The following is a 111,930-nucleotide window of genomic DNA, read 5'->3' on the forward strand; positions in this document are numbered from 1 at the left end:
CCCTGGGGCACAGGGATAAATTAAAGGGCCTGGGGTGCCGGCTGCTGCAGAGCTCCGGGTCCTTTAAATCCCTGCCCAAGCCTGGTTGCCAGAGCTCCGGCGGTGACTTAAGGGGCTCAGGGCTCCTCACAGTAGCTGGAGCCCTGGGCCCTTTAAATCACCGCTGGAGAAGCCAGTCCAGTCTGGCACAGCATACTGGCTCTTGTCAGTATGCCGGACCTGCTGGCTTACTTTCACCTCTGGTTCATACTCACCCTTCTTGTCAATTGTTTGGAATGGGCCACATCCTCCTTAGCACTGACCCCACACTTGGTAAGGCAACTCCCATCTTTCCATGTGCTGTATATTTATACCTGCCTACTGTATTTTCCACTCCATGCATCTGATAAAGTGGGTTATAGCCCACAAAAGCTTATGCTCAAATAAATTTGTTAGTCTCTAAGGTGCCACAAGGAGTCCTCGTTGTTTTTGCTGATACAGACTAACACAGCTACCCCTCTGAAACCTGGACCTTTGTAGAATTTCATGTAACCTTCCAGACTTTCGGAGAACTACATTTTCCTTGATCCTCCTAGATTGTTGTCAGACATGCCCCCATGAGTATGTACAGAGCAAGAAGTCACGTGTCAGTGAGACAGAAGAATGAAGTGATTTGAGAGCCCAGCTGTGATATCATGAACCTTGTGTAACTGTACTTGTGTTTTAAGACATGAAGAGTGTAAGTAGTGACTAAAAAAGGATATATTTAATGAGATGCCAGAGATATGTATTGAATCCCTATCTATGCATCAATTTAAAAGAAATTCTGTTACTTCTTTTGCCTTGCTTAACACATAACGTTTGATGATTTTCTAAGACTGCAGAACATAGACTTTTGCTCTCCCTAAGGGTATGTAAACTTATAGTGCCCTGAGAGGAATGGGCAGGTGTCTGCCCTGGCCTATTACTACAGTTCTGCATGTCCACACTACCTTCTTTGGGTTGGTGGTGCACATCCTCACCAGGAGCACTTCCACCAACCTAAGAGGGGCAGTGTGAGGAGCAGAGAGCCAGATCTCTCAGCTCTGCTAGCAGTTCCCGGCCGGAAGCCTGGCTGCCATGCCCCCATCCTCCTTGGCTCCCTGCGGGGAATGGGGAAAGCCACCTGGAGCTTCTCGCCTCCCAGTTCCCTGCCAGGAGAGGGGTGCAGGCTTCTTGCCCTGGCTTGCAGCCGGGAGCAGGGTTCATTCTCGCCCGGCTCCCAGCTGGGAGTGGGGTCTAGCCACTCAACTCTCATGGGGAGCAGGGGGCAGCTAGGCTCTACTTTCATTGTTACTTACATTGGCTGTTAGCCAAAGTGTCTGCACAGACACTGCATCGCCCTAACTTCACCAACATAAGCCCTACGCCTCTTGTGAAGGTGGAATTATGATGTTGGTGTAGTAGGGCACTTATATCGTTGGGACAAGACTGTAGTGTAGACACTAACATAATTAAGTGAACATAAGTTGCCTTACATAGACCAGGCCTACTACTGTCTGTTTTCCCTTGTATAAAATAAAAGATGTTCGCAAAGAAGCCTTTAGGAGTTCAGTATAGGAAGTGAAAAGCTCAAGTGCAATCTAGTTTACAGCAAGGGGTAAATTTGATGGGAAAATACCTGAAACAGAACAACCATGGGTTCTGGGTGAATCACCCCCTTTCGGAGAGGCTAGTCCGCCAGCCCCATCCCTTTCATCTGAGGCCCTGCCTGCCAGAGCAGCGAGCCTCCTCCCATGGCCGGAGGAGCCCCAAACCCCCCGCTCTCTCCTATAGGTACCCCTTGATCTGTATCTGATCACTGGTAGCAATCCTCTTCCCTCACCCCCAGACCTTCCCACTGAAGGAAGAGCACTAGACAATTAATGGGCTGCAAACAATAAGATTTATTAAAATAACTCAGTACAGTAAAAGCTGTGTTATCCAGCACTTTATCAACCGGAAAGCTCTATTAACCGGCATTTCTGATATCTCCCAATACAAATCTTGACTCTAGTAACCAGAACTAGTACACTGCCCAGGAGGTTATGCAACTGCAGATTCTGCACTCTACTTTTATGCAAAAGAGGCAGGAGACAAGCAAGCAAGCTGATATCAGGCTTTTATTCAAAAAAGCAGCTTCCAGGGTGAGTCATAGGGTCATTACAGATTCGGCCCAATCTCCTACACCTTCTACATCTACAATGATACTTGATGTTGATAATGATGTCCCTGAGGCACTGCAAGATCCTGAAGTGCCTTCTGAATCATCAAAGATTAAATTATGTTCAGTATAGTTTTAGTGTTGTGTATTTTTAGTTATCTGGGTGTTCGCCCTGTACTGCCAATAGTGGTATGTAGTGTCATAAGAACCTACTCTATAGAAAACTTTACCTGTATATGACTAAGCGCTTCAAAAAAATCAAACACTCTGCAGTGCAGTACTACTACTGGATTGGTGAGTACCTGTCTACTATTTTATACTTTATTCCTTTATTGTATTATAATTCTTTGAAAATTGGTAATCCATTGGAAATATAACTTAGTTAACCAGAAATTTTGACTAACCATCACCCTCCATTCCCTCCCCCTCCCCAACATGCTGGATAACAAAGCTTTTACTGTAGTTAACACAGAAATTTGGGTTAACTACAAATGGGTTAACAAGATAAACAGATAAAACTGTACATCATCATTTCACAGGGATACTAAGAGTGGAACAGGGATGCCACAACAAGCTCAAGACCATGGCTGGAACAGGAAGGGAAGAGGACCACAACCAGGAACACAGCAGACTGGACGATGAGGATCACGAACGACACCAGCTCAGGAAATCACAAACAGATATGTTGATCTTCTTTCTTGATGTTATTCTGCAGCCACTGGGCTGCCTCTGGGACGGACAGCACACTTTCCTCCTCTTTTCTTTCAGCTTGACTCGGTATACAGTTGGGTTAGCCTTGTTGGTTATGGCTACCTGACAGGTGAATAAAAATCTATGTTTTTTTTTTATTTAAATCAGATTTTTTTGATAAAATGATTTTTGAGGGAAAAAACCTATCTAAAGATATCTTTGAGCTATAGCGTATCTTAATTAAAACTATCTCATCATGGAATAGGGATAATAAATTCTAATTCTATAGTATGAGACAATATATTCATGTAATGTTTAAGAAAAGTTTTGTAAATGAGTTCCAATAGTTCATGGATTAGGGAGTCAATCTTGTGGGGTTCTAGGGGCTCCTGTATAGATTATTTAGGTTAATCTTTCTATCTTCTCAATGGGACTCAGTGCTCAGTCTAGAAGATACCATCAGAGATGTTTAGTTTTGCAGTTCTCAAACTGTGGATTTGTGTCTCCAGAGATAACATGCTTGCTAACAGCAAAAATGCTTTAAAAATAATATATAGAAGTGAGAAATAACAGACTTCAACCCTATTGTCCCTCTGACAATTTATGTTCACAGAGTCGATCCCTTACCTCTCTCTAAAAGTGCAAAGTTTCAAAAAATTAATTGAATAGAAGATTGTTGGAGGAGGAATAGACCTGGACAAAAAGATGAAGTCTAGAGATAAATGTGAGAAGGGAGGGACAGATAGTAGAAACAAAAGTGAGACTGTTTGATCAGCACATCCCAGAAGTCTTGATGTCTTTCTGAGTTTAGCCTTCATTGATTTGAGATCTACCATACCATTCTCACTTTCATCATCAACGCAGCTTCCTCCTCATTTGGGCAACCAGGCCTTGCATTTCTTTGTTGCGCTGTTTGCATTTTGCACACATGCCTGTCTTAACCATAGGTAGAGGAACTTCATTAAAATATTCCTAAACTGGGTCTCTTTTACGGCCTGTTGCCATTATAGATTTTCCCTTCCAAGACTTCACCTTCAGCTGCATAGAAGCTTAACCTGTGCAAGGTTTATCATGATAGAAACAACTCCCCTCAACCACCCAAATGTCCATCTTTTTGCTGCTTGCTTCTGCATATGTGAGACCAAATTTGAATAGGAAGTGAATTTCTTGCACATCCTTGAGGAGCAGAGGGCATTCATGGTCTTTCCCATGTTAATGACACGTAAGGGACGGCGGACAGATATGGCATTTTGATGACTTCTGTATTTTTGTTCAGTAAACTTAAGGTCCACCCTGCTAATCTGGGATTGGATACCCTTCCATCACCATTAATCTGTTCGGATAAAACATACTTTACAGGTGTATGAATTGTTTGGAGCATCAGTGGTAACATGCCTATCAAGTAGTCCCAATGGTGCATGGCTCAGATCAGTGTCAATACCTCATGCTCACAAGGGGACTACCTTCATTCAATGTCACTCAGCGTCTTTGACCCATATGCCACTTGTTTGGGTCCATTCCAATTATCTTGAAGAAGCGCAGCACTTAATTCTTTCAGTTGTGGCTAACTGTAGCTGGAATGACTTGTCCCATTCTGGGATAAGCGAGTGCCAGTATTTTAGTTAGAACCTGCTTAAGATTGTTAAAGCACTCCATGTGTTCTTCATTCCATTTCTACTCTTGTCCTTTTTGCAGCAGTTGGTAGAGTGGGTGGGCAATTTGAGTAGTTCTCCACAAGAAACTAGTGAATCCAAGAAAGGATCTCAGAGAAGAGATGTCTTTTGGGGCAGGGAGCTTACATATGAGCTCTATGCATTGGCCAACAGGTCTCCTACCCTCTACTCCAAGATAAGTCACTTTTTGTGAGACCATCTGGGCCTTCATTGGATCTTACTGTCTTTCTACCTTTGTACTTACAACTTGGAAACAGAAGATTACAGAAGCTTGAAGGGAGAAAGTTCATTCTCAGAGCTGAGAGCAACAGAACAGAGAGACAGACAAAAGACACACACCCAAAAATTCCCTCCCTGAGCTTTGAAAAATCCGGTTTCCTGATTGGTCCTCTGGTCAGGTGTGTGGTTCCCTTTGTTAACCCTTTACAGGTAAAAGAAACATTAACCCTTAGCTATCTGTTTATGACAAGGGTACATTTGGAACCCTTGGGAAACACAGCTGAAGGTATATTGCTTATTATCAAAGGTGAATGCAAACTTGTACCATAATTCAGGATTAAGTGGGGTATAGAAGAAGGTGTTTGATAAGTCTGTGACAGAAAACAACTGAGCTCCTGCGGAGGCTGTTGCCATGATTTCCTGGTATTTGGCAACCACTGGAGTGAGCCCAGGTGTCACTTTGTTGAGCTCTTGATAATCCAGAGCTAATCGCCAAGTGCATTTATTCGCTTTTAGTATCTGTCAGATAGGTGCACTGCACACACTAGACGTTTCTACCAGAACTCCTTGGTCTGTCAGTGCTGCGATGGTTTCTCTCAGTCCGTTCTCAGAAGCTTGTGGGTATTTATATTGGCACTAGGGCCTTGGATCTGGGACAATCACCTTTTACTTCTTCCTCTGTCTGCCCACATTGCAACTTGTTAGATGCAAACACTGTTATATGTCCAATTGCCACCTTCATTACCTTTGGCTCCCACCAGGCAATTTGAGGTCTGGTAGAAACGCCTCAGTGCAGCTACTCAGTGTGATGCTGGGATCAGCCCACACTCTTCTTTGGTTCCCTGCACCAAGGTTTGGTTTGGTAGGTCAACCACAGTCCCAAGTTTCTTCAACACATTTATGCCCAAAATCCCATGTCCATCTAGATGTTGCACTCCAAAAGGTTGTTTTTATCTCAAACTTGTTGATAGTGCATGGTATGGGTTCCAAAAAGGGAAATGTACTTGTTTTCCCGTTGAATCTTTCTAGGATCTTAACTTCATGGATAGGTAGGTTTTTCGCTCTAGGTTCAGCCTTTGTGGTATAAGAGAGATGGTTGCACCTGTGTCAACCAATAAGGTCTGTTTAAAATTGCCTAACTGGCCCCTTAGAGTAGTTTTCACTACAGGTCTCCCCCATGGATCACTGAAGATGGGTGTCACAGGTGCTGAGGGAGAAGGGGGAGCTTGGCCTTGTCACATTAGGCCTCCCTGTAATTGTTGCTGTGTGACACCTGCCACTTCTCCACCTTTCTCATGCTTTGCCAACCTTGCTAGCAATTCCTTGGTTGGAAGACTGGCTATCTGGTCCTTAGATTTGTATTGGAGTAGATGTCTCCATAGCATTGCTCAGAAAGCTCTTGCTTCAACAGGGTCCTGATTGCTGATTTTCTTGTCTGATCTGTACTGAGCTCTTCGCTGGTCTTTGTTTTTACCATTACAGCTCTATCCCTTAGGTTGCTTCCTAAGGTTTTCCGAAAACCTTCTTTCTCTGGTAGTTGTTTGGGAAGGCTTCCCTCTGTATTTCAAAAGCTGCTCTGAGCTTCTCTTCTAGATCCTGCAAGGTAATGTTCCTAGAATCTACTGCCCCCATACTGACTTTTAAGGTAGCCAAAAATCCTTGAACCAAAGAATCTTTGAACTCGTTGGTATCACAGGAGGCAGCTCCTGCTAACCAATAAAGGAGCTTCTTATGGCTTAAATATTTTTCTGGCCATTCACCCATGCATTGTCTTTTGGTGTAGAATCAGCTGATGACATTGCTGCGCGGGAAGATGAACTATATGCCCTCATACATCTTCAAGATGTCTTCTGTGTTAGTCATTTGTATGTTACCAGGCAAGGCACTGTAGTCTTCTCCAGACATGCACTCTCTCAATAGGACTTGTGCGTCCTCCTTGCTGACACCTGGGAGACTGCCAGTCTTGGAAAGCCAGTCTAATGCAGACTCATGGTTCAGGCATCCCAATGTTTTTCCCATCGGGGGCGCTTGTTCAAGGGTGTAGGCTTTTATTTCCTATCTGGTCTCAGATGCTCTTGATGATCCATAGTTGACTAATGCCATGGTGACAGGGGCCATAGGAAGTCCTATCCCCTCCTGGGCATTTTCAGAAACTTCAGCTTCTTCAAACCTAGGTGCTGAAAGTTGACACTCTGTTGTTCTTCTGTTCCAGGGACCTTGATCGTTTGAGTCTTCCTCTTCTTCTGAACTTATTTCAGAACTGCAACCCCTTAGTGGATCTAGTCACATTTCTGCAACAACTCCTTGGATTCTTTTCAGTTTTCCCTTTAAACTGTTGATCTTATTTCAGCAGGCAGTATGGCTGACATGATTCTCTTGGCTTGCTTTGATCTTTCACCAGTTCTCACTGCTGCCTGAGATTCCTTGTTCTTTGTTGGTAGAATGTAGTTGTTGCTCTCTTTTACTTAAAGCAGTTAGTTCCTGCACTTGTAAATCTAACTGACTGACCTGAGCAGCCGGACAAGCTCTGACCTGCTAATAGGTTGTTTTGAGCTCCTAGCTTTTCTAATTCTAACTCCCTTTTTGCTGTTACTGCTTTAAGATGAGAGATTTCCGCTTAACTCCTTAGCTACTATTGCCAACCCGGATATCAAAGTTCTTTTTCACATTTTGTAATTGAGGGTTGGTTTAGCTATTAAGAAGTCCTGCCATTTCTTACATAATACCTCATACGCATTGTCCCCCCACAAACAGATCCTCAGACTATGGGTTTTTCCATTTTCCAAATTGATTCACAGTAAACTCAAACAATTTTTTATTTATCTCGGGGGTCCAGCCAGCCACTCCAAATGTCCTGCTGCTCATGCTTATACTTAATCTGACCCACCACAGACCATGTAAGCTTTCCGTGGCAGACACACCACTCTTTCTTACTGACTGTAAAAGTCAGATTCCAGCAGCACCCAGTTGTCTGAACTGGGATGTGCAAGAGCCTTTTTCAGCTCTCACAGGCCTATGCTCCCCCTTGGGTTGGCGCCTGCTTGTCCACAAGTCAGGCACACCAGGCTGTCAGAGCCGGTGCCTGCTTGCCCACAGCTCATCGGGTCAAACAGACTGAGCTATCATGGACACACTGTCCCTAGCAGTTCACAGGCCCACTGGAGTTGTCTGGAATGGATCAGCAGGGCTCCTGCTCGAGCCTGCAAGGAACTCACTGTCCCTTCTGCTGGAGCCTCCAGCCAAGCATGTCACCACCCTGGGGGCATTGCTGAGTCTCCAGCCAAGGTTGAGCAATTCCCCTGGTGTGGCCTCATGCAGATGAGTCATTGAATTGTAGCTCCCTTGTTGAACAATGGCTGTTGATGGGTTGTTTGACACCTACCTGACCGTTGATTACTTTCCTTGCTATTTTCTCTGGCTGAATCCCCAATTTACAGTATGTTTTAGTGACAACCATACAATATAATTCTCATAACTTCATATGCGGTAATGATATACATATATTGGATAAGTTATGATCTGCTGAAAGCCATTTCTCTTTCTCTTGATGCATATAAAGCATGCCTTGTAAGGTAAGATCACAATCATATATAAATGAGGAATATGGGGGTTACAGGACACTCCCCCAAGGTACAGAATGTCACAGTGACATTTCCAGTAAATGAGCAGAAGCGACACTTCTCAAAGTCGGACTGTGAAAGAGTGCTTGAGAATAGAGAAAAACTGAATCGGTGCTGGCTAGTTTACTCAAAATCAACTGACAAGGTGTTCTGTTTTTCTTGCAAAATATTTGACAAGAATGCTAAATCATTGCTTGCACTTTCCGGGTACAATTACTGGCATAACTTAGTTGATGCTTTGAATGAACATGAAAAGTCACCCAGCCATTTTATAGTCCACTCCAAATGGATGGAGGCAGAGTCCAGGCTCAAGCTGAATAAATACACAGATGCAGAAAACTACTGCATTATTAATGTAGAAAACCAGCACCGGAGGAACATTCTCAATGTTTGATCTCAATTACCCTCTTGCAAAGAATGATATGGCTTTCCAGGACTTGTCAGATAACTTATTTACTGAACATAATGGTAATTTCCCTGGTTTGGTAGAGCTCCTTGGGAAATATGATATTACACATTAGCATGCATGTGGAGTAGTTCTTAAAGAAGCTATGGACCATTATTGCAGCAAAACAATTCAAAACAAATTGATTGACCCTATGGGAAGGAGGAAGGTGCTTGATAACATATTGATGCGGCTCAGCAAAGCTAAGTACTATGCTGTAATAATGGACTGCACTTCCGACATTAGTCACAGTGAAAAGATGCCATTTACAATAAGATTTGTTGATGACAAGGATGGCTGTATCCAAGTAAAGGAAAACTTTTATCAGTTTCTGGTCTGTGGATGACTCTACTGGAAAAGGCCTAACTGCTGTTTCTGAACATTTTGAATGAGAATAAAATAAAGTTTCAGGACTGCTGCAGCCAAGGCTATGCCAATGGTGCAAACGTGAAGGGAAGAAACAGTGGTTTCCAGGCAAGGATCCTTGCACTGAATCCAAGAGCTTTCTTCCTGCCTTGTGGCTACCATTCCCTCAACCTGGTTGCATCAGATGTGGAGTCATCTTCTTTAGATTTAGTCTCTTTGGAATACTGCAAAGGATAAATGTCCTGTTTTCAGCAGCAGCTATCGGGTAGAAGATCCTCACAGACAATGTTACAAGTCTGACCATGAAGCCGCTAAATGACACTCGCTGGGTGAGCTGCACTGACAGCATAAGGCCACTGAGGTACCAAATAACTGAGGTTTATGATGCCTTGATGAAACTGGCACAGTTCACTAAAGCCAAAGCCGGAATCCAACACAGATTTGAAGACACCATCACTGCTGCCAAAGAAATGGTGGAAAACTTAGGAGTTGAACCTTTTCTTCCAAGAAATATGAGTATCCTTGAAGAGAGACAGTTTGGTTATGAGGGCAGAGATAAGGTGATGAGAAGCTTGGAAGAAAAATGCAAGAGAGTTATTTTTTACTCAGTCATTGACACTGCTTAAGTGTCTGTCCAATCCAACAAAAGTTCAGAGAAATGAAGCACCACAAAAACAGCTGGGTTATTTTTAATGACCTTAGTAAGCTGCCAGTGAACAAGAAAACATTCCTGAACTATTGTACAGACCTTCACCTGATGCTGACACCTGGGGAATGTTCAGAAATCAATGATAAAGACCTTTATGTCAAATTGGACAACATCCATCATGTTTTGCAACATGGGAAGCACTCTCCACTCCAAGTTCTCCAATTAATTCATGATGCAGAGCTGAAGGACACTTTTCCTAATGTGTGGGTAGCTTTGAGGATTCTGCTCATACTGCTTGTCACAGTTGCAAGTGGTGAGTGCAGTTTTTCAAAGCTTGGGCTCATTAAAACATATCTTTGTTTGACAATGGCTGACGAGAGACTGACAGAACTTGAAAATGCCATTGGCCAGTCTTTGGATCCTCTGACGCTGTGCTTCAGTTCACGAGGGCAAAGGTGAGGAAAGCAACTATTTGAACTAAATGACTAGGGTTAACATTCTAAGGCTGTCACCTACTTTAATATTATTTAATACTGTTCCACCCAATATTGATGTTAATACACTTCAGTTATTCTTAAAAAAAGTTTCTATAAGCTTAGAGAAAATGATTATTTTATTTGCTGATATATGGCATGAATAAATACAGATTTACAGATCCTAGCATGCAAATACATGGTCTTATGTGACAGGGATAAATCATGCATGCAAATTGTGCATCCAAGTCATGGAATGGGCTTCAAATGCAATAAAAATATGGTATTGAAAAGTTTAACAAATGGAGGGAGAGGGGGATCGAGGACGCTCCTCGCCTGGGGCACCATTTGGTCTAGGGCCATCCCTGCATAAAATGGGCTCTGCTACCCTGGGTTAAATAAACTTTGCCTGGCTAGTGCAGTGTCACTCACCTCAAATGTTCAAAAAGTCAGGAGCCAGGCCCCGAAACACACCTGAGATTTAAAAAATCCATCAACAATGTGAGCTTGTTTTACTTGTCACCCAACTTTGGAGGCATTTGGGTGTATCACAATCACTTTTTCAAGCTTTTCTCTGCAACTCTGAGGGCCAGAAATGGAACTCTGAGAGTCTCATATCGTGTGCCCCCAAGAGCAAATGCTGCAAGAGTTGGCAGCACTGCAGCTGCACATCCCAGGAAGCTCCTAGCTGCAGATGCCTCACTCCAAAGGTGTGACTCTGTGTCGTTCCCTAGTAGCTACACTACATAAGACGTTTATAACGCTACTAAGGCTTCATCTGCATGGAAAAGTTTTTTCAATATTATCTAAGGAATGAATTTAACCAGTGTAATTATATTGGTATAACCACCTGTAGTGGGGTGACCACCCCGTTCCTCACCTGAGGGGGTTAAAGCAGCCCTGGAGACGGCTGTGGTGGAGAATCATAGAATATCAGGGTTGGAAGGGACCTCAGGAGGTCATCTAGTCCAACCCCCTGCTCAAAGCAGGACCAACCCCCAAATAAATCATCCTAGCCAGGGCTTTGTCAACCCTGACCTTAAAAACCTCTAAGGAAGGAGATTCCACCACCTCCCTAGGTAACCCATTCTGGGGCTTCACCACCCTCCCAGTGAAAATTTTTTTCCCCAATATCCAACCTAAACCTAGAAAATGCTAGGCTGATTGGGGGAAGCAGCCATGGGTGGGGCGATGCCCCAATCAGGCCACAGCTGACCCTATAAGAGGCCTGAGGGTCAGCGATTGAAAAACAGATTTACTCTCTGTAGCTCCCTAGAGAGAGAAAGACCTGGCTGCCTGGGAGCTGAGCAGAGCTGGGGAAGGGCAAAGGAGTTGAGGAGCTCCAGCCTGGCAAGTCCCCAGGCTGCAGGCCTTTGTAAAGGCCCAAAGCAGGTACTGGGGTTGCAGAGGTGCAGCCCAGGGTTAGGAAAGGAAGCAGGTCTAACTCCCCCTTGCCAGTGATGAGTGGATTAGAGACTGCAGTCTGCCCCAGTGAGTGGGGGCTAGATGATGACTGGCAGTAGCCACTGAGGCAAGGTGAGGATAGGGGGTTTGTCTGGGAGGGGAGACTCAGAGTGAGGGGGTACTCTGGTGGGCAGAACCTCTGGGCAAAGGGCACTGGGTTCTGGGAAGGACACAGGGCCAGCAGCAGGCGCGACACTGGCCTGCAGAGGGTGCTATGGGCTGGAAGTGCTAATTCCCAGGATGACCAACAGGAGGTGTCCCGCCACCCCACCCCACATGGAAACTATTACTTCAGTATTAGGCCTGGACTACACACACACTCACAAAAGCACAGAAATGTAGGTCTGGAAGGCATATTGAGAGGTCATTTCATTTTCACTGAGCCCCTTGCACTAACGCAGCACCAAGTAATCCTACATCATTCTTGACAGGTATTTGTCCAATCTGTTCTTAAACTCTATTGACAAGGATTCCACAACCTCCCTTGAAAGCCTGTTCCAGTACTTAACTATCCGTATAGTTAGAAAGTTTTTCCTAATATCTGGCCTAAATCTCCCTTGCTTCCATTACTTCATGTCCTATCTTCAGTGGATATGAAGAACAATTAATCACAGTCCTCTTTATAACAGCCCTTAATGTGTCTGAACACTTGTCAGATGCCTCCTCCCCTCTCCAGTCTTTATTTATGGAAATTAAACACGCCCAGTTTTTTTACCCTTTCCCTCACTGGTCAGGTTTACTAAACCTTTTATCTTTTTGATTGCTCTCCTCAGGACTTTCTTCAATTTGTCCACATCTGTATTAAAGTGTGGTGCCCAGAACTGGAAGCAGTACTCCTGCTGAGTCCTCACCAGTACCAAGTATAGCAGGACAATTACCTCCAATGTTTTACATGCAACACTGTTGTTAATACACAGGATTACATTAGCCTTTTTAGCAACTGCATCACATTGTTGGTTCATATTCAATTTGTGACCCATTGTAACCCCCGGATCCTTTTCAGCAGTACTACTGCCTAGCCAATTAGTCCCCATTTTGTACATGTGCATTTGATTTTTTTCTTCTTCAGTGCAGTATGTTGCACTTCTCTTTATTGAATTTAACCTTGTTGATTTCAGACCCATTCTCCAATTTGTCTTGGTTGTTTAGAATTTTAATCCTGTACTCCAAAGTATTTCTGACCCCTTCCAGCTTGGTGTTGTCTGTTACAGCTATCCCCCTATTCCATTTTGTTTTCTTACAGCTGTCCCCATACTCCATTTTGTTCTCCTGTGGCCGCCCCTCCCTGGCTGTTAAGTTGTTTACCAGGGCCACTGCCCTTCTCAAAGGGATGGCCACTTGTGCTAAGTGGGACCACTGCCCTGTTCAAAGGGTTAGTCCTGTTATCACCTTGTTAAACCTGGGCTCCCCAATGTAGGGTAGTCAATGTGCCATGAGCCTCTGCATGAGGATTCTAAGTTGTGTTTTTTTAAGAGAGAATCTTAGGCATTTTGGAAGTTAGTAAGCCTCATGATGCCGTTTTGAGTCACTATGCCAGGACTCTCCAGACATGTCTCTTTGGTTGACTCTCACTACAGTTTTCTCCTGCCTGCCTCTCCTCTCCCTGTGAAACGTACAGATGGGATGCCAACTCCAAAAAAGGATACTAGGCGGGAAGACGGCCTGGAGTTTGCCTATTAAAACCAGAAACAGATATTTTAAAAACATAGATCCAAGGAACAACTGAGGCAAGTACCTGGCGTTCACTTTCTTTTGCTGCCTGGGTCTGATACAGCCAGGGGTTCTGGAGATTGTTGGCCTTTCTCACTGTCATCGTTTAATTTATTCGAAACGTACCCCCAGTTTTTGAAAAACTCCCCCCCCACGACAAGACACGAATTGCTGACCATGAGAACCCTTCTACTGATTATTGAGACCGTACCTAGCCTTCTGATGTTTTTTGCTTGCTTCTACTCTGCTTGCTGTCCTTAGGGGAGTGGTAAGAATTCCCTACTGTGAAACTTCTCTATACTTTTATTTTATTATTTTAGGCTGCTGCTCTGTCTCCCAGCATCCCACAGGCCTCAAGCTAACCTTTGGTCTGGTGGTCTTAAAACCTCTCCTAAACTCCGAGGCACTTTGCTGCTAAAATATCAGTTATTTGCCAGCTGCTAAGCTCTGCTCCTGTAGGCTTTGCCTCGGGCTCTGCTCTCTGCTTTGCAGCTGTACCCTCCACTGCTGCAGCCACATCCCTGGGCACATACCAACTCTGCTAACCTCTGTAACTTCCCCATAGCATATAGGTGCACCATAGAGTTTTGTTTTCTTCAGTTTAATTAGTCATAGTTTGTTAAGATTATAGAGCTTGTAAAGTTTTTCACCTGCCTTGTTATTTGTTGCTGCTATAGATTGTAAAAGCTTGTACAGTCTTCACACGCTGACCTTGTTATAGTTTGCTGTTCTGTTTGCTCCCTATAGATTTGCTTGTTATAGTTTTGCTTTAGAATTGTTACATTTGTTGTTTTGCTAGTTGTTGGTTAACGATAGTAAGGTTTTTGCTGCTTACTCGCCTCGTGGAAGTAACTTTTGTCTGTTTTTCCTGCTTCCCCCAATCCGTGCCAACTCCCCCCGTGTGCTTCTCCGTGTCTCTCTGTTACAACTCCTTGCTGCTTTTGCCCCTAACTATCCCAAACCCCTTGCTGTCTTGCGTCTCCCCCCCTTGTAACTTTGTCACCCTGTTTTTCCAAATCCGCTGCATATTCCTTATGCCGGTGTGTCTTGTATCGTTAAACCTCTCTCTAGCCGTTTGTCTTACCCTTGCAGGGCTTCAGAAGTGTCTCGCTGCTTTCGAGCCGCACTCTCTCTCTCATCAGTTGCCCACTATCATTCACTCCCCCTCCTCCTGTTCCTTAACCCAGCTTTTAGGTACACTCTTGCTAATCACAGCCTCACAAATTAAGTCAGTAATTTCTACATTGCCATAAATTTCACTTATCCCATATTGCTGATATACTTTGTATTTACATTAATACCATTGTGTTACATTGTATATAAGGCCACCCAACCACTTAATACAATTCTATCTAAGATTTGTTAACCATTTTATATAGAAGAAGCTAGCATTTTATTTTGCATTTCTTTTGGTACATTTTGCATTCCACACTGTTCTAGAGTTGTTTCCTATATCCATAAGTTGAGTTGCTTATTGAACTGTACTTGTATATCCCATTGTGCTGAACCCCCACTTACTGTACCCCACTGTTAGAACTCCCTACACTGTCTTCATAAGAAGAACCACCCCCATCATTGTCTATTGTAAACACCCTATAACACCCATACCTATCATTCGTATTTTATTGTTAAATTCCCACCACTTCCTTTTTCCTTTAATAAAGAAATTAATTGGCACCCCACCTGTGTGGTAATTGCTCCCCAAGATCCCATATACCTGCTGGCAGGGACAGGTGTCATCCACAAATTTGTATAAGCCTACTCTTCACTTCATTATCCAAGTCATTAATGAAAATATTGACTTGCACAAGACCTAGGACCTCTGCCACACCCCACTAGATACAGTATATCCAGTTTTACAGCAAACCTTTGACAACTACTCTTTCAACTAGGTCTGCACCCACCTCATAGTGATTGATCATATTTCCCTGCGTCTGACGAAGTGGGTATTCACCCACGAAAGCTCACGCTCCAAAACGTCTGTTAGTCTATAAGGTGCCACAGGATTCTCTGCTGCTTTTACATATTTCCCTAGTTTGCTTATAAGAATATCATGTGGGGCTGTGTCAAAAGTCTTAGTAAACTAAAAGTATATCACATCTACAGTCCTCCCCACCCACCGCAGGCCAGTACTCCTGTCCAAAAAGGAAATTTGATTGATTTGGCACCATTTGTTTGTGACAAATCCACGGTTGGCTCTTTGTTAGCCTATTATCCTTTAGGTAGTTACAAACTGATTGCTTAATAATTTGTTCCAGCGTCTTTCCAGGTATTCAAGTTAGGATGATTGTCTAATTTCCTGGGTCCTCTTTTTTCCCTGGGTCCTTTTTTGCCCCCCTTTTAACTATAGGTACGATGTTTGCCCTTCTCAACATCCCTGGTAATTCACTTGTCCTCCAGGAGTTCTCAAAGGTAATAGCTAATGGTTCCAAGATTGTTTCAGCTAGTTTCTTAAGCTCCCTGAATTTCATCAGGACCTCTTTTATCTAAATATTCTTTAGCCTATTCTTTCCCTATTGTGGCTTGCATTTCTCCCCCCTTTTTTAATATAGTTAAGTATCTGATAGCAATTTACCTTTTTAGCAAAGTCTGAAGCAAAATAGGCTTTAAACACTTCAGTTTTCTTATGTCATTATTAGCTCTTTTCCCTGCTAAATAGAGGACCTACATTTGCCTTTATTATCCTCTTGCTCCCAATGTATTTAGAGAACGTCTTCTTTCTGTAAATCATTTTGTGGCTTACCCTTTGCGATTTTGCCAGTACATGTTTTTTGCTATTCTTTTGTACTCCTCCTTAGCAATTTGTCTGTGTTTCCACCATTTGTAGGATTCCTTTTCGATTTTCACTTCATTAAAGAGCTCCTGATGGAGCCATATTGGCTTCTTACTATTCTTCCTATCTTTCTGTCACATGGGGATAGTTAGTTGTTTCACTCTGAATATTGTCTCTTGGAGATACTGCTTGCTCTCTTGAATTTTTCCCCTTCTCATGTGACCTTTCCTACTAGTCATCAGTTTGTTAAAGTCTGCTTTTTTGAATTCCATTGTCCTTATTCTGCTGCTTTCACTCGTTCCCTTTTTTGGAATCGTGAAATATATCATTTCACAATTTTTTTCATCCAAATTGCTTTCCACTTTCAGACTATCAACCAATTTCTCCCTAATCAGACTAGAGTCCAAAATAGCTATCCCCCTGATTATTTCTTTAACCTTCTGAAACAAAAAAAGTTTTTCCTAGTATATTCTAAGAATTTATTGAGAAATTTGTGTTTTGCTGTATTTCTTTTCCAACAGATGTCTGGGCAGTTAACAGCCCGGTGATGAGGTGGGACTCACCACTATGGTACCTCCTGCTTTGCTGTCATGAGAAATAGCTTTGCGCGCCAGAACACCCTCCTCTGGCAGTGCCTCACCAGCATTACTTTCGCTCCAGGACCCGCACCACTCCCAGGACTGCAGCATCCTCTTCAGTGACACTGCCATTCACTGTGCCACACTCTGTGTTGTCTCCTTCTGGGGGACCTGCAATCTTTATCCAGCCACTACCTCAGTAGCAATTACAGTCCTTTATCCCAGGGCCACTTCCCATATGGCTCTAGCACCCTTTTCTGTCCTTGCCTCAGCCTGTAGGCCCTAGCAGCCCACCAGGAACTTTCTCTAAATCACCCAGTTCCTGCTTGCAGCACTGAATTGTCCCAGGCATCGTGGCTTCTTCCTTCTGCTAAGAGCCTGGTCTTCTCCCCTTGAGCTCCAGTCAGCTACTGAACTCTGCTCTGCCCTGCAGCCCTTTTTATATGAGCCTACCCAACCATGATTGGCTACTCCTCTCAGCCCCTTTCGAATTTGTTGCCTCCAGTGCTGCCTCCTTAGGTCTGGTTTTAACCCCTTTTCTGCCAGACAGGGGCAGCTGCCCCATTACAAGCCCCCATTATTACTGGCTCTTGCATTTTAGATATTGCTGTTAGTTGTTGTACCTCATTCACCTCCTCCTCTGATTCAGTGGTCCCTACTAGACTCCAACTATGATCCCTTTGTGTCCCCCGCACCCTATCTTTACCTAGAGACTTTCAAGTCATCTGCCTCTCACCTTTTTCTGGCTACATTAGTCATCTTGTTGCTCTTAATCCGTGTTAGATGTCCTGTTGTAAAATGCTAGTGGAGGAAAGGCACTGTAGTTTTTACCATGAGGTCAGCTACACAAGGTCAGCTATAGGATAGGGGTATAGTGCTGACTTCGTGTAGTTGACCTCATGGTGAAAACTACAGTATCTTGTCTCCACAAAATTTTACAGCAAGATGCTAATCCATACTAGCTGTCCCATTGTAAAAAAAAAAAAGAAAAAAAAAGCCTTTTTTGCAGTAAAGACATAATCACTGTGAGCAACATGTGAGAGATTTTGCCTGTGTTTCCAGCGAGTGCAAGACTCTGCCTATGTAAGCTCCAAAACTGTCAAAACTTGGTTCCTCCCCGCCACAAAAGCACTATGAGATTAAAAAAAATCATGATTTTTAGGTCAAAGTTGAAAGTTCTCTTTATTTGTCTTCTGGTTTTTGACCCTTTAAGGTACACAGCCACAAGGGCTAGAAGCTTACTTTAAAAGAAAATAAGCAAACTTAGATACTCAGTTAATCATTTGCCTCTCACAGCTCAGGCTTTAAGAAAAAACACCAAATGTTGCGAGTTGGCAACATCGTTTAGAAAATTTACCTTTTTCAGAAAGCAAGCCTCATTCTCTAAGGTGTTATGGGGGGATTAGATGACTCAGGGCATTGTTTTTGGGCTTCAGAGCCTTTCACCACTCAGTCACCAGTGTGAATCCAGTCCATCATGGCAGGGATTAAAAAGTATTCCCGTCAAATGGATATTTGATAGCCCCTACCTGAGCTCAGCTGGATCCCAATTTCAGCTCTCACTGCTATGTTTTGCACTAGATTGTAAATTCTTCAGGGCAGGGACTTTATCTTTCCCTACCAAGATTTTTTGCAGCGGGACCTAATATCATAGGCGCTGACTCTGTGAGTGCTCTGGGCTGGAGCACCAATGGGGAAAAAATGGTGGGTGAGCAGCCTCCCATTAGCTCTCTCCACTCCTCCCAGCACCTCCCACCTGCTGGTGGACCCTGCGGATCAGCACCTCCGGCCCGCCGCAAACAGCTATTTTGCAGCAGGCAGGAGGCTGGGAGGGTGAGAGGAGGTACAAGGGCACAGCATGCTCAGGGAAGGGGGTGGAAATAGGCAGGAACAAGTGAGATGGAGGTGGAGTGAAGACAGGGCAGGACCTTGGTGGAATGGGGGTGGGAAGAGTGGAGCCTTGGGTGGGGCCTTGAGGGAAGAGGTGGGGTAGGTGAAGGACCTGGCGCAGAGACGGTGGTCAAGCACTGCCCAGCACTTTGGAAAGTCAGTGCCTGTGCCCAGTATAACCATATAAGCCAGAAAAGTGAAAATTAGCAAACACTGTAATTGTCACACACAACGGGGGGGGGGGGGGGAGATTTCATAAATGAGACAGGCCAAAACACATGATCTAATCCTTTTAAAATAATAATCTCATGATGTTTTGGAGGGGTCTGAACTTTTGTGGTTGCTATTTTCAGTACTGTTACTGGACTTCTGAGTACTGCTATTGAGCATGATCCAGTTACCTGATTTAGGGTTAGGGTTTCCCTCTTTTAAAATCTCTTTACAAATCACATTCACCTCTGCTCAAATTCACTTAAATGTAACATTTTAACATTAATGCTGTGAATGAAATTAATAGGCAGCAGGTTTAAAACAAAAGTAAGTACTGAGGTGGTGGGTATTTTGCACTCAAAGATAGGCTGCATTTTAAAATATGCCTAAATTGCACCTGCAAATAATAAGTTGTCTATGCTAGAGAGGAATGTTGTGACTAAAAAAATGGATTATAATGTGGGCAAACAGATCAATTGTTCCTTATGAGCAGTCCTCTGTAAAGCACCATGTTACCTATTTTACTGATATCCTAATAATTAGAATTTATAGTCACTCCTTTTTGTGGTGTATAGCCCACACTAAGATTGACATACAAAAGAGGATCTTTTGCTACAGCTCACACATTTCAAAGAAATAATAAAATGTACTATTTACTCAATGCTTTACGTGTTCAGAATGCTTCCTGAACAATACATAGCTAACTAATTAATTAAGCAAGATGCCTAAGGCTCTTTATACCGCAAACTTTAGCCTTCTTGAATGTGCCTGGCTGCAATCTGCAGCCCACATATCACAACATAATATTAGACACAGCAAAGGAGATGTAGATACATCAAGTTACCATTACCCTGCTAACAATAAGAACAAAGGACACCTCCCCTAGATTCTCGTGTTCTCCCAACTCTGGTGATTTTTAAGACAAACCTGACAGTATTTTGAGTTTTTCTTAACGCCTCAGTTGCTGAAATGCAGTGCCCTGCACGAGGTTCTCAGCTTTCACTAAAGAAGTTTCCAAACCGTAGGGCTGTCAAGAAAAGCTTGGAAACCTGACCTGGAGGAGCAGAGATACCACAACGCAAATAAAAAGACCCCACCATTTATTAGTTTTAAACACTCTTCCTGGTGTTTGACCCCACGGCCCGCGCCAGCCAGGCGAGCAGCCTGCAGACACTCGTCCCACCCCCTCGCACAGCGTAGCAGTGAGCCTGGCGGCAAGGTTACAAAAACACACGCACGCCCCTCGTGCTACAAACGTTCCACACGTGATGAAATCCGCCCCCCTCCTTTATTTTTTGAAGGAGGCCTAGGTACAGGCGTCTCCAGATCACGTGACCCGCTTTGCCGGCAGTGCTTGACCTCGAATTCTTCCCAGTACTTCCGGGTTGGAGGACGTTCGCCCCTCCCCTTTGGCTGGGCCCTGGCGCGCGCCGGCTCATGCCCGAAGGTCAGCGCAGCCGGAGCAGGGGCCAGAGGGAGCGCAGCGTGGAGGCTGGTGGGTGCTCTTGTCTCCTGTAATGGGGCTGGGGAGGCGCCTTGTTTATTCTCTAGCAAAAGGGTGGGTTAATCAGCTGCGATTGCGTGCGGAGCTAGGGGATAATCCAGCTGCTTTCTACCCCGTCTTTCCGTTGCAATTGCTGCTGGTTTTATCCTTCTACTGTAACATTGTAGCAAATGCTTGGCATGCAGTGGATTAAAGGCTGGTTTTATTCTTTCTATTGAAATTGCAGCAAGTGGTTGGGAAGCAGGAGAGGGATGAAGCAGAAAGTGCTATTCTCTTCTCGTTGGAACTGCAACAGCGGGTAAAACATCTGCTGCCTACTCTATCCCCATTTCACTAAATCACGAGATGTGGGTGATACCAAGCAAAACTAAATGGAACTAGATCCTGAGGCTGGAGACTCAGTATAATTTGCTGATTCGAGGAAATTTGGATGCAAGAAGGTTTTCAGGAGGAAAAAAACCTTGAACAAAAGGAAGTTGCTATCTTTTGCAATAGCAGGACAGTGATGAGGTATAAATAATGCATGAGAAAAATCCCAGCAGTGGTAGTTCCGTTCTCTATCACGTTTAAAGATGGGTTTTTACAGTGCCGCCCAGTAGAGTGAGTTAAACTTTGTGATCAAGAAATGATTTTGGAAAAATCAGGTCTGAAGAATGAAACTTGCAGGAAGCAAGGATTTCAGTAACTTCACTGTCTTAAGGAGGGATAATGTATTGACTTTGGCAACAATAGAGGACATATCTACAGTAGGATAAATGACCTTGTGCTTCCTAGACACAATGTAGCTGTCATGGAAACATAATTTTTGTAAAGGATTAGGGGAGGGGCTATAGAACGGAGAAGGAAGCTGTGAGATTAAATGAAAAGGAGCTTGCTGCGTGAATGCATGCATGTATTTTATGTGGAGGGGAAGGAAGATGCAGTCTCCTGATGTATTGTCATGCTTGCACGACTGTAGCATTTTTCATTAAAAGTTGTAGAACACTCCTTTCGTGTAGGTGTTAGCTCTGAGTTACATATAGACAAGTGAAGAGCTGATCATACCAGCAACTCCCACTGAAGTTAATGGAAATTACATGTGCTAAATAGTTCTTAGATTCAAGGCATTTGGCACAGAATCTAAATACAGATGGACAGAATGAGGCTCAAAGAGCTTGGCCAAGGTCAAAAAGAAGGTTACTTAGGCACTAGAAATAAAACTCTGAACTGCTGACTTCCACTCTTGTGCTCTAGTCATCAGATCATGCTGCTTTCGTAATGTGCATGTCTTTTCGAGTGGCAGGAAGGTAGGAGCAGAGTTAAACGTGCAGAAGTTCTAGGCAAGGAATTTCAAATTATTTCAGTGCTGTTTCAATGAGTGGACTTGGAGACTCCAAGGAGAGAGTGATTGACGAGGTGAGGAGCGGTAGCCAATCAGACAGGCCTTGGGGTAAGGTATGACTAGCATTGCTCAAGGCAAGCAGCCAATGAGAACCCGCTAATGAGAGTGGCGTCGGGACGCCGGTTGCTTGTGGAGCTTGCAGACGTGGTAGCGCGTTTGTGCATTGATGGGGTTGGGGTGAGGATTGTCCTTTAAAGGGGGACCTTTTCGTAGGCAAATGTTACTTGGTCACCTGAGGTGGCACATTTATGTTTATTTATCCCTATCCCTACTATATTTTATTGCCCCTCCTATTTATCCCTGGGAGATAGATTTCTTATCCTAAGTGCCTGTCTGAATACGTGGCATAAGCTCTTGTAACTTACTGTGCTACAATGTTTTCTATTTATGGTAATTCCTTTAGAAACCATAGCTGCTTGCTGAACGCTGTGTGATGACTAGGTACTTCAGGCAGGGGAGTGGGGGAAAAGGGGTGGAGTTTTTTCAGCTAGGAGAGCTGTGTGTTTTGCCAAAAGAGCAGACTTGGCCTAGCATATCTCAGCCTGTTGTTCTTTTTTAAAGATTAAAAAAATTGCATGTGAATCATTTTGCACGTGGCTCATGACTATTTTATTTTGCCAGCATTTGGTATAGGCTTTCAGAGCTGTACTTGACACTAAAAAGGAGACCAACAAATTATGGTAGCGAACATGACAGATGCATCAGAAAGGCACCATTCATGCAAGATGTTGTATGTGACCAGGTCCTCACTGAAGGCCTTGGGCCACACAGAGGTGCAGAGGTTCATCTGTGTGCAATGCACTGGCTCCAATCCTTCACAATTAGCAAATGTCTCTGCCAGCTGTGTTTAGAGTCCAAAATAGGAACGGCTGATGCCAAAACTCTCAGTAGAAGAAATTGTACCGTGACTTTCTTAAGACCTATGTCAAAAGTCTACATGCCATCTCTATGCAAGTTGGTTTTTCTCTCTCTCCTCTCATTTTTTAATTTTTTTTTTTTATAATTGAAGATTTAGACTACAGTCTTGATTTGTCAGATTTCACAAGCTATACTTTATGGAGTGAACTTATGTACCCCAGATTTCATAAATCCTGACTGACTGTTTAATTTTAGTAAAATTGACTTAATCCTGAAGGACAGCATCCTGATGACAATAGTGACCTACTTGATAGCTATTATATAGTGATGTATTCAAGCTGAACCTTATGTTCACTAACATAATCTCTACTTTTTGATAAGCAACAAAAATTTCTGAATTAAGTAATAATTGCGTCTTGCATGGCAACAGAAAAAGGTAATGAAAAATATTTTATTACAGTCAATTGACTTTGTCAGTCTATATTTAAAATGGATGTAAAAGCCAATGTGATCTATTGTTGGTGGATTTCTCTGAGGCGGATAATCACTGACATCAGATCTCAGTAGATGGATCAACATTTGTTTATATCGCTTAAAGGTTTAGTATTAATGGTCAAATATCAGTTTACACTGAGGGTTGTAAATGCCTCTTATATTTAAAAGACAGCATGGTAGTTGATGAAGCATGTGACTGAGTTGGGAAATGGATCTAATAACCACAATGTCATTGATTTGGTGTGGCTTTTGTCAAGTCATGTACACTTGTTCTGTTTCTCTGTAAAAGGGGACTGATATCTACTCTGCCTATTGAGTATTGGAACTTTGAACTAGTGCTTATAAAATGCTATGTAAATTGTCTGTACTGTTATTCCTGCCATCAATCTGTCTATTTTTGATGGTTGCTCAGACTTTTTCTACTTGGACAGATGGGCATTTTGTGTGGTTTTTGTCAACCGAAATAAGCATCTGACTCTACACAGTTCATCTCTCTAGTACCATTAATTGTTAATGCCTCTTTGTGATTTTTGTGCACAGCAAGGCTGCGGCAGGGATTCCACACGTGGCAGTCCTTGCTCTTAGATCCCAGGCAACATGGCGAGCCTCCTACGTACAGCAGTTATCAGCTACTCAAATCCTCTCTTCAGCAATGTGATGTCACGGAAAGTGCAGACTGTGAAGATGCCATGCTTGCGAATGTTCCAAACCCATCAGATACTCTGGTGTCAGGCACCTGTAAAACCAGGTAAGTTAATTTAAGAAAACAAGTTTGTAGAACAACTAGGTTTTCCTTTCTAAACATGGAAATTAAGCTTCCTAAGTAGGTATATTTTGAAAAGGTACTGCTAAGATGAAAATATACAAAACTCGCCCTGAATCATGTGAGTTAATTCTAGTGCATCAGAAGTTCTACAACTTTACATTTGTTTTACAGACCACAGTGTAACAGAGTTTCTCCTTAACCACCTCCTCTCCCTATTCCCAACACCTTGGGGCCAAGTTATGCTCTTGAATGTATGTTCAGGGCTCCTACTGAGTATGACCTTGATTTAGGAAAGTACTTCTGCATATCCTTGGGTTCCACTGCAATCTAAGGCCTTGTTTATACTTAAGTTTTGCTGGCATAGCTGTGGGGAAAAAAACCTCACCCCTAACAGATGTAGCTATGCCCTAGGTTAGATGCAGTTATTCCAAAAAGTGTTCTTTTGAGAGTATAGTTTATTTAATTCAGGGAATAGAATGAGATGTGTCATCAAAAGAATTCTTGCTGACATAAACTGTGTCTGCATTAAGAGGATTTGCTGGTCTAGCTATATAGGCAAACCCTTTCTACTATAGATGAGGTCTAAGAGACTAAAGCACATATTTAAATGCTTCCCTGAATCTGGATGCATCCCTGGGCCTGTTGGGAATTTAGTGTATTAAAATCTGAAGACAGAATTTAGCCTTTGGCCATAAAAAGACTTTGTTGGTAGTCCAAAAACCAGACTGCAGTTTGACAGCTTCTTTGGTAGTCAGTAATAATTGTTGCTACAGATTAGGATGGACATCTTCAAATGATACCTGGTGTTACGCATTAAAGTATTTACTAACTGCACAGTACTTCTGTCTTCAGAACTATCAACCCATGTGAAATATCATGTAAGTGTGACACTTACTTTTATGCCATCCACTATTTAAAACGGAAAGTAACCAAACTGATAACCCTGTTAGTTGATGATTAAACTGGCCCACTTTTTTGTTTTTGGTAATCTGAACATTGATATTCAATAAACAAAAAAGGCAAATGACGGGTAAACTTCTGAACAAAATATCATGCTCTTCTCTATTATTGATTATGTATACTTTTTATTTCTGTTGAATACTTTCCTTTGGGTTGGGGATTCTATAAAGAAGTTCATCAACATATGAACTAAATTACAAAATTTCATTATAACCTCAAAATCACAATTTCTAAAAATAAAATTAGTAAATCACTGTGGTGTAAAACTGCATTTGATTTAACATTATATAAAGAAGATAATTTGAAAAATGTTAGTATGTTTGTTTAGCTGTTTAGGCTTGTAGCTGCTACTTCAGAATATATCCCCATATCTCACTTTGTACTGCAGAAGAGGCTTAGCCTTTTTTTAAGGAAAACTTTGTGCTGATTCCCTTCTTCCATTTGTGATTAAATAGTCCGAGCAAAATGTGGAAGAGATTTACCACTGAGAAATCATTCAGTGGAAGATGTTTATACTTAAATCTATTTAGAGATTGTTTCCACACTGTGTGATGTATAGCATTTGATGTATGCTCTGTAAGACTGAGGTTTGTGAAAGGACTTCAGTAGAAAAGTTGAAATTTAAAGGTTAACTGGAAGGGTGGATTCTTTCATGTCACCGTTCGTTGTGTTTATTAAGAAAGCCCTGAACATTTCCTTTCATCAGTTAAATTTGCTACTTTTCGGTTTCATTGTCCCCTTGTTCTTGTAATAAGAGGTGGAATTAGAAGCATCTGATCTACCTTCTCTACACCATTCATTTGTGTTCATCACATCACTGTCCTTCAGAGTATCTACTCGTGTCATAGCTTCCTACTCAGATTTGAACCTTAGCGTTCATAAACTGAGAAGCTAGCATGAACCCTCTAAGCTTAATTACCAGCTTGGATCTGATCTCGCTGCCACCAGCCAGGAATTTCCAGGGCCTGACTCCCTCTCTGGTCTCCCAAAACCTTCTCTGGGGGACCCCAAGACTCAGAAGCTCTGAGTCTCACACCAAAGGGAAAACAACCTCCTCCCTTGTCTCCCTGATATCCATTCCCCAGCTCCCCTCCCTGGGTTATCCGGGCGATATGTAGCTTCAACTCCTTGAATGCAGAACAGAGAGGGCAATTTCCCTTCCCCCTCCTTCTTCCTGCTGAAGGCTATGCAGATTCAAAACCTAGTCAAGCTAACACAGAGAGATTTCCCCCTCCCTTCTATCTCTTACCTTAACCAGAGAAAAACTCAACCAGGTTAAAAAAGAAAACTTATATAAAAAGAAAGAAAAAGACAATAAAATATTCTCTGTATTAGGTTGACAAATACAGGGTCAATTACTTAAAAGAAAATATGAAAAACAAGCCTTATTCAAAAGATATCCAATTTAAAACATTCCAGAAAACTACACACATGTAAATACAAAAAAACAATAACAGCCTATTGTTTTTCTACCTTTGTACTCACAACTTTGAAACTGAAGATTAGAAGCTTGAAGATAGAAAGACCCCTCTCATAGCTGAGAGCCAGACAAAAAACACAGACCCAAACATTCTGTCCCTGAGATTTGAAAAATCCGGTTTCCTGATTGGTTCTCTGGTCAGGTGTTTGGTTCCCTTTGTTAACCCTTTACAGGTGAAAGAAACATTAACCCTTAGCTATCTATTTATGACAGCTCATCTTATTTCAGAACTCTGAGAACAGGTAAGCAGCTTCTTCTGAAGCTGATGTTAAAGTTGGTAAATGGCTGAGTTTTTTGTTCCTTCCTTCCCATCCTAAAGACATGGCACATAGTTTGATAGTCTCTTTTCCCCAGCAAACTGTCTTATTCTCTTCTCTGATAACATTTATTGGTATTATTCTGTATCACAGCACTCCCTGAAGTTAAAGTACTATGAAGAAAAGGGCTTGTGTTTTTCTTTACATTTCTCTACCCAGTTCTTGTTAACTTTTCCTGTTAGTTTAATATAGTGATTTGTCCAGTATTTAACCTTTTAAGTGGAAGTTAAGTGAGAGTGGACTCTTAATAGGTTCAATTTCAATTTTAAAAGCTTGGAAATATAATTTGTCTACCTATTTTGTGTTAGGAGGAGACTTTTTTAAGGCCATGTGTTCTTTGAAAGTCTCATCAATGAGCAGTTGACTTTGCTGTTTACTTTTTGCAGCATCACAGCAGCAAGAATGTTGCCTTATTAAAAATATTTCCACTTGTTACAGTTCGTGTATACTGGTCTTGAGGTCAGTGGGACTATGCAGTTTTGGGATCCCACCTTAGATACCCAGCTGATAAAGGGCCTCTCATTACCTATGCTAGATAGTTGTGCATCAACAATGTATCTATTATTTGTATGCAAAATAAGTAAAAAGTTTAATGGCAGTTCAGTGCCTGTGAGAGGTTCCAAGAAACTGAATTCCTTTATCCATGGCATGGGAAGCGGCAGTTCAACCTTCATAACATTCCCCCTCTCTCCCCAGGTTACCTCAATTCTGATGTGAAGAGACCATTTCTAGGGTAAAAGGGCAGATCAGTCTCCATGCCTATTCAGTCCTTGGCCCCTCTAGACTACCAACTGGGTTGGTGAAGGGAAGGAAGGGAGAGCCCCTGTGCTGTGAGGATTGCACATGTCTGCTGGGAACAGGATCAAAATAAACCCAATTTCGCATAAGCCATCAAAACGTGCTGTTGCCAGAGGCTGCTTAGTGACTTCGAGTTGATAGGCTCAGTCTCCACTTGTACTTGATTCCCCGCAGAGTCTTGTTAATGTCTCAAACTATGCAGGCTATATGGAATAGCTAGGTTCTGCAGGAAGTGCTGTTGGTAATTCAGTAGGAAATGCTTTGCACTCCCCTCCCGTTGCAACTTAGGCTACATTTACACTTGGATCTCGGGATGTGATTTCGAACTTGAGTAAACATATGCTAGTTGTCATCCAGCTAGTGCGCAAAATATAGAGTAGCAGCTGCGGTAGCATGGGCAATGGCCAGCAGCGGTATGGGCTAGCAGATCCACCTGGACCCTGTGGGTATGCCCTCAGAGGGCCTAGCCTGTGCTGCTGTCCATACTTCCATGCTATACCTGTTTTTAGGGCACTAGTTTGATGAGAGCTACCACGAGTATGTCCACTCAAGTTGTGAATCACAGTCCCAGCTCCAGGTGTAGATGTAGCCTGTTACTTAAACCCATGACTCAGAATGAGTGGACAGTACACTCCTGGAGATACTTCTGGGTTTTAAATTTCATTTGAAGAGTGATGATAACCCACAAGTCCCAGCTCGACTATATTTAACTTCCACCTGTGTAAAATATCACCTGCAGAGTGTCACCTGTAGTTTCCATTGGATGTAGTGATCTTGGTGTCCTACCCTAACCCACTGATGTAGTTATTTGCTCTGCATTGTTAAACAGCTGCTCCTTTTTGTTGGTGAATGAAATGCTTGCAGATCAAGATACAGGGCTTGAAAAGCGTACTGGATTACTACTAGCTAGAGGCTGATAACAGTGGTTGTGAGTGGGCAGCACTGTACTGAAGTGGAGTGTTACGGCTGGTGGAAAGCGTTTGATGCATTTATGGGGTTAGTGGAGAGCAGGAAAGTCACTGGGTATTTCTCAGTGACCTGCTTTCCCTGTGTCTTGGTGAAGGGCACACCTTTCCATATTGGCGATGGATTGTAGTATCTGTTAGAAAGGACACTAAATCAGATTAAAACATTCAGAGAAATAGATGTTACTTGCACGAAAGATCTAACAGAATGAGTGAAAGAAATGAGAAAACTTTGCAACTGTCACACTGTGGATTTTTCCCTGAGCCTTCCATACAGCAACAGGGGAAAATAAATGTTTTATTAGTTGTTTTTTTTTTTTTAATTCCAATCAATTGGCAATGCAACTTGAACACGTAGTAGCAGAAAATGCTTTAAAGTCACTTATTGAAACTGACAGTTGTCTAGATTAAGTTTGTGTTCCTTTAAGTTAGCAGCCTCCTTCCAGTGTCAGAACAATATAAGGGATTGATCATGCTCTTCTCCCTTTTATTGTGTGATTTTTTTTCCCCCCAGGCTCTCCAAATGCCACTGCACTGTGGAGCTTCCTCTTCCTGGCTTTGTAAAAAGGTGTGTGGGGGGGAGAGTTTTCCACCCTCTCCCTTCCTTTTGCCATTTTGTGTCCGCTTTCCCTAAATCACCCTCAGCCTCTACTGTTCAGAACTTTCCTGAGCCACAGAGTGAACTTGACAATAATCTGCTTAATTTCACTTCTGATTTTTAAATAGCTTTTCATTTTCACTGAGCTGAATCAGATAAATGCAGGACTGGGTCCTCCACTACTTGGGTAGCTAGAAAAGCAGGGGAAGAGGTGCCTCTTCCAAGTAGCAAGAGAATAGAATTGTAACCACTTCCGTTGACACCTATTTGGTTGGCAGAGAGCACTTCCGACTTGCCTATGGTGGGAGTGGGGGATGCTGTTCCAGTTGTATAGTGATGTCTAGGAGGGCTATACATTGATGAAGCAGATGTTTGTAAAGTACCTCTCAGGTACTTATATGACTAATTCTATTAGATACAAATAATGTCTCTTACAGTGATGTAGCATTCTTTCAACACTGCTTATTTTGATAATGCTGTTTTGTCTGATAAGGGGGAGGATTTATATAAAGAACTGTATCTGTACTCTTAGTTTTTAGACATTACATACCGGTGTTTTCAAACTGTTCACCACCACTGCAGCAATTACATTTTGGGTGAAGACAGTCAATATCAAAGGAAGAGCTGAAATAATTAAATGAAATACACCTTTGGCAGTTGATCTGTTTCCTTCCCTTTAATTTCAACTACACTCATGGGTAGGTGTGTTCTGGCATCAGTTCTAAAGGGTGCAGGTGACTGGATAATCTAATTAGCTCTTCAAATCCAGATTTTTGTAGCAGCAGTGCCAGATAATTATCAAGGATTGAAAAGTTTGTAACAGTTGGCATGACTATTAACCTAAAAATAAGTCTCTGTTTAGATTAAATATAAATGCTTGGTGTTTCAGGTTCATAGCTATAAGATACTTCTGGGCTCAAGAGTCGGTCAAAGCATCCCCTTAAAAAAAGAAAAAGCATGGAGTGGAATAGGGAAGCAACTCTTAAATCCCCCAAACACACACTTTCTGTATCAAATGTTTAAGTTATATAAAGTCTGTTACAAACTGTGTTTACCACCGTCTTGTATCAAAGGATGTAACATTCATGGTCAAATTGAAAACCTTGTAAACTAGTTTTGCAACAAAAGTTCATTTTAAAAAAAACAAATTAAGTATAACTGGCACATTCCTCTTGTCGATCTTTATGGATGAAATAGGCTATATAAATTGTAAATTGCCATACCCTTAATGCAAATGGTAGGTAGGACCTTCTCCTGCAAATAACACTACACACATTCTTATTCTCGTGTGGAAATTACATAGACTTCAGTGGTAACTGTTTGCAGGACTGGGCTGAGATTTCATAGGGCACACATTGTTTTAATATGCTTGTACCAAAATGGTGAGTGTTGACTGACTGTGTGAGAGAGAGATTTATATAATACATACATCAATCGGTCTGGAGGATATTTAGACACTCCAAGTTGGATTAGAACAGTTTTAAACTATTTCAGACTTGAGACTCAACAATGAGTCTTAAACTGTGCATAAATAAAATCAGAGGTTGATAATTTGGGAACCAAAGTTGTCAGTAATAAACACAACTTCTAAGCTTTTTAGACTACTGAGTTGACTTTTCAGTCTCCTGTTTCTCTTGAAAATAACTAACTTTCAAACTGATAAAACTAATAGACTGGCATCCCAATTTTTTAAAAAAAAATTCACTTAGTCTTTAATAGCAACCATCATCCAGGATCCCAAACTGCTTTTCAAACAGTTATGTTTCACAAGATACCCCTAGAAGGTAGGTAAGTATTAGGCTCATTTGTAAAAAGGGTAGACTCAAGCACTGATTAGTAGGCATTCACATTCAGGCTCTATTGTACTTTCATTAAGCCAGTCAAGCCCATATATTTTAGTGTACAGTAACTCCTCACTTACAGTCATTCTGGTTAACGTTGTTTCATTGTTAAGTTGCTGATCAATTAGGGAACGTGCTCATTTAAAGTTGGGCAGTTCTCCCTTATAACATCAAGGGAGCATTGCCCAAGTTCCTCTTCTCTGCCTCCTCTCCCTCCCTTCCTCTGTCCTCCCTCCCAGCGCTTCCCACAGCTGTTTGGCGGCGCTTAGGACTTTCTGGGAGGGAGCGAGCAAGCGGGGAAGCTGCCCCCACCCAGCAGGTAGGGCCATCCGGCACGCAGGGGCTTTAGGGGCTGCAGAGTCCTGGGCTAAGGGAGCCTTGGGGCCCTGGCCTGCAGCTCTAAAGCCCCTTTTAGAATGTGGCCCTGTGAGCACGGGCCAGAGGACTCAGGAGGAGCAGGTGCAACCATGCAGCCAGTGGCTGGAGAGAAGTGGTGCTTTCCCCTTCAACGCCCCGCTTCTCTTCGGCCAGCTTTGAGGGGGAAGGCGGCGCTTCCCTCCGGCCACTGGCTGTGTGGCTGCCCCTGCTCCTCCTGAATCCTCTGGCCTGTGCTTGCAGGGCCGCTTTCTGAAATGGGCCTTAGAACTGCAGGCCAGGGCCCCCTTAGCCCAGGACCCTGCAGCCCTAAAGCCCCTGCATTCCAGGTGGCCCTGCCTGCCGGGGTGGGGGGGCAGGCACCTCCCATAATTGTGGCCATGGGGGCAGTGCCGCGCTGTGCAGAGCCACCTGCACACCCCATGTACCAGACAGGAACTGCCCCAGGTAAGTGCTCTGCACCTCCTGCCTGCCCCAGCCCTGAGCTGCCTCCTGCAACCCCACTCTGAGTGCCCTCCTGGACCCTAACTCCCTCCCAGACCCCGCACCCCCACCCTGAAGGCCCTCTTACACCCTGACTCCCTCCCAGACTCTGCATCCCCAGCCCTGAGCCCCAGGGGTATGCCAGGGGCACCTCCCCACCACAGTAAAGTATGTAATGCTTTTTGTCTGCTCCCCATAAATTTCACTTAGTTGCATTTTTAGGAGCATAACTACAACATTAAGTGACGAGTTATTGTATACTCATCTGAACCTTTAGAGACTGCCACCTGTTGGTAATTAAAGGAAAGTGATGCTTGGGAGTAGAACTGCAAGGTGTTACATTTCTGGAAAATATTGCTTAGCCTCTTATGTCTGTTCCGGGAAAAGAGAATTGTTAAATGTGGGATGTATCTATAAGTGTCAATACAGAGTATAGGAAGATGCTGTAACAGAACAATAGTCCAGTAGTTCTTATTACTGCTAAACTAAATGCCATTTTTTCCTATGCATTTACAGGAATCCCATATAAGCAGTTGACTGTGGGTGTTCCTAAGGAGATATTCCAAAATGAGAAGAGGGTGGCATTGTCACCAGCTGGTGTTCAGGCTTTGATTAAACAAGGATTCAATGTTGTTGTGGAATCAGGTGCTGGAGAAGCTTCCAAATTCTCTGATGATCACTACAGGGAGGCAGGAGCAAAGATCCAAGGGACCAAGGAAGTATTGGCTTCTGATTTAGTACTCAAAGTAATTATTTTTTTCCTCAATATAGTGTATTTTAAATGTTTTAGGGCTAATATATGACTTTTCCAAACCATTTCATATAGTCTGCTGAACATCTAGCTGATTTTATTTTAAAAGAGGGAGCTCTTGTTAAATTCACATCTTACACATTTCAGGTTTTACCTGTGTTTTTAATTTTCATCGGCTGATTTATTTGGTGACTCAGATCTGGGCACTGAAAACCCTACTAAGCTGGAAAATAGAACTAAGCCTTTGAACAGCAGTTTTGAAATGGTTTGAGGACAACTATCTACTGTTCGCATACTCGGAGTAATGGCATTTCCCAGATCAAAGTAGGGAGAGTGCTTTTCAGAGCACTGAGTAGAGAGGATCCCTGCCCCAAGGAACCTGCACTCTTAAGACTAATAATAGAAAATAAATCAGATATTTTTCTCCTGTAATAGTTCTTCTTGCAGTGCTAGCTAAGAATGAATGCCACGCACTATCCTCCGTTGTCATTCAAAGACCTAAGGGCAGCAGTGTGTTCTAAATGGAGTTGAGACAGGAGAACAGCGACAGCTGATATGGCAAGAACATGAAAAACAAAGACGCATGAGGCGTATTAAGAAATGTACGTTGTAGCCAAGTTGCTAGGAGCCTTGGAGATGAAGAAGAGAAGCTTAAGTTTGATGGTGGGACTTCCTTTAGAAATCTTAGTTATGCATGTCAAGATTTAGATATGGCATAGTGGAATTTTTATGGGCAAACTATCAACCCTTCAGAAAAGTGGGGATTTATAATGGAATGCCGGCCATCTTAAAAATATGCTCAAGAAAGAGACTGACTAGCTAACAGATTTGGACATCTAAGCCCTCTGGGTCTAATGCAATCACCAGCAGTGTAAGCTTCTTTGTGTTTTTCAGCCTTTAGAGGTGGTGATATCTTTAAGAGTAGCCTGGTTTCCTGATCTCTTCAGGAGTAGGTCTGAGACTACTCCTGCCAGCATACATGTTAATTACAGTAATGCAAACATACATGTTAATTACAGTAATGCAAACATTCTTCACAAACACTATTACTAACTGAATAAGGGCCATTAACTCATTTCACACAGGTCCCTTGAATTCTATTTTTGTACTGCAGGGCCAGATTAATGCAGGGCTTTAGAGGCAGCAGCTCGGGGCCCCGGTGCAGAAAGGCTGAGGCAGGCTGCCTGCATGCCATGGCCCTACACCACTCCCAGAAGCACCTGGCTGCTGGCACATCTCTGCAGCCCCTGGCGGGGTGGGGTTGGAGGTGGCTCAGTGTGCTGCGCCAGCCCGCAGCACCATCCCTGCAGCTCCTGTTGACTGGAAACTGGCCAATGGGAGCTGTGCTTGCAGGCAGGGCACAGAGACACACTGTCTCCCTCCCCTCAGGGGCATGCAGAGACATGCCAACAGCTGGCCACTTCTGGGAATGGCATGGGGCTATGGCAGGCAGGCAGCCTGCTTGAGTCCTGCTGTGCCACCGGCCGGGAGTTGCCTGTGGTAAGTGCCTCCCGGTCGGAGCCTGCACCTTGCACCCCTTCCTGGACACCAACCACCTGCCAGAATCCCCTCCTGCACCCAAACTCTCTCCCAGACCCTGCACTCCCTTTTGCACCCCAGTCCCCACCTCAGGTCAGAATCCTGTTCTGCACTAAACTCCCTCCCAGAGCCTGCACCCCTCACCTTCTCCTGCACTCCAACACTCTGCCCCAGCCCCACCCAAACTCGCTCTCAGAAAGAAACTAATATAATAGCTGTTCTAAGGTCAGAAGTAGGCTATTTTGAACTAACTTAACTATATTCTATGTGTTTTAAGACTGAAATGTAACCACAAAACTGCTTTATGTTAATTAAATGGCAAGTTTAGTACAGCGTTAATAGCTTTGATGCCGTAATTGTGATCATTTTGTTTTAAATTAGGAAGAAAAAGACTTGTATACAAGGACCCCACAAAATCTAATAGCCCTGGGCCCACAGGAGAGTTAATAGTCCCTGTTGTACTGCCACTTTAATTACCTAGGTCTGATTTTAACAAGTGACCTACAAGCGAAAGGCACCTTTCATTTGTTTAGTTGTGTAAACAATCCTTAATAAACCTTATATTTTCCCATGGGACATGCACTGATTTGTTTGTGTTGATTAATCTGAACTCTTCTTTTTTCCTTCAGGTGAGGGCTCCTATAGTTAACCCTGCACTAGGAGTACATGAGGCAGATCTTTTTAAGACAGCTGCTACCCTGATTAGTTTTATCTATCCAGCTCAAAACCCAGACCTACTGAATAAACTTGCAGAAAGGAAAACTACTGTCTTGGCTATGGATCAGGTTCCACGGGTCACTATTGCTCAGGGATATGATGCTCTTAGCTCCATGGCCAACATTGCTGGGTATGAAACTATATTTTTTTCACCTTGACTGTAAATATAGGTAAATAAAAGTAACCTAACATTCTGGTATTAATGTGTTGTGTCCAAAATAATTCTGAATTTGTTTTCGTGAAACTGTTTCAAGAGGAATCAGTCTATTAGAGTTAGCTAAACTTGTCAGTCTCTTATGGTGAGCCTTGCAGTTATCAGATTTTCTTTTTTTTTTTCAAATTGGAAGGCAGTTCTTAATCTGAGAACTTGTTTGTAGTGCCTCACCCAATGAATTAGATCAGAATGGGCTTAAGCTATAGTTGAGATAGTGATAGACTAAGATACACAGAGTGACTAGTGTCCAACACAGGGGTTGGGGATAAGACAGTATAAATCACTCTAAATGAAACCCACTAGCATGGCAGATGGGACTGAAAGCCTAAACTCCCCTAGGATTTGCATTCTCTGTAGCTTCTGTGATGGCAACTTAGTTGGTAAACTGGCTGTCAGCAAGTATTACGAGCATTTGCTTTTTTGTACAGGTGTGAAAGTGTCAATCTTCAAAGTAAGAAAACATTTTGTGCCCTTCAAAAATGTATTTAGCCTTTTGCTCTAGGCAAATTACCAGCTTCTTTGTGGATGTATGTAGCTGATAATGTTTTTTTAAATTACACTAGAGAAAACAAGGTAATAGCTTGAATAATTATTCTGTCTTCTTATTCATCTTATATAGTTTTAATAGAATATGACAGGAAGTCATATTTTAAAGTTATAAAATTTATAAGTTTTGACCCAAGGAATAGACATTCTTTTGTGTACGGTGCTGTAGATAGTCATAAGAATATACACTTAAAATAATGTTTTGGTGTATCCAGAACAATTAGCATGTTTCTAATTGTGTTAAACACCTATATAGCACAGATGTGGGATTGTGAGTATCCCATATCTTACTACAAAATGTTTGGACTCATGGTGATCAGGAAATAAGTCCCAGTTTGTTTCTAACAAAACAAGAGACCAAAATAAGAGAATTGGAAAATCGGGCATAAAACGTACACCAGAAGAACTTTATTCCATTAATGAGGCCCCAAGGCTCCTTTGTTTCCTTCTCTGCTAGACTAAGGGTATGGCTACACTTGAAATTTCAAAGCGCTGCCGCGGCAGCGCTTTGAAATGTGTGTGTGGTTGGAGCGCCAGCGCTAGGAGAGAGCTCTCCCAGCGCTGCACATAAACCACATCCTCTGCTGGGAGCAGCGCTGCGGCACTGATTACACTGAGGCTTTACAACGATGTATCTTGCAGCGCTCAGGGGGGTGTTTTTTCACACCCCGAGCGCAAAAGTTGCAGTGCTGTAAAGTGCCAGTGTAGCCATACCCTAAGCTGCGTTCTACACTGGAGAAGTTAGTAATGATGTCCCTGCGCTTAAAAGGACATTCACACCTTTTCATACGGTTTACTCTCTGCAAAATCACTGGAAAAAAGGGAAGATTGAGCACAACAGGAAAAGAGTACACTAGTCAACACGTTGTTGTTTACAGAAATGCAACTTGGCCAAGGGAAAGACCTAATCAGGCAGCACCCTGTGATAAGCATATTACATTTACAATCTGTTGTACTAATATTCACTAAGCCTCCAAACATGCCTTTATGGTCAGGTAGAGTATTATCTGTTTTCAGATGGTGCAACTGAGGCACAAAGATTAAGCAACTTGTCCAAAACCACACAAGGACTGGTAAATCGGGGATGAGAAAGTTCTTGACTCCCAGATCTGTGCTTACTCTCCCAGATCATGCTATCTTTACACCACATTTACTGTGCTTGATTCTGCAGTTTCCCTGTATGCAGATCCTCACGTTGAGGTCTGATGCTGGAGACCTTAACTTCCAAGACCGTAAACTGTTAAAGTTAGTTGCTAAGTGTCAGTATATTTATCACATTTTAAAACCATAAGTAAGGGAATGAATGGTTAGAGACCTCAGCAATCTTCCACGGTCTCACAAATACATGCTCTTAAGTACAAAGAAGTGCATTGTAAGGTTTCAAGAAGATTTAAGAACTAGTTGTATAGAAAGCATTTTGAGCTAAAGGGATGCATACAGACAAACATTTAATTCAGACTGAATTTTTTTAATGGTCTGGAACTTAACTTTTTCAAAAACGCTCACATTTTTAAAGAACATTTATGTTCAGAATAAATATGGGCAAGTTTCAATCAAAATTAGAAGTGCAAAAATAAGCCTTTAGAGTAGCTTGTTATAAGCTAGTTGCATCCTTAACTGGCTAGCATTTCTCCATGTCACATGACAAATGCTTGTTTAGGCTACATTTTCAAATGTGTTTTGAGCATGAACGTATAGCTTTCGCATCAGTTTGCATGTTTCACTTAAATGTGTGGGTGTTTGTCCCCCGCCCCCGACTGCAAGTCATGGAATTGACCCCCACACATGTGGCCCCATTGGCCTTACTGGAGCTGTTGTTCTCTTCCTTTCCCCGCTCCGCCCCCCCCAATATAGAAGTCAAACTATGCCTTTGCTTAAATGTGTGCTTCTTTGACTGCTGCAATGGCTGGGTGGGAGTTGGACATGGAAAAATACTGATACTATGGTCTCATCTTTTTGCTTTGACAGTTACAAGGCTGTTGTACTAGCAGCAAATCACTTCGGTCGATTTTTCACTGGTCAGATCACAGCTGCTGGTAAAGTTCCTCCTGCCAAGGTATGTGGACTAAGAAAATTTATTCTGTAGCAGAGGTGGATTTCATGAGTATAGCAAACCACTGTTCATGGGTGTTAAATATTTTTTGATAGACCTATGTTTAGTTTCAGAGTTTAGAACTTGTTTGTTAATTCTGAGTCACTCCTTATTCAGGCAAAGTTTCCATTGTCTGCAATGGAAGCTACTCTGAATATAAAGAATGTTGAACTTTAATAAATTTCACTTATGCTTAACTTTTTCAAATCACACTTCTGATATAAAATCAGTTCATGCATTGGCAGGGTGGTGAGGGTTTTAGAAACTATTTGGGATTGTCAGGCTGGAACTTTGGTGTATTAGAATCCTGATAGAAGTGGCCCTTCGTTGGGTTTAGTGAGGGGCAGGAAAGAGGATCAGTTGAGAATGGGAAACCAGTTTCTGTAAAATGGGGGGGAAATGTATATTCCTTATGTCAATCTGTGTAGACTCCATGCTATATATGGGCTGACTCCCAAATTATTAGACGTTAGAAATCAATTTCATTAAATAATGAGATATTACGAACTATACTCTAGTCAATTTGGACCCTGTACTGTAAGGTAATCAGTTAAATAGATCTGGTCAATGAGCCATAGTTCCTATGGGGAATTCTGTACTGTGTCAAACTGAATTGATGTCACTTTTCCAGATCACTTTGTATGTACCTTGATCTCTAATAACAAATGTTATTCTAGGTCCTTATAATTGGAGGGGGAGTTGCAGGGCTAGCTTCTGCAGGAGCAGCTAAATCAATGGGCGCCGTGGTTCGTGGATTTGATACCAGGTAAGTGTGGGTGTTTAAAATCTTGGAGGCAACTCAAGCTCATCTTTCATTTTTCGTGAAATGGTGGAGTATAAAAAAATCTTCCTGCCAAGGATTTTATTTCAGTTCACTCCCAAATAGAAAAATCATATCACTAGCCATTCACAGTGTTCATAAAAAGTGGCTGTATCAGACCCCACTATAAAGCCAGAGGATTATACACGTAAAATGAATGGAAGGGTGTTTACTTGTTCAGACTTTCAGGAGAAACCCCTCATCACCTTCCAGGTCTCTGCTTTTCTGGAAGCTGCAGGGGAGGAAAAAAAGAGAGGAGGCAAGGTTTATATACTCTTATTTCCCAGCATGTCTTGCCTCAGACCAGGACTACATGGCTGCTGGAAGGAACTATGCTTCCCAGAAACCTTGCTATCCTGTATCCCAGAGCAAAGGTATCTGGGAATTCCTGAGGAAGGCTTTTTCCTTGCCATTGGATGGGGAGCGGAGATCCAACCCACTCTGCTCCTGCAGAGGGGGAAGCAGAGTCAGCAGTATGAGCCGTTTTAAATGCTACCATCCTAAGACTGCTTCCTCTGCCTCAGATCATTCTCCTGTCCCAAAGGCATTTTTAAGAGACAAGTCAGGAATAATGGGGTAATGGTGGCCCATAAAAATTTCCCTCATGAGCCTTAAATGTTTGTTTCTCTCATTAAAGAATTTGCTTTTAGTGAATTATTGTGTGCATATCCTAAAATCATAGGATAGGAAGGGACCTTGAGAGGTCATCTAGTGCAGTCCCTTGCACCATGGCACGACTAAGTATTATCTAGGCCATCCTTGACAGGTGTTCGTCTAAAATGCTCTTAAAAATATCAAATGATGGAGATTCCACAACCTCCCAAGGCAATTTATTCCAGTGCTTAACCACCCTGACAGGAAGTTAAGAAGAACAATTTTTCTCCCGCCTTGTAACAACCTTTTATGTACTTGAAAACTTAACATGTCCCCTCTGTCTTCTTTTTTCCAGACTAAACAAATGCAGTGTTTTCAGTCTTCTCTCATAGGTCATATTTTCTAGACCTTATGTGTTGTATTGATAGTTATACTGTATATTTGGTTATATTTCAAGCGCTTAGGGTTTAGATATACCTTTTGTCAAATTTGAAGAAATAAAAATGAATACATATCAATTTTTTTATGGAGTGAAATGCTGCAAAAATTCTGGCAGAAGCTCTCTGATTTTGAAAGCTGTTTCCATTCCATTCTATTTAAATACAACAATTGATATTATATGTTGGAAGGGGGAGGAGGGGAAGCAAGCATTCTTCGCAATGGATTATGTTTCTCAGAGGCAGAAATTAAATTCCATCTTAAATTTTCCAAGTTTTCAAAATGTATGTGCTCAGCAAGCTGAGTATTTTCATCTTGATGTGCAAGGATTTGTGTGCATAATTCCTTGCATGTTGAGATTATATTGAAATTGGAAAGTAGTCTCTGAAAACTTAATATTTTGCACTGTGCTGCCACCTGATAATAAAATCCTGCAATAATAAGCGCATGTGGGTGCAGGAACAATTGCAGTCTACCTGGGGTGATAACAGAGGCTATAATGATAGTATGAGTGCCTCAAGATTTTTAATGCATGTATCCTCACACATCCTTGTCAAGTAATAAAATTCTGTTATGCCCATTTTACAGAGGGGTAACTGGTCGTTGGACCATACTTTCTCTCTTTGCTCTTCCTCTCTGATTGCTACTGTGAGGGTCTCCAATAAAATTCTGGATGGATTGAATTGTCACTACAAAAACTGACTTGACTTTTCTGTGGTCTGTGTTTTGTCTAAACCTTTAGAGCTGCAGCTTTGGAGCAATTCAAATCTCTTGGTGCTGAGCCTTTAGAAGTGGATTTAAAGGAATCTGGAGAGGGGCAGGGAGGGTATGCAAAAGAAATGTCCAAAGAGTTTATTGAAGCTGAAATGAAACTTTTTGCCAAACAATGCCAAGAAGTTGACATCATCGTCAGTACAGCTCTTATTCCTGGTATGTCACCAATGCAGCAGACACGTTTTCCTCTTCTGCTCTGAATACTTTTAATATTCCATCTCCACTATCCTCAGGTAAGTTTGTGCATCTTTGGAGCTATCTTGACTCCAGTGCAAGAGCGCAGAAGGCAGAGAAGCTGTTGGTAATTCAGCTTTACATAAAACTGGCCCTCTTCTTCTGTTGGTGGGTTCCAGCTCTTGAAGAGGTTGCCATATTTGTCTTTCCCACAGCTGATGCCTTGTGTAAAACAGATGTTCAGGCCTCCTTTGCTGTTGGAGTTCCTGGCCCTTAGCCCTTTCTGGGATGGCTCTCTCTCTTTCATCTTGGTGATTTTATCTTGTGTACTGTTTTGCCACTCACTCAGCACTCTTCAGCAGCCCCAGGACTCTTGATTCTGTGAAGTTCCTTCAGTCTTACTAGAAAATAATGAGGTATTAGAAAAATGTACACTGTTACTTATCAGTCAGAATTTTAAAAACTGTGCAGATTAAATTAATTTAAATATTTCTTCTTTTAAACGCAACCCTCATATTCTTTGTAAATATAACATAACTAAAATTATTTAAATTCTATACTATCCAACTTAGATGGTGGTGGTTAAATTATGCTCAGTTACACTGGTGTAAACATGAAGTCTATTGACTTCAGTGTATGTACTATCTTTATGCTGTTGTAAATATAAAAGTAATTTGCACTAAATGAAGTAAGGATCTGCAGGACTCTTACCTAATTGTCTCTAGATCATGTGCAGTGAATAAGACAAATTGTGTTGCAATAGTAGCTTGTGACCGTGTCATTAAAATTTAAATCAAAACGTGTGTGTGTGTCAGAGTTTTAAGGTTGCATGGACAAGCAATTTCTGAGTGCTTTGTTTGCAACCTTAATATTCTTTTAACAGTTTGTGTGTGGCATTGGTGATTGTTGGGTGTCACTTCAGTCGTGAGATCTGAAATTTCTCCTCATAGACCTTTCTTACCTTCAGTTCTTGTCAATAGGGTATTTCACTGTTTGCTGGATTTTTCTTATGTAAGAAATAAATGCATGCTCTTATTTAAACAAGCTTGAAGTTGCTCTTTTAAGGCCCTTATTGCATAAAGACGCTCACTTGCAGAGAGGTTTTTAGCTGGATTCATTGGGATTCTACTGGCTGAATCCCTTTGCAGGATCCAGGTCTAACTTCTGCAGAAACCATATACCTTTCAGAAAGATGTTGAAGGTTCATTTACTGGAATGAATAGGGATGACAGTGGGCTTAGATTCCATTGCTGCTTGTATTTGGAGACCAGAAGCACTTTAAAAATACTTTTTTGGTTTTTTTTTTAAAGGTAAATTTGCAGGTCATAGCCTAAAGATAAATAAAAGTAAATGCAGAATAGCATTTTCTAACATTGTTTTATACATAAGCAAAAATGTGCTTTTGGGAGAACATAATTTTATTATTTCTTGAGGGGTCATGAAGAGGTTTTCCACTTATTTGGGGAAAAGATTATATTATCTTTCTCTCTGCAAATACACACAAATGTAGGTCACATGTGAGTTGAAAACATTCAAATTAGAGACTAAATTGTCTCCTTAATGTTTACATACAATTTGTATTGAGTTCTGTGGTGGTTATACGCAGATAGTGTATATTTCTCTGAGGGGAGAATTTGGCCCTTGGACATTATCCACAGGATATGATACTTACTTGTAGCCTGCTATTTTTTTTTTTTTTTTTTTTTTTGTCTTACCAGGTAAAAAAGCTCCTATCTTGTTTCGTAAAGACATGATTGAATCAATGAAAGAAGGTTCAGTTGTTGTGGATTTGGCTGCAGAAGCAGGAGGAAACTTTGAAACTACTAAGCCAGGAGAGCTTTATATTCACAAGGTATGGGCTTTCTTAAGTAGCAGTTCTGGATTTATAAGAGAGCACGTTGTTCGAGGACTCATAGCTTTTAAACTAAACACTGAAAATGGTTCCTGGTCTACCATTTAGGCTTAAAAAAAAAAAGAAAAAGAAAAATTGAGACTAACATTTTGTCACCAGTCATATTTTTGAAAGACAAGTGTAATTCAAGGCCTGCTCAGGAAGGATTGCCTTAACAGATCATGTTTCTTAGACTTGATAGAGACTGATCTGAGGCCACGTCTACACTACCTGCCGTGATCTATCAGGGATCGATTTATCATGTCTTGTCTAGATGCGATAAATTGATACCCAGATCGATGCCCGTACTCTACCTCGGCAGGAGGAGTAAGCGGAGTTGACGGGGGAGCCACAGCAGTCGACTTACCTGGCCGTCCTCACGGCCAGGCAAGTCGAACTAAGATACTTCGATTTGCATAGCTGAAGTTGCATATCTTAAATTGATTCCTGCTTCCCTCCTCCCCAGTGTAGACCAGCCCTGACCCAGCTGTGACAATATCTGTGGCTACACTACAGAGCTTACAGGGGCGCTTCTGTAGCGCTGCTAGTGCAGATGCTCTGTGCCAATGGGAAAGCTCTCCTGTCGACTTAATTACTTGCAACCCCACAAGTAGCAGTAGCTGTGTCGGTAGGAGAAGCTATCCAGCCAACATTGCATTGTCCTTACCAGCGCTTAGGTTGGTGTAACTTGTCGCTCAGGGGGTGGTTTAGTCAGGTCCCTAAGTGATATAACGTACATAAACATAAGCTGTAAAGTAGCCATAACCTGATAATTTTTTCCCCTTCTGTATTTAACTCGTTTTGGGATACCTAATTCAAAAAGACTAAATTACCAGTTAAATGTTGTGTTCTGTTGAAAATTGATAGTAACAATTTTTTCTTTTGGTAGTGAATATAATTTACATCTCTTTGGCAGACTTCAGTTTCACAGAACAGAAATATGTATTCCTAGTCTTATCAGTTAAATTATTTTATTTCTTTACATTTGAAAAATAAAATGATACATATACAAAGGTTCTAAGCACTTTGAAACTAACTTAAACATTGCAACATTTAGTACTACACTTAGGAAGGAAAAATCAAATACAGAAATACAAAATGGGTAATAACTGGCCAGGCAGTAGTACTGCAGAAAAAGATCTGGGAATTATAGTGGATCACAAATTGAACATGAGCTAACAATGAAATACAGTTGCAAAAAAGGCTGATATTCGGGGGGTAATTAACAAGAGTTTTGCAGCTAAGACACGGGAGGTAATTGTACTGCTTACTAGAGATTGGTGAGTCCTCTGCTGGAGTATTGTGTCCAGTTTTAGGTGCCACACTCTAAGAAAGATGTGGACATACTGAAGGCAGTCCTAAGAAAAGCAACAAAAATTATAATTTGTTTTAGAAAACCTGATCTGTGAGGAAAGGTTAAAAAAGAAGGGGGGAAGGGGCACCTGATAATAGTCTTCAGGTATGTTAAATGCTGTCATAAAGACAATGGCAATCAATTGTTCTCCATATCAACTGAAAGTAGGTCAAGAAGTAATCTGTGTAGTCTGCAGCAAGAGAGATTTAGGTTAGCTGTTAGGAAAAACTTCCTAACCCTAGAAGTAGTGAAGTATTGAAATAGGTTACAAAAGGAGGTTGTGGAATCCCCATTATTGGAGGTTCTTAAGATCATGTTAGACAGACACTTGTCAGGGCTGGTGTAGGTATACTTGATCCTGCCTCAGAGTGGGTAGATGGACTAGATGACCTCTTCAGGTCCCTTTCAGCCCCCCATTTTTATGATTTGTGATTAAAAAAGCAAATATAGCCAAGGACAAATATCTTGACTCAGCCAGACAGCCAGCTGCATAAAAACTCCTTTCCATTCCCTCTTCAGTCTGGGAACACACCCTTAACATTCTCCCAAAAGACTGAAAAGACTTAATAGGCTATTCTATCCACCTCTCATCTGGCTATTTAAAGTACCTGAAGTTGTAAGAGTATTATTAAAATTAGAGATGGAAAAATGCTCACATAGTGCGTCCCTCTTAACGTTCAGGCTTAATCCCAGTGGTGTGCAAAGTGAATGGATTTACTCATGTTATGATATAAACACTGTTGGTAAAAAACACAAACTGTAAGTGTAAATCTTAATGCAACAGTTTGTTTTGTAACTCATTAAAATCTATACAAACCTGTACTAAAACTAATCTTGCTACTTGATGTGCATATCCAGCAAGGTTTTGGATGTTGAGAAACACTGTTCCTTCTGAGAATTGTACTGGGCTTTTCAATGTTTCGCTTGGTTTTATTTAGGGAGTTACACATATAGGTTACACAGACCTTCCAAGTAGAATGGCTACGCAGGCCAGTACTTTGTACTCCAACAATGTTACCAAACTTCTAAAGGCTATAAGTCCTGACAAGGAAAACTTCTACTTTGATCTGAAGGACCAATTTGACTATGGCACTCTGGACCATGTTGTTAGAGGCACTGTGGTAATGAAGGTAAGTCAGCATACTATATCTTTATAACTGTATTTTTGTTTACTTCCAGACCTATAATTGAAATCTCCTTAAATCCATCCTAAGGAGGTAAATATTTGCTTGTTTTTATATGTAGCTTATGAAACAAAGCCTTGTTTTTGTGATGAAATTCATGTTAAACATTCCTCTGGTCTCTGCAATGATTGTGTTTTCTTATCATCACTACTTTTTTTTATTAAAGGGCCACCATCAATGGAAAATAACATTTATCTGAAAATGCTGTGCTGACTACAGTTAACAGAAAAGCCTAAGATTTCTATAACTGCAAAAAACAAAAATGTCTTTCTGTATTTTTTGTTTGCTTGCTTTGTGAATTTTGACTACACTTTCTGAGTAGACATTTATGCTATTCCCATATATAGTCAGTTTTCCCCTCGCTGAAAAGATCCTTATAAGCATCCCGAAGGGAGCAGAAAAACGCTTCTAAAACCTATTTTCAAGGAATTTAAACAAATAAAAATTAGGAGATGGTACTTACAGGGAGCTGTAGCAGAAATAGAATTTTAAGGTGACATTTAAAAAAGATCAAGTAGACAGTATCCTTTCAAGTTGTTCTTTAGCATAGGTCAAAGCCAAAGGAAACATGAAGGCCTTAATTTATTCATAGAACAGGTCCGGCAATGGTAATACAAATTTCTCGTCTCTTTCCATATTAATGTGTATCGTTTGTGATCTTATGGAACATTTAAGTGAGAAGGATAGTTCACTGTGATATCGGTGTCTGTCCACTTCAAATTAGTTTCCTTGTATTCCAACTTTAGCTGGGAAGGGAGTGAGATGTATATAGATACTGTTTTTTGCCCCCCCCTTTTTTTTTTTTTTGTCCTAACGTGTGCTTAATGGTTCACGTAATCGAGACAGACTCCTCTGAGCAGGAAATATGTTTGTCTACATATTTGAGAGGCAACATGGCTTAGATAAGGCACTGGGCAGATAGACCTGAGTTCTATTACCTGCTCTACTACTGACATGCTGTATGACCTTGGGCAGGTTGCTTAATCTCTGTACTTCTGTTTACCCTCCTGTCCTTTGTTTGTCTGGTGTATTTAGATTGTAAGTTATTTAGCAAAGGACTTGTCTCTCAGTGTATGTTGTACAGTGCCTTAGCATAGTGGGGCCCTGATATTGCTGGGGATTCTAGCTGCTAGTATAATACTACTCCCTTAGGTGCCTAGCTCAATGTTAATTCTGTGAATAAATAGTAATGGGGTGGTGGGGTGAGATGCTGTGAGTGAGGAAAGGGAGGAACCAGAAGAGGAGCGAGGGAAGCAGACTCCAGGCTGGTGAGGGATGACCTGGAAGTTCCTACTCCTGTTTGTATGGCAGTTCATCAGTGCCTGGTGCCCTGGCTCCCCACACCAGTGCTGGCGCACACATTCCTGCCCTCCCCCAGGCTGAGTGTCTCTCCCAAGACCTGTAGTGGCTGGAAGATGGGGAGAGGAGAATTGTTCCTACCTGCTTTCTGGTGGCCAGTCCAGTCTTGTGTACCGGCCCCGCCTCTGGGTCAGAAACACAGCTGGATCCTGCCCTTGCCTCTGAGATATTGTGGGGAGGGGGGAGACCAGAAACATATATCAGCCCCTTCGATATTTCCATTGCGGGGTTGCTAGCCCCTGCCCACCTCTGGTTCCACTGTCCTGAGCAATAATCTTTAGCATTGACTGAAAAGATATGTTATGAAGAACTTTCTGTTCATAATTATGGCTCTTACTTGACAAGCCACAAACCAGATTTTCACCTATCATACTTTGATTTTGATCTTGACTCTTGTCTAAAGAATTTTATTTTTTGAAGAACAAGCAATGACCAGCTGGGCAAGCCATCTATCATTCTAGGGGTAACTATAACTTTTTGTGTTGTCAGGATGGCAAGGTGATTTTTCCAGCACCTCCACCAAACAACATTCCTCAGGGAGTCCCTGTGAAACAGAAGAGTGTGGCTGAGCTGGAAGCTGAGAAAGCAGCCATGATCACACCTTTTAGAAAAACTATGACTACTGCATCTGCATATACTGCAGGTGAGAGAACTCTGACACTGCAACTACATCCTAGGTTGTGTGCTAAATTCAGCCTTTTGGAAACTTAGGTGTGTCTGTATGGGGAAGAAGGTAGTTTATCTTAATTCACTTTGGAAGTAAATCAAGCTGAACTGAATTAAGATCAATTTAATTCTGAATAAGACCATCCACATGGGATGCATTGTAGCTAATCCACTTTAAAAGTTAATTCACATGAATTTTCCTGGGCATAGCCATGTAGACAAGTTCTTAATGAAAAATAGTAACTTTAATCATTCCATTAGTAACTAGTTCTAACCCTATTTGTTGATATGTGAGAAACCGACTGGTTGATTACTGAGTTAGTGTAAAAACAATGCAATAATTGTTTTTTGGAGAGCAAAACTTAAAGAATCTCACCAGAAATGCAGGTATTTCAACATCTCAAATAGTCCAGAGTAAGGTGACATGTATGGATATATGTTTGGCTTGCTTAATTTAGAATCTTTGAAATACGTAGTATTCCAGAAAAGTCCTTGAAGTATGTGTGTTTGAATTCTTTTACGGTAGTGGATTTTTTCACGCTTTTACTGGACAATAAGAGAGACCAACTTTGCTAAGTACTGGGAACAAGTGCTTTCTTTTGAAGAATAAGCAACAGGCAATAAGAGTTGCCAGTAGGTATTCAATTAGCATTTTACATGTTGTAAGTTAGCCTGTTAAGGAATTCAGATATGTAATTGCCTGTCTGTTTTCTTTTCTTCTTTAAAACTCATGGGTTAAGTATTGCAACAGAATTTCAACATGATTGTGGTACTCTTTTATTTAGCTTTTGCATTTAATCAAAACAGGAGAGACATCACATTAAGCCCTACCTTTCCTAAGGTAGAAAGCTCTTCTACCAGGGTAGCTTTGTCTGTGTGCATAATAAAAATCCAGAGAGCATGTTTATTAATAGAGATCAGCACCTGCAGAGCCTTTCTTCAGGCCCACAGATCTGATAAGTTCATACACAAAACTGTACTTGATTTTTACCTCAATGCTGTCACAGTTCAGGGCAGCTGCACTTGTATGCCCACTCATGGCCCAGCAAGAGCCCTTGCTCCAGGCCCCTGCTCTTCAGCTGTTACCTCTCTTAGGCAGAGATTCACGTCTCTCTCTGTCCTGACTGGGGTATTTCCTGACTGCACAGGTCCCTCCTGTACTGTGACCGCCCCAGGAAACAGAGGCTCCCTAAGCTGGCCTGCTTTATTTTTCGCTTCAGAGACAGTAGACAGTATAATTGACTACAGTTCTGCTACCACACAGGGCTTTCTAAGCAAGCACATTTATTCTTAAGGTAAAAGCATTACAGAGAAAACATTAACAATAATAAAAGAATCTACATGCATGGAAATAAGCTTACTAGAGCTCACTCTCTTACTCTGATAAGGGCTCGGCTTCAGACCCCATCCAGGGGTTTTCCTGTGGTCAGAGGTTCATCACAGCTTCAGCTCAGAACAAGCAAACTCATGCATCGGAGTCCCTCCTTTATCCAGTTTGGGTCTCTGAAGACACCATGAATAGGTAATCAGCCAGACAATGGATTTCCCTCTCAGGGGGAAACTTCAGAAGGCTGATTTCTTACATAATTGGAGTGAGGGCATTTTCATACCCCTTAAAAGAAGTTACATACAATCCCACAATAGTACATAAGTATTTGCATTTTCAATACAGTGAGCTCCTACAGTACTTAAACCTGACTGAATTAATTTTGTGTCAAGTTTGTCCAAGATATTGTCATATCTGTCACAAATGCTTCATTTCCATTGTGCAGAATTTAAAGCTAGAAGTACTTTTGCAATCTGGACAGTAGTAGAAATCTGAGATGAACTCCACCCAACACCTTGGCTGACACAGACAGTTAAAGTCTATTGGATTTGTCAACTCAAATTTCGAAGTAGGCTTTGAGCTGATAAGCTATGATTGCTCCCATATAACTATAACTGTTGGGTTATGATCTACTAATCAAGTAGTCTCCAGGTGGGCATTATTATTTTAAAGCCATTACAAGCTGTTGGGTAACTTGATTTCAATAGTGAGCCCAGTGCAGTCTGGTTCAGACTGACTTGTTCCATTGTTACTGGCTGTCAGTTTGAAAAGGATGGCATTTTCCCCTTTCTTTCCTTATGGGAGTTTGCCATGTCTTTTTTAGCACTGGGAGGAAGCTGATGGGTGAGGGCCCTCTGGACCTTGTCCTCTTGGCTCGTGTTTAGGGCTGGATCTGCCAGAAGGAATAATGGGCTTCCATTCACCTTTTACACTGCAAGGCAGCAATCTTCCTTGGTTTTCAGACCTTGGCATTTCCTGTTGTTTTGCTGAAAATTAGTTCTTGTAATGAAAGACAAGGGGTGCACAGCTAGTGCTACTTGATGCACTCCTGCTGACCTATGCAGGAACGGTGACATAGTTGGCTATCTTCTGTGTCATTCATGGTCTGGTCAGATTGGGAGTGATGTTCCCTTGTCCCTTCTGATTGCAGGGATCTCGTTGTACTGCCTAGATCAACACTCTGTCACAGTCCTCTTTGACAGCCATCTGATCGTCACATCCCATGTACCATTTGCTTGGATTGACCATTACAGAAATCTTTTATTTCTGTAATCTGTGCAGATTTATTCTGGACACCAAAATGGAACTACAGGTTTCCATAATTAGTCACTTTTCAGTGTAGACCTGCATTTCAAGCCTCTGTTTGTTCTCAGAATAGTGTAATATTGGCATCAGGTGTGCACTAGTCATTTTGTCCAAGGTAGTAATGAAATGAGTGTAAAATGCTGTGATGGAGGAGAAGGGAAGGTTCTTAATCCAAGCTTTATCTTCACCATAGAATCGGAGCACCTAGAAGTTTCAAGAAATAAGATGTGTTCAATAGTGTATGGTTGGGTATTATTAGGGAAATGGGGTGGACACATTCATAAACTGCTTAATCTGATTAACATATTCAATATGTCATACAGTTTCAGTGCGGAAATGTAAATAAACCATTTAGAGATCACAATTTTGCATTAACCTTGTCCTCCTTAGGTTTAACTAGCTTGCTGGGACTGGGCATTGCAGCTCCTAATTCTGCATTCCCACAGATGGTGACAACGTTTGGTTTAGCTGGAATAGTAGGGTACCACACAGTCTGGGGTGTGACCCCTGCTCTTCACTCTCCACTCATGTCTGTGACTAATGCCATCTCAGGTAGGTGATTGCCCTGCAGCTATTCGTGTTGTGTAGAGGAAATATTGGGTGCAGTTATGATATTTTATGAGCTTTTAGTAGAAGTTTAATCCTCTGTATTTAAGCTGCAAAGGACCCAGATTTGAGACTATTCCAACTGAACCTTTTGTCATAAATAGCAAAGATAACAGACTTCATGTGTGGTTCACACTACTAGTAGCCTCCTTCAAAGAGAACTAGTTACAAATCTATGCAGGCAAACATACTGCATATTTTTTTTAAGCAATTTATGATGTAACTGGGTTGTCTCTTGCCTGAGGCATGGTAACCTATTTCCTGCATACCACACCTCTCCCTTCCAATCTATCCAAAATCCTGCCACTAAAATCATCTCCCTTCTGGCAGGCTTGTTGCTCTCTGCTTCCCTCCCCTTCCATATCATATTCAAGTCTCTTAGTCCTCACCTTTCAGGTCATAAACAAACTGTGCTTCCATCTCTGGTTTCTCTTCTTCCTACTTCCTACTTTTTACTCTCTTCAGACCTCCTCTCCTCACTGCCCCCTCTCTCTGCTTCTGTTCTCATCTTCATGCCTTCTTCCATGTTACTCTTTTATACTTGGAGTGGCCATCTTTCATGTTGCTCCTCAAAACTCGCTCTTGGAAAGTCTCCCACTAATGACCTCCATGAGGTTTATAACCCCCTCCTTGCCCTTAAAAAAATTACACCAGCACTTGAGCTAGTACAAGTCTGAACAGCTTTGTCTGTCTTTCCTGGAGTGTAAGCGCTTTCAAACAGGGGCCGTCTCCTCTTAATGTTTGTACAGCAGCATACGGAGTTGTGATTATTGCCAGCTTAATAATGAAATTAGGATTGACGGCAAATTAGCCATCACTTTGGAAATAACGGCTCTTCTTAGCCCTCATGAACAACAAAGCAGGTCACATTTGTCACCTGATAACTCAGCCTTTCATTTATAGATGAACAGCCAGTACTGCTTAAATTAACATATGATGTGTTATATTCCAAAAATATATTGGTCTATTGCTTTACTAATGTGTTCTCTGGCACACTGGGATAGCTTTGTCAATAATTTTTATTTCACTACAATCTTGGTTCAGAGGGATTAAACTATAGTGATGTGTACCGTGTGTGGCAAAACTATAATCAAGTGGTGTCTGTTGATTCTTGAATCACTGCTTGATATATAATCAGCTGTTTATATTCAGTAGCTTACTTGTATCCTTTTTCTAATAGGACTGACTGCCGTTGGTGGGTTGGCATTGATGGGAGGAAACTATTTCCCTGAAAGTACTCCTCAAGGTCTTGCTGTGCTTGCTGCTTTTGTGTCCTCTGTCAACATTGCAGGTATGAGCATGTTAACTTTCTATGAACATGAATCCAAACGCAATGTGACACAGTCCATTAATGCCTTTCATTTTTGTAGTGGTATAGATTGACATGACCCTAATTTATGGATTGGGATCATTTAAAAAGCAAAGAAGCTAGTATGGTTGTTGACAGTGGCATTCTTGTGTACCCCTTCTATGATGTGACTTTCCGTTAGAGAAAGTCTTAGAATACCAGTTGTCCTTTATAGTTTAATCACTTTACTGATTCCATGGAATACGTCTATTCATCTGCATCTTGAGATGGTATTGTATTTATCCATCTCCCCTCTTTCCAGGTCAAAATTGTGGCCAAGCTGCAAAAAGACTCATAACAAAAATAGGGAACATACCAGTCTTTCCACTATATAACATGGAAGGGCACTTGACTCCTATGAAGGCTGTTACTGGGCGAGAAGGGAGCAACCATAATCTCCCTTCCTATATCTCTGTTAGTAAAAGCTCTGACACGTGGTTAGGGTTTAGGCAGCAGAAACAGAGGACACCCACTGCAGAATTTTCATTGGAAACTCCAGTGTGAGTCAGTGCTTTTCTATCCCACAGTAGGGAGGAGAAGTACGATACAGGCATGGATGATGAGTAGTGTGATCATCAATGAGCTGTGCTGCTGAACAGGTAGACAATTGAGAGTAATGGCAGATGAGTAGGCCACCTTACAAATTGGTGGGGTGTCCTACAGATCTTGGTATCTGTATGTGGTTGCCAGCCCACCAACCCCTCCCTCCAATTGGATGAATTCCCTGTGTAGTCTAAAGAAAGTAGTTATATCTGACCTTGATCCTAGATATGTGTACTGGCTGGTACACCAGATTCCAAGCTTTCCAAAGCTCTTACTCATGTTCCAATGGTTACTAGGATTAACTAAATACTCTCCTAGTAGGTTGGCCAAGGCCTAGTTTCAGCTTTCTTTTTTTTCTTTTGTACTTTGGCAAGGTGGTTTTCTGGTTACACAGAGAATGCTGGATATGTTCAAGCGTCCTACCGATCCCCCGGAATACAATTACCTGTACCTGCTCCCTGCTGGTGTCTTTGTAGGGGGATATGCAGCTGCTCTCCAGGGTGGCTATAATATTGAACAGGTAAGAAATCCTTCACTTTCTGTCATTTGCTGATCCAGCTTTCACCAGGTCTCTTTCCTATTTGGCAACTGGACTTAAAGTACACAGTGTTCAAATCACTTTGATCAAACAGGTTCTGAAATAAACCTACAAAAGGGCTGTATCCTGCTGTCCTTCATCTTCCACTCAACTCTTTTTCTCAAATTGCCTCTAGTTTTACCTCTTAGTTATACATTTGGTAAAGATGACATGGGCAAGGGTTCAGAACCAGTCAAGACAAGGTCAAACGACTTTTCTGACATTTGCAGGTTTGTAAGTAACTTGATGCTACAGTAGTTTTGGCATTTAACTTCTTTGTGGGAAAGGGAAAAATTCATTCTGTTGGTCTTGTTCCCTTTCTCCCCCAACACACTTAATTGCTATTCTTTCAGTATTACTTTCTTCTCTGTGTTTTGCCACACTTTCTACTTGTTGGGAATGCGTCACGCTCCAGTGTGCATTATGAGTTCCCTCTCGCCTTTACTTGATGGCTGGGATATGGAGCTTGTCTGTATGTCAAGTACAGGCTTTTAGAACAAGCATCCACTGACTGCTAGTGACATGGCATATTTTTCTGTTGATGGGCTTTGGAGGGCACAAACTATTAATGGCTTTTCATCTTCTGTTTATTTCCACACAGGCAGCCAAGTATTAGCTAACTCCACGAGCTAGCTCCAAACTGCAAATGAACCTTGGACGTTGACTTTAGTGTTGCAAAGTTTCTAAATAACAACTTCCTTTAAAAGCAGCAGAGAATTCTGTGGCACCTTATGGACCAACAGACGTTTTGGAGCGTGAGTTTTTGTGGGTGAATACCCACTTCGTCAGACGCAGGTGGGTATTCACCCACGAAAGCTCACGCTCCAAAACGTCTGTTAGTCTATAAGGTGCCACAGGATTCTCTGCTGCTTTTACAGATCTAGACTAACACGGCTACCCCTCTGATACTTAACTTCCTTTAAAATACCTTTATATTTCTAAAATAGCAGCAGGGTTTTTCACATTATGGACAACTTCTCTTAAAAATGAATAGTAGAGATAAAGCTTAAATACTATTGAAATGAGTGCTCTAGCAATACCTAAAAACGAAATAGAGAGCTAAGAGTTTTTTGAAAGTTTAAATCGGAGACCAGGCAAAAAAGGTAGGAGTTCTTTTACCTAAGTCTTGAAACTTGTAAACCACATTTGTTGTGGGGTAGAGGGAGGGATGGATGAATGGGATTCTGAGCTACGGCCATATCTACAAAGATTTAGCCCAGAAGGAATGATAGGAGATAAAGTCTTTAAAAATAATCCCATTTTTCACAATGTAGAACATCTTATACTGCTGCTTGTTCAGATTCAGATCATACTAGTGAAGAAAATGGAAATCAATTACCTTTTCTTTTTTGTTGAAGTAAATCTAAAATAACTTTGTCTCAGGGTTTTATAACATAGTATTTTACAAACACCCATTTTATGCTATTTAAATGATTATTTAAATTAATTGTATTCATGTAAGCTCAATTTTTTTTCTTTTGTAAACAGGAAGCCAAAGGTGGCATAAGTAAACATCAAAAATTATTTCCATACCCATTAGGATAGTTGAACTCTGACAACATTAGTTGGTGTTATGCTAAGAAAATCTTGCGCTTGCGAAGGGAAGACTTCTGGAAAGTTGTCTCAACTTAAAACTAATATCATGAGAAGCAGGTGAACTAAACTAATAAAGCAAAAATCCTCAAATTTGATGTAAATGCAACCTTTTTAAATGACCACAGTCACATTACAACAACAAATTTGCATACCACAGTAAAATCTTGAATTCCTGCTCAGTAGCATTGGTTAAGATCAAATCCACCTTTGTGAACCATCAGCATTAAAATCTGTCTTTTATGTGATGATCAGAAATATTTTAATGAATATATGTGTTTCTGTTATTTTAAAGATGATGTATCTGGGCTCAGGCTTGTGTTGTGTTGGTGCTCTGGCTGGTCTGTCCACTCAAGGAACTGCGCGTTTGGGTAACGCTTTGGGTATGATAGGTGTTGCTGGAGGTTTGGCAGCTACTCTTGGAGGCCTTAAACCATCCCCAGAATTGTTGGCTCAGATGTCCGGTGCAATGACCCTTGGTGGCACCATAGGTGAGTACAGCACCATGTAAAATTCACTTTTATAACTTACAGGTGAAATTAATAGCTCATGGTTACATGCCACTTTTGATATCTTTACTCTGACTTAGTGCCTATAGAGTGCTTTTATCCATCTATCAAAGCACTTTACTCTGGTGGGATCAAAATTGTGATCCCCACTTAGCAGATAAGGAGCTGCCTGCTACAACGAAGTATATTTTACCAGCTCGCATCCCTCTGCCATAATAACAGGTGGGATCCCAGTCCTGCTGCAAGGCAATGAGATCAAGTCCAAAGACTGATCCTTGAGGAACTCCACTAGTAACCTTCCTGCAGCCCAATAATTAACCTTTCAGCACAACCATTGGTGTCATATCTTTAGCCACCCACCTCACAATTGTTGTACTAATCCCAATTTTCTCCATTTTAACTAATAATTTCCATTTATTACTGTATAAAATGCCTTACTAAAGTCCAAATAGATTAAATTTACCACACTTCCCTTGTCATAAAAAAAAATAAAAAGTAGTTATTAAAGAAGGATATTGGGGTAGTCTGGCACAATCTACCTTTGTTAAACCTTGTTGCATTTTATCCCATTTTCCATTTACCACTAGGTCTTTAATGATTATTTCCTTCAAAATTTGTTCTAAAGGCTTGCATACTATTGAGGTCAGACTAATGGATCTGTAGTTGCCCAGCTCGCTCAGTAAGAAAATTAAAGAACAGAGAGGCTAAGCTCACACTGCAGGTTAGTTACTGACTGAGAAATTGAAATCTGATCTTCTGAGTCTAGTCAGATTCCCTCTCTTTTTGGACTATGCTGCCTCATATAAAAAGAATACTGACTCTAGTGGAAGCTTGTCAGGAGGCTGTAGTCTAATACTAATACGTTTCTGACTTTTTGATTTCCTTATTCGCACAATGTCCCCAAGGCACAAAATTACTGACACTACTGTATTGAATAGAATACACAAGCTCATGATCACATAAAACATTCTAGTATTTTAATTCTTTGTCTCCAACTCTTGCCAGGTTTGACAATTGCTAAACGCATCCAGATTTCAGATTTACCTCAGCTAGTGGCTGCGTTCCATAGTTTGGTAGGTTTGGCTGCTGTGCTCACCTGTGTAGCAGAGTACATGATTGAGTATCCTCACTTCGCTACTGACCCAGCTGCAAACCTCACCAAGATTGTGGCGTATCTTGGCACATACATTGGTGGTGTGACTTTCAGTGGCTCCCTCATAGCTTACGGGAAACTGCAAGGTGAGTGTTGTCCATGTTGTGTAAAAGCTAATTTTTTAATTTATTTTGTTTTTGTCATTTTTCTTTGACTCTAGCACCCTCTTAATAAACTCTGTGTGTGTAGAGTTTAAAAAGATTTCTGTTTTGCAGAAAATGTATCAAGTGAGTTAATATAGGCTTAACTTGAGGGGGTTTTTAATGGCTGCCTTGCACTTTTTTTATTTGTTGTATAGTGCTTTTTTTGTGGATGATCTGCATTCAGTGGACAGTATCTCTCATGTTAATCACCAAATAATGTAAACAATCTCCAGCCCACATTATGAAAATCTTAGTATTGATTTGGATTTCTTATTTAATGTACTGTACATACTTTCTGTCTGGAAATAATTTTCTTTTACTGCATTTTATTAAAATTTAAAAGGTACATTCATCATCTGGCCGAGTGGACAATTTAGGGTGAAATCATGGTCCTATTAAAATCAGTAGGGGTTCTGTCACTGACTTCCATGGGATTTCTCACTTAAAGTACAGGTTTCTTTTACTAGATCTGTTGACTTCACAAATGTTATATGACCCTACTTTAAACAGTCAAATTCATTAAAGTAATCTTATTTAGATTCATATCTGCTTACATACCGCATGAAATCTGTCTCTTCTTTTAATGTTTATAAACATTCCTATGAAACATAGAGTCTTTAAAGATTCACCAACACCTGATGATTATTCTCTACCTGAAATACTGATCCTTCATTTGATATAAGTTGGTTGCTGTGGAAGTGATTGAGTGAACCCTTCAATGCATAGGTACAAGAAACCTAAGACCTGTCCATACTAGGGCACTCTAGCTAAAAATTCCCACCAGAGCTAAGCCTGGTATAGTTTGTAGTAGCACCATTGAGAAATTTTCACTAAAAATTCCCTGTATAAACAGAGAAGGTGGAAATAAAATATACAAACAAGGTGTTTTGCCCTAGCAATTTCTCTAGTAGAAAGCTGTAGGAGAAGGCAGCTTGTGAGTGGAGGTCACAAGTGACGTACCCGGCTACCCTGAGCAGTCACTCAATGTGTGGTGCTTTTTCTCGTTACCTCGTGAGCTCAAATCCCGAGGTGCCTGCCCCAGTCCTCCACCACCACTCCCTTTTTCACCTCTGTAATACTATTGTTGGGACATCCTTGTTTCCATTCCTGAGCCAGAGATACCAGAGTACTATTCTTTGTTCTTAGCACTAGAAGACTGCCTATTTCTTGCCTTCTCCCTGAGAATGGTCCTCCTTCTGAATAAACTGGCTTTGGCCTGTGACAGGAGACCCTCACCTCCTGAGTGCCTCCTGTTTGCTGGATGAGGTGCTGCAATTTTTCTTGGTTCTGGCACCCCCTCTGGGTTGTTGCCCTTGCTGGATGGGTCTCCAGTGTCTCAGCCCTCTGGCCAGGTCACACAGTCAGACTTGATGAATGAACCCCTTCTAGGGTAACAGAAGTTCAACACACAGTCTGCCCTTATTGGAGTCTTCAATACTGTCTCGGGACCCTGGTGTGCAGTAGGACCGCAAAGCCTTCAGTAGGCCTGGTACACCCTGTCACAGAGCTCCTTTTTGTTTAAATATATACAAATGTAAAATCCGTACCTAAATGGGGATTGGCATTATGTGGTACTTCTGGTCCTGCTATGGATAGCACAAATAAGTCTTCATCTTAGAGCTAGAACTGTTTATGTAATGCATGTTCCTCTCTACCTTCACATTCTCTCTCTCTCTCCCCCTCCCCTGCAACCCAACTTACCTGTTTTTATCATGAGAAATTCAGGTCAAATTTACCTTGGAATATTCTGTGGTGACTGGAGAACTTTAGAAATTAATAAACATCATAAGGCACTTGGGAGAAAGGATATATTTGTTCCTTCGTCCTTTAAAGTCAAAATAGTCATCTCTGAGGGTCCCTCCCCCCACCCCCCGCAAAAAAAAAGTCTCAAAAAAGAGTAGATTTGAGGAGTCCCACTTAACTTTGTCTGTCTAGCACATTGTTTCAAGGAGTTCTCTAAAGCTCATAACACTTCCCTGGGTATTCATTAGCTATGTCTCCTCCCTAGAGACATTACACACAATCCCACGATACACATTTGCATTTTTAAGCAACAAGCTCCTAAGATACTGAAAGTTAGTTCAGTAAGGTTTGTCTAGGAAACTGCCATATCTACCAGTTTCTGCCTTAACTTTGAATTTCACTTTGTTTTTGGGTATTTTATTTTCCTTTAATTTATTAGGGGGACAGAGGGAGTCACGTGTCACTCATGCATTTTAGTTTTAAATGTGATCGTATGTTTGATTCCAGGTATCTTGAACTCTGCACCACTCCTTCTGCCAGGCCGGCACTTACTGAATGCAAGTTTGCTGGCCGCCAGTGTTGGTGGAATGATTCCATATATGATTGATCCTAGTTACACTATGGGACTTACCTGTTTAGGTTCAGTGTCAGCACTCTCTGCTATTATGGTAAGTCAGGGAGTTGCACAATAGTCAAAGTGAACGGCAATTACTGACATATAGACTTTGTTTTGTTGCAATATCTGGTTTGCTGCAATATATGCTGAATGCCCACACAGCAAGGGAGTCCGGGGGGAATCAGCATATACAGAATTGTCACTTGTTTTTTTCCCCAGATACTAAAATTGTGCCATAAATATATTGTGATGCAGTGGTTATCATGCCATAAACCAGAGCTACTGTATCATGGACCCCTGTGGGCAGATGAAGCTAATCTGTAAGGAGTGGTTTAGTATATAGCTTTGCAAGATACGTAATTTTTATATCCCTTTAAAATATAAAATATTACCTTTTTGCTGAAGTATGCTATATCATAAACTACTTCCTACCACATATATTGGACAACTCTGCTGTGATGCCCTGGTAAAAACTATGGTGCTAGAGTGGAATGGGAGTTGACATGAGACTTTAAAGGATCTGAAATTGGGCCTTGATTCAGCAAAGTACTTACGCATATGTTTAGTTTTGCTGAATCTGGGCCTTGGTAAGGAAAAAGCTAGTTTACTGTGCTGAATTATCCTTCTTACTTTTGCTATTTTGGGCATTCAGCACCATACAAATACCTTTTAGTTCACTTTAAAAATAAAATACAGTAGAATTGCAATTCACCTTTTTTAACTCAAGTATCATGAATTAATGGAACTATTCACAAATAGGATAAAATGAAGTAGATAAAGAGAGACTAGTTTAATGATGCCACAACATATTTATAGATCTTCTACAAGTCTCTTTTTTTCTTAATGATCATATTTCTTCACCTTGGTACATCAGCAGCACAGTTTCTCTTTGAATTGTAAACATGCTGCTTTTAGGGATATAATCACTTATTTTTAATCAAGGTCCGTGTTAACAAAAGACCTTATTTATGAAGCTGTGTAATGTGTTTTTTCTGTCTAATTTTTGAAGGCAGAAATGATCAGAAATTCGATGTTAATCTCTTATTAATCTCTTTTACATAGAACATACTTTGGATCAGATCGTTTTGGAATCTGATTTAATGCTTTTTAGTAAATATCTGCAATATTAAATATATTCTCTCTTTGTTGCTTACAGTTTGTTAGATTGTGGTGAAATGTATATATATTTTTTTCATCTTAAGGGTGTCACTTTAACAGCAGCTATAGGAGGCGCTGACATGCCTGTAGTTATTACTGTACTGAACAGTTATTCTGGATGGGCTCTGTGTGCGGAAGGCTTCCTGCTCAACAACAACTTGCTGACCATTGTTGGTGCTCTCATTGGTTCCTCTGGTGCCATCCTCTCTTACATCATGTGTGTGGTAAGAATTAAATAGAAATTGTATTCATACTTGAAATTATATTGCAAAATAACTGGGGAGCCATGCTCAGAATCTGCACTGGGCAGGGAAGGGATGTGAGGCAAAACTGCTATGACCTGTTAATGCTGTTTAGAGATTGGTAAATTTCTTTATGGTCTTAATTCAAATTGTTGGGTTGGACAGATAGAACCTTTTGTGAAAGTAGAAGCAGCAATTCTGAGATTAAACATGCCTGACTTTTCTGCAATTCTGAAATACTTCTCCTTTATAAAGTCCCAATTCAACAACCCTTCCCTAGGCAGCAAAGTAGTGAAGACTCTGTTTTTAATTCCCATTGACTCAGTGCTCAATTCAGAGTTAAGCATGCTTTTAAATGCTTTGCGGAACTGGAGCCTAGGAATCTGATACAAAATCCATTGACTTCAGTGGGCTAAGAATCACGCCATGAATATCTAAGTAGGCTGACTCCTCAAACTTGAACATCTTTGTAATCTTCATCCATTAACAGTATAAATTAGGCTTAAACTTGTCTGTTTTCATGAGTGAACTTGGCTATGAAAACCTATTTTCATGAGTGAACTTGGCTATGAATCTTTACAAAGCTTGTAATTTGTGTGGTTCAATCTGACGATGACTTTACTTACCGTTTTGAGTTAGTAATCTACAGTCCTAAGTGATGTTAGATGGTTTGTTCAGAGTTTGATGAATTTGAATCTCCACTGGGTGGCAGCAGATGCACATTAGTCTGTTATTGACAAATCTGGAATAATGTTATGGGTTTAAGTTTATCCCATCATGCGTAATCATATTTTAGTATTAGTAATGGACTGTGCTCCTGGAATGCTTCCACACTAATCTTTTCCTCCATTTCCTTCTCGTTTTCTAAGCGGGATAGATAGCTGAAAACTGTATCCTTACTGGTTTCAGAGTAGCAGCTGGGTTAGTGTGTATCCGCAAAAAGAACAGGAGTACTTGTGTCACCTTAGAGACTAACAAATTTATTTCAGCATAAGCTTTCGTGGGCTACAGCTCACTTCTTCAAGTGCATAGAATGGAACACACAGACAGGAGATATTTATACATACAGAGAACATGAAAAGGTGGAAGTATGCATACCAACTGAAAGAGTCTAATTAATTGAGATGAGCTATCATCAGCAGGAGAAAAAAAACCTTTAAAGGTATGCATACTTCCACCTTTTCATGTTCTCTGTATGAATAAATATCTCCTGTCTGTGTGTTCCATTCTATGCATCCGAAGAAGTGAGCTGTAGCTCACGAAAGCTCATGCTGAAATAAATTTGTTAGTCTCTAAGGTGCCACAAGTACTCCTGTTCTTTTTGAGTCCTTACTGTGCAACAACTGCCACTTCTATCTGTTCCCATTATATAATTTTCGGACCTTCTCTTTCTTCTCCCACTCTTGCCTTCTTTCATATCAATGTTGCCATCTGTTCCCCTCCTGATATTTCCCTGTTACCAGCTATGACTGTCTTCCATTACTCTGTTTCTGGTAAACTAGAGCTGATATCGTGTGAAATGTCATGTATAATTTAATGTAAACTTTTGTTTCAATTGTTGCTCAAGAAAGATAAATAAAAAGGTATGGTATGCATGGCCTGATCAGGTCTGTACATAGGCAAGTTTGGAGAGTAGGGGCAATCATATTATATTTGCAAACTTTTTGGAGAGTTTAGCTTTTAAGATGATGCTCAGTAACTCTTGTGCTGTTTTAACCCAGTATCGATAACAGTCAATCAGCATAACTGCAACTGAGTTACTGAAGTGCAATAAATACAACAATGTGGTGATATTTTTCAGCAGGTGTCAATTTTCTACCTTTCCCTAAGTAAGGGACTTTGTTCCATGTTATGAACTGCCTTCCAGAATGTCGCTTTAAATGCGTTACTGTAATCCATGGAACTGAACAGCTTTTATTCTTCAACAGCTCTATAATGCAAAAGAAACGTCACTCCCATGACCTGGTAGGCAAAGTCAGATTTAAGATGATATAAACTCTAATAATGCAAACATGACTCAAACTGTGCCAGTGAAACAACATTCTTCTCAATGTGACTTCCATCCACAACAATCTATTTATTGAAAATTATCTGTTGCAGATGACGAGGTGTTTGTGGAAATGTCTTAATGGTTGAAAGGTTCATTCTACTGGATATTTAATAACTTTTTTGTGATTAAAACTAACTTAATCCCAAGAAACATTCCAAATCTCTTAAAGATTTTATCAGCCATTCATAGATGAATATGCCTGACTTTCCCTGTTGTGCCTTGGACAGGGTGAGTTGGGGACAAAGTTTTAACCTCTAAACCAAAAAAGAAAAACGCTTTGCTGTTACAGCCTTCTTGTTACGGGAATTGTTTGTTTGTTTGTTACAACCTTAACACAAGGCTATTTTCTTAGAAAGTTTTTGCCTTGTTAGGAGAACCCCTTCCCGTTTGCTTTTCGTTTACACATATAGATGGATAGACCGTTTAACCATTAACTAATATTTAAGCACCATGCAAATTGCCTGTCTGTGGAATGCACAGTGAAGTTTAGACAGTAACAAGACTTAACTATTCTGGTAATATCTTGGGGCACTGTCTCCTTTTCTGATTTCGTGGTGTTCTTGCACAGTAAGGTATTTCTTTCCTTTTAACTTCCCTTGTAAGCTTCCAAGTAAAGTATAAGCTTTTGGGGTTGGCCTGTGTATCTTTAGGGAGCTGCTGCTTTCTATCTCTCTGTGCACCGCTCCTCTCCCCCCCACAAGTTTTAACAAGAGTGGAGGTTGCTCTATATCTTGCAGGATCAGCCCCTGTGTCTTTAAGGCAATTGAGTTTTGTTGGGAGCATTCTCCTTTTTCCAGACCACATTATCTAGCAATTAGCCACTACAGTGCAATTGCCAATAAATTCTATTTTTCTCTTCCCCCCCTTGAAATAAGGGAGGTATTAAAGTGTCATAGCATATATCCAAAATTGTGTACTAATTGTAGGTCTCAGAATGAGTCTGATCCAATGCACATTTAAGTCAAGGGAAGGACTGCCATTGACTCCAGTGGGCTTTGGATCAGGGCCACATCTGTCCTCATGATATCTGAAATGCTGCTACCACATCACTTGTGAACAACAGCCTTCCACTTGTAACATCCTCATCTCCCTTTCTTTATTCTTTTGTCAGGTGTTTGAATTCTCCAGAGTGGCACCTCTTCTAAGGCTGTAGCAGATTTTGTTTAAACACTTAATTTGGCACTGTAGACTTCCTTGTGGGTTTTTCTCTCATTTGCATATGTGCAGCTCAACATTCGTTCTTATTAAAAGATTTGCTGTGGGCTATAACCTAGCATGGCGCACACACTCTTAACCGAAGAGAAAAGTTGTTTCCCTTTTATTCTCCTTTAAAGTTTGTCAGACTGTAATTACAACAAATTTTTCCTATTTCCTGGTAGTATCTGAATATTTTGAGACCCTCGCTCTTAGAAAGAGCATGCATCATAGTAGTTAGTGTCAGCTAGAGTGTTCCTGTTGTCAGTCCATGGAACTGAATTCTCAGGAGGAGTAGCTTTTTCAGCTGAGAGCTCACGCTTTTAGAACTCTTTTTGGTGGTCCACCAGTGTCTGGTTTTGCTCCTCTTCAGTTCCCTAACGCGTTGTACAAAATAGCATTTGGTTAGCTTGGCTTGTGTATTTTGCTTTGTTCTATTTTATTTTTCAGCTTGAAGAAGTGGTGGCAGTGTATGAAGCTACCCATAAGGACCATTTAATTGTCATACTATGGTTTAGAGATTCTATGGTTACAAGAAGAACTGGTCAAAAACAAGGAACATCTTCTGCAGAAATTTCATCATTCCCACCCCCAGATTCCCTTTATTATTGAAATGTCTATTTTTTTGGTTGAAATGTTTTAATTTGGGGTAAAAAATATTTTTTTGGTTGTTGGTTTTTTAAAAAACCAGAAGAGTTTTTTCAGAAAAACATGATACAGAAGAAAGTTTTCTTTGTAAAACTATTTTTCTGTTATCCTTGGATTTAGTGATCAGCTGGTCACTTGTTTTACAGGCCATGAATCGTTCTCTTGCCAATGTCATACTTGGTGGTTATGGCACCACTTCAACAGCTGGTGGGAAACCTATGGAAATTACTGGTACTCACACAGAAGTCAACTTGGACAATGCAGTTGAAATGATAAGGGAGGCCAATAGCATTATCATTACTCCAGGTAAGAGGCAGTGACAGTAGATATTGTAAGATACTAAAGGGACATAGGTTATAAATCTTCATGATTCACAATCATAAGAGGGGACAATGTGGTTTAGTGGTTAAGGTACTAAACTTTGGAGCCGGTAGTCTTTAGTTCTGTTCCCAACTTGGCCACTAACCAATTGTGTAGCCTCCTTGGGCAAGTCACTTCAGTTTTGTGTGTCTTGGTGTCTCTTCTTACTGTTTATCTTGTTTTAGTTCATAAACTCTTACAGTCTGGAGCTCTCTTACGCTGTACAGCCAACACCTAGCACAACAGAGTTATAATCTTGGTTGGGGCTTTTAGGCATGATCATAATACAGCTAGTAGCCGTAATAACATTTCTCTACTTTGGATTATTAGAACTGGAAGATTTTGTGGTTCTTCTCCACTAGCTCAATGTTCTTTTGTTTGAACTGCTGATAAATATCTAAATCCAACCACTGAGATAATAAAAATCCTGAAAACACTTCTCATAAAACCTTTGTCTTGGCCAAATAAATGTAGGTTGTGTATACTTCTGTAGCCGAGTATCCTTTTAAAGAGAAGTTCGTCATTACTTATATTTCAAGATTCGTTTTCATTAAGCCACATGATGCCAGTGGCTGCATTGGACACAGGGCCGTCTCCCGGGTTTTTGCTGCCCCAAGCGGCGGGGGAAAGCTACGATCGGCGGCACTTCAGCGGCAGCTCCACCTCGCCGCTTTCTTCTTTGGTGGCACTTCGGAGGGACCCGCCGCTGCCAAAGAACCGGATGTACTACCCCTTCCCCTTGGCCACCCCAAGCACCTCCTTGCTGCGCTGGGGCCTGGAGCCAACCCTGATTAGACAGCATCTTACTATTAATGTATAAAACTCCACCAGCACTCTTAGTATTCTTTTATGTATACCAATTTAGGCAAATACACTGTTTCATAAGAGTAACCTTTGCTTCAAATAGGCACACAGATGTATTGTTTTGTTGTTTGGCATTTGTTGCTATCGTTGATACTTTTGGCACTATATTACTGGAAGAATGTTGCTTACAATTTATACCCTTGAGGGTTTTAAGGGTGATGCATGTTCCTCTCATGTATTATTTCTGTACAAAGTTAAAGAAAGTAAAAGAATTATATCCCTAAAGTCTGTATCCCACCTGGATTTGCATTGTAGATATCCAAAATTTGGTGAAAGGTACTAGTTTGAAGGTATGATGGTAGCTTGTGCACCAGATTTTGGCTATGTTTGTGTGAAGCCGCCTTTTCCAGTACAACAGAACAGGATGTATGTTTCTGTAAAGCTGAAGCTTACCATTTGTAGATTAGTTGTCCAAACAGATGTATTGATATCACAACTGTAGTTCAGAAAAAAATAGGTTGTGCTGAAACTCCCATGAGTTATCGTGATGTCTGAGTGCAGCTTTTTTATGGTTAGAGCTTCTGGTGTAGATGAAAAGGAAATGAAGCAACTTTTCCCACTTTGAACTGGAGAAACAATTGTTCAAGTAATGTTTCTTTCAGGTTATGGTCTGTGTGCAGCGAAAGCTCAGTACCCCATAGCTGACCTGGTGAAGATGCTGAGAGAACAAGGCAAACATGTCAGGTAAGTACCATTGTGGGGGTGGGGTGTGTGTGTGTGTGTGTAGCGGGAGACATAACAAAGGATTTTTCATTGTAAGAAAATGCCCTAGAAGTCTGCCTTTTGCTGTCATCAATTATGCTTGTGCTGATATACGAACGAGCTAATTAGAGGAATATTCTAGTCTTATCAACCTACCACAGAGTATCAGACAGTCTAATAACTTCATGATACTGTTTAATCACACAGGTATTGGTACCATTTATTGACTTCAGTGGAGTTGCATCCGTTTATGTCAGCAGTTAATTTTTAATCTTTTTAAGCTTAGTATTATTTGTTTGGTCTGTCATGCTGGGCTCCATCCTTACAAGCAATGGCTACAACACTCTAACCTTTTACTACTGTTGCTCAATATAAGTGCTCATGAAATCTTTGGAAAGTTGAATCTTTTTTTTTTTTTTTTTTATATTCCCCTTCTGTTGGGAGTATCTTTCAAAGAACAATCATTTGGTTTTCTAAAGATACAACATATGGAGGAGACTTCTGTTCAGGAACAGCTGCTTCACTAAACTATAGCACGGGGTCCTGTTCAAATCATTCCTGTTTCCTAACTTTTGCTTCCCTCCCAGGGAACCAAGTGCCATGCCTGTGGCACTGTCACTGTCTTCTGGGGAGGTTTAAAGTAGGAGAGGACATGGCTGTCCTGGAACTTGGGAGGGGAGGGCAGGGAAGGGATTGAGAAGGGGAAGGGAATGCCAGGAGAAATCAATCCAATACCAGATGGAAGGATCTTGAGGTACCTCCACCTGAGGCAGCAATCTTCACACCGTGAGTGTACAGGCTTTATTTCCGTCAAGAAACTTAACAATGAAATCCAGAGTAACTGATTTATACTAATGGAATCAGTGCTTACAGTCTGAGGAGCCAATAAAACACACAGTAGTAGCCAGTAAAAACACAAAAGGTGGTCAGCCCACCCTGAATGGCTTTATTTACACTAAAAAGGGGGTAAAACAAATCTGCATTTAAAATATTGGCTAAATCTCTCTCACACAAAGGCTAATAGCATACAAAAATGCTACATTTTCAGCTTTTTCTCTCACACCCACTAAATGTCATCCTGCTTATTTTCCTCTTCCTCCTCCCCCCCCCCCAACATGTTACAAGTTAGCTAAGAATGCTGAGTACTTGGTGGCAAATTCATTTTTAAATGCAGAAGTACTGGCAGGCTTGCAGACACTGGGACCCTTAGGTGTCTCTGGTAATGGGGTAGGAGAGGCATACAGAGCAGCAAGAGCGGTTGGCGATCTCTCAGGAGCCCTTTAGTCTGTGTCTAACAGTGGAGTGGTAGAGCCTGCTCTAAACTGTGGCAAAAGGTTTCCTTCTCAAGGACTTCTAGTCCTGAGGAGGGAAGGATCAGGCACTCCCCTTTGTTAAGATTAGCTCTCTGGTTGGCATGTTCCTAAAAGTCCTTGTAAGGTCTTCTTTCTGTTGTCTGTGGCAGACTGTAACTTGCAAAGGATATGCTGAGAGCTCTGCCTGAGCCCTCTAGTACCTTTGCAGCTCACCACTGGACTCTCCCAAATGACAGAGCTACATCATTTAGTCTTTTACACTCCATGCCCTTGGGTGTAAAAGCATCTAGCTTCTGATTTATTTAGAACTTTCCTGGTGACTGCCCAGCCCACACTAGCTACTTTCTGAAGAGGTGGGCTTTTGTTGCCATTGTAGCTTCAGTCGTAACACTTTGTAGGCCTGGTTTTTTGACCTGTAGTTACCATTGCAAGTTGGACTATATTTTTCACATCTGTATTTACATCAACTCCTCTAGCTCTACAGGTAAAGGCTGTTGGAACTCAAAACAAATGTTAAATTCCATAGAATTTACCCCAATAGAGAACGTTACAAAAAGGGGAAGTAATTCACAATGAAGCTAACAAACATGGAAACTTCAGTCCTTTCCTTCTTCCTTCCTCATAAGATTTAGCTTTCCAGTGCTTTCAATACATGTCATCTCTCCATCACTAATAGTTTTGGAAGCTATTTTTTAATTATGGTAATTTAATATCTTAAAAATTAATCAAGTTTCAGTTGTCAGATTAAAAAAAGAGACTCTGACCGATGCTGGTTAGCCAAACTCATTCTCTAATTTCTGCATGTTTATAGTGACTTTGCTTTGGAGTCCATATTCTAGCAATTAGTGTTTTGTTTTTTTTTCTTCATTATTTTCCACATTCATAGAAACGATATTGATAGTATCCAGAAGTGTGTGGAGTATATAATTTGATGGATAAGAATACCAGTTAGTAAAATTGTTCATTAGCAGTCACTTAAAATAATATACTTCCGTGTCGCAGTTTAATCTACATGTAGGAAAGCTGAATGAGACCCCTGATGTCTTTCTTTCACATGGCAATTCTTTTTATCTCTTATTTTCTCACCATTAGTGGAAGCTGGTTTCATTGCCGAATTGTGTTAAAGATCCTGAAGGTTCATTAGGCATGTATCAAAAAACCTCATTTGGGGTAATATGATGACAGTGTCCTGTTCTTCCTTTGATTTTTTCTTTTATAGTTTCTGTGTGGGCTAGCTTCCTTTTTTCATAATGATATAAAGTATTATTGATTTCACCTTGCAGTCAGGTTTGTATGGGAAAAATATGAATGAAGCTTTGTAAAGTAACTGGATTATATTTAAAATGAGTCAATTTCAGGAAGAGATTGCTGCCGTGGTTACCTAGTATTTTAATGAAATAAATCTGTATTTACAGTTTGTGGTCATTTAGACCTTTCATCACTTCGTGGAGCTCCCGCAGTGTTCATTGAGTGCAGCTGCTGGCCCTCTGGTTTCAGTAGGTCTGAATGCCTCAGGACCTCAAGCACTCTGAGCATCCAGATGCAGTGACACACACACACACACACATCCGCTGTGGAAGCGTGCCAGCATGGACATACGATTGTCATCAGTTTGTGCCCATGCTGTGCCAAGAAAAATTGCATTTGTCATATGATCTTTTTTTGCTTCATGGCTCATGATTGATTCAGAGACACTGTTTCCTTAACTTTGCCTGTAGCCATAACATGCTCAGTGAAGAGCATAGATTATATAACATGATGTATTGCATTTTATGACTCAGGTCTTAAATTCAGAAATACAGGAGGGTTTGCAAACTTAAGTCTCCTTTAGTTATTAAAATGCATTGCTAACATCACCACTGACTTGAAATGATCTTGCAGCAGATCACATTTTGAATGTATTAATAGAATCATGTAAGGTGATGCATGTTACTCAACCTTCCTGCTGGCTTCTCCTTTTTTGTTATTGACTGGTAGAGCTACAAAAAGTGTCATAGACTGGAAGGTTCCCAGAATCCATTAGGAGCTGAGGGAAGACACTTGGGATATGTCTACACTACGAAATTAGGTCAAATTTATAGAAATCAGTTTTTCAGAAATCAGTTTTATACAGTTGATTGTGTGTGTCCCCACAAAAAATGCTCTGAGTGCATTAAGTCGGCAGACTGCATCCACAGTACCAAGGCTAGCATCAACTTCTGGAGCGTTGTGCTGTGGGTAGCTATCCCACAGTTCCTGCAGTCTCTGCCGCCCATTGGAATTCTGAGTTGAGATCCAATGCCTGAATGGGACAGAAACAGTGTCGTGGGTGATTCTGGGTAAATGTCATCACTCAGTCGTCCCTCCGTGAAAGCAATGGCAGACAATCATTTTGCGCCTTTTTTCCTGGGTTACCTGTGCAGATACCATACCGCAGCAAGCATGGAGCCTTCACAGCTGACTGTCACTGTACGTCTCCTGGGTGCTGGCAGATGTGGGACTGCATTGCTACACAGCAGCATCTCATTGCCTTTTGGCAGCAGATGGTGCGTTATGACTGGTAGCCATTGTTGTCATATTCTTGGGTACTCTTTTAACCAACCTCGGTGACATCAGTCGGGGCGCCTGGGCAGACATGGGAGTGACTCAGCCAGGTCATTGCGATCTTCTGCCAAGCACCCAGGAGATGACGATGGCAAGTAGTCCTACTGCGCGATCTTCTGCCAAGCACCCAGGAGATGACGATGGCAAGTAGTCCTACTGCACCATCTTCTGCCAAGCACCCAGGAGAGGATGATGGCTAGCAGTCGAAATGCACCGTCTGTGCCACCCTAAAATGTAAACGATAGATGGATGGCATCAAAACAAGGAATGACCTGATTGGTTTTGTATTCAGTTGCTCCTCCCTCCATGATCCAATGGCCTGCTAAATCCAGTGGTTTGCAGTTCAGCCTCAAGGGGGCCTCTCTGTGTGACTGTTTGTATTCTTCTTGTGCATAAGCTACACCCTTCTGTTGATTTTTAATACCTATAAGCCAGTGTCATCAGTCGCCCCTCTCTGCTGGTTCAGAGCAGGGCAATCATTTTGCCGCTTTTTTGCAACGCAACGCCATAGCACTGGGATCATGGAAAGCCCGCCTAGAGCTCATCGTGGCAATTATGAGTACTGTAAACACACGTGCATTATCACTGGCAGTATATGCCACGCAGAACTGCAAAGCAAAACCAGGCAAGAAGGCAACGGCAGTGCGGTGATGAGGACATAGCATATACTTCTCACCAAAGTATGGGCCCCGCAGTGTGCAATCCTGGTGTCAATGGCAGATTCATTGCGTGAAACGCCGCTTCTGGGCGGAGACGCACAGACAGCTTGGGACCGCATAGGTGTTGCAGGTCTGAGATTCCCGTGGACTGCAAACTTTCGCATGTGTAAGCTTTCATGGAACTTGTGACGTGCTGTTCCCCTGCCTCTGAAGTGCCAGAATACCAAGATGAGAACAGCCTACACAGTTGAGAAGCGAGTGGCAATAGCCCTCTGAAGCTTGCACGCAGACAGCTACTGGTCAGTCAGCAAGTCAAGTTTGAGTGGGCAAATCTACTGTTGGGGGAGCTGCTGTGATGCCAAGTAGCCAATGGCAATCAAAGAGCTGGTGAGACTATGCAAGGGTATGACTGTGGGAAATGCGCAGGTCATAGTGTGATGACTTTGCTGAAATGGGATCCCTAACTGATGTGGGGTGATAGACGGAACCCATATCCCTTCTTGCATTGAGCAACAAGCCAGCGAGTTGCATAAACCGAAGGTACTTTTTCAGCTGCTGCAAGCACGGTGGATCACAAGGGATGTTTCACCAACATAGCATGGGATGGCGGCGGAAGGTACATGACGCTCGGTGTCTTCCGGAACTCTGTCTGTTTCAGAAAGTTGCAGGAAAGGACTTTTTCCAAACCCAGAAAATAAGCTGTTGGGATGTTGATAATGCCTATAGTTAGGCCTTGGAGACCCAGCCTACCCCTTAATGCCATGGCTCATGAAGCCATACATAGGCAGCCTGGACAGTAGTCAGGAGCTGTTCAACTGTAGGCTGAGCAAGTGCAGAATGGTGATAGAATGTGCATTTGGACGTTTAAAAGTGTGCTGGCGCAGTTTAATGACTCGGATAGACCTCAGCAAAACCAATATTCCCATTGTTATTACTGCTTGCTGTGCGCTCCACACTATCTGTGAGAGTAAGGGGGAGATGTGGGTGACTGAGGCAAATTGCCTGGCTGCTGATTAGATGCAGCCAGACACCAGAGTGGTTAAAGTACAAGAGGGCGTGATGCGCATCAGAGAAGCTTTGAAAACCAGTTTCATGACTGTCCAGGCTACGGTGTGAAAGTTCTGTTTGTTTCTCCTTAATGACACCCACCCCCCCTTGGTTCACTCTGCTTCCCTGTGTGCTAGCAACCCTCCCCTCCCCCCTTCGATCACCACTTGCAGAGGCAATGAAGTCATTGTTGCTTCACATTCATGCATTCTTTATTAATTCATCACACAATAGGGAATAACTGCCAAGGTAGCCCAGGAGGGGTGGGAGAGGAGGGAAGGACAAGGCCACAATGCACTTTAAAACTTCAAAATGTTAACTTATTGAAGGCCAGCTTTCTGTTGCTTGGGCAATCCTCTGAGGTGGAGTGGCTGGGTGGCCAGAGGCCCCCTCCACCCCATTCTTGGGCGTCTGGGTGAGGAGGCTATGGAACTTGGGGAGGAGGGCTGTTGGTTACACAGGAGCTGTAGCAGCGGTCTATGGTCCTGCTGCCTTTCCTGCAACTCAACCATACGCTGGAGCTCAATCCTGTTTGATCTTCCAGTAGCCTGAGCATCGACTCTTGCCTTCTGTCAGCAAGCTGACGCCACCTATCTTCAATTCGCCACTTACTCTCTTCAGCCCACCACCTCTCTTCGCGTTCATATTTGCTTTCCTGTACTCTGACATTGTCTGCCTCCATGCATTCTGCTGTGCTCTGTCAATGTGGGAGGACAGGAGGAGCTCAGAGAACATTTAATCCCGAGTGCGTTTTTTTTTCGCCTTCTAATCTTCGCTAGCCTCTGCGAAGGAGAAACATTTGTAGCTGGTGGAGGAAAAGGGGGAGTGGTAGTTAAAAAGACACAGTTTAGAGAAAAATGGGTATACTCTTTCATGTTAAACCTTGCTGTTCACATTATACAGCACATGTGCTTTCGTTACAAGGTCACATTTTGCCTCTTGTATTGCGGGCCTGCCGGTTTAGTGTGAGAGATGACTCACGCCTCATTCCTCTCCCCACCGCGTGGCTAACAGCGGGGAACATTTCTGTTCAGCCCCAGCCAAACAGCTGAGCAGGAACGGGCACCTTTGAACGTCCCCTTAATAAAAGTATCAGAGGGGTAGCCATGTTAGTCTGTTAGGCATGCATCTGATGAAGTGGGTATTCACCCACGAAAGCTTATGCTCCAATATGTCTGTTAGTCTATAAGGTGCCACAGCACTCTTTGCTCCCTTAATAAAGGCACTGTATTTCAACCAGGTGACCATGAATGATGTCAATCTCCTGAGGATAACACAGCATGATAAAGAACAGATGTTGTTTGAATGCCAGCAAACACTGTGACCATACGCTGCCATGCTTTGTTATGCAATGATTCCCGACTACATGCTACTGGCCTGGCGTGGTAAAATGTCCTACCATGGCGGACGGAATAAGGCCACCCTCCCCAGAAACCTTTTTGCAAAGGTTTTGGGAGTTACATCCAAGAGAGCTTTATGGAGATGTTCCTGGAGGATTTCCTCTCCATCCCCATACATGTTAACAGACTTTTTCAGTAGCGCGAAATGCCAGGGCAAATTTAATCATTAAACATTCTTGCTTTTAAACCATGTGTAATATTTACAAAGGTACACTCACCAGAGATCCTTTCTCCACCTTCAGGGTCCGGGAGCATGCCTTGGGTGAGTTAGGGGGTTACTGGCTCCAGCTCCAGGGTGAGAAACATATCTTGGCTGTTGGGGAAACCGCTTTCTCTGCTTCCTTGCTGTGAGCTTTCTTCAGTCTCTTCATCATCATCTTCCTCGTCCCAAAAACCTGCTTCCGTGTTGCGTGATTCTCCATTAAGTCAAAGCACAGGGTTGGAGTAGTGATGGCTGCATCTTCTAGCATAGCATGCAGCTCATCATAGAAGCGGCATGTTCGAGGTTCTGATCCGGAGCAGCTGTTTGCCCCTCTGTTTTTTTGATAGGCTTACCTTAGCTCCTTAATTTTCACGTGGCACTGCTGTGCGTCCCTGTTAGGGTCTCTGTCCTTCATGCCCTTTTGAGACTTTTTCTAATGTTTTGGCATTTCGTTTACTGGAACGGAGCATGGATTCATCTCCCCATATGGTGAGCAGATCATGTACCTCCAGTTCGGTCCATGCTGGAGCTCTTTTGCGATCCTGGGACTCCATCATGGTCACCTCTGCTGATAAGAGCTGCGCTCACCTGCACCTTGCCATGCTGACCAAACAGGAAATGAGATTCAAAAGTTCACGGGCCTTTTCCTGTCTACCTGGCCAGTGCATCTGAGTTGAGAGCGCTGTCCAGAGCGGTCACAATGGAGCACTCTAGGATAGCTCGCGGAGGCCAATACCATCAAATTGCATCCAGACTACCCCAAATTCGACCCGGCAAGGCCAGTTTCAGCACTCATCCCCTTGTCAGAGTTGGAGTAAAGAAATCTATTTAAAGAGCCCTTTAAGTCGAAAAAAAGGGCTTCATCATGTGGACGAGTCCAGGCTTAAATCGAGGTAACATTGCTAAATTTGACCTAAAATCGTAGTGTAGACCAAGACCTGGTCTTCAAGCAGTTTTATTCTCTGTTACTGCCTTTGTAGTACTACAGAGCTGTCATTGAAGGCTCTCCATTTACCATGTATCTTGAATGGTTCAGTACAGTGCATGTAAGGGCTTGATTCTGAATTATCTTAATGCACTTCAGAAATGGATCAAACTAATTCAGAATAAGGCACCCTTAATCTACAGCAAAAGCATCCACATAGGGAGTTAATCACGAATAGCTAGTCCACTTTAAATTCATACCCTACCTTAATCTGAATTAAATTCAGTGTAGGCAAGTCCTAAACATCCATTCATAGAATTTTAATCTCTTAAATTATATATTATATGATGTCTTTAAAATTCAAGAAATGCTCAAATACATAGCATATTGAACACTGTCCCCAGACATTCTAGATTCATTATATTTTGGCCATGATATCAGTTGTGTGACTTTATTGCCATTCTTATAGAACGTGTGTATTTAAAATTTCTGCCCAAGATGCAGTAGTAACCAATGACAGTAGGTTAAGGAAATTGCATGCAAGTGCTGAAGTATTCTAAGAAAGCGCGTACACTTAATTTTAAATCTATTGACAGGCATGTGGGTTCTTGGCTTTTTATCTGCCATAATCAGTGGAATATGCAATTGTGAGAGAAAATCTAGATTACTGTCTGAATATTTTTCTCAAACTTCAATCACTAGGTGGCTGGTCTTGACTAATTTTTATAGGTTAATATATTGGAAGGATGTGCCAGTGTCTCATGATCTTGGACACAAGGCAAAGCTCCTGTCTTCTTTCCTAGGCATTTGAAAATGGGGGAAATTGTAAGGTAGGTGGACTTGAGTTTTTTTAAATTTACCTAGGTTGCGGGTGTTGGGATGTAGTCAAATTGTATTGCTGCATGTAGGATACTAGGTATTGCATTTTAATTATGCCAAGGGTTTCTGGAGCATATAGATGGGTGCCATCTTTAACTTTTCTTTACATTTAAATAAATAAAATTAATTCGTTTTGCATTCTTACATTATTCTTTCAAATTACATGAACTTTGCCTTAGTCATAGCATTTAAGATCAGAAGGGACCCCCAGATCATCTACTCTGATCTCCTGTATATCACAGGCCAAAAACATGAGCCAGAGCCTGCACATCAGACCCAACAACAGAAATTAGATCCCGGTGTGGTCTCATGTGGTCTGTAATACTGTTGTGCACCACAGGGAAAGAATAAGAGGGACCAAGTTGCATCAATGTCTGAGGCCCTTGCAATGCCCAGGATTTGATTAGATGAGATATAACCAGAAAATCCTGGCAAGTGACCCACGCCCCATGTTGCAGGGAAGGTCTTAGTTTCTTAGAAGAAAAACTGAAAGTGTTCTTTTTGCCTGAAAGCTCATTTTGTAAAAATGGACAGTTTTTAAAATCTTTTCCAATCGGGCCTTATGTTTTTCATAACTCAGATTTTTGTGAGCAATAAACAAGTGCTAGAGTATCTGCATGCCCTTTGTACTTAAATTGTCATTCATGTTATCTCTCCATGAAACTAGAGTGTGTTGTGTGTTTTTTTTTTTTTTTTTTTTAGAGAATTGGCAGATGTGTATGTGATTGGAACAGAGAGGCTGCACGTTTGGGACAGAGGGCATAGAAAGTTAAGAGGGCAGAAATTGGGTTCTGTTGAGCAAGCTATCCTGTGTGTGTATAACTTCTACAAATGTTCAGAAATCAAAAAAAATTGTTGAGCAAGCTAAAATAGGCACCAAGCAGATGTAACTTACTTAGAGCACCCTATGTCTCATCAACTTTGGCATAGTTACAGAAATCCTATTTTTACGTGGATGAAGTGCTCTGGGAGGAAGATTGTCGGACATTGACTCCTGTGTGTTGCGTTTAATGTTCATGCATTATGCATTCTTTCAGTGCAAACACCAGAGTCACATGACAATGTAATGATCTTGAACCACTTCTGCAATGGGTTAAATATAAATAAGCTTATTCAGGATTGAGGAAAATAGTATTGTTTTCTTGTCTGTTTTGAGTAAAAAGATTGACTACATTAACCGCAAATAGTAAATCCCACTCTGAAGTTCTTCAGTCCTCAGTAAGCATTAAAAGTAGAATACTACTGCATCTGTAATAACATCCTAGGCAACTGAGTTTAAATTTAACTTTAGATAAAATTGCACAAATCATTAAAGCTCTTTTATCAGTGCTGAAAACTTATTCCAGGATTCCTGACATAGTCTGTTCAACTATGGGTGTGTGTGTGTGTTTAAATGCACTAGCACTGGTAGTGTCTAGTTTTGTAGTTTGGGAACGGTTTGTTCTTGATGGGGTGTGTACTGTAGGGGAATGTTTAACGTGTGACAGTCTAGATGTATTTATAGGCTCACATGGCATCTGCAGATTTTGCAGAATCTAAGCTTTCATTTTTAAAAAAGGAAGTTTCTAGCCACTAGGGCTGCAAAGAAGACCGTCCAAATGTGAGCTGATTGTAACAGGTGCAGTACAGTCTTCCTGCATCGGCAGAGAGTCTGAAACAGTAACCCTTTATTCATGCACTGAGGTGGTAAGACTGGGTGGGCATTGTACTGTAAATGCCAGGCCATCTCTACAAGTGGGTTTGACTTCTTCAGCCTAGTGTGCACCCTCATCCCACTGCTTAATTTTACATATATGCAGAGAATATATAGACAAAGGCCTTTTGCGCAACAGAAGACATCAGCATGTGTAAACAATTCTACCAATCAATTTTCATGAATCCAAATGCTTCTGACTTGCCCACAGAGACTAGCTTTTTCTAGAAGAAACCCATATAAAGGGCTGGATTTCAGACCAGCTCCCCACTTTATTTTATTTTTTGATATAGGTTTGCACCTAAAATGTATTCATGTATTTTTTCCCCAGTAAGTCACATGGGTACAAAGTTTGGGCACAAGATTATGCCTCTGAAACTGGAGACTTAGTTTGAAAAAGGGCCCAGAATTGTATAATCTGACTTATTTGAGGTCCAAAAAAAGAACCTGTGTTTCAGTACAGCACTGAGCCAACCCTCTGATAAACTAGAGTATGATCATGAATTGTAGTTCTTTGGACTGAACTTGTAGCCAACACACTTTGCCTGACATATATAAGTTCAGCAGGAGGAGATGCAGACATTTTCATGATAGAAGGTCCTTTAGTGTTTGAAAAATAAGAAATTTTAAAAACATTTTCCTTCGTTTTTTTCATTAAAGGAGAAAATCTGATGTTCTTGCAGCACTAACATTAGAGACACTTGAAAGAGAATACTTCTTAAGCAATTAAAGATTATTAATAATTCCCCATATTTTCAGTTTTCAATTTATTCCATAAAGTTTGTCTCTTGTTGTATTTTTAGGTATTTCCAGAATGGAATGAATAAGTAGGGGAAAAGAGAGATTTATTTTAAAACTTGTTGTGGGAGAATACATTTTGGCAAATATATTATGCCCTTAAAAAAACTTGTCATTTTCAAGAACTGATGTTCATGTGCAATGAGTAGGACATGTCGCACCCATTGCATGTGACAGTGGTGAAATCAAGAGGTTGTCATAAACCGGAGGGGATTTCAAGTTAAGTGCAAATTCTTCAAGGTTATACGATGTTTAGATGGGGCATTTTTTAAAAGTGTCCTCTCTTCCTTTTCTTTTTCCTGGTGTTACTAGTGTAATCTCTTCTGTGTTTATGAGAAACTTGGTCTGCTCTTGCTTCTTCTCAGTCTTGCCATGCTCACTTGAATGTCTGGTAGGATCTTCCTTTTTGAGATGAGTGGATAATTTCACTATCTGTGTAAATGTTGCCTGTATGAAATCTTTATCAACATGATCATGGTGAGTGTCTGTGTCCATGCGTGCACACACGCACACATCTAGTTTGACGAACTTGCATGCATTTGTTCCAAGAGTACTGGCAAACCGCTGTCATATTTGGTCATCAAGACTCTCAGAAACAAACTCCCTTTGGGAGTCAACTAAATGTGTCCTGACAAATAGATTTTGTGCAAACAGTTCATAAACCTTCCAAATGTGCAGTGTATGGTTTCTGGCAGTGTTTGTCAAAATCTGTGACAGATGATGATCCATACCATAACTCCTCCCACCAACCAAAAATATTTCTTTCCTCTTCTTTTTCTTCTTCCCCTTCTCTCAGCAGAGGCAAAGTCAAAGGTGAAAGTTCATTCACTTGGCAACTTGTATGTCGGTTTGGGGATCAGCCCTGGAAACAAAGTTGTGTTCGAGTATTTACTAGAAACCTCAAGCATATTTTGTGTTTTGTTTGTTTAATTTATAGGCCAGCTTTAATCAAAAAGAAACTCGAATAATTTTATTAGAATCTAAAGAGAATTTTGTTGGGAAATCTTTGTTCCTGGCCAAAATAGTGATGATTTTCTAACGTGTTTCAAAATAAGAGTTCTTCTAATGTACTAAAAATCATTGCATTTGGGCACAGTTTGGAAGCAGCTGTGCTGCTGCACATGGTTTACATTACTGAGTGGTTGGTGTGAAACTTTGCTCAGAGGTGAGCAAACTGCAGCCTGCGGGACTCTCCTGCCCGGCCCCTGAGCTCCTGGCCCGGGAGGCTAGCCCTTGCCCCTTCCCCCGCTGTTCCCTCTTCCCCACAGCCTCAGCTCACTGCAGTGCTTGTGCAATGTTCTGGGTGGCGGGGCTGTGAATTCCTGGGGCAGCGCAGCTGCAGAGCCGCGGCCTGACCCGGTTCTCTGTGCTGCACGGTGGCATGGCTGGCTGGCTTGGCATGGCTGCCTGTCCTGGTGCTCTGAGCTGCACCGCTAGCCACCGGTGCTCCAGGCAGCACGGTAAGAGGGCAGGGGGAGTTGTATAGAGGTCATGGGAGTTTGGGGTGGTAATCAGGGGGTGGAGCTGTGGGAACAGGAGGGTTGAATGGGGGCAGGGATCCCAGGGGGGCAGTCAGGAAGGGGAGGGGGAGTTGGATGGGGTGGTAGTCAGGGGCAGGGGTTCTGGGAGCGGTCAGGGAGAAGGGGTGGTTGGATGGGGCAGGAGTCCTGGGGGAGGGCAGTCAGGAATGAGAGGCAGGGTTGGATGGGGCAGTCAGGGGCATGGGTCCAGGGGTGGTCAGGGGACAGGGAGGGGTGGATGGGGCAGTAGTCCTGGGGGACGGGCATCAGAGGGCGAAAAGCGGGGGGGGGGGGTGTCAGATAGGGGACGGGCCAGGCCATGCCATGCCTGGCTGTTTGGGGAGGCATAGCCCCCCCAAATGGCCCTCCATACAATTTCAGAAGCCTGATGTGGCCCTCAGTCCAAAAAGTTTTCCCTCTCCTGCTTTAGGCTGTTAATATTTTGTCCTATTTGTTTTGCTGTCCTGTATCTGATTCTAGGTATTGTCCTCTGCATCAGGATCCCAAATATTTACCGGCTAAATATAATGTATTATTTTTCCTTCCTGTGCAGCTCTTGTATAAAACTGGCTTTCATTCCACTCTTGAACCAAAGTTTAACAATACAGTAACTCCTCATTTAACATTGTCTCACTTAACATTGTTTCAGTGTTACGTCCATGCTCAGGGAACGTGCTAATTTAAAGTTGTGCAATTCTCCCTTATGACGTCCTTTGGCAGCCTGCTTGTAAGATTCTGTGTAAGAGCAGTGGCTTTACAAGGGAGCATTGCACAAGTTCCGCTTCTCTGCTTCTCTCCCTCCCTCCCAGAAAGTCCTAAGCGCTGCCAAACAGCTTAGGACTTGGGGCGGGGGGAGGAGGGATGGGGCATGCTCTGGAGAGGAGGTGGAGTGAGGGTGGGAAGAGGTGGGCCTGGAATGGAGGGGGAACAGGACGAGGCGGGCCTGGAGCATTCCCAGCAAAATCCAAGCCTGTTCTCTGGGGAAGCTGCCGCTGCTGCTGCAAAGGTGCTTCCTAGCTTTCTTGCCTGCAGCGGGCTGTGCCTGTGTGGGGTAAGCCATGGGCACTTCCCAACCACAGTACGGTACTGTACAGTATATAATGCCTTTTGTCTGCCCCCAAAAAATTTCCTTGGAACCTAACCCCCCTCATTTACATTAAATCTTATGGGACAATTGGATTCGTTTAACATTTTTTTACTTAAAGTTGATTTTTCAGGAACATAACTACAACGTTAAATGAGGAGTTACTGTACTTGCATCTTGTCACAGCATCTCATAGTGCTGAGTGGCGTGATCATTCAGTATGTCTGATTTTGAACGTGGAGTTCAAATTACCTGATGTTAAGAGGCAGCAGGTTTAAAACAAATAAAAGGAAGTTCTTCTTCACTCAGTGCGCAGTCAACTTGTGGAACTCCTTGCCCAAGGAGGTTGTGAAGGCTTGGACTATAACAGGGTTTAAAAGAGAACTGGATAAATTCATGGTGGTTAAGTCCTTTAATGGCTATTAGCCAGGATGGGTAATGAATGGTGTCCCTAGCCTCTGTTTGTCAGATGATGGAGATGGATGGCAGGAGAGAGATCACTTGATCATTGCCTGTTAGGTTCACTCCCTCTGGGGTACCTGGCATTGGCCACTGTCAGTAGACAGACACTGGGCTAGATGGACCTTTGGTCTGACCCGGTATGGCCGTTCTTATGTTCAAGTTGCTTTAACTCCATCTTACTACTGGTAGTTGAACAGATTATTCTCATTCTAAATTTATATTTGTACAGCATTAAAATTAGTATCCACTGTATATCAGTGGTTCAAAAACTGTAGTTTGTGGACCTCTGGTGGTGGTTGTGATGTGATTCCATTGTAATGATGAAACATGTAGAGTGGAAAGACAATTCTCCTGTCCTAGCAATTCTCCTGTCCTTCAGTTGCTCAATCATCAGTCTTCAAGCAGAACTCCTTTATATTTCTTTAAGAACTCCTTTATCACACCTCTGATTCTTTGGTTTGCTGTACAGTAACTGAAGTCACTTAATTATCTTTTGGCATTTCTTTGTGTAAATTCAACCATGATCAAAATTGTTGATGCCAAAACTGGAGGGTATCAAACGTATAGGACAAAATAACCCACCTACAGGGTGGCCTGCAGGAGAGATTAGAGAAGTGGGGGCTGCAGACAAGGAGGTGATTTGGGTCTCAAATGTAAATACCTGTACCTGTTGAAGAAATCAAAATAGTGGGAGGAGTTGCAGCTAAGTGGTCATACGCATGAGAGTTAGCATCTATCTCCTGAATTCTGTCCTAGTACTACTCTCATGTGCTGATCACCATTGCTTCTTTGGAGAATTGTAAAGACCTTAATTGCTTGGATTTTTTATTTTAATGACGACCAGATGAAATAATTCTGTCTGACAAAGTTAATTTGTGACAAAGTAGATCTAATCTGTCACCAATCTTAAATTTTTATAGTATCATATTTTGCCTGAAAGTTATAGCATAATACATCAAGCAAAGTACAGATGACTTATTTTACTCTTGTCTTCCTCTCACTGGAATAAAATTGTTAATAATGTCAGTCTGGGGATAAGCGAGATACATGCCATGAGATGGAGAGGCCTCTTTCATTCTAAGGAGATTGTCATGTTGTTTGAAAAGATGCAAAGAGCTACATGCCAACTTCTTAAAAACAGATTTCTAATGCCCCATTTGAGTTCATTACATGAAGTAAATAAAGTAGAGCACACAGCCTTTTCCCCCAGTTTAATCTTCCCATTTCATGAGTAATTTTATGGCAATTACTCTTGTTACCATGATAAATTCAATAGTTAACATCTTTCAGAAATTAAAATAATTTTATCCAGAAGCAGATGAAGTCCTAGATAATTGGGACAAACTTTAATTTAAGGAAATTCTGTGTTCGAGTCTGAATTCTTGAAAGGATGTATTTTATTTGTATAAAGTATTCTCTCTATAACTTAGCCATGAAGATTCTTCTGGATAAAGTTGGGAGATACCTTTTGGTTGTGGACCACCCTACATCGTCTTCCATTTTTCATAGGAGAGTTGTTGATTCTGGTCACACCCCTTACAATATGTGGCACTTGAAGCTCTTAATAACCTAAGGAGCCTTCCCAACATCTGTTGTGGGAGCCAAAGACAAATATGCCGTTCATATGTTTTTAATTCTTCTAGTATTGTTTGAGAGGTAGACACAAACGTTTGGCATATATTGTCTCACTTTGGCTGGTGACAGAAGGATTTGTCAGCCAAAAGGGAGCAGGAGAAAGGCAATTATTTTTAAAACTATTTAAAAAACCCCTCCCTATTGAAGTAGAATATTACCTTGTGGAAACTTTACTTCATTGTTGCTGTGTTGTTCACTGTGCTGTGATGCATTTCCTGACAGCCCCATTCGCTTATCTGGAAAGCCTCTGCCACTAGTTCCTCCACTGCTGTAATTGGAAGTGCCTCTGGCATTCTCATTGCTGCAGTATCGCCAGAGGCAGCTTTCTTGTGGATCAGCATAATAAAAAGGCTAGTTCCATTAAATAAAAGTTAAAATCTACTCAATTTTCAATAAAATCAGTGAGAATTGGAAACCTTCTCTCTTGTCCTGGATCCGTCAATGGTTCTTCAATGTTATAAATGGTCATCTTGTCTCAAGAGTAAGAGGGAAATTTAGGGGCTTTTCTTGCCTGTGGTTTCCAACACACGAGTTTGGTTTTGGCACAACTTTTTTCTGAAGGATTTAATCTGTGGTCCTTGAGGCTGAAGGGTTGAGATTTAAAATCTTAATCTAGTGCATTTATGTGATTTCAAATATCTTCCTCTTCTGTAGCTCCTTCCCTCCCACTCTGTCTCCCCAAACTCCCAGGAAATGTTGGAAAATACATGTGATTTATCTTTGGAGATTTAATTTTTTTGAGTAATTCTGTAGGTATTAGCACATTTAGGAACTAGCGTTCTTTCCCACACTTGGCCACATCCTTAAAATACGAAATGAAAAGGCTGTATCTGCTAATGGGTACGTTCCTTTTTTTTTTGACTAGATTTGGTATTCACCCTGTGGCTGGTCGGATGCCTGGTCAGCTGAATGTGCTCCTAGCAGAAGCAGGTGTGCCATATGATATTGTTCTGGAAATGGATGAGATCAATGAAGACTTCCCAGGTTAGAGAGAGTGATAACTTGAAAACTACATTATTTGCCAGTATATTAAACTTGCAGTGGTTATTTTTTGTTAATTTTTTAAATGAAAATAGAGCCAGATATATACACTATGTGTGTTCGTTTGTCCGTGCATGTGTCTATAACAATAGGCAACAATAAGCATTGTTTCCAGCTCTGCTAAATGCTTTCTATTACAAGACTTTCTTATTATATGCTTTTTAAATTTACCAAATTTAACCATTCAGGCTGAATCTTTTTGGAAAGTTTCAGCAAAAACAGTTCAGCTGTTTTGTGAACATTATTAGAGAAAAATGTTTTGCCAAGGATTAAAACTTGCTTCATTAACGAATTATAATACCTTTATGCTCTGGAGCAGGGACTTGAAATGTGGCAGACGGGTTACCCTGTAGTCAGAAAGGTGCTGTCCTCATGAACGTTCACCCAAATTTGGCCAAGGTATAAGCTTCTGAAAATTGCCATGGCACATGTTCTGTAGAAGTTTGCTAGGGGTTGGCAACTAAAGTCTGGAAAGTTCCATCTGCACTGAGCATGCTCTAACTCAAGGCTGCAGGGTTGAGCAGAACTTTCCTTTGGCCATGGCACCAAGTACTGAGGGCAGTGTCTCTCTCCCCCCTCACCCCCTGCTGATGCTCAGGGAGCATGGAGGAGAAGGAAGAAGCAGGCTGACTCAAAAGTAGAGGATTGAGGAGCAGAGAGGAGATGTAGACAGGCTAAGGATGGAGAGGAACAAGAACAAGAATAGAGGGGAGCAGAAACAGTGGGATGAGTAGAAGTACAGGATGGGAGAGGAACAGAAATAGTGTGGGAAACATAAGAGCAGAGAAACAGGCTGGAAGGGATAGCAAGAGACGGAGACAGGCTGGGTATGGGCAAAAAGATCTCTAACCGCTAGAGAACACTCTGCTCCAGAACCTAAAATTCAGCACAGGATTTCTAATCTATACATAACTCTGTTGTGTAGGCCTAATAGCTATGAAACCAGTGGCATGTGGTGTCTCATCTCCCTGTAGTGGCTGGTCAACAGGAGATAATGGTACTAGATACTTCATTAGTTTAAGTGGCTGGGTATCTAAAAGCTTCAATGCTACTATTGATCCATTGGATAATATGGCTCCACATACTAGAATTTCTGCTTTTCAATTTTGTTTGTGAAACTTTATGTGGATGTAAAAGGATTTAACTTAAGGAGGCAGCATGGACTAATAGATAGGGCACTGGATCCGATAGTCAGGGTACTTGGGTTTTATTCCTGGCTCTACCACTGACCAGTTGAATGAGAAACTTTACCTCTGTATACCAGCGTCCATGCTCGCTTTTTGTCTGTCTTCTGTATTTAAGTTGTAAGCTGTTCAGGGCAGGAACTCTCCTGATGAGTTTGAGTCTCCATTGTGTGAGGCACTGTACAGTGTCTGGCACTGTAGGTTCAATCATAATGCAAATCAATATTCGTAGTAACTTCTGTATTGTGGTTCCTGATTTTTTCAAGTTGTTTTTTCCTTTTTATTTTCTTAATGCAGAAACTGACCTGGTCCTTGTAATTGGTGCTAATGATACAGTTAATTCAGCAGCTCAAGAAGATCCTAACTCTATCATTGCTGGAATGCCAGTTCTAGAAGTTTGGAAGGCAAAACAGGTAAGGTGAACAAATAAAACATAGTAGCAACCTCATTTAGCCACCTTTTCTTAGAACGGTTTTGTTTGGAGATGCTAATAGGATTATCCTACTTTTTCTATTTGTGTACAAAGTTTTCCCATCGTGTACTGCGCTGTGCACAACAGAATATTCTGTGCTTCAGAAGTGCACTTCAGAGCATTAGTGATGTTGCAATAGAAGCATTTTGCTGTGCTCTGGTCCAGTGAAGCTAATGGTGGCTACAACTGATGAGGCTAAAGAGTAGAATTCTGCTGGCAAGTATATTTGGTACTGTTGGCCTGCGGAAGGGTGGAGTGGACAGAGAGCCATGTAGTTTCCGTATTAGCTATCATTCCTCAGATAGTGAAATTAATAAAGCAGCCAAAGGAGTTAGTCTGATTTGAAAAAAGATCTAGCATGTAGAAAATCTGCTTATCCACACCTCACCCAAACAGTATCTCTATCTGTGCAGCAGTACAAATGTTCTCAATTATTCTTCATCACTATTGTGAATTCTCAGTATTCAGATTTACCATCCTGAAACACTCAAGTGCTTAGAGTGATGGGGTTATTATTAGTGTTCTCTCAATAGCCCATTATCATGATTGGAGGAATACATATAAGCAAGCAGAATGCCTTGTTATGGCCTCATTTCACATTATGCTCCAGTAGCTTCCCTTCCTCAAAGTCTGCTGATTAATTTCTTTAATTGGCTCTAGCATTAATTATCCCAAACCTATTTGTTTCTTCTAAAAGACCCATGTCAGAATTGACAACCTATTGTGAAATAATGGGTTATCTTGGAAAATAGTTACCAAGAATGTGATCTTATCAAATATTGGTGCTGGACTTTCACTCAAATATTTCTTTTTTTTTGGTGTTACTGAGAGGCTGGGTTCTAAAAGAAAGCAGTTGCTTTGTTTGTATAATATTCTTGAGTGCTAAAGTCTTGCTTTGGTTCCTTTGTGATGGACAAGGTGTAAAAATAATGTGGAGCTGTCTTACATCAGATGAAAAAATTGTGGCAAACAAGAGACTTCACTGGAGGTGTGGAAAAACCTTTGCTCCTGAAGCTGGCATAGTCTTAAATTGTTCAGCTTCTAGAGGATGAAAATCAGTTAAACTGTAGTGACTAAGAAGGCACCATTTTGCCAAGCTATGCCTGCTTCTTGGAGCTCCACAGCCTGAAATGGTTAACTGTGGATTGGAACTAAGCACATTTAAGAGCATGGAAGACTCTTGAGAATTGAATCGCCTCAATATTAGAGCCAACAATGGACTTTAGGTAACTCACCTTTAAAAGATTGCAATCAAACATTAGGGAGTGATGTCAGGGGATTCTTTAATCATGCTTTAAGGGCCTTCCTGACATCTTTCTGTAGTCAGCTTTTTCCGCCTGGTTAATTAAATATGTTCTCCCCGGCACAGTAAACCTTAAATGCAGTGGTCAAGAGTAGAATTTCCATAGGTAACTTGTGTGTGCAATAAGACTTTTAACTGGATCATTATTACCCAATCTCACATGTTGTGGATCTGAGATGCTACATGCTCTTGGAATTAAGGTGTCATGTCCTGTATTTCATTACATCCATTTGCACTGTATTTTTAGCTTCTCTAGTATTTTGTACAGCATGCAGTGTACCCTTGCTGTATAATAGTTCTTCACACTCCTAGTCATCCTCAGGGTAAGTCTAGACTGCAGCTTGGAGCGAGACTCCCAGCCTGGGTAGACTGGCTCATGCTAGCTTGGCTTGAGCTAACATCCTAAAACTAGCAGTGTGGACCTGGCAGACGCTTGGGCTAGCTAGCCATGCTCAGACCCAGAGCTGCCACCTAAGTCACAACATTCATACTGCTATTCTTAGCGTGCTAGCTCAAGCCAAGCTAGGATAAATCTGTCTACCCAGGCTGGGAGGCGCGCTCTCTCAGCTGTAGTGTAGTCATACCCTCAGTGGCTGGAGAGCTTTGGGTTAGGGCTTGTGTGTGCCAGTACAGTCCCTAGTCAGCCATTGGTCTTGTTTTTGATTAAAGCAAGCCATTCCTTCTCTGGGATCTAGGAACACACCTTACCTATGCCGGGGGTGAGGTGGAGACTGAGAATCAAACCTATGTTTCCTGCATGGGAATGTGGAACATTACCTGGAGACCACCTATCTACCCTCTTCATGTGGCATAGTGACATTGGCCTGCAAGTAGTATATTGAATATACGGGCACCCATAAAGTGATCTATTACAGGGCATAATATCAAATCTCTTATTTTATTTTTTTTTATTTTGTGTATTGAGATTATTTTCAAATCTCCTGCACTAAGGGAGAAGATTGATATGTGCTATGTCAAATATAAACTCTTCCCTCTGCAGATCATTGTTATGAAGAGATCTTTGGGTGTCGGTTATGCAGCTGTGGACAATCCAATCTTTTACAAACCCAACACCGCTATGCTTTTAGGAGATGCCAAGAAAACCTGTGATGCCCTACAGTCCAAAGTCAGAGAATCCTACCAGATGTAAATACTGATGATCACCTATCAAAGTTAATATTTGGCCAGTATGGAAAACAAAAATCATTATTTTGTACATCAGAATGTAAGGCAAAGTTATGAGAAAAAAACAAGTGCACAAATTGGCTTATGTAATTTTGATATCTGAAAAAAATCAACACTTTGCTAAGGGTCTAGAAAAACCCAAATTGTGTTTCTGTTGTGGGTTTTATAGATGCTATGAATCAGGAACACTTCAGCAGAATGAGTCCATCTTTAGATTAATCCAGTGTGGCTGAATTTTTTTCCCTCTCCCCTAGTAGTCACCTAGGTAATATAAATTGAAATGTAGGATTTCATGGACCTATTTCCTTAACTTCCAAGTATGACATGATGTAAACATATGCACCTAAAGTGCTGAAATATTTTTCAGTAAATGCAACTAATTCAAATCTTTATCCCCCCTGCTGCTGTTGCCATTTTAACTGTTCTGAGAAAACAATGTCCCCAGTCCCGCAATCAATTCTGTTTGGGCACCAGCAGTTGCCTACACTAACCTGATTGTAAAATCCTGGCCACTGCAGGCTATTTCAATTTCTGTTCACTTTTGACTTTTAATTATATTTTGCTACTTTCAAATGTGTATTGATGCATTCTTAATCAACATTTTGTAATGCTGGAAGGAGGCACTTTCTTAATCAACATATTTAAGATGCTGGAGAAAATGCGGATCAAGAGTTTCTTTATCACAATTTTTTTAAATGAATCAACTGTCATTTGGGGACCGTAGAAGCATGCCAATCTTACAATCAATGTTTTGAATACTTGACTTTCTCTTTGATCTAATTAAGAGCACTATTTAAATGTTCATAAGTACAGCTAAGCAGTAAATCAGTTTGGCATATAGTGCTGTTTTATTTTTATTGTGTTAAGAGTAGTTGAATGGAACTCAAATATTTGCCTAATAAAATGAATTTATCATGTTTGCACAATGACGTAGCAGCTGTCCATGGTGACAAAAGCTAAATATAAATAGCTATACTTGTGTTAGAAAATATTAACATCTGGGAAGAACAAACTACTCTGAAGCAAGTTTAAAATTAATCCATCCTGATTGTTTATAAAACTAATTTTTTTTAATCACGTCATGTATTGAGACCTTGCATAACTCAATAGCATTTGAGAAATATTACCACTTAGCTACCTCTGTTTTTATGTAAGGATAACTTAAAATCCATTTTTTGAACAGGTAGTAGTATATCAAGAAATGTAATAATGTATGAAAGAAATGGCCTTTTTAGAAATCTGTCTTTTCTACAGCTCAAAAATAAAATTAGTATATAAGCATGAATATGTTGTTGCACAGCATAGGAATACTTGAGGTGTTAAATTCGAACTAAACACATTGGGGCAGCTATGTTTGAATGCAGTATGTATGGCCTCTTAATATAATTGTATTGATAGCTATATTTCTGTTGGGTCTGAGCGCAGAAAACAAACGAACAAAAAAACCCTTGAGAGGGGAGAAAAGGGATTTAAATAGAGGGCAATTTTGTAATCATGGAATATTAATTTTTTTCATTGACGAAGTCTGATTTAAGTATTATTGGCTGCAGTGTCCAACTTATTTCTGCTTGCATGTAGCTAACTAAAAGTTAATCTTTTCTTAAAATGCCTTTTCCTTTGTATTTGAAATGAAAAATGCAATTTGTCATGGATCAGAGGTGCCAGGGTTAACTTTAGAACTGTGTTTTATCATGAAATATCAGAGAATTATTAAAAAAGCTTAAAAAATGTGGTTTTCATTCATAATCATTGGTCATCTCCTCTCCAATATAGTGTGGCCTAAAAAGGTAACGAGCCTGATGCTCCATTGTGGGCGTTATAGCATCAAAATTACACTGAATGCAGAGCAGGTTAGTTTTATGCCCTTTGTAGCAAAATCTCTTCGGATGCTTCTGTTTTTCACAGTTACTAGTCCTGAGCTGACATATGTTTGCTTACTTAATTACACCATCTAACTTCAGCCAATCTTGCAGACAGGTCTCCCAGGGGAAAAAGAAAGCTGTTCTCTTCTGTGGTAAACGTCTGTCTCAAATCTGGACTTAGAGTTTAACATCTGAGTATCAGAGGGGTAGCCGTGTTAGTCTGGATCTGTAAAAGCAGCAGAGAATCCTATGAGGCCCTGTTCTAGCAGTAGAGTGTGAAAACCAAGGGAGGAGAAACTGGTTCTGTAATTGGCAAGCCATTCACAGTCTTTGTTTAGTCCAGAGCTGATGGTGTCAAATTTGCAAATGAACTGAAGCTCAGCAGTTTCTCTTTGAAGTCTGGTCCTGAAGTTTTTTTGCTGCAGGATGGCCACCTTAAGGTCTGCTATAGTGTGGCCAGGGAGGTTGAAGTGCTCTCCTACAGGTTTTTGTATATTGCCATTCCTGATATCTGATTTGTGTCCATTTATCCTTTTCCGTAGTGACTGTCCAGTTTGGCCGATGATGTACATAGCAGAGGGGCATTGCTGGCATATGATGGCGTATATTACATTGGTGGACGTGCAGGTGAATGAACCAGTGATGGTATGGCTGATCTGGTTAGGTCCTGTGATGGTGTCGCTGGTGTAGATATGTGGGCAGAGTTGGCATCGAGGTTTGTTGCATGGATTGGTTCCTGAGCTAGAGTTACTATGGTACGGTGTGCAGTTGCTGGTGAGAATACGTTTCAGGTTGGCAGGTTGTCTGTGGGCAAGGATTGGCCTGCCACCCAAGACCTGTGAAAGTGTGGGATCATTGTCCAGGATGGGTTGTAGATCCCTGATGATGCGTTGGAGGGGTTTTAGCTGGGGGCTGTATGTGATGGCCAGTGGAGTCCTGTTGGTTTCTTTCTTGGGTTTGTCTTGCAGTAGGAGGCTTCTGGGTACACGTCTGGCTCTGTTTATCTGTTTCCTAATTTCCTCGTGCGGGTATTGTAGTTTTGAGAATGCTTGGTGGAGATTTTGTAGGTGTTGGTCTCTGTCTGAGGGGTTAGAGCAGATGCGGTTGTACCTCAGTGCTTGGCTGTAGACAATGGATCGTGTGATGTGCCCGGGATGGAAGCTGGAGGCATGAAGGTAGGCATAGCGGTCGGTAGGTTTTCGATATAGGGTGTGTGTTAATGTGACCATCACTTATTTGCACCGTGGTGTCTAGAAAGTGGACCTCCTGTGTAGATTGGTCCAGGCTGAGGTTGATGGTGGGGTGGAAGTTGTTGAAATCGTGGTGGAATTTTTCTAGAGTCTCCTTCCCATGGGTCCAGATGATGAAGATGTCATCAATGTAGCGTAGGTAGAGAAGGGGCGTGAGTGGACGAGAGCTGAGGAAGCGTTGTTCCAGGTCAGCCATAAAAATATTGGCGTATTGTGGGGCCATGCGGGTGCCCATAGCAGTGCCACTGATCTGGAGGTATATATTGTCATCAAACTTGAAATAGTTGTGTGTGAGTATAAAGGCACAGAGCTCAGCAGCCAGTTGTGCTGTGGCATCATCAGGGATACTGTTCCTGACAGCTTGTATTCCATCTGTGTGTGGGATGTTTGTGTAGAGAGCCTCTACATCCATGGTGGCTAGGATGGTGTTTTCTGGGAGGTGACCAATGCATTGTAGTTTCCTCAGGAAATCAGTGGTGTCACGGAGATAGCTGGGAGTGCTGGTGGCATAGGGTCTGAGTAGAGAGTCCACATATCCAGACAGTCCTTCAGTGAGAGTGCCAATGCCCGAGATGATGGGGCGTCCAGGATTTCCGGGTTTGTGGATCTTGGGTAGTAGATAGAATAACCCTGGTCGGGGCTCTAAGGGTATGCTGATTTGTTCTGGTGTTAGTGTAGGGAGTGTCCTGAGTAGATGGTCAGTTTCTTAGTGTATTCCTCAGTGGGATCTGAGGGAAGTGGCCTGTAGAATTTGGTATTGGAGAGTTGTCTGGCGGCCTCCTTTTGGTAGTCAGACCTGTTCATGATGACAACAGCACCTCCTTTATCAGCCTCTTTGATGATAATGTCAGGGTGGTTTCTGAGGCTGTGGATGGCATTGCGTTCTGCACGACTTAGGTTATGAGGCAAGCGGTGTTGTTTTTCCACGATTTCTGCCTGTGCACGTCGGCGGAAGCATTCAATGTATAGGTCCAGACTGTCATTTCGGCCCTCAGGAGGAGTCCATGTGGAGTTCTTCTTCTTGTGCTGTTGGTGGGTGGGTACCTGTGTATCAGGTGCACTGTTCAGTGTTGTCCTGGAAGTATTCTTTGAGTCGTAGACGGCGAAAGTAGGCTTCCAGATCGCCACAGAACTGTATCATGTTGGTGGGGGTGGCAGGGCAGAAAGAGAGTCCCGAGATAGGACAGACTTTTCTTCTGGGCTGAGTGTGTAGTTGGATAGATTGACAATATTGCTGGGTGGGTTGGGGTACCACGGTTGTGGCCCCATGTGTCAGGTCAGGTAGGAGTTTAGACAGCTTACAGTCCTTTTTCCTTTGTAGAGAACAAGTGAGTGCTGTAGATCTCCTGTCTTATTTTAGTGAAGTCCGTTTTTATGGAAGTTTGGTTATTAATGAAAGGTCTCCAGGTTGGAGAGCTCTTTTTTGATGTTTTCCTGTTTGCTGTATAGGATGCTGATCAGGTGGTTCCTCAGTTTTTTGATAGTGTATGGCATAATCTCTCACTGTGGTCCAGTGTAGTATGTAGATAGCAGTGTTTTTTTTACTTCCTTCCGGGACTTCTTTCTGCCCTGCCACCCCCACCAACATGATACAGTTCTGTGGCGATCTGGAAGCCTACTTTCGCCGTCTGCGACTCAAAGAATACTTCCAGGACAACACTGAACAGTGCACTGATACACAGGTACCCACCCACCAACAGCACAAGAAGAAGAACTCCACATGGACTCCTCCTGAGGGTCGAAATGACAGTCTGGACCTATACATTGAATGCTTCCGCCGACGTGCACAGGCAGAAATCGTGGAAAAACAACACCGCTTGCCTCATAACCTAAGTCGTGCAGAACGCAATGCCATCCACAGCCTCAGAAACCACCCTGACATTATCATCAAAGAGGCTGATAAAGGAGGTGCTGTTGTCATCATGAACAGGTCTGACTACCAGAAGGAGGCCGCCAGACAACTCTCCAATACCAAATTCTACAGGCCACTTCCCTCAGATCCCACTGAGGAATACACTAAGAAACTGGACCATCTACTCAGGACACTCCCTACACTAACACCAGAACAAATCAGCATACCCTTAGAGCCCCGACCAGGGTTATTCTATCTACTACCCAAGATCCACAAACCCGGAAATCCTGGACGCCCCATCATCTCGGGCATTGGCACTCTCACTGAAGGACTGTCTGGATATGTGGACTCTCTACTCAGACCCTATGCCACCAGCACTCCCAGCTATCTCCGTGACACCACTGATTTCCTGAGGAAACTACAACGCATTGGTCACCTCCCAGAAAACACCATCCTAGCCACCATGGATGTAGAGGCTCTCTACACAAACATCCCACACACAGATGGAATACAAGCTGTTAGGAACAGTATCCCTGATGATGCCACAGCACAACTGGCTGCTGAGCTCTGTGCCTTTATACTCACACACAACTATTTCAAGTTTGATGACAATATATACCTCCAGATCAGTGGCACTGCTATGGGCACCCGCATGGCCCACAATACGCCAATATTTTTATGGCTGACCTGGAACAACGCTTCCTCAGCTCTCGTCCACTCACGCCCCTTCTCTACCTACGCTACATTGATGACATCTTCATCATCTGGACCCATGGGAAGGAGACTCTAGAAAAATTCCACCACGATTTCAACAACTTCCACCCCACCATCAACCTCAGCCTGGACCAATCTACACAGGAGATCCACTTTCTAGACACCACGGTGCAAATAAGTGATGGTCACATTAACACCACTCTATATCAAAAACCTACCGACCGCTACGCCTACCTTCATGCCTCCAGCTTCCATCCCGGGCACATCACACGATCCATTGTCTACAGCCAAGCACTGAGGTACAACCGCATCTGCTCTAACCCCTCAGACAGAGACCAACACCTACAAAATCTCCACCAAGCATTCTCTCAAACTACAATACCCGCACGAGGAAATTAGGAAACAGATCAACAGAGCCAGACGTGTACCCAGAAGCCTCCTACTGCAAGACAAACCCAAGAAAGAAACCAACAGGACTCCACTGGCCATCACTTACAGCCCCCAGCTAAAACCCCTCCAACGCATCATCAGGGATCTACAACCCATCCTGGACAATGATCCCACACTTTCACGGGTCTTGGGTGGCAGGCCAATCCTTGCCCACAGACAACCTGCCAACCTGAAACGTATTCTCACCAGCAACTGCACACCGTACCATAGTAACTCTAGCTCAGGAACCAATCCATGCAACAAACCTCGATGCCAACTCTGCCCACATATCTACATCAGCGACACCATCATAGGACCTAACCAGATCAGCCATACCATCACTGGTTCATTCACCTGCACGTCCACCAATGTAATATACGCCATCATATGCCAGCAATGCCCCTCTGCTATGTACATCGGCCAAACTGGACAGTCACTACGGAAAAGGATAAATGGACACAAATCAGATATCAGGAATGGCAATATACAAAAACCTGTAGGAGAGCACTTCAACCTCCTGGCCACACTATAGCAGACCTTAAGGTGGCTATCCTGCAGCAAAAAAAACTTCAGGACCAGACTTCAAAGAGAAACTGCTGAGCTTCAGTTCATTTGCAAATTTGACACTATCAGCTCTGGACTCAAAAAGACTGTGAATGGCTTGCCAATTACAGAACCGTTTCTCCTCCCTTGGTTTTCACACCTCTACTGCTAGAACAGGGCCTCACCCTCCCTGACTGACCCCAACTTTCCCTGGGAGGACCCCCAAGACCCAGACCCCTGGGTCTCCCTATCTCATCCCCAGCTCCCCCCCTTCCTCCCTGGGTGAGCCTGGGCGATGCTATACTTAACTCCTTGAATGCAAAACCAAGAGAGCTATTTACCTCCCCCGAGGCTAGGCATTCAAAGCTAGTCCCAGCTAACACACCAGGAGATTCACCCCTCCCTGGTCTCGTAGCAGTAACTAGAGAAAAAACCTCAAACACAAGAGAACAGAGTTGATTCTTTCTCTCTTTCCCCGTAGCCTGTTCCTGCCCTGGGAACAATAGGAAAGTCAACACAGAATGTAATGCTTCCCTCCCCTCTCTGTCTTCCGTGAGGGAGACATAAAAGAAAATTAACCCTTACCTTACCTATCTACTTATGACATCTTCAAGTTTGGATCTGGTCAGAACTTAGCTGTTTCTTGGAGGTATCACATCCAGGAGCAGCTGTCAAAGGTCTTGATTCAATAGGTAGCTTTCTCTTCCTCTTCACTGATTTCTCTAACTTGGAGCCAGGACTCTTTGTGGTGCCAAAGTTGGGTTAAATTGTAAGAGTCCTTGCACCTGGGTAGTGAATAAAATGTCCATGATTTATTTTTTTAAACTATGTTAATACCATATCCCAGGCCACATTCCAAGTACAGTAACTAAATTCTGCCTTCCTACATTTCTCCTGCACTTTCTACTATCTAGTATCACATTCACTTTCTGCCGTAAACTGTGTGTCGTTTTGCACTCTACTGTTACTGTCTGTTTTGACTTTAGATGTGGCTTGCATTTCAGGGAGGGGTGAAGTGATCCCAGTATATAACTTGAATGAATAAATTGGTAAAGTACTCTGCAATCCTCTGGAATGAAAGCTCTTTGCAACACAATAACTTTCATTTTATGTTCAACCTTACATAGTGACGGAATAGTGTAAATTGTATTAACATGGCTCTTAAAAAGAAATACTTAATGAAATGTTATCCTATGACTCCAGGGATCAAACTTGTGTTTTGTTCTGGTATTTTTAAAATGAGATGATGATGCAGTGAATAACTCATGTCCTCCTGTATCAGATGTTAGGTTTTTTTTCGCCTGGAAAGTATAGTGAGACTCCAGTTCCTTCAGAGATGGAAAGTAATGGAAACTGAAAGCATCAGAAGAGGCACCATAGGCTGCAGTTCACTTTCAGTCTTGCAGATTTACTTTGTAATGACTTAATCATAAACTTTATGCTCCTCTGCCATGTGTATTCTTTGTCCCACAGGAGAACTTATTGCATTCAATAAGTTTGAGTATTGGGAAAGTTGGGCCGCAACTTCGTCATGCATCTGACGAAGTGGGTTCACCCACGAAAGCTCATGCTCCAAAAAGTCTGTTAGTCTATAAGGTGCCACAGGATTCTTTGCTGCTTGGCGGCCCTGTTTGTATGTCTAGGCAGAGTAGTTCAAATATTCAGTTTGAGACTTGCCAGTTTACTGGGTATTGTTCCAGCAACTGTGTTTGGTGTAGGATGGTGAAAAAATTCCTCTGCTAAAATGGCAGTGACTTGCATAATCCAGCTGCTCTGTAGTCACTCAGAGGAAATAAATATTACATTAATTAGGTTACAGACTATTCTCATGTGATCCTTAGTGTTGTGTAAAAGAAACAGAACACACTGCTGTAGCTGGTTTAAAACTTTCAAAGATGCAAGTTCCTAGAAAATGTCTAGTTAGATATTTTGCTGCAGCACCTATCCTAAAATCTTGTTATGAAAAACTCTGCTTGGAATTAAATTATTTTAAAATGGAAGAATGGCTGCTCCCAAGACATTAATCACAGTGGCCTTTTGGATGTGGGACCTTTTTATCTCCATAAGCATGGATATGAAACATTCAGATAACAAGAAGTCAGTGAAGAAAAATTTTAAAATGGAACTTTAAGCCATTTGTTCTATTAATCTGTCTTTACCTCCCTCTGAACTTTGGAACCTCCAGTCCAGTTTTGCACACAACAATGATTTAGGACACCTGCATTTTTGGATCCATCTTATTACCAAATTTAAAGAAACTGTTCTATAAAATCCAAGAGGCTATCCCCTTTCTAATTTTTAAATCCACCCCTCTTGAAATTTTCAAATGTTCCTTTTTATATAAGTTGTATTTTAATCCTTGCAAGGCAGCTGTAGAAACAGCAAAGGAAGCAGACTAATAAACCATATTTAACTGCTGTGCTCATATCAATATTCTTAGTATGCGAACAAGGAGAAAATGAGAACCATGTTGGCTTTTGCTGTGTGATTGTGATGTGCCACATAATAAAGCCAATGTTTTTTCATGAAGAGAACAAGTTACTTATAAATAAGGTTATTAAAGTAGTTGTCTGTTACAGCTATCCCCCTATTCCATTTTGTTTCTTACAGCTGTCCCCATACTCCATTTTGTCCTGTGGCCTCCCCTCCCTGGCTGTTAAGTTGTTTACCAAGAGCCATTGCCCTTCTCAAAGGGATGGCCACTTGTGCTAAGTGGGACCACTGCCCTGTTCAAAGGGTTAGTCCTGTTATCACCTTGTTAAACCTGGGCTCAATGTAGGGTAGGCAATGTCCAGAGCTGCAAGACCTATTGTGTTTTTAAGATCTTGGGCATGAGTCATAGGCCTCATGTGCTTTTGAGTCACCTACTGCACAGGACTCTGCCCAGACATGTGAGGCACAGGAAAAAACAACTGTAGGTGAGCACGAGACATGCCTCCCCTGTGACAGAGAGAGCCAAAATCAAAAAAGTACTGGCGGGAAACTGCCTGAGTTTGCCTTAAAAACAGACATTTTTAAAACTAAGATCAGAAAGGTTTCCTGCATTGCTGCCTGGTCTGATCAGCCAGGGTTCTGGGGGGTCCTTTCTCCGCCTCTCATTTTATTTTTGAGCGTACCCCCGTTTTTTGCAAAACCCCCCCCACAAAAAGATTACGAATTGCTGCCTGAGAGATTCTCCTGGAATTATTGAAGGACCGTACCTAAGCCTTCTGATGTTCTTGCTGCTTTTGCCTCTGCTATGCTTTCCTTTGGGCTGGTAAGCCCATCCTCTGTGAAACTCTCTATACTTTCATTTTATTATTTTTAGCTGCTGGCTCTGTTCTCCCCAGCACACACAGACTCAAGCTAAACCTTGGTCTGTGTCTTAAACCTCTCCTAAACTCCGCGCGCCACTTTTGCCTGCTAAAATAAGTTTTGTGCCGCTGCCTAAGCTTCTGCTCCTGTGGGGCTTTGCCCTCGGGGCTCTCTGCTGCCAGCTGTATCCACTGGCTGCAGAAACCACCATCCCTGGGCACATACCACTTCTGCCCTCTGTAACTTCCCACATAACATAAGGTGCACCATAGGTTTTTGTTTTTAGTTAAATAAGAATTTTAATAGTTTGTTAAGATTATAGAGCTTGTAAGTTTCACCTGGCCTTGTTTCTGCATTTGTTTGCTCCGTATAGATTGTAAAGCTTTGTAAGTTTTTGCTTGTTATCGACTAGTTTGATTGTGCTTTCCTGTTGCTCAGGCCGTTAAGAAATAGTTTGCTTGTTATAGATCTTAGAAATTAGTGTTTGTTCGTTGTTTTTGCCTAGTTGTGTTGGTCTTAAGATAGATAAGGTTTTGCCCCTGCTGCCTCCCCTCTGTATAACTTTGTCTGTTTTTCCCCCGCCTCCAATCCTTCCCCCCCGTGTGCTTCTCCGTGTCTCGCCTGTCTACAACTCTTATAACTCCTCGCGCCCCTACCCCCGTCTGCTATCACCCTCCGAACTTCCCAAACCCCTTGCTGTTTCTCCCCTGTGGTATGAACTTTGTCTGTTTTCCCCCCTCATATCTCCCCCGTCTGTGTGCCTTAAGAACCTCATCTCTAGCCCGTTTGTCCTTACCTGTTGCAGGGCTTCCAGTAGCCCTCTCGCTGCTTCCAGTCCGGGGCACTCTCCTCTCATCAGTTGTCACGCACTAATGCATTCACACTCATCATTCACTCCCCCCCGCCTCCCCGTTCCTTGACCATTGCTTTTTAGGTACACTCTTGCTATTCATCACAGCCTCAGCAAAATTAAGTCCTCAGTCAAATTTCTTCTACACTTGCATATAATGTGCTCACTTAATCATACGCCGTCCACATATTGCTGATATACTTTTGTATTTACATTAATACCATTGTGTTACATTGTAATATAAGGCCATACCAACCACTTGAATTACATTTCTATCTAGATTGTTAACCCATTTTATATAGATTCGCTAGCATTTATTTGCGATTTCTTTTATGGTACGTTTTGCATGTCAACACTGTATCTAGAATTGTTCCTATATTAAAGTTGAGTTGCTTATGACTGTAACTGTAACCCATTGTGCTGAACCCCACTTACTGTACCCCACTGTTAGAACTCCCTACACTGTTCAATAAGAACCCCCCCCATCAATTGTCTATTGCAAACACCCTATACACCCCATCCCTTCGTATGTATTTTATTGTTAAATTCCCACCACTTCCTTTTTCCTTTATTAAAGAAATTAATTGGCACCCCACCTGTGTGGTAATTGCTCCCCAAGATCCCATATACCTGCTGGCAGAGACAGTAATAAAGTAATCATTAAAGAAAAAGGAATGACAGTGTCTCAGAGATAGCGTTGTGTCTTATACATCTCAGTTTTGTTTATGAAGAGCAGAGGTGTTACGTGTAGGACACAAGTCTGCTCTTTGCAGCATATGTGCTTTTATTAAATACTCTCATGTGAATCTGCTAGCACTGTGGATATTTTGCATTCAGGCTTTAGATCCCGTAAAGGCCCTATAAGGTCTCTCTGCTTCTTGACCCTCTTGTCCATCTCACCAGTTCCATGCTGACTAGACCCTGAGAGCTGGTTCTTGTCCAACCCCATCTCTCTTGTGGGAAGGAAGCCACAGAAGAACAAAAGGGCTGACAGGGCTTTACACTCAAGAGATGTGTACAAAAAAGATTGTGGTTGTTCTCTAGTACAGTATAAAATTGTTATTCTGTTAAATAGTCTAACCAATAATTAAAAAAATTTCCAGGGACATAGAAACTAACAGCTAGCACACATTTTGAAAAACCCTAGCAGATGTTAAAGTTGTCTCATGCAATAATAGCAGTTCCACGTTTTCTTTTTTAAAATATTATAGATGTGCATAGGAAGAACTATTTGAGAAATGTTAAATCAGAAAATCACAGTTTTATCTTTATTATAGCTTATGAGACAACGTAAATGTTTGGTTTTTTTTCCTTTCAGGAGGGATTTACTAACATGTAGACAACACAGGAAGATGACTTTTGCCTTTGATTTACAGGCACACCAACTCTTTATTTTAATGTTACTGTTCTCTTTTTGAAGTGTCGGTTTAGAACTGGTTTAGTGCTACGTGCAACTTTAAAAGTTATAATTAATGTATTTACATTACATGTAAGTGCTAAGTATTGCTAAAATCACCCTTCTATGGCACAGCATGGCCCACAGTGGTCATCAGCAGGAATCTCTCTCCACCCCCTGCTCCCATTTCTTGGCCTTGGGATTTTATGAGGTTTCCAGGGCCATCTCACCCTAGTGGACAGGTAGTATGACATGCTGGCAACAGTGATTAGGTCCTTGGTTGAGATTCAGGTAGTCTCCCTGGCTCAGAGGGGACTCCTGGAAGTACAGGAAGAGCTGTAGGCCACAACTACAAGACAGACATTGCCTTTTGTGCTTAGTGCAAGAGAGGGAGCATTGTTACCATTATGGGCACAGATTTAACACCACTTCAGGGGAGGACAAGGTGCCAGCTTTCCTCAATAAACACACTCTGACTCTGGATAGTGACAGCTTTCCAACACACCAGTTATACGTGTCTCTAGCATTTCCTCATCCTGAGAAATTGCTGGTTTTGTAGTCCTTTGAGCTCCTAGACTTTTCAATCTGGTTTTTGACCTGACTGTGGTATTGACATTTCACTAATTCATTGGTCAATAAATTCCTTGCCATTAAACAAAGGTCAAGCATCCATATCTGTTTTTAGATCTGTGAACAACCATGCATGAGGTTGACCATCAGAGTGTTGAACTTGCCTGCGGACCATTGGAGTGAATGGAGTTTTGTTTCCCTAGAGGATGTTATTGCACAGTTGCTCAGCTGCCTGTTGAACCCATCCCGTTCAATGTGTATTGGAGACCACTGTGGAAGATCACATTGCAGCCTAATCTCACTACCTGTACCATCTGAGACTGAGGGAGGAGAGATAGCCATGTGTCTGAGTTCCTAGTGCTTGGCCACAGAGGCATAGATGAGAGTGGGGGTTTGAACCCCAAAACAGACAATGACAAGATTGTTGGTACATATAAAGGAAGCACTTAGTGTCATGGGGTAGTATCTGTCCCCTCTGAATGTGTTTCCCATGGGTAGCTCTCAGTGATCGAGAAGAGCGGATGGATTTAGTCTCTTGCAGACTGGTGGCCTGTGTTCTTACTGAGCACTCTGCTCCAGAATTAGCTTCCGCAGTCAGTCTAGATGACATGACATGTCGTATCACTGTATCACCATAGTACATAAGCTAGTTTGAGATGTTACTATAAACTTTTCTGTTTACTTTCAGGTCTTTGACTAAAGAGTGTTGATGGGCTGAATGGAGATCATGAGCAAGGGAGCTCTGACTACTTGATATGCTGGGTTGAAGTAGCTTTATGTGCATTTTATAATGGCCACAGCTTTGTAATTAAAAAGTAAATGGTCGTCTTGATAAGGAGTCTGCTTTCAACATTGGGTGAGAAACATCAGAAAAGTTTCTCATGGCAATGCCTTTAATAAATTCATTGTTAAGCTGTAAAAGACAGCATTTAAGACATTGCAATGCCTAACTTTTAAGTGATCTCCTGCCTTGCGAAATTCGCAACCCTGAATTAGGCTTCCCATACAATGCACAGGGGAAGTTAGGAGTCTAAAAAGGGAATTTACAGAAGCCAGCAAGCTGAACAGGGAGCTGCCTAGGCTAGCCATAGGAAATATGAGGGAAGAGTGGCACTTGGGTTACACCTCTGCTCATGAGCACCTGTTTCCACTCAGGATTCACATCCAGGAATTCTCTCCTGAGTTAGGTGTCTAAGCCAGGTCAGTCCTTTCTCAAGAAAAACTGAAAGGTGGTGTTACCACTCCCTTTATATTCTATATTTCAATGATTGGAGCCCTCAGGATGTGGGAGAATTGGGTTGACATTGCTGCTGTGCCTGATTAGATGCAGAGACTTGAACTCAGATCTCCTGCCTCCCAAGTGCATGCTCTAACCACTGGGCTATAGCATATTATGGGGTGAGGTGCTGTCTCTCCTGTCTGAAGCTGTTCCACTTTGTATAAATTCTTAAACATTGGAGCAGGGACTGGAACTGGGCTCTCCTAGGTGAGTCTGCTAAACACTAGGCTAGAGTCTCACTCACAATGGCCCATTGAAGCATTTATACAAAGTGGAACAGCTTCCACAGAAGAGCTTAAGAGAGCCCTACGTCAGCATAATCATAGCCCAGTGGTAAAGACATCGACTTGGGATGTTGGAGACCAGGAGTCAAGTCCCTGCTCTGAATCAGGCAGAGGAACTGTTTGAATTTGGATCTCCCACGTCTTGGATGAGGGTGCTAACTATTGGGCATAAGCGGGGGCATGGGTACCATGACGATGTGCAAGATCTGGTAAGTGTGCTCTTAAGAAGCCTCTGAGTGTGCCTACTGCACTGGGCCCTGCCATGAGACAGTTGGGAGAATGCCTGGTTTGTGAATCATGCTGGGGCTTAGGCACCAGGTCGGCACCAAGCTGGTCAGTGGTTTCAGGTGGTCTAAATGTTAGACTTAACTGCCACTTTAGGTGTTTAAGTCTCCCATGCGCATCTGGCCTTTGTTGTTTTTCGGGCCTATGATTTTCTAATCTTCCAAAACTTATTTGGGTCACAGCCAAAACTTATGTAATACTTGGGGAGCAATTTGGGTTTTGATCAGTGTGGCTTGAAGTTAAACAACTCTGGAGCATTATGCTCTTTGCAACCAATATTTGGCAGTGTTTTAAAGTTAATTAGTATTTTTCATATCCAGACAGAAGTTATCCCATCCTTCTTTGGTCCATTTATTTTCAGGGTTTTCTTCCCATGCAATGTTTATTTTTAAGGAAAACTTTAATATTTGGTTTGGAGAGAATTGATACAGTTTACATGGTAGGTGAAAATGACTTTCAATATTTCCTTAATAATCTATACTTTGCTTTGGAAAAAGTGGACATAGATGATGGAATTGATATGATAATGGAGCCAGGGAAACATTAACTTTTTCACTATAATGTTTTATGGACATTAAATTGTGAAGAAAACTAAATTAGCATAGTATAGGGGAGACTTTCAAAGGCACAAATAAGAGTCAACTTTCTTTAGGAATTGGACACTGAGGTGCACCTTTTTGTCTTTTTGGAAATCTTTCACCCTGTATTTTAATACTGTATAAGCATTAAGATGATAAAGGTACTAGGTCCAATCTGTATTCTATATGTTCATAATTTACATTGCTATTAATGGGAATTGTGTGTGTGTGTTTTGATGGGAGAACAGAACCTTTAGATATACCTTGCAAGCTTCTGAAACTGAAATGAGGAACATAGGATGCAAAGTGGAGCAAAGTAAGAAAAGGCAGGATTCTCTGAGAATCAATAGACTTTAAACATTTTATTTTGATTTTAATTATAGATCACAGGTTTCAAGTTCAATCAATCTTCCCCTTTCTTGATAGTATTATTGTGGGTGACAAATACATTTGGGCTAAAATAAGGGACAGGTGAAATATATATCTGGAGAACGTTTTTACTGAAAGGCATAACTCAGGATAATGTGACACAGGAAGGTTTTATTGAGGTAGAGCATTTTGAAGAGGAGACTCCCAGCTTGGTTCTTGGCTGCCTTGAAGGAACTGCCTACGCTGACAGAGGGGAGAGGCTCTAAAAGACTGTTCCCCCAAGTGGTATACGTGCTTAGACTCTCACAGTATAGGGTGCATGATGTGCGTTATCACAAGATAACTGCCCACCTTGGCAGCCTTCAGTCATCAGAAAGCATCATAACAAATGCCACCGAGGCCCAAACAATGATGTATAGCTTGCGTGAGATGCAGTTACAAACACTTTTTTTTTTTAAATGCCATTTCCTCTTTGCATGTGCACATTTTGCAGTTAATCACTTAGGTGCCATCCTTTGAAAACTTGGTCCAAAATGTCCACCTGCAATTCTAGTATATCTTTGTTTTAGCCATAAAAAAGAGTGTACAGCAAATAATTTTGGTTATAAAAATAACATTTAATGGGAGGATACACTATCTGCAGAATGTGAAATGGATGGTCCTCAGGAAAGATTGTCCTGCTCTCCTCAGGTACTGAGGGCTTTCAGTAATATGTCAGCCAAGCCCGTCGGGGCTTTTAACTTTTTCTATTGAGAAACCTTACTCATTGGTGGTAGTGGTGGGGGTCCTAAAAGTCTCCTGTTACTGAATCTCAGAGCTGGCATTAGCTTGCTTGTGTTTTTCCTGGCATTGGCACATTTCTGGCTTCCACAGCTATTTCCCTCTATGGCAACAATGATTTTAACTTAACCTAAAGTGTTGAAAAACATCATTTGAAAATGTTTAATAAAGTGTGAATGTTAACAGTAATACAGCCAAGAGTAAAGCACTATAAATAGAAAGCTGGCTAGATTGTCGGGCTCACTGGGTAGTGATTAATGGCTCGATGTCTAGTTGGCAGCTGGTATCAAGTGGAGTACCTCAGGGGATGATCCTGGGGCCAGTTTTGTTCAACATCTTTATTAATGATCTGGATGATGGGATGAATTTCACCCTCAGCAAATTCGCAGATGACAGTAAGCTGTGGGGAGAGGTAGATATGCTGGAGGGTAGGGATAGGGTCCAGAGTGACCTAGACAAATTGGAGAATTGAGCCAAAAGAAATCTGATGAGGTTTAACAAGGACAGGTGCAGAGTCCTGCACTTAGGAAGGAAGAATCCCATGCACGCTACAGACTAGGGACCGACTGGCTAATCAGCAGTTCTGCAGAAAAGGACCTGGAGATTACAGTGGATGAGAAGCTGGGTATGAGTCAGCAGTGTGCCCTTGTTGCCAAGACGGCCAATGGTATATTGGGCTATATTAGTAGGAGCATTGCCAGCAGATCGAGGGAAGTGATTATTCCGCTCTATTCAGCACTGGTGAGGCCACACTTGAAGTATTGTGTTCAGTTTTGGTCCCCCCGCTACAGAAGAGATGTTGACAAATTGGAGAGAGTCCAACAGAGGGCAACGAAAATGATTAGGGACCTGGAGCACATGACTTATGAGGAGAGGCTGAGGGAACAGGTTATTTAGTCTGCAGAAGAGAAGAGTGAGGGGGGATTTGATAGCAGCCTTCAACTCCCTGAAAGGGAGTTCCAAAGAAGATGGAGCTATGCTGTTCTCAGTGGTACCAGATGACAGAACAAGGAATAATGGTCTCAAGTTGCAGTGCAGGAGGTCTAGGTTGGATATTAGGAAACTATTTCACTAGGAGGGTGGTGAAGCACTGGAATGGGTTAACTACGGAGGTGATGGAATCTCCATCCGTAGAGGTTTCTAAGGCCTGGCTTGACAAAGCCCTGGCTGGGATGATTTAGTTGGTGTTGGTCCTGCTTTGAGGAGGGGATTGGACTAGATGACGACTCAAGGTCTCTTCCAACCCTAATATTCTATGATTCTATGAAAGCAAGAGGTATAGCAAGAATATGGAGACTGTATGTGGTGTAAGGCTGAAAAAATCTATTTTAAAAAAGTAGAATAAAGCAGAAATTAATTTTACAAAAAAGTCTTTAAAATATTTTCACTTAGTTAGGATTTGATGTCTCAGAATTAGAGAGCACTTGTTAGCACTAGCTCATTGGACTGAATCCACCCTATGTCCATAGTAGTTAAAAGTCTACCACATAATGAATGCCTATGTGAAATGATTTGTAGTTCTCATTGGAGACATTTGTTGGCAGTCAGTGGAGATGGGTAAGTCTGCTTGTTGGTGAGTCTTCAAGCCCATGTTTGAAGCATGTTGGGAGGTCAAGTACAGGTGACATCATTCTTTACTTTTCTATGCTTGAACATAATGATTCAGCCTGCAGAGCTTTGACTCCAGGATTTTTCACAAGAACTAAATTCACAAAATGTACATTAGAAGATGTATATTAAAAACCAGTTTGAGTTAGAACAGTGGTTTTATAAACTGATTTAGACAAGATGCTCACAAACCTCAGTGACAGGCAGGTTCTAAGAACTTGAACAGAATAGAAACTAAACAAACTGATGAAGTTTAGTCGATGTGGAATATGAACATGGATACTGTTCTCAGCCAGGGAGATCACAGGATTCATTGACAAAGCAGATTGCTCCTATTTATCCATGACATTTTATAAGTAAGAAGTATATGAAAGTGTGTGTCATGTGTCCATATGTTCATACTAGGCACCCAAGAAATTACTGAAAATGTTTTGAGACATTTGTTTTAAATATTATTGGCTAATGAGTTTTAATCTGTAACATAATTACACAGTTGGAATGCACATCTATTACCTAATTGGATTGTTTATTAAAAATCTAAGCCATTTAATAAATTTCCTTACCAACATTTGTTGTTAAGCCCATTTGTGCAGATAGTCCTGTTGTCTCTCTGCCACATAGGCCATGTTAATCTATTTTTCCAGGTACTCACTCAGCAGCAGAATTTGTCTTGGATTTCCGGAGTGTTTTGGTAATTGTATGTTTGCATGTTTGTTCTGTCAGTGTTTTGAAATAGCATAGGATTTGCTAGGGCTGTTATGAAGAGTCTCAGCTACCTGTGGTCTTTCTAACAAATCTTAGTATCAGACATATCTCAAAAGGAACAACATAAATTAAGCTCATGCAGTGTGAAAATGTCCTATTCCTGAATCTGCCCTAGAAGATCTACCTTTTAGAATCATTCCAGAATGGCCAAATTAGAGATCTGCCAAATATTGTTCAAACAACTCCTTCCACATCATGCGATTCTCAGAGGTGCCCTGTTAAATTTTTTCTTTCCAACTGAGAAAACAGCGATGGTTTCCCTATCTCTGTAGGTGGCATCCTCGACAGAACTGTCCATTACAGAAATGATTGGTCTTTGGAACCCACAAAAATGTCTCTGAATTTGGTTACACTTAATTTCAATTGTTTACAAATATTCCTTGGGGAGGATGCCAACAGCGCCCTCCACAAAGTCTTACTCCTTATCCCCACTTGAGATTATGTAGGCTGTTGCTATGCTATACTATCAATATACTTTTCAGGAGCAAAATATAAATGCTCACAGTCAAGTGCAGCTTTAGATTTTTTGCCAAGTGCAGTTACCTCTCTTCCTTTCCCTATGACTCAAAGTGCCATGCAGCTCCCTGGGATTTGTGGTTTCATATAGATACAAGAAAATTTTAGAGGGACCCCTTTTAAAAGACATTACCAGTGTTGCTTTAAGATTCAAACAGGGTTTGACCTGACTGACCTGGTGGTCAAATGGTGGTACAAAATTTGGGATTCCAGTTTGCAATAAAGGGAGGTGGTTGCTGCTTTATCTGTCTCCTTAATCCTGGTGTCCGTCTTCAGTGTGCCCTTGTGGACCAGTTCTTGAAGGAGAAGTCGCTATCTTCAGCCAGCCAGAGAGGTTAACATGCTGCAAGCCCTTTGCCAGGGCAGGAAGCCGACAAAAGAAGAGAGCTAGGGAAGGATCATCACAGAACCTGGCTCAAAAAGTGAAGGCTTGAAATACAAATAGTAATTAACTGAACCAGCCACTGGATGTCGCTTGTTTCACACAAATATACCTGAGAAGTTAATAGTCTGGCAGCAGAGAATTTGAGAGTCTGTTCAAGATAGTAAGATACAGATAGCTTCAGAGTGAAAATCCTCTCTCTCTCCCTCCTGTAACTGTTAAAGTGGGATACCATGTATCTAAGTGTCAGCTCAGAGTCTGAGATATCTACAGCAAATGGTCACCTGCATGACCCAATTGTGAACCCACCCTGCCACATCACTTCTTGAATGGCATGCTAGTGTTTGCCTCTCCATAGCTGGTATCTGTGGGACTAGCAGATGCAGAAGGACTCTAAACCTGCCACACAACTAAGCTAGCTTTTGCCTTGCTGCTTAAATATGACTCAGAACATAGACCTAGAGACACCAGTGTCTGAGTTTTCATGCAGCTGCAGACCTTGCTGAAACAGAAGGCAGAGACTCTATTTGCACATCTTTCAGAGAGAGAGAGAGAGAGAGAGAGAACTCACTCCAAAAGCAAAAACAGGCAGAAAGCGATGAAGAAAAATTAAAACTAAAAGGAGAGATGCAACAAAGAGGATAAAGAAGGGAGAAAAATAGGAAGGAGAAATGAGTGTCTTCAACCAGCCAGTACATCAGACTTAATTAACTAAAATCCCCATCTTGGAGGGATGCATTAGGTTTTATTCTAATCTCACAGTGGTTTTAAGTGCATTGACATCCATAGAGTCACTCTTGATCTACACCATGGGAAGAGAGAGTGGAATTGGAGCCACTGTTTGTAGCCTGCTTGTTACCACAAGTATCAGAGGGGTAGCCGTGTTAGTCTGGATCTGTAAAAGCAGCGGAGAATCCTGTGGCACCTTATAGACTAACAGACGTTTTGGAGCGTGAGCTTTCGTGGATGAATACCCACTTCGTCAGACGCAGGTAGTGGAAATTTCCAGGGGTAGGTATATATATGCTAGCAAGCAAGCTAGAGATAACGAGGTTAGTTCAATCAGGGAGGATGGGGCCCTGTTCTAGCAGTAGAGGTGGTGAAAAACCCAAGGAGAGAAACTGTCTGTAATTGGCAAGCCATTCCAGTCTTTGTTTAGTCTAAAGCTGGATGGTGTCAAACTTGCATTGATGAACTGAAGCTCAGCAGTTTCCTCTTTGAAGTCTGGAATGCTGCAGGTGGCCACCTTAAGGTCTGCTATAGTGTGGCCAATATCAAAAACTCCTACAGGTTTTGTATATTGCCATTCCTGATAATCTGATTTGTGTCCAGTTGATCCTTTTCCGTAGTGGGATGTCCAGTCTGGCCGATGTACATAGCAGAGGGGCATTGCTGGGCATATGATGGCGTATATTACATTAGGTGTACGTGCAGGTGAATGAACAGTGATGTATTGGCTGATCTTGTTAGGCCGTGATGGTGTCGCTGGTGTAGATATGTGGGCAGAGCTGCATCGAGGTTTGTTGCATTGGGTGGTCCTGGAGGTAGAGTTACTATGGTACGGTGTTGCAGTTTGCTGGTGAGAATACGTTTCAGGTTGGCGGTTGTCTGTGGGCAAGGATTGGCGCGCCACCCATAGACCTGTGAGTTTGGGCATCATTGTGCAGGATGGGTTGTAGATCCCTGAATTGATGCTTGGAGGGTTTTAGCTGGGCGGCTGTAAGATGCCAGTGGAGTCCTGTTGGTTTCTTTTACTTGCGGTTTTGTCTTGCGTAGAGGCTTCTGGGTACACGTCTGGCTCTGTGATCTGTTTCCTAATTCCTCATGCAGGTTTTGTAGTAGGAAGCGGGGAAGATTTTGTTAGGGTGTGGTCTCTCTGAGTTAAGAGCGATGCAGTTGTACCTCAGTGCCCTTGGCTGTAGACAATGATCGTGTGATGTGCCTGGGATGGAAGCTGGAGGCATGAAGAGCAACCACAACCGCTGACGAAGTGAGTATTCACCCATGAAAGCTCAGGCTCCAAAACGTCTGTTAGTCTATAAGGTGCCACAGGATTCTCTGCTGCTTGTTACCACAGTTAAAATTGAATTGTATGCCAGCAGCTGTACCAGATGATCTAAAAGGGGGGAGAGTCTCTTCTTGGTTAAGCACTCAGGAGCTGGGTTAAGTTTCTCTTGGGCAGAAGTCAGTATGTGCATATGTAACTCCAGTGTGTGGTTTATCTCATCTCCTCTTTTACAGTTCCTAGTTATAGACGTTCATCTTTTTTTACCTCAAATTGTAGTGGCCCATGCTTTTACCTCTGGAGATACCCAGTTCAATCCCCCAGTCATGACCAAGATGATGATGATTATCTCTCACATTTTACAATGAGTGGACAAAACAGTTCATAACCAAATAGCTTGATTAATGCTGGAAAATGACCTTCAATTATAACATCATGGAGGAGAATTAATGTATTCCTGAATTTTCTCTTGCTGAATTCAGGAGCTATAGTTGCTCTGGCTCCCTACACGCGCTAGAGTAAGTGGAACTGATAAGTCCTGTGTCACTAGTTAATAAGTGAAAATCCCATCATCATCTTGAGCAATATTACTGACCGTTTTATTTTGATGGAATAGCAAGATTAGAAACTGCAGGGAAACCTATTTAAGGGGTTCCTAGGGATTGGCCAGCTTTTTAAAATGGCCATTGATACTTAGCTACATAAGCACTGGGATAAAGTCAATGGCCATCTTTCTGTTGACTCCAATAACAGCAGGATTTCACCCTTTTCAGTTGTTGTTGAATTTTACAACATTTAATTCACACAGAAATCTAGAAACATTTAGGAAACAAAATCAAAATTCACTTTTTTCCTGCATCAAAACATTAGGCCTTATTTTATTCCGAATCAAACTATACATGAAAAAATCAGTTATTGCTATATACAGAAGCATGGGGATTGAATGCATTGGAATTAATGTATCCTTAAATAACTACAACCCATACTGATGTTGATCACATCCTGAAAAAAAACTTTCCTGAACTCCTTCTTCTGGCTTTCACACAATTCTCTACCTTGCCAAGCTCATCATCAGAAGCAAGCTCCCTACAGACCGGGACACACCAACTCAAAGTGACACCAGCCCTTGCCAGAACAACAAATGCAAAACCTGCAGACATATCTCAACTGCTATGATGATCAGTATCCCTCACAACACACCCATCAAGATCCATTAGTCCTACGCACGCCTGTCACAATGTGGGGGACCTCATCCAATGCATCAAATGCCCCAACAATAACAAAGTAGGAGAAACCCAACAATCACTGCACTCTCAAATGAACTCTCTCAGCAAAATAGTAAAAGGCAAAAATGCCATATCACCCAAAGGCAAACACTTTTTACAAAACGATCACTCCATATCTGACCTATCAGTCCACATCCTCAAAGGAAACCCGCACAACATTTTTAAAAGACGAGCCTGGGAACTTAAATTCATAACTCTACTAGACACCAAATAACATGGATTTAATAAAGACACTGGATTTATTGCTTCTTTACACCTGACTGTAGAGGTATAAACTGCTGATTTAACACCTGTTGCAAAAGACAATTTAAGATGAACACTGTATATGTTCCACCCTTGTATTTAGCTGTGATACTCTGAGTACCTTTCCCAGATCTGAAAAACAGTTGTGTTTAAGCTTGAAAGCATGTGGAATCTTTCACCAATAGAAGTTGGTCTAATAAAAGATATTACCTTACCCACCTTTTTCTCTTTAATATCCTGGGACCAATACAGCAAAAACAAGACTGCAAACAACTATTAAATGAATCATTCTTAATTGAAAGTTATTGGTATTTTTTCCCTCTATTTGTCTTTCATCATCTTGACTCTCTCATGGTATACTAAGTAGACTTAGAAAGAAATACTTTACAAGGTTAGGTGGTTATCCACGTCTCTAGCTTTGGGAAAACACTACTCTCTTTCCAAAGAACCTACTCATTCCAAGCATTTCTGATCTGCTGCTTTATCACACAGAGGTTCACATCTTTTGTGAACAGCTTTGACCCTCCAGTTTTGTAGTTTCTTATAACCCCACAGCCAGTCTCTTGCCCCTGCTTCTCATTATTTTATACATTTGCCTCTCCATGTTAACTATAAACTCATACTAAATGCCAAGGGGAAAACTGAGCTCATGCATCTTAATTACATGCAATCCAAGTACTGTACAACACAAACCTACACTAATTTTGTTTTTAACAGTTAAGCGTATTGGCCAAATTTGGGTAAATGATGCCCTAAAGGAATTAGCAACAGATTACAAGGATTGTAAACAGTTTTTCTTGTGAAATGTAGTCACTTTCTGCACTGAATGTTTTAATTAGCAAATGTAAGTGGAAATATGTTAATGTTTTCACTGACCACAAGTGTATGCCTAAGCAATTAAGGATTCGTATTTTACTCTCTTTTTCCCTACCACTGTGCACTTTTCTTTCTCAACACCATTTTTGTCTTATAACAAAAGGCCACTGTGAAATTTCAAATTGAACTTCCCCTTCCCCAGATATGTTCCTGGAAACAGAGGAGAGGAGGAAAAAGGTCATTCCCACCAGGACTGTTCATGGAGGGGGCCTTCTGTGTGCCAACCTCCATCCTCCTTTGCAGAGGAAGCCACCCTTAAAAGTCCTGTCCTACATTGGATGCTGGGTCTGGACATGGACGTCTGTAGATCCTGGGCTCCGTGTGTGTGTGTGTGTGTGTGTGTGTGTGTGTGTGTGTGTGTGGGCACGTATCCTTCCTTCATCTCCAATCCATGTCCAGCAAGCAGGGTAAATTCTACCATAAAGGGAGCCCCAACCAATATCCCCTTTTCTGGAGTGCCCTTTGTGTGGAATCCACTTCTAGTCTTCATGGATGGGGGTAGTGAGGGCAGCAGAGAGGGAAGAAGCCGGGAATCCTAGAGTCAGTGTGGAGCAAACCTCACCCTCCACCGATCCCTCACTAAGTGTTTCTACCTCCAGGATCCCAGTGAGGGGATTAATCTGTCTAATCCTGAGGAAATGCTTAGAAACATAGAAATGTAGGACTGGAAGGGTGCTTGAGAAGGCATCAAATCCATCCCTCTGCACTGAGGTTGGACCAAGTAATCCTAGACAATCCCTATATGTGTTTGTCCAACCTGTTCTTAAAATTTTCCAATGATGGGGATTCCACAACCTCCCTTGGAAGCCTATTCCAGTCCTTAACTACCTTTATGGTTGTCATAAGTAGATAGGTAAGGTAAGGGTTAATTTTCTTTTACCTGTAAAGGGTGAACAAAGGGAACCAAACACCTGACCAGAGGACCAATCAGAGAACTGGATTTTTTTAAGAGTCAGGGGCGGGAATTGTGTACTCTGGGTCTTTGTGTTTCTC

General features: G+C 41.8%; 1 protein-coding gene across 5 annotated transcripts; it reads left to right on the forward strand.

Moving 5' to 3' along the window:
- The first annotated feature begins 20,297 nt into the window (after window positions 1-20,297).
- On the forward strand, window positions 20,298-88,653 carry NNT (nicotinamide nucleotide transhydrogenase). 5 transcript variants are annotated; one of them, XM_032780833.2, is made up of 22 exons: window positions 20,298-20,416; window positions 23,700-23,907; window positions 32,259-32,488; window positions 34,662-34,879; window positions 37,478-37,565; window positions 38,279-38,367; window positions 40,196-40,383; window positions 42,120-42,253; window positions 44,585-44,776; window positions 46,679-46,832; window positions 49,878-50,039; window positions 51,274-51,384; window positions 52,359-52,504; window positions 54,450-54,645; window positions 55,669-55,902; window positions 58,210-58,370; window positions 59,521-59,700; window positions 63,757-63,916; window positions 65,437-65,518; window positions 82,602-82,720; window positions 84,259-84,374; window positions 86,737-88,653. In XM_032780833.2, the coding sequence occupies exons 2-22, from the start codon at window positions 23,757-23,759 to the stop codon at window positions 86,884-86,886; spliced, it is 3,261 nt and encodes a 1,086-aa protein (XP_032636724.1). In that variant the 5' UTR covers window positions 20,298-20,416; window positions 23,700-23,756; the 3' UTR covers window positions 86,887-88,653. The 5 variants fall into 5 exon arrangements, 4 of the variants coding, with proteins under 4 accessions (XP_032636724.1, XP_032636726.1, XP_032636727.1 ...); XM_032780835.2 differs by having other exon boundaries at window positions 20,335-20,416; window positions 23,704-23,907; XM_032780836.2 differs by lacking the exon at window positions 20,298-20,416 and adding an exon at window positions 21,112-21,854.
- Window positions 88,654-111,930: the final 23,277 nt, after the last annotated feature.

The sequence above is a fragment of the Chelonoidis abingdonii genome, chromosome 6 (assembly GCF_003597395.2).
Source record: "Chelonoidis abingdonii isolate Lonesome George chromosome 6, CheloAbing_2.0, whole genome shotgun sequence".
In the NCBI taxonomy this organism is placed as follows: domain Eukaryota; kingdom Metazoa; phylum Chordata; order Testudines; family Testudinidae; genus Chelonoidis; species Chelonoidis abingdonii.

Bases quoted from the DNA above. Each gene is read 5' to 3' on its own strand.
- NNT (XM_032780833.2), top strand. From the start codon at position 23,757: ATGGCGAGCCTCCTACGTACAGCAGTTATCAGCTACTCAAATCCTCTC. The intron at 32,489-34,661 runs GTAATTATTTTT...TTTTTCCTTCAG, and splicing joins CTTCTGATTTAGTACTCAAA to GTGAGGGCTCCTATAGTTAA. The intron at 65,519-82,601 runs GTAAGTACCATT...TTTTTTGACTAG, and splicing joins GAACAAGGCAAACATGTCAG to ATTTGGTATTCACCCTGTGG.